At 38.9% G+C, this 144,179-nt stretch overlaps 1 long non-coding RNA gene across 1 annotated transcript; it reads left to right on the top strand.

The window, feature by feature from the left end:
• The first annotated feature begins 55,919 nt into the window (after positions 1-55,919).
• LOC116755089 lies at positions 55,920-133,895 on the top strand. The gene is made up of 5 exons (XR_004350230.1): positions 55,920-55,974; positions 100,881-100,956; positions 103,353-103,446; positions 131,261-131,309; positions 133,791-133,895. It is a non-coding gene; the product is annotated as an uncharacterized LOC116755089 (long non-coding RNA).
• Positions 133,896-144,179: the final 10,284 nt, after the last annotated feature.

Below are 144,179 nucleotides of genomic sequence, written 5' to 3'. Positions count from 1 at the left end.
AAGACATTAGTTCTGAAAAGTCTTCTTTTGACACCTAAAATCTCCCCTGTACTCCCATAATACTTCGTTATAATTGCCTGTTCATTTGCCCTTAGTCTTCCCTGGGTTTCAGAAGGGTAGAGACAGTTTTATTCACTTCTGTTTCTCTAATGCCTAACCCAAACCCTATTAGATAATACATACTTAAATTTGTAAATACAAATAAATGAACAAAGAAGGTAGCTAGTATTTTGCATTTGCAGAAAAAACTTTTCAGTCACCCTTCCTTGCTTGATACATGAGTTTTTGTAAACTTACAGTGATTTTGTTAAAACACACATACACACAGAATACTTGTAAATTCTGTGTGGAGGAGTAGAAACTACATACTGTCAATGAAAATTTTCTCAAACAAAATAGTAATAATATTTTCAACAATCTGTATAAATCTGGGAACAGTACAAAAGAAAATATTTAAGACCGCAAAATTATCCATCTCCCATGTATCAATAATTGGTCTTTCATCCCTTTCTATCTAAGCTCAGCACACATATGCTCTACATACTTCATCTATGGCTACAATGTCTCATAAGCTTCTTGAGTCTTGCTTCTCTATTAGTTTTATCTATCCTCATTTGTTTGTTTTGCTTATCATTAAATAATAAAGAAAATACCCATCACAGTGACCCACCTCTGCTCTTTATTTCCTGTATCACACATCAGTAACACCTGTCACCAGAGTGTCTAGGTTAAGTCCTTGAACTCTTTTTGAGTTTTTTCTTTCTCTCTTCTTTTTGTTCCTATATGCCTCATATGGAATGTACAGGGATAGTTTCTATGTATGTATCAATTAATTTTGTGATCCTCTGTAATTAACAGAGAAGATGACTAATAATGGCTAAATAAATAGAATTTTTTTTCACAAGAAATCCAGGAGATGACTGCTGCTGGCATTGGGCCAGAGACTGGATGATACCAGGAAATCCTGTGATCATTTGGCATGTTCCTTTTGTTGGTTATCTCATGGTCTCAAAATGGCTACTAGAGATCCAGACATCATGTCTAGGCTCATCATGTTTGGGAACCACATAGGTTCCCTAAAGTAATTCTTTTGCTTAGAAACAAAACTGGATGATTATGTGTATATGTGATACTATAAGGCAATAGGCCTCCAATGAGCTTGAATGATAGGAGTATCAGTTAGGTCTTTGGTTGAAAGCAAGATAAACTAGTTGGCTAACCTATGAAAGAGGAATTTATGAAAGGATGAGTGTGTTGGAGTAAGGGACTGAGAATGGGTAGCAGGCTGGGAGTCCAGGTTTAGAAATAGGCAAGAAAATTGGGAACCACGATGGGATGAAAAGCAGGAGGGAAAATGTACAGCAACCTTCTTAGTATTCCCACACCCTAATCAGGAGACCACTACTCTGCTCTCACCAAGATCTCTGCAGGGAATTACCTTCAAACTTCTCTCTTCCTAGCTAGGCAGTTCTGGCTAGAGGAAACTCTTGCAGTTGTAGTCAGCTGGAACTGGAAAACTGAGGGCTAGCCAGGCATCTCTCTCTTTATCTCAGGGCTTCTCCAAGTAGACTAGATTGAGTTTCCTTACAGCCTGGTGTCCTTAGAAAAGTAAGCCGACTGACATGGCAGCTTAGGGCTCCAACAAAAGTGTTCCAGCTACCAAGGCAGAAGCTACAACATCTTCTACAACCTAGCCTCAGAAGTCACACGTTACTCCTGACACATTATTTTGGTTACAAGGAGTCACAAGCCTGCTCAGATTCAAGTGAAGAGTAATTACACTTCACCTCTTAAAAGGGGAAGTGGCAAGGTCCCAGATGAATTGGAGGAAGAATAGAGATATTGTGACAGCCATTTTGGGGAAAGAAAATATGCCACGTGTAGGACAATAGCATGTCATTGCATTCCATGTAATATCATTTGCAAAGTTCCTCCACGGAGTGGCTATACAGATTCACAAGTTGTCATTGCTTTAAAAAAGAAAGTCATGATTCTCCTGTTCTGATTATTTTAATACAAGAAATAGATAACCACTTTGGGAAATATTTTTGTGGGGTGTTTACAAGGCATGTTCAATTTATTGGCATACTACCTCATAGTTCAAAAGATCATAGTAAATGAGGGTTGAGATTAATAATGATTTATTTTTCCTTTGTGAAAGTCATGGAATAGTACTAGCAAAGAAGAGAGACAAGAAAAGATATTTGTGGATATTTGCTAAGAGTTTATTATAATATGACAGCAGAGTGGTACAGAGGGTAATGACTTTGGAGCCAGAGGGATCCGAATTCTAATCAAAGTTCTACCACTTATTAAGTGACCCTGAGGATAGTAATTACTTTTTCTAAGCTATAGTTTTTCATCGGTAAAAAAAAAGTACTGCTACTACTAATACTGCTGCTGCTACTACCTGCCTCACAGAATTGCTCTATGGATTGGACGTAATGGAGTTAAAGTGACTGACGCTTAATAGGTACATAAGAAATTGGAGGGACACTACCATTAAACCACATAAGAGAAAGTGAAAAAAAATCAATGCTTTCAAATACTAAGGTAATTGGTAATGATAGGCCAAACAGTCAATATGATTGAATGGTGTTTATTTTTCATCCATTTCTTTTGCTATGGATGATACAGATCTTGTTGTGATTAAAGTAGGATTAAGCTAATTCTTAGCTCCAAACTGAAATGACTTTTAAAAATTGAATGGCCTGAAAAGATATCCTTGTACTGAGGTTTGTGTACCTGCTTCAGACCGAGCCAGAAATACATGAAAAGAAATGCCTTTTCAGTGTCTGGAAACCTAAAATGCAGTCATGTGGAAATGAACCTTTCTTTAGTTTCAGTGGTAGAAACTTGGGATATTGACTCAATAGCCAAAGTGACCCAACTTCCAAATCCTTTCTTTAGCTTTGATGTATAAACAACGCATCCTCTTGCAATTATAATCACTGTTTGCTTTTTTGGTTCTGAAGGCTGATTCACAGGAGGTCAGTGTCTTCACAATCATAACTCAGAATTAATCAGGCTTCTTGATTCAAATCTAGCCCTACCACTCACTGACTGTGAGGCCTGGCTAAGTTTCCTACCTTCCCTGTGTCTCAGTTTGCTCATCTGTAAAATGAGAATATTGATGGTTGTGATAAAAACTAAACGAGATAATCAGCATCGCGCCCACATAACTCAATAAATATTAATACACAGTAGCTGCTGCTACTATGAGAGGCTTACCATGCATTTCTGCCACAGAAAGCTTCCTTTAATATGAGAATGCATTATAAAATGCTCTATCCTATCAGAAATATCAGATCATTTCTAGCTAGCTATTGCAAAGAGAAATGAAATTTCTTGCATGTAGTAAACTAAGTTATGGATTATATTCTTTATATTCTCGCCTCACTGTAGATTATTAAGTCCAATGGTGTCAGCCTTTCAAGCAATGGAAAGCTTATTTATTGCCTCTCTTTTTCTGTGAATATGGAACTACAAATGGGTCCAAGGTAAAAGGAGGAAAAATACCTGTGAAAACAGAGCAGGAGTAGAAGGAAAAGACTTAGTATGAGAGAAAGGAAAGGAAAACGGCTTGAACATATCTGTACATCAAGAATTTCACTGTGGGGCTTCCCTGGTGGCGCAGTGGTTGAGAGTCCGCCTGCCGATGCAGGGGACACGGGTTCCTGCCCCGGTCCGGGAAGATCCCACATGCCCGCGGAGCGGCTGGGCACGTGAGCCATGGCCGCTGAGCCTGCGCGTCCGGAGCCTGTGCTCCGCAACGGGAGAGGCCACAACAGTGAGAGGTCCGTGTACCGCAAAAAAAAAAAAAAAAAAAATTTCACTGTGTGGGTGGAGTTTTTCTTTTCTTCTTTCTTTTGGGCCCACCACAGGAGTCCATAGAAATTCAGGCTTAGTCCCAAGCTGAGTCATCTACCAAACAACCCATCTGGAAAGAAGTCTGTTTCGTTTTGTCTAATCTAACGGAAATAAACTTCAAGTCTCTTGCTTCTGAGTGGAAGCAATTATTGCTGTTCCATTTTCATGAAGATCGTGACCACTGGAAATTTTGTGTTGTCAGCATGCAAACCAACTATTAATTTCAAATGTCTCAACTTTTATACTTTAAATATGTTTATCCTGGTGTATCTAGCATGTATACCTTTTCTTTTAAATTCTCCATATTCATATCTCTACTTTAGTCTTTCTAAATGTATTACCATAGAAGAAAAACATCAGAAAAGCACACGTAAGACTTCTCTGTATAGTTCTAGAAAAACCAAGTTTTCCATTAATTTTCAAATGAAAAGAAAGAAAAAATCCTTATTGGTTTGTCTCTAGTGGGATAAAATAAATTAAAGTTGCATCATAATATGAAGGAGCAGAGAAAATATAACCAAGCATGGCTATATGGCAAAATGAAAATGTAAGAGTCCTTGTCAAAAATTATTAAGAATTTCAAGACACTGAGAGCAGACCATTGAACCATATGTAGGGTCTTCTGAGCAGGGCCCTATGTGACTGCACAGGTTGTGTATCCGTGAAGCCAACCCTGAATGTAACTCTTTTATGTTGTCTAAAAATAAATCTATTCTTCTTCAAAAACCTTCATACTCAGTTTAAGGAAGAAGAAAAATGAACTTTTAGTGCCATCTGGTGTGAATTTTGTTCTGATTTAATAATCTATTTTTAGATCTTCCTCTGTCTAGAAAAAAGAGCATAGTTTCTTAGTTTCTCTTCCACTTCTTCCCTTGGCTACTCTCTAAGAATTTTTGGAGTGTACCATGGGGAAGGGTGTCATTGTCGAGGGAAGGATTGAGGTCTCTGGCTCAGTGTCTCCTGGCCCTTCTGTTTGCTGGTTCATATCTCTTGCCTACCTGGGGGGAACGTGACATTGGAGGTTAACTTAGGATGTGACATAGTAGCCGTATGTTCCTAGAGGCACTGTCATTATTGGATTTTAAACACGACAGGGCTCAAAATTAATTTTTTCTTCCACTCTTTGGAAGCATGGGAGAAAGACCCGATTAACCAAAGACAAAATAAGAGGTTTGTACGTTTGCTCTACATGTAAGCTAGGACATATGAAATTTATGACCTAGTCATGTATGATAGTTTTTCTAAGATTTTCTTTTAAAATGTACAAGTAAATATTAATTTATGTTTGGAGTGAGTTTCGTATCTTTTTCTAAAAAAATAAAAAATCAAACCACAAAACCCCCACTCTTATATAAAATCACAAATTCGACTTCCTGTTTAAAAGAACCCTGCAGTAAAATCAGTAAAGTTTTTTTTTTGTTGTTTGTTTTTTTTTTTAATGGATACAGTTAACCCATTGTTTCCTCTTGCTTCTCTGTGTTTGGATGGATTGCATAGAAAACATATAAATGTATCCAATGGGTAAGCATTTATACTTCATGAGGCTGATTTTTGTTTATTTGTATTTTAAATCTTTCCCTTTATTGATTCTTTCCTACCTTCACTTAAAAGAATCAAGACTCTTTTATCTTAAAAGAAAATAAAAACAAAAATAGTGTCTTGTCCAGTATATGTCCCTGGCACCTGGTGCCACCATAAGCATAAGCTACCCACTCTAATTAAGTCATAGGTGACTCATTACAGGGACTGTTTAGTGAAAAATGACATCAAAACAGAGCTGAGAGGAGACCTTTCTGATCCACTGGGCAATTCACTAAACCATCCTACTTATGTGATCTTTCTTGGAGGTGAATCTGTCCATGTAGTTGTCAAGGCTCCCTTGATCTCTGATCAAAGGACAAAAATGGTGCTGTTTCGAGTGCAAAGCCTATATAACTAAAATGTTTTTATCATAACTCTTCATATTAAGCAAAGAAGCAAAATGATAATTATGCTTAAAGATAGCAACAAATACTATACCTTTTTTATTTATTTACTTTTGTGGCCACGCCACCCGACATGCAGGATCTTGTTTCCCCAACCAGGAATTGAACCCGTGCCCCCTGCAGTGGAAGCGAGGAGTCTTAACCACTGGACCACCAGGGAAGTCTCTATACCTTTTCTAAAATAAAACGCTGGCACAAAAATTAGGAACTGTGAAATTATTTTAATTTTTTTTTCAAAAGTGCAATTAAATACAGTGAGAATTATTGTGCTTCATCCTAATATTATTTTGTAATTTTTGTATTTTCCAATTTTTCCTGAAAAATGAAGAAAATACTGGAATGAAGAATGCTGAAATACTAAATGAAGAAATTACTCGTTGGGGAATGCATGTTTTCTGACAGAAGGCACAGAATTGTGCTTTAATATTTTAGACGTGATTCTCATATAATGTAAAAAGCTTGTAAGTTTGTCTCTGGGGAGTTGTAGAGGCGTAGTTGTCATACAAACAGGCATGTCATTACTAGGTTCTGTTTTTTAATAATTTGGTTTCAATAATTCTATTGTTTTCCCGAAGATAACCCTCTTTTTAAGCACAGAGAGTATGTCAGCATACTTTTTCAGATATGTATTAGCTATTGTATTTGGCAATATAACTTTTAAATTGATTTCAAATGTGCAAATTCATAATTTATTTCAAAATTATTACTCTTGGAAGTTTTCTGCCCCAGTTTCATTCAACTTTTGATCTTTTCCGCCATCTAGTGATCAACTTTATAAACTTCCTTCCGATTGTATATACAAAGAGCTGTTAAAAAAAAAAGTAAAAGAACTAGAAAGCATGTTCTATTTCTCCACAGAATTTATAGTCTAGTCAGGAGACATAAGCTGCAGGCATGGAAAATATGGAAAATCACTTTTCAAAGAATATAAAAGAATTATCAACAGTGGGGAAAAGCTATATGTGTACTAGGGAAGCAGTAGTGATTTTATATATTACGTTTGATAATTTTATTTGAAGTAAAGGGTTAGAAAGCTAGCTTATCCATTTTCCCTAAGTCAGTTGTACATGGCACTTGATTAATGGAGTGGAAATTTAAAAAAATCACATAAATCCTTCTTGTCCAGACTACATAGAAGAGTTCACCTGGGCGGCTGGTACTGCTGCTTCCTGCTCATTTATTCCTCAGTACTCTGCTGAAATGACCCTGGCCCACCAGCAGTGACTTTGTCAATAAATACAATAACCATTTTTAGTCCTTATTTTCCTGGGCTCCTTTGCTGCATTTGACACGCTCTTGTATGCTTTCCCCTCCTCCCATGACTTCAATCCTCTGGTCCCTTCTGGTTCTCTGTCCATCCCTCCTCTTCCATGGGTTCCTCTTCCTCTGCCTACTCTTTTTTTTTTCGGTACGCGGGCCTCTCACTGTTGTGGCCTCTCCCGTTGCGGAGCATAGGCTCCGGACGCGCAGGCTCAGCGGCCATGGCTCACAGGCCCAGCCGCTCCGCGGCATGTGGGATCTTCCCGGACCGGGGCAGGAACCCGTGTCCTCTGCATCGGCAGGCGGACTCTCAACCACTGCGCCACCAGGGAAGCCCTCTGCCTACTCTTTAAGTGCTATTGGTTGTCCTAGTCCCTTGGGCCACTATAACAAAACACCATAGACTAGGAGGGTTATATACACAACAGTAATTTATCTTTCACAGTTCTGGAAGTGGGAAGTCTAGATTTAGTGTCTGGTGAGAACCTTCTTCTTAGTTCCTTTAAGGTCCTCTTTTTTGCTGTAACCTCACATGGCAGAAGGCGCAAAGGGTCTCTCTGGGGCCTCTTTTATAAGAACGCTAAATCACATTCATGAAGGCTCTGCCCTTACAACCTAAGCACATCCCAAAGGCCCCACCTCTTAATATCATCACCTTGGGGATTACATTTCGACGTAGGAATTTGGCGGGGGGAGGGGGGACACAAACATTCAGTCTGCAGCATTGGTATTACCCAAGGTGGTATACTTGGCTCACTAATGGTCACATGATGTCATCCACATGTATGTTTTTATCCTTCACTCGTATTTTGATGAACTTTAAGTCTAACGTGTTAGGGATTGATTCTCCAGAGATCTACTCTTGCACATCTAGTGACCTGTTGAACACTTGGATGTTCCCTGGGGAACTAAAGCTCCACACTTTCAACCTGAAAGTGAATTTTAGTCCTGATAAAGAAGTGAATGGGTCTGCAAGAGAAGGGATAAGGTACAGCAACCTTTTGCCAGAGTCATCAGTGCTGGTAACAAACAGAAACGTAGTGAGGGCACTGATTGCTGCCAATGCTTATCACTGGGGAGGAAACAAACACACAAGAGAAAACAGTAATGTTTACTCGCAGAAGCACTTTGCTGGCTATTAACATCATAAACTGTCACATAAGAATGAATAACTCCATTTAGAATTTAGTAATCTGAAAACGGAAGGCTGGCAGAAAGCATTCCTGTTCTTTGGATAAATGATCTTGCTTTTAAATACTCTTTGCTTCTTGTTCTCGGTGCTGTGTCAATGGACTCTTGGATTTACTGTAGATTGCCTAAAGTCAGGTCACACTCTAAAGGAAGATTTTCAGATGTTTAAGACCATTAGCATCAAACGGAGGTATGTACCTGACACAATGAGAGGTAATGAAAAGAGAGTACTGAAAATGGAAATGTGAGGGAGAAAAAAAAGCACCCATTGACAGCATATGAAATCAGATAATCATTCAATTACTTCTTTCCAGGGATCTTTAAAATCTATTCTCAAAGACTGAGTAAATTATTTTCCTTACACTGTGAACATTTTATTCTTAACTGTGCAGAGGGAAAAAAAATATTTTCACTTTCTTTTGTCCATTCTTGAGAAAAAAATTGCAAAACAGACACATGGGAAATAATCATTGTACGTACTTATGTATTTTTTAACTTATACAAATAAATATTCACATGTTATTTGTAAGGCCAACTGGCCCGAGGCAAGGGAACACAATCAGATTCACAGGTTGCATCAGACCGAAACTGTCCGGACCACCCAGTTCCAGAAACTGACCTGGGGACTTTGCACCCGGCCCAGCCTTCCCGCCTTTCGAGGGGCGGGACTAATGGTCCCCCAGGATACCCGAAAAGACCACCAAATAAGGAATTCCCTGCGCCCTCCCAGATTCACCACACCCCTTTCCCTTCTTCCCCTATAAAATCTTGCCCAACCCCCTCGGCCAGGTGCAACTTCTCTGGCCCCTTTCTCTCGGACCAGTGAACCTCGCCCGGGAGCGCTCCCTAATAAAGCTCACTTGAAGCTTTCCTCTGTTTCGCGGTGCCGTTTGTTAAAATCCGACCTTACATTTGGTGCTGAAACCCGGGAGGGGTACCAAGCCCCGCGGGTTACCGCGCGGGCCGCTCCTCCCCTCCCCCAGGAGACAACCAGGGAACCTCTACTCATCCACCCGATCCGGCAGAAAACGGGGTAAGTCCCCCTCGTTCCCTCCGACCCCCAGAGTCCCTGCCCACCGGACTCCCTGTCCTTAATCGCGGCCGTGTCAGAGACTCCTCCGTCCTCTCTCCGGGCCTCGGGCAACTGTAGAGACGTCCCAATCGCCTGACCGCCCTCCGACCTGCAGTGAATTGGAGACTGAGACCAGGGACGCCTCTCTCCGTCTCCATTCACTCAGGGACAGACTGGGGGTCATGGGAACCTCACAATCGAAACCAAATCCCCGAAGACGCCCCTGGGGTGTCTCCTAGCCAATTTTACAGCCCTCGCTATTTTCCTGAGGGGACTTTCGATTTTAACATCCTCCGTGATCTAGATAATTACTGCCGCAGGACGGGCAAATGGTCTGAGGTCCAGGTTTTTTGGTATTTGCGCTCCCTCCCCTCCCTTTGCGTCAGTTGTTCTACCTCAAAACCTCCTTGCTAAACAAACATCTCCTCCATCCAAAACCTCAATCCCCTTGGATTCCTCCCCACTAACCGACCCTCCCGAATCTCTTACCACTCCCCCCCTTCAGAACTCCTCTCCAACCTCCACCCTACCCTGAAGCGGTCCCTCCTCCTCCCGAACCCTTTCCGGCCCCTCCCACCCCCCCACCCCCGCCTCCCTCAGCGGTTTCTCCTCCCACGCCCCTTGCTTACACGCCCTCACGACTCCCAAGATCCAGATCTCCTCTGCCCTCTGAGGGAGGTAGCGGGTGCGGAAGGATTAGTCCTATCTTCTACTCTGACCCCTGACGAGAGGGAAAGAATTCAAGCTGCTGCCCGAAACCATACAGATCAGGTTCACCTTACCGACAACTCCTGCCTGTCGGAGGGACTGCCGTACCTGGCACCGATCCAGGATGGACTTAATCAGGATGGCCAAGATGGCCGCCGCTCATAAGGTAGTCAATTTTGAAAAACTAAAAGAGATAACCCAAGAACCTAACGAAAATCCAGCTATCTTTCTCAATCGCCTTACAGAGGCCTTAACTCTCTACACCCGGCTGGATCCCGACACCCCGGCAGGGGCAACGGTCCTAGCCACCCATTTTATTACCCAATAAGCCCCGGACATCCGAAAGAAATTAAAACGGGCAGAAGACGGCCCTCAAACCCCTATTCGAGATCTGGTAAAGATGGCCTTTAAAGTCTACAATGGCCGTGAGGATTTGGCAGAATCCAGCCGACAGGCTCGGATGCACCAGAAGGTGGCCCTCCAAACCCAAGCTCTTGTAGCCGCCCTAAGGCCGGCCATCTCCCATGGATCACAGCATCCACGGGGTCCGCAAAAGGCAACCCCGCCGGGGGCCTGCTTCAAATGCGGAAAAGAAGGCCACTGGGCTCGCCAATGTCCCAATCCCCGACCTCCTTCTAAGCCCTGTCCCAGCTGCGGGCTAATGGGCCACTGGAAGAGTGACTGCCCTACGACTGGCCCTCCCTCAGCGTCTCCACGCGGGGGGCAGGCCGACCCAACGGCATTACCACTCGAACTGCTGGGATTGGCTGACGACTGACGGCGCCCGGACTCGAAGACCCCCATCACCCTCGCCGAGCCCAGGATAACGCTACAGGTAGCGGGTAAGTCCATCTCATTTCTGGTGGACACGGGGGCTACCTATTCGGTCCTGCCTACTTATTCCAGGCCAGTTTCTCCTTCCCAGATCTCGGTCATGGGTATTGATGGCAAACCATCCTTCCCACTCCAGACAGCTCCACTCCCATGTCATATCGAAAGACTCCCTTTTACTCATTCCTTCTTACTCATACCATCCTGCCCAGTTCCCTTGCTAGGCCGAGATGTCCTTTTCCACTTAGGGGCCTCCCTCCAGCTGGTTAGACTTGACCCTAAGGTCCCCTCCTCCCAACTCCTGCTTCCTCTTCTCGGCCTGTCTCTAGAACCCTCCCCCTCCTATCCCCCTCTTCCAATCACACCGAACCCAATCAATCCCCAAGTCCGGAATACTTCTAAGCCCATAATAGCAACACACCATTCCCCCGTTCTCATCTGCCTAAAGGACCCCTCCAAATTTCCCATCTCTAAGACTCACCTTAGGGGCCTACAACCTATTATCACCAGACTCCTAAACCAGGGACTCCTTATCCCCACTGACTTTCCCTGCAACACCCCCATCCTGCCTGTCCACAAGGCCTCTGGGGATTATCGCCTGGTCCAGGACCTCCGACTAATCAATGAGGCCGTAATTCCTCTCCACCCAGTAGTCTGGATCCCTAACTTTGCTCTCCTCGCTAAACCCTTATATCTAGCCACTAAAGAAACCCCTCAATTACCCCTCACCTCTCCTTCCGCCGTTTGACAGGCCTTTCTCACCCTCCCTAACGCTCTGGTATCTTCTCCTCCCCTTTCTCTGCCCAACCCAAACCAACCTTTTCACCTTTTTGTGGATGAACGGGCCGGAATAGCCACGGGACTCCTTGCCCAGGCTGTATGGCCTTCCTACCGCCCCGTGGCCTACCTCTCCAAACAGCTAGACCCAACCATTCGGGGACGGCAACCATGCCTTCAGGCCCTAGCAGCAGTAGCCGAACTGACCAAACAAACACTCAAACTGACTCTGACCCACCCACTAACCGTGTTTTCCTCCCACCGGCTGGTCGACCTCCTAGGCCACAAGTCTCTCTCCCTCCTGGGCCCCTCCTGCATCCAGGAGTTCCACCTACTTTCATTGAAAACCCTTCTATCTCCCTCGACCCCCCCCCACCCCCACGCCTAAACCCGGCCTCCCTCTTGCCTATCTCCGATACCGGGACCTCCCCTTCCCACTCCTGCCCCCAAGTCGTGGAGGCCCTCAGCCCGCCGAGAGAGGGACTCTTTGACACCCCTCTTTCAAACCCGGTCCGCACCCTCTTCGTAGCATGCTTGCTCCCTGTTTTCTTAGGTTCCTTCGCAGGCGCATGGAGGAAGTCTCTCGGGTGGCCACAAACCAAATGCTCCTCGGTCCTTACACCTTGCTTCCTACAGAACCCCCCACTGGTCTCCCCTAAGCCTCGGACCTCTGGTCGCCCGACTCCCCTTTCAACGTCCCCATTCAGCATGAAGTAGCCAGAGATCAGAACGCTGCCCCGCCCCATTACACCAAAGATGTCGGGATGTAAGGCCAACTGGCCCGAGGCAGGGGAACACAATCAGATTCACAGGTTGCATCACACCGAAACTCTCCGGACCACCCAGTTCCAGAAACTGACCTGGGGACTTTGCACCCTGCCCAGCCTTCCCGCCTTTCGATGGGCGGGACTAACTGTCCCCCAGGATACCCGAAAAGACCACCAAATAAGGAATTCCCTGCGCCCTCCCAGATTCACCACACCCCTTTCCCTTCTTCCCCTATAAAATCTTGCCCAACCCTCACCCGGATGCGACTTCTCTGGCCCCTTTCTCTCGGACCAGTGAACCTCGCCCGGGAGCGCTCCCTAATAAAAGCTCACTGGAAGCTTTCCTCTGTTTCGCGGTGCCGTTTGTTAAGATCCGACCTTACATTATTACATTAAGAAAATGATATATCACCTTATATGGTATCTTCTCTCATCTCATATTCTTAACATAAAATTTTGTTTGCTTTTATTTGAAACGATGGCATTTGAGTAGAGTCTTTTCTCCTAATTTGTTCTTCTGTTTGAGAATGCACCACTTTCTATGGGTAAATCCATTTGAATATTTATCTTTTAATATGTTTTAACTCAATAATTTGTATTACAAACCTATACATTTATTTCTTAATTTATAAACTTTAGAAAGTATCTGTTAACATCTCTCCTGCGAAACATGAAGATATCTTTCTTATTCCATCTCCCCAGCCCCACCTACTCCTTCAAATGCTTGTCAATTACATATATTATTATTGTGAGTTTTTCTAATGATTGCATTGGCACATTTAAATGTTGGATAAATTTTGGAATGTTTTTGGCTACAGATAAAAGAAAGCCTGATGAATTATGGCTTAAAAAATTAAGAATTTATTTTCTGCTCATAACAAAAAGCCTAGAGGTATATGGCCCCAGGGTTGGCCAAGAGGTTAACTGGCAACAACTCTGCAGTCTCTTGGCCTTCTCCCCTATGGTTGACATTCTCACTCATTTGCACCCAAGAGGGAGCTAGCGAAGGGTGTATCCACAAGATTACCTTCTCCTTTTGTGCCATTGTTTGGGGGTTTATAGCATGACCATACAGAGGCTCAGCCATTCTATACTCACCCTTTTACTAATTCCTCTGACAACTTCTGCACCCCTACATTCCCCATTTTTGATAATGCTGAGCTTGGCCACTTTGGGATTCATTAGAAAGAAATTGTTCCTATCTTTTCAGGCTTCCCCTGCACATGTTTTGAGTCGTTTTCTCTATTCTAATATATCCATCAATAGGATTTTACCAGTTTTCTATATTACAGAAATGCAACATTTATGTGGCTGGTTGATGACATCTTTTCTTTCTTTTACCGCTGTTTCTTCTTGTGTATATTTACTATTATTTCAGGGAGATCATAAGAAGGAAGGAAGGAAAAATACTGCTCTCATTTCAGTTTTTTAAACTAACAGTCTGTAAGCATCATTTAAAAGTGTCTCCTCTAACTTAAACATAACATATAGATACTTTATTTTTCACCTTGTGAATTATTAAATGTTGAATGGCAGGGACATATTACTTTATTTCATCATACTGCATGATTAATTCACAGTGTTCTATGGAAATAATGAGTTCTAAGCTTGACACTTACGAAGATTGTATGTGCCAGGAACTGTGTTAACATTATTTTTCTAGACACTAAATTTTTTAATTGCTTTATTTTGAAAAATGTCAGGCTTATAGAAAAGTTGTAAGGATAGTACAGATAATTTACATATACACTTTACTCAGTCCCCACAGTTACAACATTTTACCTCATTTCTGTCCTCTCTCTTTACACACACACACACTTTTTTCTGATTCATTTGAAAGCAACTTTTAGGCTTTACCACTAAATATCTCAGCATACGTTTCCTGAAAACAAGAATATTTTCTCACAAAACCATAAGTATCAAAATCAGGAAATTAACATTATTCAATATTCCTATCTAATCTTCAGACCTATTTTATGTTTTGCAATTGTCCCACTAATGTCTTTTACAGCCATCCTCCCCCCAACACCCAATATCTGGTCCAAGGTGCAACCTAGAATCACACGTTGTGTTTAGTTGTCCTGTCTCTTTAGTTTTCTTTGCTCTGGAAGAGTTCCTCAGTTTATCTTTGACAATCATAACCTTAATTTCTTATAATCTATTGATAATATAATTTATTTTGATGTACATATTGTCTGATGTTGGACCACGGAGACTCTTCAGTCTGGACTCTGTCATTTTGACATGTCCTTATCATTATCTGAGAACTTCCATATTTTCTGGTTAAAAAATATGCTCTAGGCTCATCTTACACTTCCCTAAATGAGTTCTGGAATCACTCATTTCTCCATTTCTCATTTCTTTTTAAGGAGAATGATTTTAGGAACCAAGATCTGGTCACTAGATGTGCATAGCTACTGGAGTGTGATTGTTTTTATGGCTGCTCAGCACACAGAACTAGAAAATAGACATGTACATGCCCATGTATTTGTATTTATTTTCATAACTGTCTCTGATCTCTGTGTACTCTGATATTACAGACTCAGGAAAGGAATATCCTCAATTTTACACAAATCAATTGGCATTCTGACTTGAAAGATCTGACAGTTTTGCATTAGGTTACCCTACTCAGTACTTCTAGAGAGATCAACTTCCTGTGGCACACGAAAAAAGGGAATTTGAGTACAAAGACCAGGATTTGAAACATGTCCACACGAGTGCTGCCACCTGGTGGAGCTCTGCTGCAAGCTCAGCGGCCGTCTTCATCTTGTTTCTCTGAGAACTATACTTAAGTAAATGAATTTGTTACTAAAAGCTGTGTAACTTGATAGGAGTTGGAAGATTAATTAAAAGCAATCCTGAGATTGCAAAAGTGAATAACAATAACATAATCAAGAACATTTGTAAAAGACAGCCTTAAATTATTGACTTTATATTACAAGAGATTTTTGAGGTTGCAATAACTTAGAGAACGGGAAAATCTTAACATTCTTCTTTAGCATTTATGCCTCCAAGAAAATAATGTGATTTACTTGCTTATATGTTTATAATATACAGTAATTCACTGGAGTGTAAATATTATGAAATTAATAAAAGATAGTTATATGGGGAGATGAGAAATTTGTTGGATAACTTACTTATTAGAACAAATACAAGAATCCATGTGACATTAATTCAACTTGTTATTTCATTACACTTTGTAACCGTCTCCCTTCCAAAGCCTTGTAAAAAATCATGAAAGAGATTATTGACAACTTTGTACACCTGGATATTGAGAGTCGTTTCTGGAGGCCAAACTTTCCCTGAAGTAAATGGAATTATTTTTCCCTTGCGAAGACTGCAGGGAGGGGTCCAATTTGGCTTAATGAACATATATTCTTCTTAATAAAAATTTTATATTCTAGGTAAAGGTAAAATACAAATTACTTTCTGAGGCAAATTTGCCTCTTTCCTCCTCTGACAATGAAGATAATATGATGGTTAAGCTCATTTTGACCACTAGATGGAGATATTGTCATCTATAGGAGAGAGTAATGTCTGCGTTACACATTTTCCTGCCCTCAGAATCAGAAATTATACATGTCCTCTGTGACCCACAGCATGCATTTTCCATCACCCACCCTCCCCCCACAAAACACATACACACAATAGTAAGCTAGTATTGAAAGGCACAGAACAAAACTAAAAGAAAACACACCATCTCATGAGTTGATAATGGATTGGCCACAATGCAGCTATAAAATAAACTCAGAAATATCCAGCAATGAGCCGTAATTGTAATTACGGGAGTGGAGTGCAGGTTTCTCTTGAAGCATCAATGCATTTTACATGGGTAGGATGTAGCTGTAATCCGATCAGCTGCAACTGCCGCAGTAACAGAAGGACCCTAAAAATAGAACCTCTGGTAATCTGTCTGGATTACTAAATTCAGTGACAGCTTGGCAACAAATCAGGGAAATGTTTGCGGAAAAGGATTTAAATATATCATGAAGTTTTATCTGCATTATGAAGAAATCCACAAGGCCCCCAGTTCAGAGCTACTGCTTCAGGGGCCGCTTCCAAACAACCGAGCTCATTTTGTCAAAACATCACCTTTCTGTCCTGCCTTTTGCAATTTAATGATGTTAAATCCATTAATGAAGGCAAAAAGGAGAGAGAGAGAAGCTTTCAAAAGGGGCCGATCTACACCACTTTCTTTTCACACCACTTAAATTTTACACCATGAAGTCTATAGGTATAACTTTTCTTTCTTAATGGTGGCAGAGGAGTTAATCAGGAGACAATGTGGATTCTTGTGAAAACATCATTTGAAATAAAGGTAAGGTTTTTTGAAACTATATAAAGATATGTGTAACTATTTACAGCTGTATAAACAGAAAGGAGTTAAATATGTTAGCTGTGTGCTGTTACTGGCTGAGGAGAAAGATGCTTTTGCTGACCATGAACTCACATCCAGAATCTAGAATAAAGCAAAGACAAGTCCTCTGGTGTACCTATTTCTCAGCATTCAGGATTAATTGTTTTGTGGGCTCTTATTGCAGTTTTCCTCCACGTCAGGAAATTGCACCCGGCCTTTGCTTCTCAGCCCCTATCCCTTTTCAGGTCCAGAAAATCTCCCCAAGGTTTCCTTTGCTCAGGCCTCCGGGATTCAGAATGTTTTTATTTTCTTTCCATAGTTGGGTCTAATAACTCTCTTCCCACCTCTTCAGAATCCTCTCCTCTCTCCCAAGACGCTGCAGCTACCCCACCCCCTCATTCTGGTCACTCCCCTAACAATCCTCTAGTCTTCTGTTTTAATTATTCCACTGAAAAGCTATTAAAGGAATCAGCGAGTGACTAAGTAACAAATAGAGGAAAATTTCAGCGAGTGCAAGCAAGATTTCTCTTCTAAATCCTCTATCTTCCCCTGAGATTATTGTATTCAAATTCTATAACCCTTAAAAATCTTAATCTCTCTTTCATTTGCTATACTGTTTCCTAAACCATCCAGGTGACATATGCCAATGTTAGTTTCATGTGGATTATATCCTTTAGAAATTTATAAAATACAGGGAACTCTGGACACTGACTCAAATCAACATTCTTTTTATTTTTTAATATGTATACTTATTTTGAAGGCTTGATTTTGTTTTGTTTTGTTTTGAAGGGGAGAAGTGAATTTTTAAAAAAATTAATAATCAAGTATTCTGTGATTATCATTATTTTTGCCTCAGCCAGCTCAGCAGATTTCAGAATCTTATCACTATTGGAAGTTTTAATACCAGTCAATAAGAGTAGATTCATCATCAATATGAAATTATACAAGTGTGAAATAGGACAATGGAAGACTGTCAAGTGGGACAAATTATAATCAATATGTAGCAAAAATTTTTTAACTATGATTTTTAATGCATAAACAAGGTATTTATAGCTTTGATGTCAGTATAAGTAATAGAATTAAAGAAAACTAGAAAATTTGTGGACAGTAATCGCAAAGCATTTGAGCAACGTTTGTTTTTGTTGTAAATAATAACTTCATCTGTATGGTTACTGTGTCTTTACTTATCTCTAAATGTATACAATGCAACTACCCTATTACACAAACCACCTTGAGTGAGAAATAACCGGTTTAATTATAACCCTAGAGATTCCCTATGTTGCAACTGCATCCCTTCCATGTCAAAGAAATCATTATTCTGACTTTTATAGTAGATCATTTCTTTGTTTTTCTCTATGATTTTATTATGCATATAAGTAATAATATTTCGCTTTGCCTGTTATTGCGCCCTTTTTGAATGGAGTAATACTATATATATCATTTTGTCTCTTCATTTATCTAATATTCATAATGTGGCATATAGCTATAGCTCTTTAATTTTTATTGCAGTAGACTATTACGTTATATTTTACTCACATTATATTTTGATGAACATTTGAGTCGTTTCCACACTTTTGTTATTATGCACTGTTGCACTGTGTTCCCATAAGTTTATAAGACCTGTTAAGAGACACTTAGAAATTGAAAAACCGAAATAAATGGAAGAATACATCATCTTCATGATTGGAAGACATATTTTAAAGATGTCAATTCTCCCAGATCGATTTATAAATTTAGTGCAATCTCAGAAGAACTACTAATTCTTCCCCTGACTTTCCTAAACACTGCTGCCAAATTAATCTGCCTAAAATATATTTATCTTGTCATTCCCTGCTTAAAACCCACATTAAAACCTGCAGTGATTCCCTACTCTCTAGAGCTGTGCTGTTTAACACTGACACCACTAGCCTCATGTGGCCACTTAAATTTAAATTTTAATTAATTAAAATTAAATAAAATTAAGATTCCATTTCTCAGTTACACTAGCCACATTTCAAGTGTTCTATAGCCACATACTCCTACAACATCAGACGGCACCAATATAAAGCATGTCTCTCATAACAGAAAGTTCTATCGTATACCACTGTTCTAGAACGTAATATCATGTTCAGCATGACAATCAAGAAGTCCATAATCTAGAATCCAATGCTGCAGTCCAATCTGTTTACTCAACATCCTCCTGAAAGAGTGTGATCATTACTACCTACACCTACTTTTATCTCACTCCTTGCATGCATGTCTTTCCTTTTTCACTTGGAAATTCAATTGGCCCGCTCTTATTTTAATTCCTTATAGCCTTTCTTGACTTGTCTCTTATGAATGCTAAACTTCCTTTTTAAACAATAATGATAATTATCTTCAGCACATTTTTTGGTAACTATATCTTATGCATACTGCTCTGCATTCTTATCGTCTCTTTTAGTTTGCGGATATCTCTAATATAAGAGTGCCTAATGTAAGTTTCTTTCTTTTTTTTTTTTTTTGGCAGTACGTGGGCCTCTCACTGTTGTGGTGTCTCCCGTTGCGGAGCACAGGCTCCGGACCCGCAGGCTCAACGGCCATGGCTCACGGGCCCAGCTGCGGCACGTGGGATCTTCCCGGACCGGGGCACGAACCCATGTCCCCTGTATCGGCAGGTGGACTCTCAACCACTGCGCCACCAGGGAAGCCCTGTAAGTTTCTTGATGGAAGGACTATAATTGTTATTTCTATCATTCTCTCTATGTTACCCAGTGCTGGGCATTGCCCACGGATGATAACCAGTTCTAGTAGATGACAACATTATTACTCCTTAAACAATATTACTTATCCACTGTTGACTTCCCTTCCAATGAAAATATATTTCTCAACAGTAATAAAGCTCTATTTCTTCCCTGCTACCAGCCTCCTAATTCCTGTGTAATCTTGACATGTAGGCAAGGCGGCTCCTCTCACTATCAAGTCTCTTGGAAAACCTTTGCCAAACACATCCCCAACAACTCAAAAGGTACACCTCCGTCTCCCCCACGGTAAATTCCTGCATTGCGCCCCTGATCATGACAGCACTGGTGGTCGAAACTGTCCACTGACTGTGTCATGCCTAATTACTCATGTATTGTCTCTAGAGTTGAATAATGCACATTATTAATGAGTTAGTATGCCTTTCATATCTAATTTCCCAAGTTAAATTTATACCTGTTGTTATTGGCCACATGTCATAGGTTGATACATGCCATATGTGATATTTTCAGAAATCAGATGTTGGTTTTTGTTAGATGTTGGTTTTAAAAGAACTGGTAGACTTACTCCACTTCTCTACAGTTGAAGTCCCCATGTCCCCAGCAATTTTATCAGAGTTGACATTAATGAAGCCTGACTCTCCTTTATCATCCTAGCAGAGAAGCCAAGGACTAACTACTCTGAAAGGCTCAAGATGTACTCTCTTCAGACTCTCTCCATTTTAGTAAAAGACCCATCGTGTTGGGCAGCTGATTATTGTAATGTGGTTTGTGTCAGGATACTTAACTCTTGATGATTCTGTGACATTGATGAGAAAAAGAAAGGAAACATGAGCTGCTATTGTCTCTGTCAGCTATTGTTCTATCTCTGCACCAAAGAAACATTTACTCCACTAAGTTCTCTTAGAGATACAATCAAGATAGCTAATTCTAGTTGAAGCCCTGTTTCCAAATATTTATGAGACGAGCAAATCATTTCACCTCTTGCATCTTTGATGTTGGCTTGGAGGCTGCATACGATCCTCTGAAATTCCAACTAAAACAGTAAGAGGGGACTTTCCTGGTGGCGCAGTGGTTGAGAGTCCGCCTGCCGATGCAGGGGACACGGGTTTGTGCCCCGGTCTGGGAGGATCTCACATGCCGCGGAGCGGCTAGGCCCGTGAGCCGTGGCCGCTGAGCCTGCGCATCCGGAGCGTGTGCTCCGCAACGGGAGAGGCCACAACAGTGAGAGGCCCGCGTACCGCAAAAAAAAAAAAAAAAAAAAAAAAAAAAAAACAGTAAAAGGAGCAGTGGAGGAAATTTAAGTGTTTTCTAATGACAAAAATAATTCACGTGTTTTCCTTATTGATAACTGATGAATAGAGATTGGCTGAAACTAAAATAAAGAACTATATATTTTTGTATGATTTTAAAAATTATCTTTTTTATAGAATTGGTGGTAAGTTATCCTGAATCAGTCCAGTAACAGTGTTTGCTATCCTTGTCTGTCAAGGAAAAGTCTTCCTTACACACCTAAAATGTATTGTTTTCTTTGACTAGGCACTGTTATCTCTCACATTTAAAAAATTACATTACTCTTGAACACAAATGTCCGGGAAAGAGCAGACATCAGACCCGTATTTCTTGGCATTTGCCTGCTGTCTGGCCTCCTAGTGTGATTAGTAGAATCGTGTTTTTAAAGATGCTGTCTTAATTGTCTTCTCATTTCTACTTTACCTTGAATTGATTCATCAGCATTTGACCATAACTATCAATTGCAACAGTTTTTTCTTTTTTTTTTTTTGGTTTGGTCTTTGATATCATGATTTTTACATCTTAAAAATGTATTTTAAATTATTATTCCCTGGGAGATAAAAAGACTATTTTTTGTTATTTATCTTTGTTTTGTTTCCAGAGGGGCCATTTATTTGTGATCAGTACGTTAGGTTTTTTTTTCTAGATGTTCTACTTTTCACCCTTTATGGTATTCTTATAGGCGCTAGATGACAAGAGAAAATATGCATGAGGTTTTCATTTCTCCTGCGCTAAATATCAACAAAGGATGGGTATATGTATATATCTGTGTATGGAGTATTGTCAGTGCTCCTTTTCTTTGGTCAATATAAGTAAAATGGGTGTAATATCAAGATTGTAGATGTATAGTGTTTATTGAAATGAAACATTTGTATTAGGCTTGCTATGTAAATGTCTGACAACACTTGGACTATTAGTTCTCTAGTTATAAGAGCCCATGGATTGATTTTATCATGTAAACTAGTTTGTTAGGGTTGCCTTTAATTGGTTTATGTAAATTGTACTTCGGAATATTCCCTTAAAACAATCGATACACTACAAATTGTGACTTATCCTTATTTACATTCTTATTTAGTAAAGTAGTTTCTCTAATGACTGCTTCTAGGCAACATTTTATTAGCCTAGTGTGAGGTACTGAACATACTCAGGAGGGAAAAAGATAGCATTGACTTCAACATAGTCATTAATTCAGGACGTTCCCTTTTAGTTAGTTCAAAATGGGGGAGGGGGTTGCTAAACCTATTATTTATTCTCCCTGCTTCAATGCACCCATTTAAAATCCCCCAAATTATACAAACACAGAAAACCAGAAACCTCTTTCCTTTTAGAAGTACTACCAGAAGATACTACAAAATGTAAGATGTGTAGTGTTTCTGAGTTTGGGATATTGATTCTAACAAAGAGGTGAAAGGGACAGTTAATTTACTACTATTTTCTAAAAGGTCATTACAAATAATTAAGAAAAAAATTAAAGTGTATTTTTCTAAAAAGATTCCTGTCCTTTTGTCCTTGGCAATGATGCATAGTTATTGAATATGATGTAATACAAATTTCATCTCCACTTGTTAATCTGTGGTATTTAACCAGTGACAGCCTTTGAAAATTGTCAGGGACATAGGTACTATAGGGGTTTAAAATGTTCTTGCCTCTGTGTGTGTGTGCTGTGTATGTGTCTGTGTGAAAGCTTTCATGGGTGTAGATAACTCAATTTCCTTGCTGTCTGAAGCTGAAGGAGATGGAAGGGCAATGAAAAGCTTCCTGTTTACCTTGTCCCTTGTTTAGACAGGGCAGCCATAGCAACATGGCAACCATAACCATATAAACACAGTATCTCCTTATCAGTGATTCATTCGAGAAACCTCTGAGTTGAGTTTCAAGTCTCCCTTCCTTCAATGCCTAATTCCCGGGCATAAATTGCAGGCTGTATCAGACCAACAGAGTATTACATTGTTCAAGGGAAGTATGGCCTTCCTTTCAAGCCCTCATTGCGGCAGCTTCTTTGCTTCGATGGCTTCAAATTGTGATCACTAGTTGAGATCATGGTCACTATATAACTTCCCTTATGATATTGTATGTAATAGTATATTTATTTTCCTTCTACTCCCCTAACAAGACCTATCTAGACCTTTGGTGAAAATATAGCTAAATTGAAAATAACTCCTAATTATTATTTTTTTTGTATTATTTTTATTTTTTTTCACTATTGTGGCCTCTCCCGTTGCGGAGCACAGGCTCCGGACGCGCAGGCTCAGCGGCCATGGCTCACGGGCCTAGCCGCTCCGCGGCATGTGGGATCCTCCTGGACCGGGGCACGAACCCGTGTCCCCTGCATCGGCAGGCAGACTCTCAACCACTGCGCCACCAGGGAAGCCCACTCCTAATTATTTTAAAGTCATTTTATTTTATCTTTGTTGTTGATGGGGAGCAAGGAATTCAGAATTCATAATATCCTTCAATATATATCTTTATGTCTATCTAGCTAGCTAGCTGTTTAACTTAATTCCATATGAGGAATCATGGGTAATCTGGCAAAGGACTGCTCAACTTAATGTATATGGACCTAGGTAGCACTTTACTGATCTCTGATCACTGAAGAGGACTTTCCCAAGGGACCTTTATTATTAATGAGTGGAGATAATTTGGGAAAGGGGGAAGATTTCCACGTGATTTTTTCATGACTCAGTCTCCTTTACTAAAAAGCATGATGCTATCATCCCACCATGAGTGATTTTTAGGCTGCTTCTTTAGCAGTGGTGATGGATTGGTGTTAATTCTTTCATGATTTCTTTTCCATATGTCTGCCCAAAGTGAGATTTATAATCTTGGTCTCACAATGCATTATTCTAAACAAATGGACCAAATAGACCCTACATTGACTGCAGAAACAAAAAAGGGGGATTTTCCTAACATGTGACTTTATGACCTATACCCACTGCTTTTGCTCTTTTCTGACAATGCTGTATGAAGAGATAAAGAAGACAAGAGTTAAAAAAAAAGAAAATTATGGGGACATGAAGGATGTCTATTCAAGTATTCAGGAACTATTTATTAAGGGTTTTCAAGCATTTACTTAATATTAGTAGTCATCAGTTCATAAGTTTTTCTTCTCCGGAGACTATAAACTTTTGAAGGCAGGAATTGTATGTCCTATTTATATTTATTTATATTGGTATTTCCAGCACTGAGCACAGTATATAAAACATGGGTGGGCTTCCCTGGTGGCGCAGTGGTTGGGAGTCCGCCTGCCGATGCAGGGGACGCGGGTTCGTGCCCCGGTCTGGGAGGATCCCACATGCCGCGGAGCGGCTGGGCCCGTGAGCCATGGCCGCTGAGCCTGCGCGTCCGGAGCCTGTCCTCCGCAACGGGAGAGGCCACAACAGTGAGAGGCCCGCGTAACGCATAAAAAAAAAAAAAAAAAAAAAAAAACATGGGTGCTTGATGTATTTCAGTTGAGTGAATATTAGTGGGATTAGGCACTGTGAGAATATAATGATTAACTGTGCCTGTCATATACATAACACTTCAGGTTAACATCCGTGATAAAAAGCAAAGGAAAGAAGTGAGAAACTTTATAAGGAAAGAACTGTTAGCACATGGTGTAAGGCTGATGAGTCATTAATTCATGTTAGTTTGATTTCCTCCAGGAAAAGACCCTGAGAAAGGGTTTGAGTATAGAAGGGTATTGATTAGGAGTTGATTCCAGGAAACACTAGAAAAACAGAAGGGAAGGCAGCCATTAAAAGGGTACATTATCATGCAAACTCCCACTGTAGGTAACTTGAAGCTTAATGCCCTAAGGGAATTCAGGGAGCCAGACTAGAACAAACACCTCAGAGTTACGCCCCTTCATAGCTAAGGGAACTGGAGTATTTATACACCAACTCTTAGCACTGGGTGGTTGGGAATGCACTTGTGGGACGTTGATTCCCTGGGACTTCTCACTTGCAATCACAGGTAAGAAACAGGCTCCGAAGCCAGAGATTATTCTTAGCTAAGGAATGCAAGATTGGAATTTGCAAATAGGGTTAGCATGCAGTGTCCAACGGAAAGCAGATTCCATTATAAGTATTAGGTAAGAGATAAATAAAAATATTTTTATTTAAATTTATGTGTATTTTTAAATGATCACTACATTGTTTAAACCATAACTACTTTTTCAGTTGCTTGGAGCTAACTGCTTAATACATGGAACTGTGTAGTATTAATTCTGGTCTCGGTGCCAAAGAAGTATTATGAAACATTAACAGTGTCATGAACCAAGAAAGTTTGAGAACCACTAATCTACCTCTTCTTTTAATATCTGTGTGTGACCTGATGAGAGCAGTTTTTCCATGGGTAACATCTATGGGCTGTATGAGTCTATTAGAACAGACCTACCTTTGTCAGACTAAAGTTATTTGGGATTTCAGAAGCAGGACACATCTCACATGACTATCCACACACTGCATTTCTGTATAAATGGCAAACATCAAATGTTGATGTGTTCTATGTCTCTGGTAAAAGAATACAATTTTTATGGATCACGTGGCCAATATTTTCCTTATGTTATCTTTGGACCTTGAAACACCCAGGCCCCTTGACTTCAGAAGAGATTCTCAATCCTTTCTTAGCCTCTTTGCTCAGATTTAATAAGAAACTAGCTCTGGCTTGCAATCTTGCTGATTTTGTCTTTTAAATGGCTTATAAAGAAATATCTATATGCTTATATATGTAATATATCTGTCATGACAAATGTGTAGGTCACTGTGATATGTGTTTTTAGTCCCATTCATTGCTCCAGTCTATATTTCCAACTGTATCTCTCTATTTGTCACATTTAAATTTTTTCACAATTTATAATTGTAAGTCATTAAAATAACTTCTGGAATAGGCAAGAAATATATTAAAAAGCACAGAGATGAATTATAACTAACAGAATAAAAATGAAGACATGACAAATTGATAAAATATCATAATCATAATAATCATAGGGATAACATGCCTATTGAATACTTATCACACACAGACCCTAGTGGTCTATACATATGTGTTGATTTTATCCTAACAGCACCCTGACATGTGTGTTCTATATTATTATCTCATTTGGGGGTTATATCTATCCGGAAGCAAATGCTGCTGGTGCCCGGTTATATTCCTCAGGGCTTTACCATGTAATGCACAGAGTTCTGACTTCTACATGCCACACTCTGCTTGTCTTTGCCCAGCAGCTTTTTTTTTTTTTTTTTTTTTCCGGTACACGGGCCTCTCACTGTTGTGGCCTCTCCCGTTGCGGAGCAGAGGCTCCAGACGCGCAGGCTCAGCAGCCATGCGTCACGGGCCCAGCCGCTCCGCGGCACGTGGGATCTTCCCAGATCGGGGCACGAACCCGTGTCCCCTGCATCGGCAGGCGGACTCTCAACCACTGCGCCACCAGGGAAGCCCCCAGCAGCTTTTTTGATAGTTGGAGCCAGGTCTGCCCTCTTGCAAAGCGAAAGGAGAATTAACACAACCTATGACTGCCCTTCTTCACTAATATTTCCTGGGATAATGTTCCAAACCAACTATTTGTGCTCAATCCTTATTTCAAGGTTCTGGAGGAACCCAAACTGAGACATATATCTGTACGTTCACTTGTATATCCATGCATACATAATTATAAAACTGCCTTAAATTGGGGAACTAGATAAGATGTATATTTCTGGGACTGAGAAAGTATTGTCTCAGCCTTGCATGGAATTCTTCAGAAGGAGGGAACAGAGAGCAGAATGAACTTTATCTTCAGGAAAGGCACTAGCAATATAGACTCAAATTAGGACAAATAGCCAAATCCATTTTAGTCCTAAGTAGAGAAAACGGAGGAAGAAAGAGGTGACAGCATCTCATGAATTCATGGCTGTACCATACTGCAGTCACACAGCACAGACAGAGGAATAATAAAAACAATCAGCTGCTTACTGACGGGGTGTTTTCCTATCAGTTGGCAAAATGATGTGACGAGACAATTAGTAAATTATTTAAGTCCAGTGTGCTGAGATCTGAGATGCTGGCAGCTATGTTATTGTGAGGGAACGGGTGGCAGGGGCTAGATTGGGTAGTCTATTCACATATACGTGAAACACACCCACACTCCAACTGATCCATATTGAGAGGTGAGAAGTTGTATTGGTCTAGAGAAAGTGGTAAGAGGATTGTCCTGTTTTTAATCACTACAACATTTTTTTATTGATGTTATGTCTCTCAGGTTCTGGCATTTTAAGAATTGCGATTGACAGCAAACTTGAATGAGAATGAGGTTGCCCTCAGGTCCCCAACATATTCTGCTTTGTTTAATCTTATAAGATGCTTAATTTGAGGGTCATTTCACAATTTGCTCTAAAGGTTCCTTTTCCTTTCTGATTAGATTTCTATTTTATTGTAATTTAGGATATTATTTTATGGTGGTGGTGTGTGTGTGTGTGCGTATTTTAAAGTAAGGTACTGATATTATTCAATCTGATTGCTTAAAACTAGGTATGATATCATCTGGCAGCCTGTTCAGAAGTGAATGGAAGCTGTGTGCTTCTCCACCAGAGTCATTACGGCGCATGCTGTGAGTGTGAATGTTCATTAGCATATTATGGATCTATAATTTCTGCTTAAAAAAAAAACCCTACGGAAAGCAATTACCCAGCATGATAAGAGCTCTGTTTTAAACTTCAACATCTTCTCCACTTTCCTACTTTTTGGTCTACCTTCTCCGTATCTCTGAATATTTGTTTTTAACTAAATAGAAAGATTGTATAGTTCAACATCTCTGACAGTGGGTCATTTGTACAGAGCTGGTTCACTGTCAGAGGCAAAATGGGTTAGGTGAAGCTGAGGCAGATTACCTAACAGCTCATTAAATGGCTAAAAAAATGCATGTTGTGGAAAAGTGCAGCTCTTGAAATATGAAGTGACCTCTCACGTTTGCTGTGTGACTTTGAGATACTCAATTAGCCTCTCGGAGCTTTATCTTACTGCCTTTCAATAGGATCGGTAAGGTCTGTCTTGCAGAGTGGCTGTGAACAGAAGAGAAGATAATGTATGGTAAAGAGCTTTAAAAAAGTTCAGAGGTGTACAAATAAAAGTTATTACTATCATTGCTTGTTCAGCAGGCGGCAATCTACAAATTGTTTTAATGTGTATTGTTGAATTTGGCTTTCAGAAATGTCCTGTGGAACAGAAAGAGATACCCTCTATTGCACAGATGCGAATACTGAGGCTCTGTGAAGTCAGGAAGCACCAGGCATGCTCAATTTTACAACTTAAGAAACTGAAGAGGAATGGTTGGCTGCTGAATTTGGGATTCAAGTTTAAATTCTCATTTAAAGGTAATTATTTATATATGATAAATAACTACACACAGGTATGTGCACACACACACACATACACAGAGTAGGAGAGATTTCTAAAATGCCTTTCATTTGCGGCCCCACTGTGCCCTTTAAGATCAGATTTCATCTCACACTCAGACCCACCCGAGTCCCTTGAGTTACGCTGTGTGCAATGTTTTTACATGACTTCCCTTAAACAGAGCATTCAGTACAGATTCACTGATCAATGTTCTCTGCGTCTTGTTTCATTTTTTTCTTTGCCCTGGAGATTGCTATTGTGCTGGATGTAGGCATATTCTGGAAACTTCATTTAAAAATGAATAAGTGTGTTTAATTGGAAAATAAGAACTGTTATGTTTTCACAGGCACTGGGCAGATACTTCCTTGCTAACCCTTATCCCCAGATCCTTTTTCTTTAATGTCACTCTCTGTAGAATTGCTTGATCAACCAAAGCGTGTCTCCTGATGAAAACAGACTGTTCCTCAAAGAACAAATTAAGGACTTTCAGTCCTGGAGGTAAAACACTGTGAGTTCATCATGCAGTGCTGTAAAATAAATGTGTTATGTGCCTGGCAACTCTGTCACACAATCAACAGGAAGCCTGAAATGGGCTGATTTGCACATTTTCATGAGGTACTTGCAAATGCAATCAAAATAAGCCAATAGGATTTAGAACTTCTTGCTATGACTCAGCCTCTTAAACTTTGTTAAAAAAATCTCTTAACAAACCATTTATTTCCTACTGAATGAATATGTTGCATTTTTAAAAGCCATTTCAAATTCCAAGTTCTGTTTGGAAGTACCAGTGTACTTTAATAAGAATGAGTTCTGAAAGAGCCGAGTGGTGTAGCGCACAGAGCAGAGGAACTGCTGTCTTTAATCTCTATGATGTCCTTTCTCTTTCTCCCTCTTTTCCTTTGTCATTTTCCCCACCCTTCTGTCTTCTGCCTTTTCTCTCCTTTATTGTCTTTTAGTCTCCAGTTCAAACTTTGTTCATGGTGAATAAATGCTTATGGAAAAAATTTAGAGTAGGATAAGTAGTGATTTCTTGGTAAATCATTTTTATTTCTTCAACAAATACTTTGTTCAGCACCAGCTGTGTGCTAAGCATTGTTACACATAAACATAATTTTCAGTAAACCATAGTCCTGTAAAGGAACTATTTAAGCGACTGTCTCCCAGATAAAGCTCTGCTACTGTGGGTAAAAGGCACACCAAAAATCCATCACCCACACTTTTCACTAAATTCTGTATGCCCATGTAAATGGTGACGACCCACCCTTGTAAGTTTAAAGAATTTAGAGTGGCTGGATGAAGAGATGGACATCTATATCAAGTTCACTCCTTTATGAAATAGGAATCAGAGGCTTTAAGAATTGATGATTAATGTATCTGAATTGCAGTTAACATATTCCCAATTTTACACCTCAGTTTCCGTGTAATTCATGAAGTGGTCTAGCTCGACTTTTTATACAGTGCAGACGTGCTATTGTGTTGTGAATCAGTGTTGCATATGAAAATCTTACATGCTTTGCTTGTTTGCTGGGAATGCTTGGACGTCGTACACTATGAACCGCAGCCACAACATTGAAAAGATAGATGCTATTTCTCCTTGTAAGTCAGCTCATGGTCAAGAAATACCGTCTGTGTTCTTCCAGGTGTTTCTATCACTTGGCATCCTGAATGAAATCCCTGGGAGTCCTATGCTATAAACTCATCTACCAGAGACCAATCTGAAAAAATAAGCTCTTATTATAGACTAGGTCTTAGAATAAAGTAATTAATTCATAAATGAATTTACATGTTCAATTGTGTTATGGGTTGAATTGTGACTTTATTTGGAAATAGAGCCTTTGTAGATGTAATTAGTGAACATGAGGTCATACCGGTGTAGGGGTGGCCTTTAATCCAATAGGACTGGTATTCTTACTAAAAGGGGAAATTTGGACGCAGGGACAGACACTCAAATGGAGAGAAAGCCAAATGAAGACTGGAGTCATGCTGCCACAAGATAGGGAACCGTCGGAAGTCAGAAGAGAAGCCTGGAGCAAATCCTGCCTGGAGCCTTCTGAGGGAGCATGGCCCTGTGAACACAGTGATCTTGGACTTCCATCTCCAGGATTACAATACATTGTTGTTCTTTAAGCCATTTACTTTGTGGTACTTTGTTATGGCAGCCCTAGGAAACTTATACAGTTAGTATTTGAGTTACCTATTTTGTTAAATGATAAAGACAAAATAATATAGTGAAAAGTTTGCAGTACCTTTCACCAACTGTCAAATCAAGAAATGTCTGTTTCTGTATCCTCTCAGAAGCACTGCTAGAAACAGGAGTGAGATAAGGATGTGAACCTGCTAACTGAGGAGTAAATCAGGTGCTAACATTGGATGTCTTGAGGGAAATTGATAATTTATCCACAGTAGATGAAAAACAATAAAAAATATTCACTGTGGGCCTATTAAGTCAGAAACCAAAATCCCTCAGCCAAGTTTATGAATATCCCCAGAATCCTTGAGTGTTCTAATCTCCCTTTATGCTGCAGAGGTAGCTATAAGATAAGTAAAATCCGAAACACCCAGGTCCTTATTGATTATGCATCAGCAGAGGCTGGAAGATTTTATTTGTTCTCCCAAGTGGATTGTGAGAGCCTCTTTCTAACAACATGCCGGTGCACAGCTAAATGAATCAACCTTTTTAAAAAGGTGACAATACAGAAAAGAGGCAGTGCCACATTTAAGGGTCTGAGGACACATCTCTGAAAGTGAAATACAACAAAAACCTGGGCTGCCAACATCCTCCACTGGGCAGGGAAACGATGCAAGCGACTACAGGGTCTTAAGAGAAGATAATACAGAATGAAACAGAGCAAAACAGAAAAATAAGGTGGAAATTTAATGAACGACATTAATAAAAGTATGGCTAGGTGAGAAAATCTGACATTTCCGGATTTTAGCTACAGTACCAAATTGACCTTGAAACTTGTATGTATAAGATCAATGCAAAAATAATGCCTTTAATCTTAAATGTGTGGGTTGCTTTTTAAAGCACTTAATATATATCATTTCATATTTACACATACCTTTTAAATTTTAGTCTCTTATTATTTTGCAGAGGCAACCTGAAGCCTAGAGAAGTTTAATATAATTCGTAGGGCCAAACAGCTAACTAGCTGGAGGTTAAATATGACCCCAAAACCAGTGCTCTGTACTATAGCTCTGAAGCAACAGAATGTCCCTTTCAAGACTGACCATTTTTCAGTGAAAAAAAAAAAGACATTTTAGTATCTGTCGTAATTTCCATAGCTCAAACTGATAAATCTCTGTAACAGTGATGTACTTAAGAATTTACATATTTCCACCTAAAATCACCTAAGGGTCGAAAGGCTTGATCTCCACCTGATGTAGAACATCTGTATTAATATTACTCCTTACCACTGAAGAAACAGGACAATTCTCCAATCTGTAGGAGTTAGTGACCAGGAAGAGTGCTTTGAAAACATCGTCCTGTGATGCTGTCTCTACAGGTAAGAGCTGTGGCTTTCCTGTCTCCATGGGAGTAAGGAAAGTAAGGTCTAGAGATTAGATGCTATGAATCATCTCTTATGTATATCTGATGAAGCTTTATTTTTTGGTTGCCAAAAGCTAAATGGTCTTACTGGGGGAAGGAGTGCCAAGTTGGACACCTGTCATAGTTTTGCTTTCCTTGGTATTATTAGACATGGTGCTATAACCAATCTGTTTAAACAGTGCCTGCAGCACACCATTTCTGCCAAAATCCCTGGTCTTAAAGAACTGTGCATAGCCTTACTTTTCCTTGTTCTAAGCGGGGGAATCCCCCTTTAAACAACTAGGAAGCTGCAGTTTGCATTTTAAATTGATTCTTTAACTTTTAAAATGTGTCTTCTCAAATGCCCTCAAAAGAAGCAGAAATGAAAGCATAGGTGAAATCCAAACATATGTGCAGAGACAGGAAGTTAGAAAGTAAAGGAAGTTGACAAGTTAGAAAGTCAATGGCCGCACTTTGGCCGTTCACGGGTCACCTTTAAGATGTTTGCTATATCTGCACACCACAAGGATTGCCGTTGACTGCCTATTTTCTTCAAATCAATTACTTAGTTTCTCTCAACATCCTAGACAACAATATCTTTAAAATTCATAGGTTTTTATATACAAGTTATAGATGTTAAATATATTTCTATTAAAATAAAAGAGTATTCAACTTTGTACCACTTAATGTCATTTGCATTGCAGTTTTAATGTACTCACCGGGGACTGTGTGGGCTAAAGCTGCCAACAAAGTAATTGCTAGTTTTCTCCTCCTCCCTAGTCCCTCACCTCACACCACAGCCTCAGTTGGAAAACAAGTTAAAATAAGAGCCCTTCCAGAACTCAGATCTTAGGCTGTGAGTCAGTTCACCCACCCTCCCTCCTGTTGGGCTTATATGGAGATGTTATAGGTCAAGCCTGAGTAAATTTTTCTTCCATTAGGATCACCTTTTCTTCCCAAGCTTCCTCAGTCATTCTTTCAAATAGAATTATGGTGGGTAGACTCTGTTCAACTAAGGCATTCTTGGTTATCTCCAGTCAGAGGATAAACAGAATAGAGTTTTCTACTATTATTACTTCTCCATAAAGGCACATCTGTATGGATCCTTTCCTTGGTAGTATCTTAAATGGGTTTTACTTTTTACTTTTCTCCTCTTTTGGGTCACATCGTTTCCTTAGGATTGTTCTAGTTTTTAACAACTAGTAACTAACAGGAGGTTGCAAGTAACTAGTAGTCTATAGGTCTATATATATATATATATTTTTTTTTTTTTTTTTTTTGTGGTACGCGGGCCTCTCACTGTTGTGGCCTCTCCCGTTGCGGAGCACAGGTTCCAGACGCGCAGGCTCAGCGGCCATGGCTCACGGGCCCAGCCGCTCCGCGGCATGTGGGATCTTCCCGGACCAGGGCACGAACCCGTGTCCCCTGCATCAGCAGGCAGACTCTCAACCACTGTGCCACCAGGGAATCCCATATAGGTATATTTTATTTAGTTGGTATTATCATGGCTCAGTGCTTAAACAAACAAACACATGGTGAGAATTTTTGTATTTATCCCATAGTTTTAGGGAGAAATTCCAGGAGCTTTAGAATGAAAGGAAACTCTAATAACATTTAGCCAAGTTCCTCACTTGTTTTACAAATGAGGAGCAGATGTTTTACAGAAACTAAACCCAGAGAGACGCAAGAATGTGTCCATTTTATATAAACAGCTCTTTCATGATTGGGTGAAAATCCCGGGTGAACTGACTCACAGCCTAAGATTCCCTCCATTATGAGATGTGGTCTCTCCAGATCTTTGAGATGAGTATACATCTCATTTTCATAATAAATGCTTAAATCACACGCATGTGCGGAAAACCTTCTCAAACTTAGTGCTCTCGAGATTGAGAAATCACACGGGATGCATACAGAACCTTGCCCTAATGTAGAATCCAAAAAATATCTTGTCAGCATAATCAGAAGGAAAATATGGGTGGTGGGAAGTTACAGAATATAGAAAGAAGGAGGAAAGCCTTTCAGTCCATATTGAAACATTCAACTTTTTCCTTTTTTCCCTTTCTCCCTTTTTCCTAGTAAATCAGAGTCCCAGCTACAATGCATTAAGCCGTGGCCTAATCAGCGGTGAGAGGTGGTCTGAGGTCTGCTTCAGTGAGTGAGAAGCTGGCACTAAAGGCATTTAAGCATTTTCCAGCCATTTCACCCAGTTGATTATAATGATTGTTGATTGTAATGATTTTTGAGCCATTCTATATTATGGGAAATGTCAAAATCTGTATTGTCTGAGAGCTCACACGTTTGAAAAGAAAAACAGTGCAGGGGATGTGCAAGTGGAGAAGCAACCACTAGTTGTGGACAGTAGCTAATCTAATAGCTGCATTTTTTTTTTCTTTGATAGATTGAAGTGGCTCTTTATCAATGCCAACCACTCCCCACTGCTCTGGCCTCCCCTCCTTTTCTTTCCCTACATCATCACTTCATGTTGATTATTTCGACTACAGGGTTTTACTTGTGAAGTGCTTTGCCATTTGTACTAGCAGAAAGGTCACCATTTGCAATACTTTCAAAGTAGAACATCGCCTTATTGGTGTCATGCAAATTATTTTTCACTCACACTGTAAAAGGTAGGAGCTGTCAAAACATATGGTAGACAAAAAAAAAAAAAAAAAAAAAAACATATGGTAGGTAGCCACAGGAAAAAAACAAAACAAAATCTTATATCTATCTTCCTGTAGGTATATATATATCTGAAACAAAGTTTCTTGAAATAGCACCCTTCCCTTGGAAAATACAAAGACGTTATATTTTCTATTTCATGTTTCTATTCTTTTCTGTTTTGGTTTGTTCTATTCCACTTAAAATGTTTCTAATATGTTACTGATTTCATGACTCAGTAAGGGCCTTAACTCTTATTTTCTAAAACATTGATGTAGGTGTGCATACCTGACTGCCCTCTAGACCACACCATAAAATTGTTGTTTGACCAATATTACTTAGATTGGACTTGGAGTTCTATGAGTTCTCCTTGTACTTGCATACTTTAAAATATTATAAAAGATTTACTTCTGGATTTGGTAAGCATCACTGTTTCTAGAACTGTACCTTATTTCTTTCATTTTTTTGTTTCTTCATTCTCACATTTTCCCATATGCATTTAATTCTTAAACATATGTTTTTTTAATTTTCAGCTAATGTGAAATCATTTTAGTTGTTTTGCATAGCTCAATTCTAAGCACCTAGACATTCTTGATAATAATGATAAGGATTCAGCAAAAGCTATTTTGGTTTTGTTATATATGCCTCTGCTAAGTTAACACTCTATCTATCTCATCCTTCTAAAAATATTTTTAAATTTTTGATTTGTACACACACACATGTAGATTGTATATAAACATGTATATATTTGTGTTTGTTATATATTTCACAATAAAATTCAGCAAATTTCATTTAACAAATAATTTGATAAAATTAACAAAATAATCCAGTTTTTAAAAACACATACAATATGAAAAATGAGATCATCCTAGGAGAGACGATAAACCCAGGAAATGGTTTAATGTGCACAAAGTGTATGATATACATCAGTATATTTGCTTCAGGGAAACAGCAATAGTGGGGTCTAAAGCCTTTTTTATAGCCAATGGGAAGTTAAGGACATGATTTACTTGCTTGTTTTTCTTTCTTTCTTTGGGGGGTCATGGTTCTGACTTTTACTTTTCTGTTATAGTAAGCTCTTACTTTCTTATACTTTCTTATATTAGTGCTCCACATCCACTCCCTTGGTGGATCAGTAAATAGAAGTATTCGAATAGGACATGTCACTGATGTTTATTTATGTATGTACAAAAGGAATCTTACATACATACATATGTATCTATCTATATATGTATACACACACACATATCGATATGTGTATGTATCTATGTGTATGTATCTAAACTCTCTCAGACTCATCCAGCCCTTGCCTACCTCACCAACTCATATTGATTTTGTCTACTTCTTCTGTAAAAGATTCTAATGGGTTTTAAAGTATATGTATTCAATCATGGGGAAAAGAACACCATCAAACTCACCCTTCACCAACTTGTAAAGAGCATGGTCTTGAAGGAATGGGAATCTGTAAGCTCATTGCTAGGATATAATTAGGATTCAGGCATTTCTGGGATTCATTCACATGGGTCTGGAAATACCTGAGAGCTTGGTAAATTAAGTTGGCCAAAGCAACCATTTTCATGTGATAAGTCCCCTGGGGGCAATAAAAGGGATTGGGGAGGTGGGAGGAAAAGGTTTGCACTGCTTTCATGGTGGGTAAGAAAACCAGCATGGTTCTAGGTCAGAAGTTGGTACTATGCCATCACCTTCACACGATTTGTGCCTAAGCCCTGAGGAGAGAAGGGGATGCAGGCAGAAATAGAAGGAAAGAACTAATCCCAGAAAGGGAAGACCTTGGAAGCACAAGAAGTATAGTTTTAGTCACAGAGGACAAAACGCATCACAGGAAAGGACAGAGTAGTAACTTCTCTTCTGTATGAAATATCTTGTGACTCCAGGCACTCAGGGTTGTAGGGGATGTGATTCTACTTTGGTTCCTCAATGGTTAAGTTCTGGAGCACTGAGAGAGTCCCACATATCTCACAAACAGGGCTGATGGCTGACCTCAGATGGCTTTAGAGGGAGCTGATATGAAGGAAGGGATTAGCCTGGGGCAGAAAAGCTCAAGTGCATAATTAGTGAGAATGCAAAGAGAAATTCGGGGAATGGGACTTGTAAGGGCTGGAGGTCCATCCTTATGCGGGTAAGTACATCTGCCAAGGAGGCGTGTAATTTTTTAGTCAATGTGAACCCATTAGGACCTACAAGCTGTAGAGAGCTGGGCAAACTTTGGACATACGTAAAAGATTTGCCATGAATATGTGGCGGTGAGAGGAGACGGGTAGGATTATGAGTGTGTCCTCTGGCCAGTAGTACACAGTCCTGTGATCACTCAGTATATGAGGGTTTAGAGAATGCAAACTCTTCCCCAGTAGAAGTCGTACATGGAATGTAAAAAAACAGAGCCACCTTGTTGAGCCCTGTCTGCCAGATGCTTCCTCACCTTCTGTGGGAATCACTGACTTTAGTCTCTAACTGAAGAGCCACAGAACTCTCCAGGTTCTGGGAAACTCAGACTTCAAACTGAAACTGCTGATTCCTTCAACTGAAAGAAAACTGAGATACCTAGGTGCAAATAAGTCAAAACTACCCATAGAGGGAGTGGCAGAAATGAGGCCATCCAATATTTACCCGTTAAGTAGTTTCTGGTACCAATTCCAAGTGTGAGGGGAGAAGGGGATTCCCCACACCACCAACAAGCACCAGCTGGAGGCCAGCATGAATCCCTAAGAGTTCAACCAAATTCTGACACTATCTACCCAGGGACAGCATAGGGTTCCACAGGTTAAGGGATCAGTCCCACAAGACTGTCCCTCCTCCTTGCCACACACACTTCAGACACCAGTCACAAGCCCAGGTTGTTAACTGTACTTCTGATCTACTGCCTTATACATCCGAGGTTCCCATGACCTCCTCCCTGGGTTCAATTAATTTGCTAAAGTGGCTCACAGAACTCAGAGAAATATTTTACTTATAGGTTACAGGTTTATTATAAGAGGATATAATTCAGTAAGAAATGCAGATGGAAGAAATGCATAAGGAGACGTATGCGGAAAGGGTGCAGCAGTTCCAAGCCGTCTCCAGGTGTGACACTCCCCAAATCTCAACGTGTTCAACACCCTGGAAGCTCTCTGAACGCAGTCCTTCCAGGTTTTTTATAGGAGCTTCATTACATAAACATAAACATGATTGAGTAAATAATTGGCTACTGGAGATTCATTCAACCTGTAGGCCCTGTCCCCTCCTCTGGAGATCCGGGGTGGTACTGAAAGTTCCAACCCTCTAATCTCAGGGCTGGCTCGCCCCTAATCTTTAGGTGGGGTCCAAAAGTCACCTCATTAACATAATAAAAGAGACTCTCCCCACCTCCCCCATCACTTAGGAAATTCCAAGGAGTTCTGTGCCAGGAATGGGGACGAAAAGCAAATCTATATATTTCTTATCAGAAATCACAATATCACACGTACACTGAGAGTTGCCATGTGGAATGAATGAGAAAATAGTATATATTATTCCTGTTCTGCTTTCTGATGTTCATGTAGTCTGTGATCAAATTCCTATTGATCCTACATTTCACATGTAACCATCAAAAGAATATGAAGAATATTAGATGTGACCAGAGAGAGCAAAGCCCAGGACGAAAGACTTTGTTAGAGAGTGACAGTATGTCCTCTCCTCTCTGGGATCAGGGCCAGATGGTGGCCGCAGGGAAAAGAGCAGAGCAGAAGCACATGAGAGGGGTGGAAAGGGAGAAGCAACTGCTGAGCACTGGTGCTGTGGTCAGTACTCCTGGGCTCACCTATTTCTCTACCTGGAAGCCTTTTACTTATCTAGGGCATCAAGCCTATTTTCTCTCCTCTCTTTTTTCTCTTTCCACTCTCTTTATCTACCTCAACACTTTTTTCCTATTTCCTCTCACTCCCCAACCTTTTTTGATCTCTCTCTTCCTTTATATCCTGTGATTTTCCTTTTCCATCTCCCTCCTTCTGGACTCTGTTTTTCTTGTCTTCCTTTCTCTCACTGCCAAATGGCTTTTCCCAAAGCTTACGCTAATTTATACTTATGCCAGCATTTATAAGCATATACCTGTTTCCTTATACTCTCATAAAAACTAGGCATTATCAAAAAATGTTTACTCTTTTTCCAGTATGTGGGGATAAATAATCTTTCATGTATTAAAATGTATTCAGTGTATTCAAATTTTTGAGAAGGGACATCATATACCAAAGAGGGATGACAGCTGTACGTCTGTACTCGGTGCTTTTCATTATTATCACTTCATAACAATACCAGAAAGACTCTCTCTTCTATATAAATGAGAAAAATGAGGCTCTAAGAGATTAAACAACTTTCCTACAAAACACACCACTGGTAAAGTGCAAGTCTGTGATCAAATGGCATGGATTTATTTTATGAAAACTAGGTGTAGCATGTTTTGTTAGGGACAGATCATGCAAATAAGCCCCAGGGTAGCATTTAAGGAACATGGAGGGGTACATCTTTATATAATTATCCAACATGGTGATTTATTCCACATACATTAAAATGCCACTTCCTATGAACAAGGCATTGCTGGTACATAGAAAACAAATGACTTCTTTATCTCAAAAAACCTACAATATATTAGAGAAGATAAGTGATAAATATAAGTAATTATAACCCAAGTTAGTATGTCATAAAACAAAGTGAGGGGAGTGGAAGGATAACAGCTGCTCAAGAGAGAGGATTTCTCGGTTTGAGGTCTTGAGGGTGGATTAGATCCAAAACATGCAGGAGGCGGGATATGGCCACACCTAGATGTATAAAGGAGGAATGCAAATAAGTTTTGTTAATATCAAGGAACTGCGCAGCTAGGGTGTTACAGGGTTATAAATTTGCATTTTGCAAGTGTTTCAGACACTGGGGATGATTGGAAGTGTAAAGACGAAGATGTGCATGGTGGGCCAACTCCTTGCATGTTGGGAGAAAGTCCTGGAGGTTGGTAGACAGAGAGATGGGGTTAAAGAAGAAAGAAGAAGAAATAGGGAAGTTTCTATTTCTCTACTTCTTTTTTTTTTTTGCAGTAGGCAGGCCTCTCACTGCTGTGGCCTCCCCTGTTGCGAAGCACAGGCTCCGGACGCGCCGGCTCAGCGGCCATGGTCCACGGGCCCAGCCGCTCTGTGGCACGTGGGATCCTCCCGGACTGGGGCACGAACCCGCATCCCCCCCATCTCCTGCTGGGTGGACTCCCAACCACTGCGCCACCAGGGAAGCCCTATTTCTCTACTTCTTGATGCTAATAGCTTTGAAGGCAGTAAACACTAAATTATTTTTATGGCACGTGTACAATATCTGAATTAATTCATGTGTATGTTAGCTAGCAAATTGTTGTATACTCTCCAGCAAGTCGATGTGCATGGATTGATTTGAAAAAGGGAATGTAGAAGAGAAGAAATTAGTATGAGGGCACTGAGATGGAAGATCACTTGACAGCACTTTCAAAAAGATATGGCTCCAAGGAAGCAGGTGAATGAGACAGTGAAATTTATGCCATTGCTATTGTTGTTATTAATGTGCCCCACTTATATAATTGTGAACCTTGGGTTCCATGAGTAAAAGTTAATTAAGAGATTAGATCTTGCATATTGAGAATGTGCAGATAAAAAAGAGTAAATCCACCTAGGCTGGGTCAGCAAAAGTGGCTAATATTACAAGCACTGCTAGCAGCTAACATGTATTAGAAACATATTATGTGGCAGGCACTGTTCTAAGTGCTTTGTATGCATTAGCTCATTTAATCCTCATAGCAGCTGTAGGAGGTTTTCAGGTAAGGAAACCAAAGGAAGGCCACATAAGACAGGCTGTCTGGCTCCAGGGCCCATACTTTCAGTCACAATGAAAACTGAAATGATTAATTCTTTTCTTTTACCTTTCTAGGTTCTTCTGGCTGATCTAAGAATTAAATTGACATGAGAAAGATTCACAGGAGATCAGATTTAATTTCATATGTACAGGAATCTCATATACATGAGAGGGTCAGAGACCCACACACATGAGAGGTTCAAAGACAAAGGTAAAATGAGGTCTATATGCCATCGTGAGCTAAGGAATGGAATAGGGGCCTGGGGCTTCCAAGGACAGGAGGGTCATTCACAGGATGATAAGAAGAGCAGATGTTTGGTAATTAGCTGTTCACCCTGCCATATAGATGGGGTCACTTAGATAAAAAAAATTATCTCTGGAAATAACTCTTTTTCTGAGAAAAATCCCCAGTTTAAATTTTTTCTAAGTAGTTAAAGGAGGGGCAGCAGTTTAACTGCTTTCTAAGTAGTTAAAGGAGGGGCAGTTTTTCTTGAGTTCACTGGGTCTCCATTGCCTTTAGCTCAAAATAATCCACATGCCAAAGTGGTGCATCTTGGGGAGGCCTGTTCTGATTGCCCACAGTATCATAATGGCAGAAGTAAAGACATTTCCTGAAGTGAGTGAGGGAAAATCAATGGGCAGTTATTAATACTGAGGTACATTTGATTCATACTCTGGTTAAAGTCGCAATAAAATAAAATATAAAATTGTAAGAAAAGACATCAGGTCAAAGTCAGAAAAGCATAATTCAAGAAAAAACGATTTCATACAAACATAGCCACAAGCCAATAAGTACACCGGGCAGAGAAGAATGTAAGGGATGAAGCCCAAAATATTGTTTCTGTAATTATCTATGCCAGGGATAGCAAAACGTTTTTTAATTTCCCAGGACAACTCTGACTGATTGTGGGGCTGGAGAGGAGCTCTGTTGAGAAGGATTCTGAGACTCAATAGGAATGCAAGCAGTAATTAATTAGTCATGTCTTCATGGTTGGGGAAGGCAGATAATCAGCATATATACCAAGTAACTGCCACTCCTGATCTGGGGAAATACGAAGGAAGAAGTTCCAGGCTAGACCGAAAACTTCTTTTAAAAAGTAATTAGGGGCTTCCCTGGTGGCGCAGTGGTTGAGAGTCCGCCTGCCGATGCAGGGGACGCGGGTTCGTGCCCCAGTCTGGGAAGATCCCACAGTGCCGCAGAGCGGCTGGGGCTGTGGGCCATGGCCGCTGAGCCTGTGCGTCCGGAGCCTGTGCTCTGCAACGGGAGAGGCCACAACAGTGAGAGGTCTGCGAACTGCAAAAAGAGAAAAAAAAAAAGTAATTAGTTAGCATCCATGTGCACAATACTGCACGTAAAAAATGACTAATTTTCACAGATGTAGAGAACAAACATACGATTACCAAGGGGGAAAGGGGAGGGGGGTGGGATGAAATGGGAGATTGGGACTGACATATATACACTACTCTGTATAAAATAGATAACTAATGAGAACCTACTGTATAGCACAGGGAACTCTCCTCGGTGCTCTGTGGTGACCTAAATGGGAAGGAAATCCAAAAGAGGGGATATATGTATATGTATGGCTGATTCACTTTGCTGTACAGCAGAAACTGACACAGCAATGTAAAGCAACTACACTCCAATTTAAAAAAAAAGACTAAGGTTTTTTGGAGTATAATTGCTTGTAGAAAGTATTATGTATAATATAGGACCAGAAAAGAATACCTTAGTCAATGTTCAAAATGGAAGGGATATTAAAATGTAACAATCCCATTGTCTCTGTGAATTTAGAAATTGATCTGTCATCTGAATTCAACCGTATTGAATTCCTATTTTCATGAGTATTTAGAATGGGCGCTAAACTCTCCTGCTGGGTGATAAAGGAACCCAGGAACTGGTAAGATTCCAGCTCACAGTGTATGTCACTGGCCCAAGAGATGGAGATAGTCCTTGATATGGTCCCTTTGTTCCAATCTATACTCATACCTTTTTCATGCTATCAGGGAACACTTTATTTAGGAGGTTGAGAGAACACTGAGGCAAAACAAAAGGCACTATTTCTTCACTTTATTCAGCCCTCAGAGAGGACTCAGCCCTAGTAAGTCCCTTTACTGGCCATACATAACCCTCCTCTTTTTAGCATCAGCTGACAATACTTATGTAGAGAGCAGTGAAGTATCATGTTACTCAACAGTGAAGATAACTCAGTAGAGATAATAGGGCCTGATTATATTTTGTTTGTCCTTCTATGCTGACTGTGAAAAGTGTAACGCTTGAAGAGGCAGAATTATCAGAAGAGCAACGTGCCTCTCTCTCCTCTTAGAACATGTGTGGGAGGATCCTGTGGACTCTCGTGTTTCATCAGTATCCTCTTCAGAATTGTTCTATAGCATGAGTCATCATGGGTATGAGTTTTTGGTGGATCAGTTTATGAATTCTTTTGCTGCTGAGAAACCAGCTTACATAGGTTTGCCTTGTACTAAATACTCAACATGTATTTGCTGAATTGAATTGAATATATCCTTTATACTTTCATACACGTTACCAATACCAAGCTCCTGTGGCCTATAGAACATGAATGGTGTTACACAGAAAGTGTCATGACACAACTATGATGGAAGATCAGTTTTTATTTTAGATTTCAAACAGGAAGAGTTTTGTTGCCTCCAAAGATCATCATGACCCTCTCACATACCAAAGTAAAACAGAAACAACACAAGTCACTACAGAGAATATAGGTTTTGCATGACTACATAGACATTCCCAACATTAACAAAAACAGGCTCAAAATTAAAGATTGTCCTTTCAGGAAGTTTTCAAGTGAAAACTAAGACTGAGTAAGAGTCCTGCAGCAGGAACCATACATACAGGCACAAAGAGATGGTGTGGGACCAGAACAGAGGGCCTCAGAACAGCTGCCAGGGAAGATTGAGAAAAAGGCCATCTATGTAAGACCAGAAACCATAAAACTCCTAGAGGAAAACATAGGCAGAACACTCTGACAAATCCTGGCAGTATTTTTTGGATCTGTCTCCTAAAGCAAAGGAAATAAAAGCAAACATAAACAAATGGGACTTAATTAAAAACTTTTGCACAACAAAGGGAACCATCAACAAAATGAAGAGATCACCCACAGAATGGGAGTATAATTTGCAAATTATATGACCTATAAGGGGTCGATATCCAAAATATATAAACAGCTCATACAAATCAACATAAAACAAACAACCTACCCAATTAAAAAAATGGGCACAAGAACTAAATAGACGTTTTTCCAAACAGGAAATGCAGATGGCCAACAGGCACATGAAAAGATGCTCAGCATCACTAATCATCAGGGAAATGCAAATCAAAACTACAAGGAGATGTCACCTCACACCTGTCAGAACGGCTATCTTCAAAAAGAACACAAATAATAAATGTTGGTAAGGATGTGAAGAAAAGAGAATCCTTGTACACTGTTGGTGGGAATGTAAATTGGTGCAGTCAGTGTGGAAAACAGTATGGAGGTTTTTCAAAAAAACTAAAAATAGAACTACCATATGACCATTCCACTCCTGGATATATATCCAAAAGAAACAAAAACACTAATCTGAAAAGGTATATGCACCCCAATGCTCATAGCAGCATTAGTTATAATTGCCAAGATATGGAAGCAATCTGTCCATAAACAGATGAATGGATAAAGCAGTTGTGGTATATATGTGTATATGTGTGTGTGTGTGTATATATATATAATGGAATACTACTCAGCCATTAAAAAGAATGAAATTTTGCCATTTACAACAATGTGGATGGACTTGGAGGGTATTATGCTAAGTGAAATAAGTCAGAGGAAGATAAATACTGTATGATATCACTTATATGTAGAATCTAAAAAAATACAACAAACTAGTGAATATAAAAAAACGAAGCAGACTTACAGATATAGAGAAAAAATTAATGATTACTAGTGGGGAGAGGGAAGGGGGAAGGGGCAATGTAGGGATAGGGGATTAAGAGGTACAAACTATTCTGTATAAAACAAGCTACAAGGATATATTATACAATACAAGGAATATAGCCAATATTTTATAATAACTATAGAGTATAAACTTAAAAAATTGTGAATCACTGTATTATATAACTGTAACATATAATATTGTACATCAACTATACTTCAATAAAAAAAGACAAAGGCCATCTAGCCACACTGCTTAAGGATTACCATCAATTCCTCTGGAGGAGAGGTACAAGGATTACACACAACACAAGACAATATCTCTTAAAGTATTGTCTTCAGATATGTACAGTAAAGTATATAAAATTAAAAAAACAGAAACCAGATGGAGACCCAGCTCACGGGTCTACATAGCTCATGCAAATTTAAATTAAGCTGGTCTTGAATAGTTTTGAATGTTGCGAACAGAGATTTTTTTATCTGGTTTGGCTCTGAGGCTTTGCATTTTTTAAAGAATTATGAACAAAGTTAAGGCTAAGTGATATGTCATATAAAAACACAAATCACAAAGCACGTAAAAAAATACACACACATACACACACACAAATTTCTAGTAGGTTACAGTGAATATAACACAATGAAATGCCTACCATTAATTTTGCAGTAAGGTCAAGACAATGTTATCTGCAATAAAGGAAGGCAAACAGAGATTCTTGACACAGTCAGAATTAAGCACTAATAATGTCTCCTTTTTATGTCTTAATTGGGTGTGATTTGCCTCTGATAGCACCTTTCATTATCAGTACAGCGGGGCATCTATGTGTTCCCTTTGAGGTGCCCATTGTTCTAATTATTCCTGCATGCTGGCCACCCTCAATGCATGTTAAATAATACCAGTAATGCATATTGAAAAAAGCAATACGCTTAGATTATAGATACTATGTCAGCCTGGGATTGCTTTTTACTCTCCAGATTGTAGAAAGCTGTGTGGCTATTTCACATTGATAGGCATTTATATTGATTGGAGGGGAAAAAGAAAGTCCTCATTACAGGGCTGCTAGCAGTGTAATTATAGAGTGGCACCAGTGCTGGGTGTATTAGGAATCACGTTCCTCTTTAAAACTATGTAGCATGCAGTATCAGTAGCTCAGTGGAATACTCTCTTTGTACAGGTAATTGCTTACAATTAAACCAAGGTAGCAGGGTCTTTTCCCTTCTTCCTATCAGAAGTCAGATGTTGGAATATTGGGCATTGGATTTACTTGCGATCCCTAAAATTATTTAATTGTGGAAATCCATATGTAAGAATTTGCTTCTTCTTAGGCTTTGACTAATGATTAAAGGCCTGACTTTGAATCCAGGCTCTGCCACTTACTAGCTCTGTGAACTCAGGAAAGTTTCTTCGTCTTTCCAAGCCTCAGTATTTTTAGCTGAAAAGTGGGGTTAATAATAACAACCCCTTGAAGATTTATTAAAGGAATGAGTTCTAGATGCAGAGTAATAACCATGTGAAAAATAGTAGCGGAAATGATGTCGTGATGATGATGATTCACGAATCAGTCATCCAGAATCTAACTTATTTTTCCTTTTAATATGTTACCTTCTCACTGCTGACTTAACTTTCTACTAATATATTTTCTGCCACATTAATAGAAATCAGCAAGTAAGTTAATGTTTCCTTTTCTTAAAGACATTTAACAATCCTCTTGTCTGAGTTCAACCTCTTGCATGTTCTTGAAACCCTGCCCATTCAGCTGAATTTCCTTTCTCTGTGATGGGTTTCCTAGTCATTTTTCAGTCATTTCCTAGTCATTTGTCCAGTTCCTGGAATTTCATGCTGCTAAAAGCAAATTCGTGTACAGATCCAGTACAACATGAGAATCTTGGCCAGTCAACATCTGACCTGACCTGTTCAGAGCCTTCCTCTATGGAAATGCAGAAAGTAAAAGAGCCACTTCCTAACCACTATTGCTTCTCGGGAGCATAGGACTCAGATAAAGTTCAACATTGTTGGTATGTTTATGTGAATTTATGCATGTATATATGTATATTTATGCATGTAATTGGATATATACAAGTACTTGCAATAAGATAATAAGTACTCTGGGAGTTAAGCGGAGAAATTAAGCAAAAAGGGGAAAATTATATTTGTTGCCTAAAGCATTTTTAATAGGATCACAGTATTCACTGGTATATAGTATATAGATGTAATAGATGTGTGAATATCTGTAAAAACTTTGAATAATATTAATATAAATAACATTAAATTAAGTTAAATAATGCATATTTTTCTGAGCATAAAGGTAATACACAGAAATTAGATAGTTCTCAAAGCATCTGTAGGTTTAGCTCTCTTTCTAGAGCAATTTTACAAGGATAGACATGCCTATTTTTCAGTTATGACCCTAGACTTACAATTAAAATACTCAGTTTCATGAATAAAATAGTGTTCTATTTAAAGGAAAAAAAATTTTTTTTTAGTTTGGCACTATAAAAATTCTATAAGCATAGAATTGTTTTAATAGAGTAAAATATGCAAGTAACACTTGGTCAAGTATTCATATGTTCAGTAGCCTTTGTCATCCTGAACATGTGTGCCTTCATTACTTCCAAAGAACTGTTTTGAGGTCTCAATAATTATAAGAAAGGCATTCTTGGGCTTCCCTGGTGGCGCAGTGGCTGGGAGTCTGCCTGCCGATGCAGGGGACATGGGTTCGTGCCCCAGTCCGGGAAGATCCCACATGCCGCGGAGCGGCTAGGCCTGTAAGCCATGGCCGCTGAGCCTGCGCGTCTGGAGCCTGTGCTCCACAACGGGAGAGACCACAACAGTGAGAGGCCCGCGTACCGCAAAAAAAAAAAAAAAAAAAAAAAAAGAAAGGCATTCTTATATGATATTATAGAGGTTTGGTAATAAAGATCTAAGTTGGGAACAATCTCTTCTCCAGATCCCTATCATTAACATAAGCCACTGCATTTTTTAAACTATAAATGAGGTTGAAAATAAAATGATCCAAGCCTTAAAACCCTGAACCTTACCAGGTCAATAGGTGAGAAATTTCCAAGTAAATGAAGTACTGCCTCCCCCAGTGGATTAATTTGTTTTGTGTCTTATTAATTTATGCATCATTCCCATACCAATTTCCTGCCTTATTCAAGAGTCCTACCTACAGTCAGGGCTTCTTTGGGAACTGACTCAATTCCTTTCTTAGATCAAAAGATGAACAAAAAGCAACAGCATAAGGAAAAGTCTTCTGAATGTATCTTCCAAAAGGTACTGGCACAAAAGGCAGATTTTAAAAAGGATAATCCTTTTTAAATGTAAAATCCTTCTTGATGTAGCTGAGGTTTGGGAGGCAGAATTTATTCTCAATAAAAATTAAAGTTAAATATTTTATAAGAAATATAAAGAATCCAAGATAGTAACAAAAATAATTAATGATATTTAGAGCATTCCATTCACCAAGATAACTGTTTTCTCTTTTAAATAGAAGTTCTTGCCCCAAATTTAGCCTATCAGTTCTCAATTTCTTCAACACAAAGGTCCCTAATACTGTGGCATCTTATTTTTTTCCCTTTTCTTCATATCAGAATAAGACCGTTTTTCTACAATAGTGCATATATTTGAGATCCTGTTTTTACTTGAGTCCTTGCAAAAATGGAACAAAGAGAACAAACCAATAAAATGATAACTTGGAGAGCAGTTCCTAGCCTCAAAATGGAATTAACCCAGGAAGAAAATTGCAATTCTTTGACTTCTTCGAAATCAAAGCTAGTTTCTTCCCTGCCTTCTCTTCTTGCCTCTTTCCCTCTTATTTACAGTACAGTGGGACTTTTGAGTGAGGGAATGGCAAACAGTTAATAAAACCTTTGATGGGTATTAATTACTTTCCACTTAATTACCTGCCATGTGGATCTTGTTGAGCTATTGATTACTGGCAAACATACATCCCACTGGGGATAAGTGAGATTTAACTTCATCCAAAGAGTCAATTAGCCCAAGTAACACAGGGAGAGCTGGTGCTTCGCCTCAATAGCTGGGGTTTCTTGCCAAGAAGGGCAGATAAGCCATTTATTTGTTCATTAAAACACAGTACTACTATCGACAGGAAGCATTTACCAGGTGTTATTGCAATTGGTAAAATGTCATTCTGTGTCGTCAAAGATTAGTTGCACGGTGTAGAAGCGATATGGGCCGAGGGTATCTCTCACTTGAGAACCCTAGAGGAACTGGTGAGGTTCTCTATTTTGTAAAAATGATAACCAAACAACTTTATCAAACACACCTAAGCACAGCTATAGTTTGTAAAGATAATGCTGCCTTCTGCTGTGTGACTTTGGGGTTGCCAGATTCTTTTCTTTGATACGTTAGGCCAAAAGACTTTTTCTGAAACTTCACGTAATGAATCGCTGAACTCCATGTTCATTTTGCCAGAGTCAACAGGAAAAACCTTGAAAGTCAGGCCTTTGGTGGATGTAGGGAGATCGGGGAAGGATATATGTGAGAGAAAGAAATATTGTTCCATTGATCAAGGTTAGTATTAATTTGTACCTTGAAGCCCATAATAAAATTCATGAATCTGATCATCTTCAAACTTTGTTCATTACGCTTCAAATTAGAATTTAAAAAGCCCTTTATTATATAAAGGGTCTTCCACAATATTCTTATGAGACAAATTAAAGTAATCCTGTAAGATATACCCAACTCTAGGAGTTAGAGGGAAAGGGGTAGAAGATTATGTTGAATGGTAGATTAAGGGTAGAACTTTCAGTAAATTATGTAAAGCAGACTCTTTATTGTAAAAAATCATAATAATACTAAAAAACTAAAATATTTAAAAATTACCTGTGAACTGGAAATTAAAATAATTTTCTTTTGTTGTGGAATTCACTGTGTGCTGAGTCTAACAGGGCTAATTCTCTAAAGTTGCATACATGTAAACAAGAGTTACTAACATTTGTATTGCTAAAAAATTTACATTATCATTGTACTTACATTTACATTATCATTATCATTGTATAACCATGACCATATTTCATTTTATGGACACTTCATAAAATCCATGAGAGATACAATTATCAGTATATACCCATTTTCAGGAAGTCAGATCTAAGAATCAGAAAAGAATTAAGTAACTTAGCTAGGGACACCTAAGTTCCCAAACAAGATCTCAGGTCTCTTAAACTCCAAATCTTCCTTCCACTGCCTCTTGGTAATCCTTTAGCACGATCTTGCAGTGTGGACCCCGAAAACAGCAAAATGGCAACTCAGGGTGAATGTGAATTTCAACTTCTGGGTTCAGTTTAATGTAAGTGTGATATTTTTGCATTGTGCTTTTGCCAGAACTGCCCCCTTCCATCACTCCCCTGACACACACACACATACACAAAGCCTCTATGGCTTTGCAGATTTTCCCTCAAGCATATTCATTTCTTTTTCCTTACGCCTTTTGTGATAATGCTAAATATTTTCTGGAGTGAACACATTCATTTCTATCACACAGTCTGATGATTAAAACATTTTAACTAAGATTTAACTTCACTATTCTCACATTCATTTTAAGGTATCTCCTTCCTTCTCACTAAAGCAGGGGATTCTGGCAGAAAAGAAGATACTCATCGTTGTCAACATCAGGTTTCAGGTATTTGGGTGTTATTAAAGAGCACTCCTGAGGAAAGGCACTGTGTGTCCATGTCACCTCCACCCATTAGGTCTGAAGATCTTGCCAACGACAATGACAATATTCACACTGATACCCAGTTGGACTCCCTGCTTCCAAGGGGCATTTTCCTTAAAGGCACTACATTTTGGATTAAATGTTTCCTGTCTCAGGACGTTTTATAACAGTGAGTCAAAACATACTGTAGCTTTCAAAAGGGTACATGCTGGCTGTGGGCACAGGTTCAAGATTTTCACTTGTTTTGTTTTTTAAAACAAAAATATGCTGGGCTTCTGGTTTGAGAAACCCAGCTCTAAGACGCAGGGAAATGGAAACAGCTGAAGGTAATTCCCAAACCTTCCCTTTCCTCTGTAAGACATTGACAAGTAGATTACCTCACGGAAATTCATTTTTCCTTTCTTCTGGGTTCCAAAAGCTCTATTTCTCTACAGAAAGATAATACATCCTCAAAAAATTCTTTAGCAGCTGAACATAACATTTCTTGCGCAGATTAGAAAATTGAAGGGCCAAACATAAGCAGTCCATGGGCCAGATTTGGTCCACAGGTCATTGTTGGATGACCTCTGCTCTATATCTTCATTTTGGTGGTACTTATATAACTATATATTTTTGTCAAAATGCCTACAATTATATGCTTAAATTTATAAATTTCACTGAATGTAAATTATGTTTTAATAAGATAAATGGGAAAAAATCATACAGAGTATGATTTAAATCAGTTAAATTGAAAAAGAAAAAAAAACTTTCTTTTTTTAAAGATCAATATGATTGACAAATTTCTCACCTCACGCCCATTAGGCTGACTACTACTACAAAACAAACAAACAAACCACAAAAAACACCAAAATAACAAGTGTTGGTGAGGCTGTGGATAAATTGGAACAGCTGTGCACTGTTGGTGGGAATGTAAAATGAGATAATCACTATGGAAAAGAGTATACAATTTCTTCAAAAAAATTAAAAATAGATCTGTCATATGATCCAGCAATTCTCCTTCTGGGTACTTACCCAGAAGAATTGAAATCAGGATCCTGAAGAGATATTCACATACCCATGTTCGTAGCAGCACTATTCACAATAAGCCAACAGGTGGTAGCAACACAAATATCCACTGACAGATAAATGGCTTAACAAAACCTAATACATCTATATAACAGAATATTATTCCGCCTTAGAAGGGAAGGGAATCCTCTCATATGCTACTACATGGAGAAGCCCTGAGGACATTATGCTAAGTAAAATAAGCCAGTCACAAAAAAACAAATACTGTATGATTCTGTTATAGGAGGTATCTAAAGAAATCAAATTCATAGAAACAGAAAGTAGAATGGTGCTTACCAGAGGCTGGAGGGAAGGGGAAAAGGAGTGTTGTCATTTAAAGGGTATAGAGTTTCAGTTTTTCAAGATGAAAAAGTTCTGGAGATCTGCCTCACAACAATGTGAATACACTTAAGACTACTGGACTGTATAATTAAAAGTGGTTAACATGGGAAACGTTATGTAAAGAACTCATATATCTCGATAGAAAAAAAAATCTGATTAAAAAATGGGCAGAGGATCTCAACAGTTATTTTTTCCAAAGAAGACATACAAATGACCCACAGGTACATGAAAAGGTGCACAACACCTTAGGGAAAGGCAGATCAAAGCCACAACGATATATGTCCTCACACCTGTTAAAGTTTTAGGTATAACCAAAGCTAAGTGGTTGTGATAGAAATCCGTTCAGTAGTGTCTTTGGTGGGGGGTGACGTTTACTGGGAAAAAACATAAAGGAACTTTCTGTTTTGAAAAATATCCTGTGCCTTGAGGGTATAAACTTAACCCTTATATGCCTGTTTCCAAACTTATCCAACTCAACTTAGCAAAATTTATGATTAGATCTGTGCATTTTACTGTAAGTAATGTATACCTCAATTTAAAAATATTTTTAAAATGAATGTGGAGAAACCATTAATAAAAGTTAAGATCTTATTACAGTTCTATTTATTTTTTAATTTTAAATTTATACGTAGGTTTTTACCAAGGTCCTAGTGAGTGGTTGGTGTTGGGCGTTTACCATATTATAAAAAGTAATCAACTTACTAACTAAAAAAAAGTGAGCCATGCCTAGACTAATGATAAGAATTCATGATGAACAAAGATTATGATGAATCCAATCTTGTGTTCCTGAAATATTCTCTGCCTAAAAAATAATAATACTACTAAAATGAGGCCTTTTTTGTCCTGATTTGACTCAAAGACACAGCATAGACTAGGCAGAAGAGAATGGATAGGTAGTATTGATATTTATTCCTCTATTTTGTTTTCTAACCCTGGTTTGCATTGTAGCTCTGTCAGTTCCCAATTATGATAATAATTGTTGTCCAAGTTTGCTCATCTGTGGGGATGATAATCTCTGTCTCAAAAGATAATACCTATCCCAAAAGATAGCCTTGAAAATAAATAATATATTGAAAGGTGTCTGGCACATGGTAATTGTTCAGTAAATATTAACTGTTATTATTGCTAATACTAATAGTATTCTATGCTGCTGATTAAGAGCAAAACTACTGTTTTGTAAACAAAATAAGTAAATGGTAAGACTTATTCTACTACTGAAAAGTACCAGAGCAAATGATATTAATTTTCTAAAATAGTCATTAAAAAACCCTCTATAATATTCTCACAGGTCATATTGTTATTAAGATAGCGGCCTTTTGGTTTTGTTGTTGTTGTTTTTAATTTTTATTTTAGTTTAGTTTTGGCCACAATGCTCGGCATGTGGGATCTTAGTTCCCCAACCAGGGACCGAACTTGCGTCCCCTGCAGTGGATGTGCGACATCTTAACCACTGGACTGCCAGGGAAGTCCCAAGATAGTGGCCTTTTGAATATATTTATGTCATTGACAAAATTCAAATTATTATTGACAAGAACAGAGCTAAGTACTCTGTTGCATGAAATTAGTTCATATTAACCACTTAAATATTGGAGAATTATTTAGCCCTGCTAAAATAATAAGTACCTGTGTCACTATAATTAATGTTAATCACCTCTTCTTGATAGATAACTAAGGTCTGTCATGATTCATGATAATAAAATCATGACCTTATTATAGAGAAGGGTAATTATTTTCCTCTTCACTCTTGCAAGTGGGCAATGATCCAATTCCTTTACAAAGAATATAAAAATATCTAGCTTGAAAGTAAAAAGAAAGTCCAAGACTCATTTTTCTCTTATACATTTAAATTGCTGTCTTGCTCGATTCTGGCTATGATACCACAGATATAGATTTTGCAAGCATATTAATAACAGGAGACTTACCTTAGACTCACAGAGCTTAAAAACACATATCCATAGACTCAATGGCAGATGTAAAGTTAATCAAAAGTCTGAAGAGTCCTGCTATTTTTAGCAGAGTTTCTTCAATGAGATTAAAAAGAGTTCAATAATAATCAATACTTCAAGAGTTAAGTCTAAAATTTCCTTGCTCCTCACATAAAGAATTACAATGAGAACACAAACCTTCAATTGCTCAAGTAGAAAGATATCAAAGTTTGAAAGCATATTAAATGAACAACTAGGTCTTTATTTTTACAAGAGTGGTAGGTTATCCTTTCTAAGGTATGGAAAACTGCATATTGAATACTTTCAGATGAAACTGTAATTGAGGAGGAATTTATGGAAGTAAATGACTTGATGCAGAACAAGACCTTCTCTTAAGAACAAATTTTAAATACATTTACTTTATTGAGCTTGCATTGGCTAACCATTTTAGACTTCTCCATAGTTAAGACCTGTAACCACTTTGGAATTGTACTTACATTATGTCTTAGGACCTTAAAGCTGGGAGAAAATAACTTTCCATATGTAATGAGAGTAACATGGTTTCTCAAAAATCTTATACACACTACTATGTATAAAATAGGTAACTAATAAGGACCTACTGTATAGCACAGGGAACTCTATTCAATACTCTGTAATGGCCTATACGGGAAAAGAATCTAAAAGAGTGGATATATGTATAACTGATTCACTTTGCTGTACACCTGAAACTAACACAACATTGTAAATCAACTATGCTACAACAAAAATTTAAAAAAAAACTTAGGGGCTTCCCTGGTGCTGCAGTGGTTGAGAGTCCGCCTGCCGATGCAGGGGACACGGGTTCGTGCCCCGGTCTGGGAAGATCCCACATGCCGTGGAGCGGCTGGGCCCGTGAGCCATGGCCGCTGAGCCTGTGCGTCCGGAGCCTGTGCTCCGCAACGGGAGAGGCCACAACAGTGAGAGGCCCACGTACCTCAAAAAAAAAAAGAATGAGGAAGAAGGTGGTCTTCTCCCCCTCCCCACTTTTCCTTTGATTATAAAACTGTAGCCCACTAAGTTCTCGGCGTGACACTCTCTCATGCACCCGCTTGTAAGCCTCACAAGCATCCTATTCTGATAAATTACTTCTTATCTATCACTGCCTCTTGCTGAATTCTTTCTGTGCTGAGACATGAAGGACCGGAGCTCCTCAGAGCCCCCTGAGATGCATTTCTGTGGTTTCATGTGAATCAAAATATATTCCAAACAAAATTAAACTGAATTTCAAGATCTGCCTTTATTTCTTTCCATTGTAGGGGAGGAAGAAATTTTGCTCTACCCTTCTAGGTTCTTTTGGCTGGCTGGAAGGCAGATTAACAGGAGAAAATAAAACAAAAGTTTAATAACATGTATACATGGGAGAGACCCAGGAAAACTGAGTAACTTACCAAAATGGTCAAAGCCCTCACCTTAAATACCATCTGCAACTAAACAAAAAAGAGGATGTTGGGGGTGGTTGTTTGGGACCTCAAAGGGGAGGAAGACAGTTCACGTGGAGATGGAAAAGCAAATGTTTGGTAAATAAATGCTTGCTGGTCTGTGCAGAGACAATGGGACACATAGTAGACTCTGGTCTTTAGGCCCTGCCTAGAGTTTCCTCCAGAACACCTAGCCCATATTCTTTGTAGATATCTCTGGTGAAAGCTCTATTCTAGGAAGAGGTCCTCTATTTGAATTCTTTTTGGCAGTTAGGGGGAAGGTCAAAGTTTCTACCTGAGTCTTTTGAGCTTTGGTTGTTTTTAACTTTAATCCACACGCCAAAGAGAAATTTTGGGGTAGCAAGTTGTGCTCCCCTACACCATTAATGTAATTATTTATCACATTACATATAGTTTGCAGTACCTAATAGATTATTGACTAGTCTATTCCTAAATAGACTATTGACTAAGAATTTTCATAGGTTTAAACTACAAACTAAAGCATACCAATTCTTCATCTCTATTAAGCACAAAATTAACTAAACACTGCAGAATAAATGTTTCCTTAAATTAAGAAAGTAGCATAATATGGAGATAGACTGTTTAACTTATTCAACTATAAGAATTTTTCCTTATCATTTTCTAATCATTTTTACAGATTTGTCCTCCTGTTTTTTGTTTACTTATGTTGCTTTCATGGTTTGAAATTGGAAAAGTGACTCTAACATGCAAGATTGTCCCTGGAGTGCTGTGTCCTGGGAACACACAGAATAACTTCCTCAGGTGTTCAGTACGTGGCTAATATGACAGAACTCTAAGTACAAATTCAAAATCAAGAAACGGATATTAGGAACTTATTGCATGACAGTTTTCGGTTTTAACATATGCTTTCTCAAAATACTGCGGGAGATATTATCGAGAAAAAGCCTCTCTTCTATCCCCTAAATTGGTATTTTCAAAAGTTGTGCTATAAGATTTTCTTATTACATGTATCAAGTACATAAAAATTGTGCACTTAGTACTGTTTAGACATCAATCACAAGGCCAAACAACAAGGTATTTGTATGGTCAGGCCGCTCAAGATGGCTGTTCTCTTGCTCTCTGTACGTCAACTGTCCAAGCAGTGCCTGCTTCACCTACACTCTACTCACCTGACTGACCTCCTTTTTACATACTCGCCCCAGGCCCCAGCTGGGGATTGTTCTTATCAAGGGGGCAGTGAGGGGCGTGCCCTCTGCCGGTTTCCCTGGTAACCAATGAGCGCACCTGCAGTCAGTCCCCCTATAACCAGCGTCTCCCTCCCCACCCGGGAGCGCAGCCTGCTTCCGTCCTGCTCAGTGTTGGCCGCACACGGTGGGGTGTCTCTCCAGGACCTTGCTCCAGACAAGTAAGCTCCCCCTTCGGTTAAACCGTTGATGTCTCTGTCGCTGACCCCGGGCTCTTTCTTTGGTCTTGAAGCTGGGCGAGTACAGGCCTTGTAGGCCCGAGGGGAGCAGCCCATTAATTGGAGGAGCAGCCAGGAGACCGAGGAAGCTCCTGTGAGCGCTGAGATGTCGGGAAATACAGGACGGGGAATGGAATGTTGCAAGGGCCGTCCAGTAACTCCTGTGGCCCAGAAGTTCCAGGGGTGCCCCTGAAAGTTGCGGGGGAAGTCCCAGGGTGGCCATCCACCAGTATGTGGGGCTTGTGGTGGCTATCCTTGCGGAATGGGGGCTGCCAAGAGATCTGGAGAACAATGGCCCCTAATGGCTCTGCTATTGCATCCAAGTGAGTCTTTTGTAATTGGTTTAATTGGTTCCTCTCTAGAAGAAACTGGTATTTCTCTTGCGCCTTTGAGATGTAAATGACTTACCTGGGCTCTCGGGAACTTTAGTCATGTGTGATCTCTAAGAGTGAAGGGGGAAAAAAAGAGCTTTTAGGTAAACTATAGAAAAATTATGTTTTGGGAATGTCTATCTAAAATAGTCCCTTCAGATTTTTGTAACTTGAAACTAGACTAAGTTAAATGGTGAGAATTCATTGACTATCTGGGTCATTTCAAATAGATTAAAATATTGGGACGTTAATTGCTAGGTGGGTCTAAGTTTACCTAACCTTGCCTTCTTAGAAGAGGAAGTTCACTAAAGCATAAGTTTCCAATCAGGAAATGCACAATTACTTGCTTCTTAGTTTTTGCCAGATATTAAGGTTTTTAAGGGTTAGGATTATAATGTCATAATTCTAGTTATCTTAAAATGTTGCATGTGACAGCAGAAACTAAGTTTTTTTTGTCAATTACATTGTGATCAAATGTTTAACCGTGACTTTTTTTTTTTTTTTTTTTGCGGTACCGCGGGCCTCTCACTGTTGTGGCCTCTCCCGTTGCGGAGCACAGGCTCCAGACGCGGAGGCTCAGCGGCCATGGCTCACGGGCCCAGCCGCTCCGTGGCATGTGGGATCTTCCCGGACCGGGGCACGAACCCGTGTCCCCTGCATCGGCAGGCGGACTCTCAACTACTGCACCATCAGGGAAGCCCCTAACCGTGACTTTTTAAGTCTTTCTGTCATTTATAGACAGTTGTACTCTGATAAATCTCAGATTATACTGGGGAACTGGGTAAGAAATGAAAGTATCCAAGGGAAAACCTGATGACTTTATAAAAAGTTAGGATTGTTTCCTGAGTGAACTGGTGAATATGGTTATAGTGTTTATGGATTTTTGTCTGGAATATTACTAGTTTCGACCTGTGCTTTCCAAATATAGGGAAGCCTTTCCCGTCAAGTTACTTAGGACTACAGCAATTTGGTAAATTATACCTCTGTGAGATATTTTTTTTCTCTCTGCCTATTCCCTCCAGAAATTGGAGACTCTTGGGTTCTGAGCAGGTGAATGGGAAAGACTGTCTCCTGGCATGTGCAGGAATCGCGATATTTTGGGGACTTCTAGAAGAGAGAAATCCAGTGAGTCTGATGCCAGACCTTTGGCATGGCTTTCCTGGCCTTGAGAGCCCTTTTGATAATTCAGTCTGAGACTTCTGAGGATTTCCACCACAGCCAGTTTGGAGGAACCTTTATGGTCAATTAACCAGACTTGTTTTGCAAACAAATTAGTCTTGATTTGGCTGTGTTTGGTGGATTAAGGGTAATTTTAAAGAGAAAATGTATAGCCTACGGTGTTTCCCCATTAACATACCTCTAAGTCTGTTCACAAGATTTGATTAGTTTTCCCCCAACGTGAATGTCTAGGCGAATATAAAGGAGGCCTAACATGGAGGGACATGATCTGAACCTGGAGACCCCAGCACTGAGGGATGGATACTTTGATCACCAATGATTTCTGCTGAAAGATTTGCAATCAAAAGGGGAAATGATGGAAAAAATCTATATGTATTGTGTAAGGTCGGATCTTAACAAACGGCACCGCGAAACAGAGGAAAGCTTCAAGTGCGCTTTATTAGGGAGCGCTCCCGGGCGAGGTTCACTGGTCCGAGAGAAAGGGGCCAGAGAAGTCGCACCTGGGCGAGGGTTGGGCAAAATTTTCTAGGGGAAGGGAAAGGGGTGTGGTGAATCTGGGAGGGCGCAGGGTATTCCTTATTTGGTGGTCTTTTCGGGTATCCTGGGGAACCGTTAGTCCCGCCCCTCGAAAGGAGGGAAGGCTGGGCCGGGTGCAAAGTCCCCAGGTCAGTTCCTGGAACTGGGTGGTCCGGAATGTCTCCAGGGCAGTTTCTGGAACTGGGTGGTCGGGAGAATTTCGGTCTGATGCAACCTGTGAATCTGATTGTGTTCCCCTGCCTCGGGCCAGTTGGCCTTACATATTGAGGTATGGGGAAGTCATTCTGGCTTATATATTGTGTAACAAATTTTGCTGACCAGAGTAGCCTGTTTTGTGGTCTTTCAGACATGCATTGTACATCTGCTTTGGCCACTGAGGAAGGGAATGGATTTGAAAGTCAAAATGTAGTAGCTGTGGTTCAGACATCCAAGGTAAAACTAGGTGGCCATTGTATATGTGATTTTAGACACGTTCTTGTATTTTTGAAAAGTTGAGTTTTCTGAACTGTATTGCAGACTAGGGCAAAAACCACAGGTGGGTGTGGTATTATCTCAGATGTGGTTACTGCTTATATTTTGCTTAATTGTCGTGATCTCCCCTGTGTTATGCCTGTTAGATGTCGTACATTTCATGCCTAGCCCAAGTAAAGGGAAATCTGTCCGAGGACTGAGTAGCAACACGGGCCTCGCTGTGAAATGAGTCTAACTGCTGGGTCTACAGTGAGATGCCATTGTTGCCCTCCTCTGGACTTCCATGAAAAATCGACCCAGTTAATATGACTATGTGGGGACTTCTGACAATGCGGGAAAAGACTCATCATCTTCTGGTCCCATATGCCAATCCGTCAGAAGGGCCATCTTCTGACGTAAACGTTACTGTATAACTGACTGCCCGTGAGCACCCCTGGGCAATGCTGTGTGGAATGGAATAGGCTGGCTCTGGACATACAGGTCCAAATAGTGGGACTATTTTTTGCTTGGAAAGACCTAATGGGTCCACCCCTGATGGCACCCAACATAACATGGGATGGCAGACCTGTACTGTGACTGCTGACTCCTGGCTAGGCCACCAGAATGTTTCTTTCAGAGCCGGGGCCTTCCCCTCCCCATGGAGAGGCTCTGAGTTTGTGAAAACCAGGGGTGGCCTGTCTGTATTGTATTTGCCGTATCTGGTTTCGGTGCTCTCTGCATACCTGACCCCAGGGATATTGCGGAAAAGGGATGGATCAAAATTGTAAGGGTCGTACAGGGCACATAGGGGTAGACTGTACGGTCATGCCACTCAAGATGGCTGTTCTTTTGCTCTCTGTAAATCCCCTGCCGACCAGTGCCTGTTTCACTTAAGCACATGACTAACCTTCCTAAGTACTTGCCCCAGACCCCAGCTGGTGATTGTTCTTATCTAAGGGGCAGTGAGGGGCATGCCTCTCTGCTGGTTTCCCTGGTAACTAATGAACCCACCTGATGTCAATTCCTCTATAACTGGTAATCTCTCTTTCCCCCTCTGGGAGTGAAGACTGCCACCCTGTCCTGCCCGCCATGCACTGCACATGGTGGGGTGTTGCTCCAGGACCTTGCTTCAGACACATATGTTCCCCCATCCATTAAGCCATTGATGTCTCTGTTGCTGACTCAGGGCTCTTTCTTCAGTCTTAAAGCTGGGCAAGTGCAGGCCTTGTAGGCCTGTGGGGTGCAGCCCAACGGTATAGTAAGTCTCCTACATACGAACAAGTTCCGTTCCGAGAGCACGTTCTTAAGTCTGATTTGTTCATAAGTCCAACAAAGTTAGCCTAGGTACCCAACTAACACAATTGGCTATAGTACTGTACTGTAATAGGTTTATACTACTTTTCACACAAATAATAAAAAACAAATGCAAAAAGTAAACATTTTTAATCTTACGGTACAGTACCTTGAAGAGTATAGTAGGACAGTACAACAGCTGGCATACAGGGGCTGGCATCGAGTGAACTGGCAAGAAGAGTTACTGACAGGAGGAGGGAGATGAGGTGGGAGATGGTAGAGCTGGAGGATAGTCAGCAATAGGAGACGGAGGGTAAGCTCCTGTTTCACTCACGCCTGACATTGATGGCACAGGTTCTGGTTCCTTGCTGGATTCAATTCTATCTACCCTCTTGAAAAAATGGTCCAGTGATGTCCGGGTAATAGCTTTCATCCTCTTCCAGTATCTCCAGTAAAGATACTACACAAAAGCACAACCACTTGTAGAGTATGCACGCATGTGACAATGTACTCCAAGACACATGAATTAACTTACGTGATTGGACATAAGAACGCATGTTCACATCTTTGAAAGTTTGCAACTTGAAGGTTTGTATGTAGGGAACCGACTGTATTATAGAGGTAGGTATAAAAGAAGTTAAATACTCTCTTGGAGTTTGCATACTGGTAACAACCGAAAAATTATAGTATATGGGGCAATTTTTAGTAATACAGGATTGCATTTTCTTCAGTACCAAATTTCATCATAAACCAGGACTATAGTTGTTCAGAAGATGGGATGAATGATGTATATGGAATAATAAAGAAAACTTCACAAGTAGAGTTGACCTTGAACTTGGATGCTAAAACATGAATGAAATTTGTATAAGATGAAAGTTAAGGGCTTCCCTGGTGGCGCAGTGGTTGAGAGTCTGCCTGCCGATGCAGGGGATGCGGGTTCGTGCCCCGGTCCGGGAGGATCCCACATGCCGCAGAGCAGCTGGGCCCATGAGCCATGGCCGCTGAGCCTGTGCGTCCGGAGCCTGTGCTCCGCAACAGGAGAGGCCACAACAGTGAGAGGCCCGCATATCACAAAAAAAAAAAAAAAAAAAAAAAGATGCAAGTTAAGACATAAGTAGGGTGAAAATAAAGATGTCAACAAAGGTCTAAACAAAAGACAGAAGAGAGGAGAAATAGTGTGTCCTTCTAATGTTTACTTTGTTCTTTAAATAAGATAAAGTCCCATATTATTCTTAGTCCTCTTTCTATAGTATCTAGAGATAGATAGTTAACGGATAGATAATTATTTTGGTAATTGCATCAGCTTGTCAAGATGAAAATATTTAACCTGTTGATAATTTTGAAGGGCTATTATTGTATTGTGTCTAGCAAGTAGTCACTCTCAGTTTACGTTTCATTCTTGAACCTAAGATATTCAGCTGTATAATTCAAAGTTCTATATTCAATATCATGTTAAATATTAAAAGTACAAATTAGTTCTGGTGAATAAAATTAAAATTGCAGGTCTGTCTAGGACATATGTATAACAAATTTTTTCATGTCCATTTGATTAAGTATGTCTCAACTATATCATGGTAATTCTTACATAACTGTGTTATACTACCAGTTTATTAATATCACTTACTAAGGGATTGCTATGTTACGCACTGTTGTGACCTGTTAAAAACAGAATTCAACTGAGTGAATTTTAGAGATCTTCTTGGCTTTATTCAGCGATTTATGATTGGGCAGCATCCAATCTAGCAGACATAAAGGAGCTCCAAGGAGCTGTACAAAATGAAAGACTTAGGGTGGAAGGGAGCAGGGATAAGAAGTTGTCTAGGCAAAAAAACCAGACTGGTTATTGCAAGGTTCTTTTCCTTGTAGGGCATGACAGAGGTTTATCAGGCAAACTGCCTAACAAATGTTAATCACGCAATTCCTCATTGACTGGTTTAGGATTTCTTTTCTGGGGGAGTTGAAACTGTAGTTAACTTGTCTCAGTTTGGTGATGTGGGGCTTAGCATAAGAACTCCATTTTGGGCCTGTTATCTTAACAAACCTCTTTAAATGTAGTTGAGGAAAATAAACATTATTATTTAAAACTATGTCTTATAAGGCTGATGGGTTGTGTAAAATAAAGGCTCTTTTGCTCTCCTGAAAATATTCGATAAGGATGAATTAGTAAAGATGGACCGTGGGGGTCTGAAGTAATTGTTGTATTTTCCTGCAAAAAGGCAAAGAAAAATTTGGAATTTCTGGTGGGTGATGATGAAACTTGTGAGAAGAAAAAGTCTGAGCAGTTTGGTAGGAAGCTAGAGGTTGTTTTGGAAATGGCCCAGAAAAACTTTAATTACAAAACATCTAGTATTCAATTTACAGAGTTTTTGCATTTTTGTGAGATGATGTCTATCTATATCATCTATCATCTATGTATCACCATCATCATCGTCTGTCTATCTAATTCCCTCTAATTTCCCCAAACCTATCTTCTGTTCTCCAAAGCACATTATATACTCACAAATTCTTCACGGGAGTGACTTACACAATAGAAATAAGGGAAAAAACTGGATTCTGTATCTTAGAGGAGCAGCAAGCACGAGATAGTGAGACAGTCCCCAAAATGAACTATTTGAGTGGAGGCAGGAGCGTAGATTCACAGCTGAGCAGGCGATGGTAGTAAGCACTCTGAGAATTTGCAGAAATCATAGTGGAGCTATTGTACTTTCTCCAACTTAGATGAAAATTTGTGCTATACTAATATATATCTGGCTATTTTGAGGTAGTGACCACAGAAAAAATAAGATTACACATACACATATGTATATTATATATATTTTAATTAATTAATTAATTAATTAATTAATTTTTTGCGGTACGCGGGCCTCTCACTGCTGTGGCCTCTCCCGTTGCGGAGCACAGGCTCCGGACGCGCAGGTTCAGCGGCCATGGCTCACGGACCCAGCCGCTCCGTGGAATGTAGAATCTTTCCAGACCAGGGCACGAACCTGCGTCCCCTGCATCGGCAGGTGGACTCTCAACCACTGCGCCACCAGGGAAGCCCCTATATTTTATATATATAATCCCATTTAACATTATATTGAAATGAAACATGTTTCATTTGATACTAGGTGATGTGAAATAAAACATCTGAGGGATTCACCCTAAAGATCCATCTCCAGTGAGTCTTCCCCAAAGAAGCATTCTCAAAACTCCTGTTTCCTTTTCTTTCACCTGGAAAGTATTGAATCCTTTCTCCTGTGAGTGTGATACTTATTATTGAGTTTAATAGCAGTTGTTTACATATCTGCCTTCTCCTGCAGAGGTAGCCTCAGCTTCTCTCCATTGCAGGAACATTTCTGTTGTTAATCAATGTGTGTTGAATGAGTTACTTCATTAGTACTGAAACTGATAGGTGTTGTTTCCAGGGGGCTCCGGGGAGCCCCGGTCTTTCATGTCTCAGTGCAGGAAGAATTCAGCAAGAGGAAAAGTGATAGATTAGAAGTGATTTATCAGAATAGGATGATTGTGAGGCTTGCAAGCCAGTGGGCGAGCAGGTGCCTCGACCCGAGAACTTAGTGGGCTACAGTTTTATAATCAAAGGAAAAGTGGGGAGGGGGAGAAGACTTCCTTCCTCATTCTTGAGTAGACGTCATACTTTCATCATCAGTTTCTCCTCCAGGTTGGGCTTTTTGTCCCTACGTGGTCAGGCTAGGTCCATAAATTATTGTTTTCATGTGTGCAGGGAGCATGTCCCAGGGATCATTTACATACTGAGCTTACTGGGCAGGATGTGGGTCTCATGCCACCATTGTTTTATTGTTTTGGGGCATGTCTCGTGCTTCTGTTGCATGGTTTTGTTGCTAAGCAAGCCTGCTTGGTTTAGTGGTTAAGCAAACCTGCTTTCTTGAGTAATCATTAACTTACAGGAGTCTCCCATATTTTTTCTACTTACAATCCCCTAGTGGGATTAACTATTGAATCACCTACTTTGTCCCTTTTCTCTGTCCCTATCAGTACCACTGAGGAGAGAAGCAATATCCTTTTTCTGTTTATAATCTTATAACGCCTAGTATAGTTTCCTACCTGTAGCCGGTATTCAATAAATGCTTACTACTGGGCTAGGGTAAGATATATGACGTTCTGTTTAAGATTCCTTCTCACTTTATTGTTTTGGAAAAGCTTATAGGCAAAGTAGTTATCTATTCAGTGGGATTTGAAAGATGCTAAATGTTCACCTGCCATATAACTCTTTTTTCAAAGGCTCAGCCAATTGGTGTTGTAGAAAAACGCGATGTAGCGTTGTAGGAAGATTTATTAGCTGCCTACCCTTGGGGAAACTACTTGATGTTACAAGTAAACTGGGAATGTGAATATTTTGGAAGATAGCTGTGGGTTTTAAGTTAGATAAAATATGTTCTATTCCCTAACAAAGTTACAGCCACATGGAAAGGATGGCAGTAAAAGTTAATCCCCTTTTCCAAAATTTCAAATATAGGTGAAAAAGCTTCAGAAGTTTCCTATGACATTTTAACATATTTCTAAACGTACCCAGTATACTCAATGACAAAGTTTGAAAAACAAATATTAACCAGCTGTCACCTTACTGTAAAGGAATGGGATCTAGGAATAGCAAGTATTTATGGTAGAGTTTTGAAAAGTTTAAAATAAAACTTGACTCACTTTTTAAGCCAGGAGTAGGTGGTTCTTGGCTTCTAGGAGTTAGCTTGTAGACACTGGCACCAAGCAAACCTAAAGGATGGATAAGACAAAAAAACAGGTGAATGGAGAGATAAGGTGATAAGGTAACAGAGAAAATTAATACAGTCCTACTAACCAGAATATCACAGTTCGTGATTTTTTTTTTCTTTTGCAGCTTTATAAACCCATCCTTCGTCTCCTTAGCTACTCCTTTGTTCAAAGCAGTCATTAAGTAGATTTAGTGCCAGGGTGTTTACAGACTCCGAGGATGACAGATAGGACTGTCTCGCTGCCTCTTCTGCATGTAGAACTGCAGTTGCAGTTGGAGTGAAAGGAAAAGTATGCTTCTAGAGAAAAAAAAAAAATTTAAATGTGTGCTGTCTTCTTGCCTTCCGTATCCTGTCTCCACTTTAAATAAGTTCCTGCCATAAGGTGGAGCTATATCCTATGGAGAGAAAAGTATTGGCTAGAAGATCTGGCAAAAGCCCACTTAGATAATTTTTCACTTGGCTTGTGGTTTGTGATTTTGAAAAGTTAAAATGCATGGCAGGCACCCCCAACTCCACCACCAACTGATGCAGAGAGAGTTGTTATTTTGGTGCAGCTAAGATTTTAATGTGGCAAAAGGTGTGTGAAGGCAAGCAGGACCTTGTTTGTTAGCTTACGCTGTAAGCACAGCTTCAGGGGAAACTCTTTGAAGTGCTGAGATCTGAGGTGGTGGGTTTTGAAGCCCCCCTGAGGTAATACAGAGAAACCGCAGGTATCTGATAGTGTTTGCTCTTGAGTAAATCATCCCCAGCATCAAACAGTGTGTTGACAAACAAAATGAAAAAAAAAAAAAAAAAGTGCTTTATTTAAAAGCGTATATTGTGTTGAATAGGATATTGCTAGAATTTAAGAGGCTGCCTTAAATTAGATGCAAGAGAGGTTTTGCTTCTCAGTTTGTGATTATAAGAGGTATGGCCATGAAAACCCCCAATTGTGTTATCTGTAAAACCCTGGCATATCCACCCAAAGGAAAAAATGATCCCCTGAAGAGAGAGAGCACTGCAGGGTTTCCTGATAACACATCAAGGGTAATCTAGATAAAGGAGAATGGCTCTACAGGAGTGTGTGTTCCATGACTCCCTGGGCAGTGCTCTCTATCTGGAAATCAATTAAAGGGCAGGGTACACCAGCTCATAGCTGGTTTGGGATTTCCTCAGTAGACATTTGCATAGAAACCTTGCAAATAGCTAAAACCTATTATAAAAATCCAAGATGGGTTTGATCTTGGTAGAGAAAAACCTTTACCCAATAAAAACTAATATTGGGGAAGTTTTATCAGTAAAGAATTCATCTAATGTGTATATGTTTTTCCATATTGATAATGGAACTCGTCTGAAATGTGCAAACATAACAATTATCTGCAATACGTCACTTATTACCTTCCTAGTGAAGGGGAGCAGGATTTGCCAAAATATGCCTCGTTGGCATACGGATTGAGTTGGTTATTTTTAAGAAACTGCAGGCACAGGAAAAGCTCTGAGAACTGAGTAGAAATTACTCTTTTGTAAGAGACATTTATAAGGAAAATCTTCATTTGTAAGGTTGTTTCCCTCTCCACCAGGATGAGGAGGGTGATCAAATCTCTAGAAACTCTTAGCAGTGGAGAAGGCATGGACGTCAATCTGCATTACAACCTTACTCTCGTTAACTGTGCTTTTCCCGGTAACCTCTAATAACTGGCTCCCCAGCCCCCAACATCTTCTTTTGTCTTTAGCTGGAGATGGTATTTAAGGTGATAGCTTGGACCATTTTGGGGAGTTAGTCAGTTTTCCTTGGTGTCTTGAATGTATACAGGGAGTATACATGTTATTAAACTTCTGTTTGTTTTTCTCCTCCTGTCCATCTGTCTTTTATCACCGTGGGAATCTCAGCCAAGAATCTAGAAGGGTAGAGGAAAAATTTTTTCCTCCCTGACACTGGGATCCTGTAAGATGTGTTGGTATTATTAGCTTCGTCTTTCCAGATAATAAAACCAACACTCTTGAGGGGATAGCAGGGTTCCCTAAGAACAGTCAGGACAAATAATATAACTACTTTCTATTTGAATGTTCATACTAATTCAGAGCGCTAGATACTTTATATGCACTATTTAATTTAGTCCTCACCCTAATCATGTGAAGATTATTCTCATGATTTTCATTTTATAGTTTTAAATACCTGCCCATGGTCACATAACTACTTAGTGGTAGAATCAGGAGTCCAAACTCAACAAGTATGATGCCAGAATTCTCAAACACTGCATATTTGCTTGAAGACAATTTCTATTCTTAAAGTTGTCCAACCAAGTATTTGTATTTCCATGTTGTCTATTTACAGGCTAGCTATCCTTTTCCTTTTCAGTGAGTTGTGGCTCACTCATGAGGGCAAGGTCCTTATGTATCTGACTCATCTTTGGCTCTGCGTAGAGCCTTGTGCATTACAGTTTCTCAAAGAATATTTTCTGAATATATAATGCTCAGTCCAGCTGGGAAACCTGTACATACAGTGACTCATCCTTTTGATTTATATCCTCTTCCTCCTCTCCCACATCTTTTCCTTCTTTTGTATTTTCATTTTACCTTGACAAATGCATTTTTTTAAAAAATGTACTTTTGTTGTTGAAATAGGGCTCTCACCCACTCCCATAGGCCCTTATTTAGTCTTCTAACTTTGAAGGTCTTCTTTCTTTTTTTACAAAACACATCTGTCATGACTTTGCCTACTCCATTCCCCTGAGTCTCAGAGCTGCAGACTCACACTGTAGGGGTTGTCCATCCGTCTAGAGCACCTGGGGTTTAAGGTGTAAGCAATTTGACTGTAATTGCCTCTTCCCAGCAGTTACCCCTTGAAGTAGCAAAGGGGGACATTTGGTTGGTTCTCTTTTTCCATCTATGTAAATAGGTATTGGAGTCAAATCCAAAGAGCATGGCGTATTTATCTAGAAATAAATGTAACCCTCCATGATGGGAGTTTTAGCTACACCTTTGTTTGTCTTACTCTGTTCTTGGTTTATTTTCATCAGAAACTTAGTTCATTCTTTCTGTTTACATCCGATCCATTGATTTCTCTGGTGAAATAAACATAGATTTTAATGATATATTACTTAAATAAATCACATGCTTTTCTTCCCCTCTTAGATCACCATGTTGAATTGATCTCCTGATGCATGACTGCTGTATAGGATTCAACTACTATTTCTTTTTTTTTTTTAACTAAAGTCCACACTTTATTAGAATTTCCCTAGTTTTCCCCTAACATCCTTTTTCTGTCCCAGTCTCCTCTGGGCTGTGACATTTCTCAGACGTCCCTGGGTTTTGATACCTTGAAAGTTTTGAGGAGGACTGGTCAGGTACTTTGTCCCTCAGTTTGTTTGTCTGTTGGTTTTCTGATGTTTTTCTTATGGTTGGGCTGGAGTTATGGGGTTTGGGGCGGAAGATCCAGACAGAGATAAAAATATCATTCTCCTCAGCTCACATCATCAAGGATACACACCATCAAGGATACACACATCAAGGATACACACCATCAACGGGACTTGTGACAAACAATTTTACCCTTGATCACCTGGCCAGTAGCGTCTTTTTTTTTTTGCTGCGTTGGGTCTTCACTGCTGCACACGGGCTTTCTCTAGTTGCGGCGAGCAGGGGCTCCTCTTTGTTGCGGGCACGTGCTTCTCATTACAGTGGCTTCTTTTGTTTCGGAGCACGGGCTCTAGACATGCGGGCTTCTGTAGTTGTGGCATGGGGGCTCAGTAGTTGTGGCTCCCAGGATCTAGAGCGCAGGCTCAGAAGTTGTGGCCCATGGGCTTAGTTGATCTGCGGCACATGGGATCTTCCCGGACCAGGGCTCGAACCCGTGTCCCCTGCATTGGCAGGTGGATCCTTTTTTTTTTTCTTTTTTCCTTTTGGAACCAAAACTTTAATCCCAAGGATTCTCACCAAACATTATAAATCACAGCATGAAAGAAAAAAAAACTGCACGGTAACTCAAAGTTCAACTCTACAATATACTCTTAATCTGGCAGGACATTGGTATCTTGATAATCTCAATTTCCGAAAAACATTACAAAGAGCTATGTATTCATGTACAGCAATCACAGAGGGGACTTATGACCTAACTCAAAGGTAAACTAACTTCCTTGAAACTTCTTAGATTCTAAACTCACTGGACAACCTCTTGTCCAGTGTGAAGACTAGTGGAGTTTTTAAACCTCTAATCTAGGGTAAGGGTGCGGCTATCATTTCTACCTGCTGGCTTGTGTTCATAGCACCTTTTTTTTTTTTTTTTTTAACATCTTTATTGGGGTATAATTACTTTACAATGGTGTGTTTAGTTTCTGCTTTATAACAAAGTGAATCAGTTATACATATACGTATGTTCCCATATCTCTTTCCTCTTGCGTCTCGCTCCCTCCCACCCACCCTCCCTATCCTACCCCTCCAGGTGGTCATAAAGCACCGAGCTGATCTCCCTGTGCTATGTGGCTGCTTCCCACTAGCTATCTACCTTACGTTTGGTAGTGTATATATGTCCATGCCACTCTTGCTTTGTCACAGCTCACCCTTCCCCCACCCCATATCCTCAAGTCCATTCTCTAGTTGATCTGTGTCTTTATTCCTGTCTTACCCCTGGGTTCTTCATGACATTTTTTTTTCTTAAATTCCATATATATATATGTGTTAGCATACGGTATTTGTCTTTCTCTTTCTGACTTACTTCACTCTGTATGACAGACTCTAGGTCTATCCACCTCATTACAAAGAGCTCAATTTCGTTTCTTTTTATGGCTGAGTGATATTCCATTGTATATATGTGCCACATCTTCTTTATCCATTCATACAATGATGGGCACTTAGGTTGTTTCCATCTCTGGGCTACTGTAAATAGAGCTGCAATGAACATTTTGGTACATGACTCTCTTTGAATTCTGGTTTTCTCAGGGTATATGCCCAGTATCAACTACTATTTCTTAAGCTATAGGTAGAAAGCATTTCAGATATCCTCTTTTATAATAAGCTTCAGTTGCAACCTTGAATCTCCTGATCAGTTTTTGGTAGAGAAGAATAGATGTGATGGTTTCCAAGACAAAGAATGGATAGATCTGAAAGTTTATTCAGTAACTTTTTATTCAAATTGTGCTTCCCTTCTACTTTATGCTAAGAATTATACCCATACGGCCTCAGCTCTCAAGGGAAATCTTATATGAATAACACAGTGTCTTCACAAAAATTTCACTGCAGAAATTAAAAGTTTAAAAAAGTATATTAAGACAAAAATCAAGCATAGTCTATACAAAAAGTCAATTAGCAAGGGTGAGCTATAATGTTTTCTTCTTCCATGGTTATTTGATTAAAATGCCCATGAATTCCAGTAAGTACGTTCAGGTGTCATGGAGTAAAGAAGTGTAGGGCACGCTATACCAGACAGCACTGGGATAAGAAGGTCATACACCTTCCTTGTCATATGTTAGCATACTGTGAGACTGTCTTTGACCCCTGAGGGAAAATAAGTCAATGCATATAAAGATGGGTGTAATGATGGAACTGAACTGTGCAGTGATCACAACTGATTTGATACAGGTTAAATTCTTGATTAAAATGTTTGGAAAATGGCACTCACCTCTCGAGCTGCTGGAGAAAAGTTTGTTACTGTCCCAAAGTAACAGTGGGATTTTATTCGATATACATAATTTATAAAAGGTTGTATCAAATTTTTAGTCCAGTAAGTCTCTTTGTGGTATTCATATTTGCTACCAAGCTGTGCACAGAGAAAATGTAGACTCATTAATTATAATTTAATTTTATTCCCTTGAATACAATGATGTACTCAAATAGCATATTTACCCAGCATGCTATCCTTATACTCTTCTTATCCATAGGGTGACTGTCTAATTTATCATCTAAATAGGTACACCTTTTATACTATTAATAGTATTAATAGTGGATACTATTAGTAATTCCACTGAGGCAATAGGCACAAACGGAGATTGTTTTGGGAAAACTGGGACATATGATTGCCATTCTTATAGCACAGCTATGTAATCACACATAATGTCATTGTGTCAATTTCTAAGGTGTTGGTGATTTTAGACCTAATCTCTTGTATGGTGATGACCAAGATAAAACTTTCGGGAGCTGTAACAAATGCAGCCTATATTTTTGTTATGTTGATTTTTTTTTTCTTATCCTTAAACGTCTACTACTAGAGAGAATCTGGATGTAAGCAGGAGAAGACAGAGGGTTGTTTGGGAGAACAGTAGTTCTTCATCTGAATCCACTAGGATACATTCCCAGCCTCCTCTGAGAAGTCAACAGGAGAGGGAAAGGGAACATTGTTCTTGGATGATTTTGCTATCCCCTGAACAGCTATTCCTTTGGTCTCTATTCTGTAACTACGCCCTGGCTGATCCCTGGGTATTCCACTTAATTGCATGCCATTTCATCGTTGTTCAGTAATTATACTTGTGCATAGTTATGAGTAAAGTGATTTTCCTATATATGCATTAAAGTTAAATTTTGCTCCTGGGGTTCAATGCATGTGTCTTCTAGTGGCATCAGTAAGGAGCATGTGTGCTTCTTCCTGCCATGTGGAGAGAAGAATATGGTCAATTATGATAGTGAAATTTACTAAATGTGATGATAAACACTTTTAAAAGCAGCCCAACAAATGATTATGGATTTCACACTTTTACTAATTGCTTCAATTTCTGACTGAAATAAAAATCTTCCACTTGCTTTAATATTGTGGCTTGGATATCTCTAGAAAATATTACAAATATCTTTAAAGTATCTCTCACTGTGCTTCTTTCCCTTTTTTTCCAGCTTCTTTATTTCTATAAATTGACTAGTGTTTTCAATTTTCCCAATAGAAAAACTTATATGTAGAGGTAAGTACATTCATGTATTTATATATAGTTATCTTAAATGTATTTCTGATATCAATATTCCCTAGTATTTCATAGAAATGTTCAGATTTTGAAATTCTTTAGGCTTAAATGTAGGGTTGATTTTCATTTCTTCTTTCTCACCCCTTCACCACATTAATTCTCAGCTCAGACACTGCTATCTCAGGGAAATTTTTCCTGATCCTACTTCCTACCCCTAGACGAAGTTGATTATTCTCTCTCACACAGTTTCTGGTTGCTCCCTAATTTTCCATTATAGGATTGACCACATTGTGTTTTTTTTTGGCTGAGCCACGCAGCATGCGGGGTCTTAGTTCCCCAACCAGGGATCAAACCCAAGTCCCCTGCAGTGGAATCGGGGAGTCTTAACCACTGGACCACCATGGAAGTCCAACCACATTGTACTTTATGTTTATTTGGTTCAGGTCAGCCATGCTCAGTAGAATATAAGTTTTATGATATCGCAGAGTGTGTCTACTTTGCTTGACACTTCATTCCCAGTTCCTTATAAAGAGCACACTACATAGTAAATGTTCCAAATCCAAGTGAGAAGAAAAAAAAGGATGAAAGGAAGGAAGAAAGAAAAGATTTTTCTTAAGATCCCTTCCAACATTCTGAATGTTAATGATTCTGTTGATCAATGATTTCTTTGTGGGCAAGTATGGATATTCTGCCCTAGACTGCGGTGTCAGTAACTGAATATTGTTTGCTCTGAATTTTAGGGGAGACTTTTATTACCCTGATGGGTTTTTCCATGTGGAAACCAAACATTACATTTTCCTGTGTTCTTAGCTTTCTTCTTTATTATTGCTCTTCTTTCATTCACTCTTCACTGGGTCCTTCCCATTACTGTCAATATCTTTGGTTTGTGGTTATGTATTACATGGATTGACAGAAGACAATGCGAGGACTGAGTGCTTCCTGGAGCCTCGAGTATACTGTTCAACTACTATAGAACCAATAATACTTCACTGTCTTAATTTGTTTATATGTCTGTCTTTTTCCATTATCCAGTAAGCTACTTAAAGAAAGGTGTAGACTGTCTGTGCTAGATATCTTTCCTTAGCTTCTTCAGGTCCAATCTTTATCTTTGCCATTCTGCTCTGTGCTCTAGGGGGCTTCAGCCTGGGTTCAACTGGCAGGAGGTACCAGCAGGAGATCACAGGGTGGAGATGGAGTTAAGAGTGGTGTTGATCCCCTGGCTCTTGAAGGATTGCCCATTCTGTTTAGGGCTCTCTAGATTCTGGCCCTTCAGGCTAGGGCTGGAAAGAGCACCCCGCAGCTACTAACTATGGGGCACTACATCATCCTTTGTCCTTAATCAATTTCTTCTCTTTTGCTCAGTTTGAATGTGCTGTTTCATGATTTCATATTTGTTTTCTCAGTGCCTAGCACAAATCGTACGTTTTGTTGAATGAACAAATGCATTTTAGCCAAAATTCTATTTTACAAACCATGATTCCTGCTTAACTGTCTAAGTTTCAGAAACAGCAGGAATCAAAAATAGATATTGGAGCAGTAGTTTCTATCGAGATTCTGTGAAGAGTGATAGAATAGTAAAGTCCTTACTCAAGGCATCTGTTTCTTTAAATATAAATAAAATGTTAGTCAGTTCATAGACCTAGTCAGTTCCTGATTGTGTGGCCTTAGAAAGAAAAGACACTCTTTCTGAGCCAACATTTCTTCAGTTACTATTTGAAAGGTGGAACTTACTAAATTATTTAAGTCTGATCCGTTGCTAGTAATATAATTAACAGTTAACACCATTTCTATCTTGAGTATTAAGAGAGATCTTGGAAAGAATATGCAAATAAATGAAGAAAGGGATAACAAAAGGGCAATTCTGAACACTCATACTTTTGTTTGTGGAGATAGTTGGTTACCTGTAGTGTTATGTTTGGTCATAATGAGTGTACTTCTCAATTCTTTCCGTGCATGAGCCATGGTTAGTTGCTAAAGAATGACTTTCCCACAGAAAGCAAAATCTTGGCAGAGAGAGTTTCAAATGCTCCTTCTTAGATTTATGTTTCTTCATGTGTTCCTACTTTTAATATAATTTTTATCCTATTGTGTTTATTTATTTACACATCACTTGGGCAGGGATTTTTCTCCAGAAATGCATGTGTTTTTGATGCTGCAACCCATTAGATATTTGCCATTGTTTTCCTACAAACTATAACAGATTTTTTCCCTTTCAATTTCCCCGCTAATATCAATTTCTAAAGTGTTTCGTGTGCATTCAAATGCTGTAGATCTTTCATTAGATTATAAAAGAATTGCTGTTGACTACATACAATGATAGTAACTGTATTTCACTTCCCAGGTACTCCAAGAGAGGAAAAGACTTCCTTGTGATTTTATAGTTTATCTGAAAACATAATGTATACAAAAGTGTGGATTAAATACCAACAGCTTTCTTTGGTTTTATTTATGACTAGAACAGCTATAATATTTCATTATTGTAAGGAAGACAATACATCATGTTAGTTCCTTACATAGTTTTGCCGTGCCTCAGTTAAAATCCAAGATCCACTATTTATTTGTTTCTCAATTTCCTCATCAGTAAACAGTGGATAAAAATAATACTCATATGGTTGTTGTGTGGATTAAAAAAATTAATGCAAGTGAAGCCTTTAGAATATTGCCTGGCATGTAGTAGGTACTCCAAATATGTTAAATACTTTTATTCTGAAGTCCCATAACATTTTCTGTGCCTTTCAAAATGCGTGGATATTTCTGCTTTCTATTTTAATTATTTGTGTAAAGATTATATCATCTTTACTAAATCCCAAATAGGGAAGTTTCAATATCTGATTCATGTCTTCCACACAGTTTGTATCTATTTATCAAGTATGCAATAAACACTTGTGTATAGAAGAAGGGAGGCGTTTTAATGAGTGTTCGTAAGCTTTATTTAGTTGGGAAAATTGATAACTTTGAAATTCCCTATGGCTTGGTTCTGAAATAAAATAATCATTTTGGTAAAAGATGTAATACAAGCTGTAGAGTTTCAATTAGCCCTTGGAAAGCATGGCTATTTTCATAAAGTGTGAATGTTGCCTGAGAATGGAAATTTTAAAAACAGGAACTCAGCTGAAAGTTAAGATTATAAAAGAGAAACAGGACTGAGAGAAAATTAATCAAATCACAGCTCTTTGTCATCAAGATGTTACCTACTTGGTACAGACAGGTACCTACTACCTACTTGGTACGGTCAGGATAGAGCATGGCAAAGGAACATTCAATTCCGACTGTTCTCCCCGTGGTTAGATAACATGAAAGAAAAAGGAAAAGGAGGATACAAATTTTGCAAGTAAGATTGTATGAGAATCTTTGCATAAAATACTAAAAAGAAGATGAGACTTACTATGGATTTGCTATGTGGCTGTGGGGAGCTGGTTCTCCCTTCCTCATATGTTAGGGTAAACTCTTTTTTTTTTTGCGGTACGTGGGCCTCTCACTGTTGTGGCCTCTCCCGTTGCGGAGCGCAGGCTCAGCGGCCATGGCTCATGGGCCCAGCCGCTCCGTGGCATGTGGGATCTTCCCCGACCAGGGCACGAACCCGTGTCCCTTGCATCAGCAGGCGGACTCTCAACCACTGTGCCACCAGGGAAGCCCGGTGAAACACATTTACACATTTTTAAAAATGCTTTTAGACAAGAAAATCTGTTAGGTTCTTTACAAACCTAATAAACTTTAATTATCATCATTGTGTTTTCTTTCAATGGAGATGGACTGCTTTTAAATTATTTTCAATTATTGCATAACCATTAGACTATGTGGACAAGCAAGTAAAGGCACTTGCTAGATGTTTAAAAGAAAAAACTTAGCTTAGATTCTATTATTTGTGCATGACAAGGGACAATGTTCATGAGTTAGAATTATAAGGACTTTGCCATAAATTTCCATATTGCTTGAAGACATTGCTTGGTGGCTAAGAAGTTTTTTAAGGAGTTGATTAGCTTGAAAAAAGATGTTTTTGACTAATTCAAATGGATCTAAAAGTGTGATACCCTGAGATTACTAAATGTTCAGCTGGCAACATCCTAGCCCAGAATTCACACTCTGGTCAAAAACGGTGAAGGACTAGGAGTTAAAGCTTTTACGTGTGTCTTTCCTTTTCTTTAAATATGTATTTCCTTTGTATTGCTTAGTTAGGTTGCTGATAGTCAAAGAATTAGCTAATGTCTTTTTATTTGAGGTAGAATAAAAAAGTTATTTTAATTTTTTTCAACAAGGTAGAAGAAGCATCATTTCTCTTCTATTGAAACTGCACTTACAAAGTCAATTTCCCAAATTCAAAGGTGAAGGCATGCAATAATAGAAAACAAAGTTTGTTAGTCCACAGATATGAGGTACCTTAAAAAAATAAAATAAAATCGCTGTAGGACTTCCCAACCTGCTCTGCTTCATTTTAGATTCTAGAGCCATCATTAAGAAAAACACGCTTTTTCTTTTATCTGTGCCCCATATTGGTATTCATTCTCCTCTAAGCAATTGTGAGCAATCAGGTCCCCCAACTGAAACCCTTTTGAAATTTCTGGGTCTTCAGTCTCTTTGTAAATATGCTAAGTTATTCTCCATCCTCCCTGCCACCAATGAGCAGACTTAATCGAGGTAATATGCAAAGTGTTATTCCCCTAGTATTTACGCCTCTCCAAAAAGGGAGAATTATTTTCAAGTGAAGAAACCTAAGGTAAAGGTGAAGGGGGTGAAGAATCACCCAGTGATTGTGTAGCCCATCAAGACGTGCTGCCCTAGCCCAATTCTCATTTTGATTTATTTAAGTTTGGAAATAACAGTATTAAATTAGCAAAGACAAGCAATAAACAAAACCCTGGAGATGAATTAGCCATTGTCTCTGGTCCATTAATCTCCTCTTCAATTCTAGAGAATTGTGGCTCACCCGGACCCGAAGATCAAATAAAATGCCTAATTGGGAAAATCCTAAACAAGTGTGTCCTGGGGAGCTTGAATTTATTTGTCACCTGCTCAAACAACTGTGTTGTTTATATAAGCCTTTAAAATCCTGATACTTTTCCTCTACTATATCTTAATCCCTGGTTCTTTATGCTCAGGAGGGCAATTTAGAGTTGTTTTCAATTAACTAGAATGGAGAGGGGCACTTATTCCAAAAACAGATAGTTGTGTTGTGAGTATTTTGCCAAACATACTGAGTGGTTTAGATCTAAGCATCAGTTTGGGGACATGCTTTGGAATCTCCTTGAAGGTAATATGTGCACTTTGGTGCTTTTAATATCAGTAATAAATGTTTGAATATAGTCACAATTAAGGACATAGTATAGCAAGGAAGGTTGAGGTGTTACGGCTAAACCCAAATGTGAAGTAAAGAGCTGAGATAATTATCTAGAACAGCAATCCCTATCAGGCAATACTTTCATTTTTAAAACGCAGATAATATGCAGATAATTGAGGTCAAACTTTTTATTTAATTAGAATGAAAATCAGTGTGCTGAATCTTGTTCACACGGGGTGGGGCAATAATTTTCACAGCCTAAAAACACACAAATACTTTATGTTGTATAGAAAAAGCCAAAGAGCAGGAAACTGTAAATCAACTAACTGGCAGCGAAATGACTACACACACTATTAATATTTACTCTGTCTCAACTATAGTTTAAATGCAGAACTTAACGATGCATAGTATTTTATAAGAATGATGTCATTTAATCCTCAGGGTGAATCAGAAGCAGGTTAATATTATTAGCTCTGTTATCCAGATTAACAAACGGTGCTTCTAGACGTTAGAGATTCACTCAGGACTGGTCAAATGGTAGGACCAGAATTTGCTCTTAAATCCGTTTGTTTCTGAACAAACGGATGCTTTTAGTACTAAACTGCATGGCTGTTACCACCGAAGCTGCAGAATTACTAACTGGGTTTGCTGAAGGGATTCATTAAATTGAGTAGAAGTTAAAAAGTATTACTGAGCCTAGGTGAAACAGAGGTGAGTTTAGATTTGGGGGATATATGAAGGAATCTTCTAGTTAGCAATGTCTGTGCAACAATAAAAACACACTTGTTTTTACTCTGTTTGCTAAACTGATTAGTTTTAGGACATTTACACAGCATTGTGTTCCTCCAGCCCATCTCCGTATTTAAGTGTGTTAGTATCCTTTGCCTTCAGCTGCAGTTATTATTACTGGAGCAAGCTATTAATGTGCTCAGGAAGGTAGCATAGGGATCAAGTCAACTTGTGTGTTAAGTTGACCTCAGTCCTCTGTTATTGATCGGCTATACATTAACTTGTTTTAAAGAAATACTCATTGGGGCAGAACAGACGGTATTAAGATGAAGACTGGTGTAGGATATAGGGGTTATGTGTAGGGGTTGTGTATATGTATACATTGCCTGATAATTTAGGCATAACAGTTTTTAACATTGTTGCTATACAGGCACATCTATAGCTATTTGAGTGGACAATTACATATCAAACGGATTATTTAAAATTTCAATTTGTAATAACTGCATAGCTACTTTAAAAGTACTGTTTACTTATGTTTCTCATCACAAGAAAAAAAATTTGTAACTATGTGGTGATGGATGTTACCGTGGTGATCGTTTCATGATATATACAAATAGTAAATCATTATGTTGTACACCTAAAGCCAACATAACATTATATGTAAGTTATATCTCAATTTTAAAAGTACTCTTTAGTTAACAAGGAGCTTTTAGGTACAGAGTTTTACTTGATTCTCAGAATAGCCTTGTGGGTTATATACTCTTATTGTTCCTACTTAACAAATGAAGAAATAAAGACACACAGGTTAAATAAATAAACAATAAAATAGCTACTTAAAAATAAAATCTGGGGCTTCTCTGGTGGCGCAGTGGTTGAGAGTCCGCCTGCCGATGCAGGGGACACGGGTTCGTCCCCCGGTCCGGGAAGATCCCACATACTGCGGAGCGGCTGGGCCCGTGAGCCATGGCCGCTGAGCCTGCGCGTCCGGAGCCTGTGCTCCCGCAACGGGAGAGGCCACAACGGTGAGAGGCCCGCGTACCGCAGAAAAAAAAAAAAAAAAAAAAATCTGAGTAAGGGAACAAAACATTGGGATGAAAGGGATTATCAGAATGTTCAAGTGAGACATTGAGATGTTTTATTAATTCTACTTTGTATATGAAATTATCAAAACTGGGTAGGTTTGAAGCAGGCAAATCTTTGTATTTTCAATTCTAAGTAGGTGAAAAATAGAGAAAGGCAGCAATCTTGATAAAGGTCAAAAATTATACTGACAGCCATGTTGAAACTGGTAGAAAAACTTTTGTCTAGAGTAAACATTTCTAGGGATGATTTATGCAAAGAGTTTGAAGTATTCAGGGTTAATTTTTTTTTTGAGTGGGACTCTTAATTACAATATCCAGCCTTGGAAGTGATAAACATTTTGACTCCAAATATTTACTTGTTCATACATTATGAATTAATTATATATCAGTGAGCAGCTGATGCCTGGAAACTATATCTGTGGTCAACGACTTTAAGATCTCGTTCTCTCTTTCTGTCTCTCACTTCAAATAACATACTCTGCACATGTGTTAATTAATGGCAGAGTTGTCTTTATCTGATATTAGAAGACCAGTAAAGTTACTGTTCTGACCATGTCTGTAACAACATAGGCAGTTCAGACGGATGATAGACTGATGATTTAGCCTTGTATGTACAGAATTAATTATAGCTTGATTTTGCTCCTGTTTTCACCTGGTGGTTTTAGCATTGTGTAGCTGCCATCTGCCTTTTAGGAAGTATTCTATAAGGGAAGCAATATTAATCTCCTTGCCTATTAATTCATTTTAATAAAAATGTAGTAAGATTAACAAAAATGTATTGATTACTTCCTATGTACCAGACACTACTAGAATCTAGGGATAGAAATGTGAGCAAAAATGGACATAGTCTGTGTTCTCATGAAATTTACAGTGAAGTATGGAAGACAGACATTAATCAAATAATGTAAAATAAATAACTGTGAAAGATACTTTACTAAGTGCTACCAAACGTATTCTGTACTATGAGAACACAGGATTGGGAAAACTAAAATAGTGTGGAGGGCTTGGAAAGGTTTCCTTGGGAAAGTTACAATTGAATGAAGGATGAGTCGGAGTTAGGTGGAAAGGAAAGGGCATCTGAACCATAGATACAGCACGTTCAAAAGCCCTTCTCAGGAAGAAGCATGGCATGTGAAACGACTGGGGAGCACAAAGTGAGGAAAGGATGATGGAAGATGAAGCTGAAAGGATGGCTAGGTGTCCAACTCTGTAGGAATTTGGTTTATTAATCCCAAATGGCCATTCACACATACATTCAACACATTGACTTTTTTTTTTTTGGGCAGCACCCTGGGATGGGACCCACGCCCCCTGCAGTGGAAGCATGGAGTCTTAACATATATCTACAAATACACACACACACACACTCTGCTGGTTGTGTTGTTCTGGAGAGCCCCGACTAGTACACTAGGTTATTGGAAATATTGGAAATATGGGACACATACCTATTTGGATACCTAGTTAAAAACTAGTAACAAGGATATAAGAATATAGCATGGTGATACGAGATTAAGACAAATAAGTGGGTAGACAAATCACTGGAAGAGTTATGAGAATAAGAGAGTGCCTAGGTAGACTTAAGCAGCGGGTAGGACTTGAATTGCGCAGGGAGGGCAGAGGGAGATAAATAGTCCAGGTAAGGCAGGGGCAGCGGTGCAGAGGGAGAAATAAGTGTGGAGTGATTGCAAGGCAATGAGTAGACCATCCTGAATGAAGCAGAAGATTTTGGTAATAAACACTCACACCTGGCATCCATCCCTGAGTCAGGAGGTGATCAGAATCCAGAGCTCTCTTGTTCTGTGTTCCACAGAAGGAAGACATTGTGTGTGTGAAACCGGGGTGTGTGGCAACCTCACAGGAAAGGCGTTCTGAATTATTCAGAAAGAAAATTAAATAATGAGTCCTGTAATACGGTCTAGTTCTATGTGACGGTCTGGTTCTGTGTGGATTTTTTTCACCTCACAGGGGTATACAGAATAAGATGAGTAGAGCAAAAAGAGAGTGAAATAACCAATCAGCCAAACATAGCCAGAGAAATAGTTCTGGGACTCACAGCATGTGCACCTGACACGAGAGGGGCTCTTGAAGGAGGCATAATGCAAGATTTCCACCTGTGAGAGGGAGCCCTGTTGCCAGAGTCTTTGACTGCTCTTTCTGTGACTAGGCTAATCTTTTGCGTTGTTTCTTTCTTGCTCTCAGGAAAAGAACTTGGAGAGAATTCTACTGTAGTTAATGTCCAGGAAAAGTTATTTCTTTTATGTGCATTGTGGTGCTTGCTGCCGTAAAGGCAGTGATTTAGCCAACTCTGAAGTAGCTGTTCTGATTTGTCACTCAGTGGGCTCAGTTTACAGAGGCGAAGAACTGAGCTGTCCCTCATGGGGAGGTGCGGAGTGCATTTCCTACTGGCTGCTATAGGCAGGAGTTCATTTGTTCCAGGGGTCCCAAGTGCTCTAAACAACAGGTTAGAGAGTTTATACAAGTGGCATTTAACTCTCGGCATTAATTAAAAGTGGCGTGCTGCGTCATTTGGGCAAGTATGGGTAGAACTGAGGTGTAGATAGTTCTGGAGAGCAAGCTGTGAAAATGTTTCTAAAACTTTTCACGTGTTTATGATGTAAAAGTTTATTTTCGTGACACTGATATAATTTGGAAGCAAAAGAAATAGCATCTCTTAAAATAATTGAGTAGCATCTTGCATTCAGTTGCTGAGGAGGTAAGAGGAAGTAGTGAGTGTTTACCATTATTCTGCTTAGTCAAAATGTATATTAAATTCATAAAATATACAGGCACCAGGTTCAGCAGTCTACCTGCCTTACTTTATTGTTACCTTACAACAACAGTGTATTTATTCGTTAATGAATTTTACTGAGTACTTACTTTATGTTGGTTGCTGGGAACAGCTAGGGACAAAAAGAGATGAAATTCCTGCTCTCTTGGATGTTACATTCCAGTCACTTAGACAATAATCAAAGGTAGAATGTAAGTTCTACAAAGGCAGGGGTTTGTGGGCTTTTCTTTTTAATCTACTTTTAAGGCTACATCAACTATAACAGTACCTGACACATATATATACTCAATGATATTTGTTAAATGATTGAAAGGTGAGAAGAGTGAAAATTAGAGAGATTGGGTTGCTTGTTCATGGACCTCTATGCCTATAAAATACACATGCCTTCTAGATATTATTTCTTTTCTTAATATTCTGCTGATACATTTGTCTCCAAATGAGGAAAATTGTAGTTTAATGGCTCAAGCCTTTCCCCATATGTTCACTTGCCTGAATTTTGAGATTTTTTTTGTGTGTTAATTTTGTTACTTTGGATACCACTATCTTACATTTCCATTGAAACCATCCCTTTGAGCTGGTTAAGAAAATTCTAACACCAAAAACAATTTCTGAAGCACTGTCTATGTAACACACATTCTTTTAGGTGTAGGAGATAGAAAAAGTAAACAGTCAAAACAGAGTCCTTGCCTCTGCTAGAGTAGGGGAGATAGGAAAAAAAACCAGGAAAAATGGATAAATATATATAATAAATGACATATTAACAAGTTTGATGAAGCAAACAAAACAGGGAAATGTGATAGCGAGACAAGAGGAAGCTGATGGTCAGGGAGGACCTCTCTGAAGTGGTAACATTTGAATTGAGATGAGAGTTGAATGATGAAAAAGAGCCGGCTATGAAAGGACATTCTGGAGAAATGTCAGAAGAAGGAACAGTGAGGGAAAGGAAAGAGCTTCACTTTTAAGCTGACAGAAATCTTGCCATTTTGGAAGGGGCACAGTTGGTATATGTAGGTAAACCGAACTACCCAGATAGATGAGAAAGCAATTTGGATTTTATTTTAATTGAAATTGGAAGGCTTTACATGGCTCCGTGTTGGTGAGTGAAAAATCACTCTGGCTGCCATTAGGATGGATAGAGAGTGTCACAATTGCCATCAGGATGACAACCAGTTAGAAGGTTGTTATAGTAATTTCAGGCAAGAGTTAGTGGTAGAAATAAAGAGATACAGTCAGAGAAGAGTTATATTTTGAAGATACATTAGGCAGAATTATTGGTGGGTTGGATATAAATAGGGTGTGAAGAAAGTAATCAAAGATGACTCTAGGTTTGTGGCTGAGTAACAGGTTGGGAGCTGATTCAGTAACAATGAAGAAGACTTGAGAATGGGATGGTATATACTCGTGAGCAAAAAGAATCAATAGTTCTGTTTGACTATTTTAAGTTTTCAATGACATTAATGCCAAATGAAGATTTATATTGCAAATTTATATTGCAAAGTAAGGAATAAGCATTGAATTTATGGAGATGATATGATATGAATATGGAAGCAGAAGTGATTTTAGAGAGAAAAATTTCAAAGTCCTCAATGTAGAGACTGAATGAGATCACTTTGAGGGAGGGTATAGATTATAGATGGAGGTAGCGAGCGCAGAAAAAGGAGTCCGTCAATGTTTCAGTGTTTACAGCAGGCACAAAAGTCAAGGATCCAGAAACAGAAACCGGGGGTGTCCTGACAAACCAGTTATGAAAGGAAACTATTACAATAAAAAAGAGTGGCATTAGAAAATGTCAGCAGGATTTTTCAATTTTAACAGAAGGAAAAATATGTAGCACTATCAGGTAGGTTAAGGTAATTAGTAAAGAAAAAAATGAAGTATTGGATAGATTTTCTGTATGAGATTTATGGCTAGGTCATTTGTTGCCTAGGAGTCAGTTATAGAATTATGCCAGATTAGAGGAGAGAGTGTAAAATAGTCACGATAAAGAGTGAGAACTACCCAGGATATATTATAGGACTGAAACAGGAGGGAAGAGGGCAGGGCACAACCTTTAAGAGAATGACATATAGCCATGGGACATGACAAAAACTGGTTAGAACCAACTAGGTCCAAGATGGCGGAAGATTTGACTGCTGGTGTACCTTGAGCCTTATTATACGCTCATTGTAACACAGCAGCATGCTAAATGACACACTCATCAGTGCCATGACAGTTCTGAGGCTAACCATAAAAGGCCAAAAAGTGGGCGGTAGCCCAGTTCTGGGAAATCCCTGCCCCTTCCCCCAAATAGTTGGAATAATCCTCCTATGCATTAGCCGATAAAATTACCCAGCCCATAGAAACTAACCACACCATATTTTGGCACCTGTCACCTTCCGAGATGGCCCATACTCTGTGGAGTGTGTTTCTCTCTAAATAAATCCACTTCTTACCTATCACTTTGTCTCTCACTGAATTCTTTCTGCTATGAGACATCAAGAACCTGAGCTTCATTAAGTCTTGAGACTGGGTGTGTGATCTCAGTTAAAAGACCGTGGGTTCAGCAAAGGAAACCAGAAACAAGACAAAAAGACAACCCTCAGAATGGGAGAAATATTTGCAAATGAAGCAAGTGACAAAGGACTAATCTCCAAAATATACAAGCAGCTCATGCAGCTCAATATCAAAAAAAACAAACAACCCAATCCAAAAATGGGCAAAAGACCTACGTAGACATTTCTCCAAAGAAGATATACAGATTGCCAACAAACACATGAAGGAATGCTCAACATCACTAATCATTAGAGAAATGCAAATCAGAACTACGAGGTACCACCTCACACCAGTCAGAATGGCCATCATCAAAAAATCTACAAACAATAAATGCTGGAGAGGGTGTGGAGAAAAGGGAGCCCTCTTGCACTGTTGGTGGGAATGTAAATTGATACAGCCACTATGGAGAACAATAAGGAGGTTCCTTAAAAATTAAAAATAGAACTACCATACGACCCAGCAATCCCACTACTGAGCATATACTCTGAGAAAACCATAATTCAAAAAGAGTCATGTACCAAAATGTTCACTGCAGCACTATTGACAATAACCATAACAAAAGATCCCACATGCCTCAGCAAAGATCCCTTGTGGTGCAACTAAGACACAACACACATGTACCAAAATGTTCATTAGAGCTCTACTTACAACAGCCAGGGCATGGAAGCATCCATCATCGGATGAATGGATAAAGAAGATGTGGCACATATATACAATGGAATATTATTCAGCCATAAAAAGAAACAAAATTGAGTTATTTGTACTGAGGTGGATGGACCTAGAGTCTGTCATACAGAGTGAAGTAAGTCAGAAGGAGCAAAACAAATACTGTATGCTAACACATATGTATGGAATCTAAGAAAAAAAAAATGGTTCTGAAGAACCTAGGGGCAGGACAGGAATAAAGATGCAGACGTAGAGAATGGACTTGAGGACACGGGGGAAGGGGAAGGGTAAGCTGGGAGAAGTGAGAGAGTGGCGTGGACATATATACACTACCAAATGTAAAATAGATAGCTAGTGGGAAGCAGCCGCATAGCACAGGGAGATCAGCTCAGTGCTTTGTGACCACCTAGAGGGGTGGGATAGGGAGGGTGGGAGGGAGACACAAGAGGGAGGGGATATGGGGATATATGTATATGCATAGCTGATTCACTTTGTTATACAGTAGAAACTAACACAACAATGTAAAGCAATTATACTCCAATAAAGATGTTAAAAGACCATGGGTTCAAGTCCCAATCTGGGTTATAGGGTTTCAGGACAATGAAAGTTCGGAGGTCCATTTGAGTTTTTCAGTCGTCAATTTGAAGGAAGACCTATCAGAATAATTTGTTTTCGATTTCCTAAGGCTATATTCAGTATCTTGAGCACAGTAATAGATTTTTATAATTTAATCTGAGTTGGGGATTTTCTAGGTATATACAATGGAGGGAAATAAGGGTTGAGTTGGTTAAGCATGCCTTGTGAAAGAGTGGTTAAAACGCTAGACCTTGGAGCCAGTATAGATAGGAGAGAAGTATAAATAAGAATAGGTTGTTGGATAGTGAAGAAGTGGATTCTACTTCTCACAAAAGGAGATCATTTCTGGACTAGGAATACTAGTGTAAGTGATCTGAAAGGAGAGGAGGGTAATGGAATGTTGGAAACCCATACCCATACTTGTAGCTGGTGTGTGTTATTGGTGAATCCTAGGTCTACTATCTGCTCATGTGAGTGGCACGGTAAGGTTGAACTGAAGAAAAGGATCAGTGGAGATAAGGATGTCAAGGAAGTTGGAATTCAGGGTGTTGTGATTTTGACAGGAGTCATGGAGGAAAGGAAGGTAGTGAGAGAACTGCTGAATGAATCAGGAATTATGTTGCAGGGCTTAATACAAGGAAGAGAAACTGGTAGTTTCAAGAAAGAGAAAACCTAGGAGAGGTAGAGGGTTGTCAAAACATGATGACACGTATATCAGAGAAAACAAAATTATTGAAGGCTGAGGAGAGAAATAGTTTGAAAGTGACAATGGTGGATAACTACCCAAGACAGTCCTACTTTATGCCTATTATCTTTTCTTTTTTTTTTTTTTTGCGGTACGCGGGCTCTCACTGTTGTGGCCTCTCCCGTTACGGAGCACAGGCTCCGGACGCGCAGGCTCAGGAGCCATGGCTCATGGGCCCAGCCGCTCTGCGGCATGTGGGATCTTCCCAGACCGGGGCACGAACCCGCGTACCCTGCATCGGCAGGCAGACTCTCAACCACTGTGCCACCAGGGAAGCCCATATGCCTATTATCTTGGTATGATTTTTAGTACCTCTCTTTATTTTTAAAAATGTTCTAATTTTAAATGATCACCTAATAAAAAGATATTCCTCTTATCTCCCTGAACTACATGATGTATGGATAAGGAAAAAACCCCACCTTTACCTAAAGGGTATGTAAGGTCCCTCTACTCAGGGGACAGTCACATTTCTGTCAAAACCAGAAGGTAAAGAAACTATTTAGAGAACAGGTTGAGAATATAGGCACCCTTACTGTTAATATCTTCAGAGCTTCAAAAACATAGCCAAGAGCCTTGGGAGCTGGAGAATAAATGGCTGGTGAGGTAATATTAGGGGGTGCATAGAACAGGGTGAAGGGGATCTCTGAGGTTTGGATTCTTGATGGTGAGTGGTCAGAGAAGAAGATAAGTGAACACTTCAGGGTGGTGGCTGGTTTCATGCAAAAATGTAGACTTTTTGGCAAGTAGGATTATTCAGTGATTAGAGACAGTGAATATGTTGGTGGCTAATCATGCTTTTGGAAAGGGGCTACTTCAGAGGAACAATGGATAGAGACCTAAATTCTGTTACTTTGAGTCACACCATAGCATGGAGCTAAACCCCATCACTGAATTATCCTCTTGATTTATTCATTCATTGATTCATTTATTCAATAAATAACCAGTTATGGATTGCTATGTTGAATCATGGCAATATACATTCCTAGATAGAGTAAATTCTTCAAGAGTATGATCAAAAGGTGAAAACTTACCATAAGAAAAGTTAAAAGATAAATATCATAAAACATTACTTCATATTGTTAATATCATTATGTTAATGGCTGCCATTTATTGCATGCCTACTGTAGCCTAGGACTGTCTAAACAATAAGTCCCTATTTATTTAATCCTGTCAACAATGTCATAGAGTAGACATTTATTATCCATCTTTTACAAATGAGGGGTTAGGAAGTAATTTGCTCAGTGTCACTCAGTTTGACACACACTCGAAACACAAAGTGCTCTGTTCAAAAAGGTGGGCTGTTTCTATTAGAGAATATCAGGGAAGGTCTTTAGTAGATAATGGCCTTTGAGTTAGGCCTTGGAATACAGATATATTTGGAATGGGAAAGGGGCAACACAACCAAAGATCAAGGTGATTTTCAGGGGGCATTTATATGAAACAATAAAATAATTAATTTGGCTATATGTAAGAGGGTGAAAAGCATGAGTGAGAATAAGACAAACACATATTAAGGCCAAAATGCACGTCAATATATGCATTTAACATAAAAATCCCTTCTAGGAAATAAGAAAAATGAAGTAATTCATGAACTGTTTAGCAACATAGCATTTTTAGAAATCCTAATCTATGTTTGTTTATTTTTTTCCCTCAGCTGCTATTTCTACCCTTTTCCATTCCCTGCTTTCAAGCAGTTGGCTCTGTTTCTGATTTCAAAATTGTAAGTCCTAGAGTAGTGTAGAGAAATAGTTTGGGGAATGGATAATGTGTTTCATTCAGTTATGAAAGGACAGTAACTTTTCCTGGACAAAGAATAAATGCCTCCCAAGCTGTGTGGAGGAAAGTAGGAGAGACAAGGAGAGGAGGCATGCACGTGGGACTGACAGCCATGTCGGGGACATGCCATGATGCCAAAGACAAAATCCTATCACTGTCAGAGGGTCCATGGGCAGACTGTTCTGGCAGAGGATCGGGCCAGCCTAAAAGGGAGAGTCAAATGTGGCCAAACAAATAAAGAAATACTAGATAGGGAGGGAACACGTGGACCTAAAAGGTTATGTTGGCTTTGAGGTTGGCCCCTGTGACATAGTATGGGGTGATAAAGGACTCAAGATGTATGTGCCTTCTAAATACCCTCTGCAAGCCCAAGTAGCTTAAATAGAGGCCTTGGACAGAGGTAGTGAGGAGGGAAGGAGGGGATGAACCTCAAGAAAGACTGATATTCAAGTTTCTTACATGCCTAGCATGATGGGCAGGGGGCTTGAACATAAATTAAGCTATGGAAAATAAAGCTATAGAAAATAAAGATCTATTTCTTAAACATCTGAATTTGTGAACTGATTCATATCAGTGGTTTCTAATTTTTCAGGCTGTATTAGTTAGGCTAGGCTAGTATATGATGTGGCAAGAAATAAACCCAGAAATCTCAGTGGCTTAACATAATAAACATATAATTTTCTCTCCGATTGGACTGGGATGTGGCTGAGCAGCCCTTCTCCCTCTTGTAGTCACACCACTAGAAACATGCAAAGCGGGAGCTTCCCTCTTTCCTTGCTACTGAAGGGAAGAAGTCGATGGGGAAAGCACGCTAGTTCTTAATTGCTCCAGCCTGGAAGCCTCGTACATCATTTCCTTTCACCTACCCTTATCCTGCACTAGTCGTGTGACCTCCAACTAACAGTGAGAGGGGCTAGGGACAGTGAGAAATACGGTGGAGCATGGATACTTGGTCAATCATCTATTACCCACAGACCCATGCAGTTAGACAAAGGAGACATTCTATTTTACCTGCTGCGTTGCAAATACTTCACTTCTTCCAGGGAAGTGCTATTTTCATTGCTGGGCCAGGGCTTTGTGAATCTATGATTCTTGCTTTCTGAACTCACAGAATGTCCCCCAAAGTCCATTTGTATGTTCCAGGCAATGTTTCCATTCCCTTTCCTCTCCTCTTTCTGCCCCTCCTCCTCTAGAAAAGTTACAAGACTAATGAAACCGGGTTTATTGTGTGATTTGAAGAAAATTCTCATCAACTGCATTTCAAAATTGGTATTAAAATTTAAAATCCAGAGCCCTTTAATAGTTGTCCCAGCAATTTAATAGCATGTTGTTTTTAGTCTGTCATTTGGACTAAGAACTGAATTGAATTGCAGCAAATCATCAGTTTGATTTCTACGAATTTCTTACTACTACTACAAAATATCTTTGCATTTAATGTACTAGTATGGCATAAAGGCATCATTTAGGATTATTTCCTGAGGAGTAAAGCAAGGACCATTTCAGAGCCTATAAAACGTAAGATATTCTTTTGGTCTGCAATTTATTTTCATACTCTGCAGATATACTCTGTAAACACAGAAGCACACATAAGATTGTCAGAGTTTCCCTTAATGCTGGATTCTTTCTCTGTCCTGAGAATTCCATCTTGTTAAACTTATCTGACATTGGGTTAAAACTCTCACCAAACAATGCGTTATACCTGAGGAAACAGGAGTTTCATTTGGATCTAATAAAAGTTAAGTTTAGTTTAGTTTTGTTTTTTTTAAAAGCAAATGTCCTATGATGCCTCATCACAGAGTTAGGTGTTTTTTTTAGGCTGCATTGGGTCTTTGTTGCTGCATGTGGGCTTTCTCTAGTTGCAGCGAGCGGGAACTACTCTTCATTGTCATGCACGGGCTTCTCATTGCGTTAGCTTCTCTTGCTGCTGAGCATAGGCTCTAGACACGTGGGCTTCAGTAGTTGCAGTGCGCAGGCTCAGTAGTTGCGGCGTGTGGGCTCTAGCACACAGGTTCAGTAGTTGTGGCGCACAGGCTCAGTAGTTGTGGCTTGTGGGCTCTAGCGTGCAGGCTCAGTAGTTGTGGCACGTGGGCTCAGTAGTTGCGGTGCACGGGCTTAGTTGCTCTGCGGCATGTGGGATTTTCCGAGACCAGGGATTGAACTCATGTCCCCTGCATTGGCAGGGAGACTCTTAACCAGTGCACCACCAGGGAAGTCCCAAAAGTTAAGTTTTAACTGATTTGTCAGTGACTCTATTCAGTGACCTTTACTAGTATCTTTCTTTTAATCTTACAGTATAGGCTCTTATTGCAGCATACAATATAGGAAGAATATTGTATTAATTTGTTGATTTGATAGTGAAATTCTTCCTCGTGATGCAAATGTATGTAAATGAGCATCTAAATTCTGCTCTGAACATTCTGCTATTTCAGAATTGAGTTATAAAAAGGAATGAGAGTGAGAGAGAGAGAGAGAGAGAGGAGAATTAAAAAAAAGAAGAACAAGAAAAGAGGGAAAGACCATAGATTGCTACAATCTTTTTTTCTTCACTTAAAAAACTGTGCAAGTTATTACCCTACTCTTGGTTTTAAAAAATCTTTAGGTTAACGCTACTAAATGATCGTCATTCATCATATCAGAGAATTTGGCATATAGGTTTGGATGGTTTATTGTGCTGTGTACTACTGATAAATCTACAAACACAGCAACTGTCACTATCTCTCTCAAATTCAAATTCATTTTCCATATGCTGAGTGTTTTTTAAAAAAAATATTTGGCTAGTACAAGTTTTGCCTGGCTAAATTGAACTTGTCTGAATATTAAGTATTTTAGGAAACAGAAGGAACAAGGTATTTATAAGGGTACCTTGGGATATCAGCTTAAATTTCTTTGGATCATAAGCATCATTGTTTGGCAACACAAATTATTACCCCTTTGTACAGTGATTAGGTATTGAAGAGTTGAAGAATGGATGTTAAGTGGAGCGATACTTAAAACTGGCATATTGGCCCAAGTTGTTTTATTCTTTTACCACTTACATATGCCAGTAAGCTTAGTTGCTTTGATATTTTTCAGTATTGAATTTATGCAAGGAGTAAGATATATAGAAATGATTTTCCTTCAGATCAGTTTGCCATCTGATCAATAGTGTATGTTATTTGGTTGAGATTTCCCATTAAAAAGATGCTCATCTACTGCCTGGCTTGCTCTAACATTCTTAACAGTATACTTTCGGCTTGTGAATGGTCTACTATACCTTCTTATCCCTGTGGACTACGCTTTTTAAATTGTTCATCATTTAAGCAGCTCCATTCATTGATGTGATAGTTCAGTCCTTTTTTTTTTAGTTAATTTTTTTATTGAAGTATAGTTGATTTACAATGTTGTGTTTATTAGTTTCAGGTGTACAGCACAGTGATTCAGTTATAAATATAAATATCCTATTTTAGATTCTTTTCCATATAGATCATTATAAAATATTGAGTATTCTTCCATATGCTATACAGTTGGTCCTTGTTGGTTATCTATTTTATATATGGTAGTGTGTGTATGTTAATTCTGAACTCCTAATTTATCCCTCCCCTCCCACTTTCCCCTTTTGCAACTGTAAGTTTGTTTTCCATGTCTGTGTGTCTATTTCTGTTTTGTAAATAAGCTCACTTGTGTCATTTTTTTTTTTAGATTCCACATATTAGTGATATATGATATTTGTCTTTGTTTGGCTTACTTCACTTGGTATGATAATCTCTAGGTCCATCCATGATGCTGCAAATGGCATTATTTAATTCTTTTTTATGGCTGAGTAATATTCCAATTTGGAAATCAGAAACAGAGCCAACTGCTTGAAAGCAGGGAATGGAAAAGGGTAGAAATAGCAGCTGAGGGAAAAAAATAAACAAACATAGATTAGGATTTCTAAAAATGCTATGTTGCTAAACAGTTCATGGAGATTAATCCTTTGTCAGTTGCTTCATTTGCAAATATTTTCTCCCATTCTGAGCGTTGTCTTTTGGTCTTGTTTATGGTTTCCTTTGCTGTGCAAAAGCTTTGAAGTTTCATTAGGTCCCATTTGTTTGTTTTTGTTTTTATTTCCATTTCTCTAGGAGGTGGGTCAAAAAGGATCTTGCTGTGATTTATGTCATAGAGTGTTCTGCCTATGTTTTCCTCTAAGAGTTTGATAGTTTCTGGCCTTACATTTAGGTCTTTAATCCATTTTGAGCTTATTTTTGTGTATGGTGTTAGGGAGTGATCTAATCTCATTCTTTTACATGTAGCTGTCCAGTTTTCCCAGCACCACTTATTGAAGAGGCTGTCCTTTCTCCACTGTACATTCCTGCCTCCTTTATCAGAGATAAGGTGACCCTATGTGCATGGATTTATCTCTGGGCTTTCTATCCTGTTCCACTGATCTATCTTTCTGTTTTTGTGTCAGTACCATACTGTCTTGATTACTGTAGCTTTGTAGTATAGTCTGAAGTCAGGGAGCCTGATTCCTCCAGCTCCGTTTTTCATTCTCAAGATTGCCTTGGCTATTCGGGGTCTTTTGTGTTTCCATACAAATTGTGAAATTTCTTGTTCTAGTTCTGTGAAAAATGCCAGTGGTAGTTTGATAGGGATTGCATTGAATCTGTAGATTGCTTTGGGTAGTAGAGTCATTTTCACAATGTTGATTCTTCCAATCCAAGAACATGGTATATCTCTCCATCTACTTGTATCATCTTTAATTTCTTTCATCAGTGTCTTATAATTTTCTGCATACAGGTCTTTTGTCTCCTTAGGTAGGTTTATTCCTAGATATTTTATTCTTTTTGTTGCAATGGTAAATGGGAGTGTTTTCTTGATTTCAGTTTCAGGTTTTTCATCATTAGTGTATAGGAATGCCAGAGATTTCTGTGCATTAATTTTGTATCCTGCAACGTTACCAACTTCATTGATTAGCTCTAGTAGTTTTCTGGTAGCATCCTTAGGATCCTCTATGTATAGTATCATGTCACCTGCAAGCAGTGACAGCTTTACCTCTTCTTTTCCGATTTGGATTCCTTTTATTTCCTTTTCTTTTCTGATTGCTGTGGCTAAAACTTCCAAAACTATATTGAATAAGAGTGGTGAGAGTGGGCAACCTTGTCTTGTTCCCGATCTTAGTGGAAATGGTTTCAGTTTTTCACCATTGAGGACGATATTGGCTGTGGGTTTGTCATATATGGCCTTTATTATGTTGAGGAAAGTTCCCTCTATGCCTACTTACTGCAGGGTTTTTATCATAAATGCGTGTTGAATTTTGTCAAAAGCTTTCTCTGCATCTGTTGAGATGATCATATGGTTTTTCTCCTTCAGTTTGTTAATATGGTGTATCACGTTGATTGATTTGCATATATTGAAGAATCCTTGCATTCCTGGACTAAACCCCACTTGATCATGGTGTATGATCCGTTTAATGTGGTGTTGGATTCTGTTTGCTAGTATTTTGAGGATTTTTTTTTTTTTTTTTTTGCGGTACGCGGGCCTCTCACTGTCGTGGCCTCTCCCGTTGCGGAGCACAGGCTCCGGACGCTCAGGCTCAGCGGCCATGGCTCACGGGCCCAGCTGCTCCGTGGCATGTGGGATCTTCCTGGACGGGGCACGAACCCGTGTCCCCTGCATCGGCAGGCGGACTCTCAACCACTGCGCCACCAGGGAAGCCCTATTTTGAGGATTTTTGCATCTATGTTCATCAGTGATATTGGCCTATAGTTTTCTTTCTTTGTGATATCCTTGTCTGGTTTTGTTATCAGGGTGATGGTGGCCTCGTAGAATGAGTTTGGGAGTGTTCCTCCCTCTGCTTTATTTTGGAAGAGTTTGAGAAGGATAGGTGTTAGCTCTTCTCTAAATGTTTGATAGAATTTGCCTGTGAAGCCATCTGGTCCTGGGCTTTTGTTTGTTGGAAGATTTTTAATCACAGTTTCAATTTCAGTGCTTGTGATTGGTCTGTTCATATTTTCTATTTCTTCCTGATTCGGTCTTGGCAGGTTGTGCATTTCTAAGAATTTGTCCATTTCTTCCAGGTTGTGCATTTTATTGGCATAGAGTTGCTTGTAGTAATCTCTCATGATCCTTTGTATTTCTGCAATGTCAGTTGTTACTTCTCCTTTTTCATTTCTAATTCTATTGATTTGAGTCTTCCTGTTTTTCTTGATGAGTCTGGCTAATGGTTTATCAATTTTGTCTTCTCAAAGAACCAGCTTTTAGTTTTATTGATCTTTGCTATTGTTTCCTTCATTTCTTTTTCTGATCTGATTTTTATGATTTCTTTCCTTCTGCTAACTTTGGGATTTTTTGGTTCTTCTTTCTCTAATAGCTTTAGGTGCAAGGTTAGGTTGTTTATTCGAGATGTTTCCTGTTTCTTAAGGTAGGATAGTATTGCTGTAAAGTTCCCTCTTAGCACTGCTTTTGCTGCATCCCATAGATTTGGGGTTGTCGTGTCTCCATTGTCTTTTGTCTCTAGGTATTTTTTGATTTCCTTTGATTTCTTCAGTGATCACTTCGTTTTTTTTTTTTTTTTCACTTCGTTTTTTAGTAGTGTATTGTTTAGCCGCCATGTGTTTGTATTTTTTTACAGATCTTTTCCTGTAATTGATATCTAGTCTCATAGTGTTGTTGTCAGAAAAGATACTTGATACAATTTCAGTTTTGTTAAATTTACCAAGGCTTGATTTGTGACCCAAGATATGATCTATCCTGGAGAATGTTCCATGAGCACTTGAGAAAAATGTGTATTCTGTTGTTTTTGGATGGAATGTCCTATAAATATCAATTAAGTCCATCTTGCTTAATGTATCATTTAAAGCTTGTGTTTCCTTATTTATTTTCCTTTTGGATGATCTGTCCATTGGTGAAAGTGGGGTGTTAAAGTCCCCTACTATGAATGTGTTACTGTCGATTTCCCCTTTTATGGCTGTTAGTATTTGCGTTATGTATTGAGGTGCTCCTATGTTGGGTGCATAAATATTTACAATTGTTTCATATATATATATATATATATATATATATATATATATATATATATTTTTTTTTTTTTTTTCTTTTGCGCGGGCCTCTCCCTGTTGCGGCCTCTCCTTCTGCGGAGCACAGGCTCCGGACACGCAGGCCCAGCGGCCATGGTTCAGGGGCCCAGCTGCTCCGCGGCCCATGGGATCCACCAGGACCAGTGCACAAACCCGCGCTCCCCGCGTCGGCAGGTGGACTCCCAACGACTGCGCCACCAGGGAAGCCCTACCATTGTTATATCTTCTTCTTGGATCGATCCCTTGATCATTATGTAGTGTCCTTCTTTGTCTCTTCTTATAGTTTTTATTTTAAAGTCTATTTCGTCTGATATGAGAATTGCTACTCCAGCTTTCTTTTGGTTTCCATTTGCATGAAATATCTTTTTCCACCCCCTTACTTTCAGTCTGTCTCTAGGTGTGAAGTGGTTCTCTTGTAGACAGCAAATATATGGGTCTTGTTTTTGTATCAGTTCAGCCAATCTGTGTCTTTTGGTGGGAGCATTTAGTCCATTTACATTTAAGGCAATTATCGATATGTATGTTCCTATTCCCATTTTCTCAATTGTTTTCGGTTCGTTATTGTAGATCGTTTCCTTCTGTTGTATTTCTTGCCTAGAGAAGTTCCTTTAGCAGTTGTTGTAGAGCTGGTTTGGTGGTGCTGAACTCGCTCAGCTTTTGCTTGTGTGTAAAGGTTTTAATTTCTCCATCAAATCTGAATGAGATCCTTGCTGGGTGGAGTAGTCTTGGTTGCAGGTTTTTCTCCTTCATCACTTTAAATATGTCCTGCCAGTCCCTTCTGGCTTGCAGAGTTTCTGCTGAAAGATCAGCTGTTAACCTTATGGGGATTCCCTTGTGTGTTATTTGTTGTTTTTCCCTTGCTGCTTTTAATATGTTTTCTTTGTTTTAGTTTTTTACAGTTTGATTAATATGTCTTGGTGTATTTCTCGTTGGATTTATCCTGTATGGGACTCTCTGTGCTTCCTGGACTTGATTAACTATTTCCTTTCCCATATTAGGGACGTTTTCAACTATAATGTCTTCAAATATTTTCTCAGTCCCTTTCTTTTTCTCTTCTTCTACTGGAACCCCTATAATTCAAATGTTGGTGCGTTTAATGTTGTCCCAGAGATTTCTGAGACTGTCCTCAGTTCTTTTCATTCTTTTTCCTTTATTCTGCTCTGCAGTAGTTATTTCCACTATGTTATCTTCCAGATCACTTATCCGTTCTTCTGCCTCAGTTATTCTGCTATTGATCCCATCTAGAGTATTTTTAATTTCATTTATTGTGTTGTTCATCATTGTTTGTTTCATCTTTAGTTCTTCTATGTCCTTGTTAAATGTTTCTTGCATTTTGTCTATCCTATTTCCAAGATTATGGATCATCTTACTATCATTATTCTGAATTCTTTTTCAGGTAGACTGCCTATTTCCTCTTCATTTGTTAGGTCTGGTGGGTTTTTATCTTGCTCCTTCATCTGCTGTGTGTTTTTCTGTCTTCTCATTTTGCTTATCTTACTGTGTTTGGGGTCTCCTTTTTGCAGGCTGCAGGTTCGTAGTTCCCGTTGTTTTTTTTTTTTTTTTTTTTTTTGGTTACATGGGCCTCTCACTGTTGTGGCCTCTCCCGTCACGGAGCACAGGCTCCAGACGCACAGGCTCAGCAGCCATGGCTCACGGGCCCAGCCGCTCCGCGGCACGCGGGATCTTCCCAGACTGGGGCACGAACCCATGTCCCCTGCATCGGCAGGCAGACTCTCAACCCCTGTGCCACCAGGGAAGCCCGTTCCCGTTGTTTTTGATGTCTGTCCCCAGTGGCTAAGGTTGGTTCAGTGGGTTGTGTAGGCTTGCTGGTGGAGGGGACTAGTGCCTGTGTTCTGGTGGATGAGGCTGGATCTTGTCTTTCTGGTGGGCAGGTCCACGTCTGGTGGTGTATTTTGGGGTGTCTGTGGACTTATTATGATTTTAGTCAGCCTCTCTCCTAATGGTTGGGGTTGTGTTTCTGTCTTGCTAGCTGTTTGGCATCGGATGTCCAGCACTGTAGCTTGCTGGTCATTGAGTGAAGCTGGGTGCTGGTGTTGAGATGCAGATCTCTGGGAGATTTTCCCCGTTTGATATTATGTGGAGCTGGGAGGTCTCTTGTGAACCAGTGTTCTGAAGTTGGCTCTCCCACCTCAGAGGCACAGCACTGTCTCCTCGCTGCAGCACCAAGAGCCTTTCATCCACATGGCTCAGAATAAAACGGAGAAAAAGTAGAAAGAAAAAATTAGGAGTAGAAAGAAAGAAAGGAGGGAGGGAGGAAGGAAGGAGAGACGGAAGGAAAAAAAGAAAGAAAGTAAAATAAAAGAAAGTAAATAATATGTAATAAAGTTATTAAAAGAAAAAAATAATTATTAAGAGAAAAAAACAACGGATGGATAGAACCCTCGGAGAAATGGCGGAAGCAAAGCTATACAGACAAAATCTCACACAGAAGCATACACATACACACTGACAAAAAAAGGAAAAGGGGAAAAAATCATAAATCTTGGTCTCAAAGTCCACCTCCTTAATTTGGGATGATTCGTTGTCTATTCATGTATTCCACTGATGCAGGGTACATCAGATTGATTGTGGAGCTTTAATCCGCTGCTTCTGAGGCTGCCTGGAGAGATTTCTCTTTCTCTTCTTTGTTCTCACAGCTCCCAGGGGCTCAGCTTTGGATTTGGCCCTGCCTCTGCGTGTAGGTCGCCAGAGGGTGTCGGTTCTTCGCTCAGACAGGATGGGGTTAAAGGAGCAGCTGATTCGGGGGCTCTGGCTCACTCTGGCCGGGGGTGGGGGGGGGTGGGGTGGGGCACGGAGTGCAGGGCGAGCCTGTGGTGGCAGAGGCCGGCGGGACGTTGCACCAGCCTGAGCCATTCCGTGCGTTTTCCCGGGGGAGTTGTCTCTGGATCCCGGGACCCTGGCAGTGGCGGGCTGCACAGGCTCCCCGGAAGTGGGGTGTGGACAGTGACCTGTGCTTGCACACAGGCTTCTTGGTGGCGGCAGCAGCAGCCTTAGCGTCTCATGCCTGTCTCTGGGGTCTGTCCGCGCTTTTAGCCACGGCTCGCGCCCGCCTCTGGAGATTCTTAAGCAGTGCTCTTAATCCCCTCTCCTTGCGCACCAGGAAACAAAGAGGGAAGAAAAAGTCTCTTGATTCTTCGGCAGGTCCAGAGCTTTTCCCGGACTCCCTCCTGGCCAGCCGTGGCACACTAGCCCCCTGCAGGCTGTGTTCACGCCGCCAACCCCAGCCCTCTCCCTGCGCTCTGACCAAAGCCCGAGCCTCAGCTCCCAGCTCTGCCCGCCCTGGCCAGTGAGCAGACAAGCCTCCCGGGCTGGTGAGTGCCGGTTGGCACCGATCCTCTGTGCGGGAATCTCTTCGCTTTGCCCTCCGCACCCCTGTTGCTGTGCTCTCCTCCGCGGCTCCGAAGCTTTCCCCCTCCGCCACCCACAGTCTCCACCTGCGAAGGGGCTTCTAGTGCGTGGAAACCTTCCTCCTTTACAGCTCCTTCCCACTGGTGCAGGTCCCGTCCCTATCCTTTTGTCTCTGTTTATTCTTTTTCCCTATCTATGTACGTGGGGGGGCGGTTTCTTGTCTTTTGGGAGGTCTGAGGTCTTTTGCCAGCGTTTAGTAGGTGTTCTGTAGGAGTTGTTCCACGTGTAGCTATATTTCTGGTGTATTTGTGGGGAGGAAGGTGATCTCCGCGTCTTACTCTTCCGCCATCTTCCCGGAACCAGCCTGTTCTGTCTTTGAAACCAGAGTAAAACAGGCTTTATAAAAGGAATAGGAGTCTTCCCTTTCTGTTTTTGTAGGAGAAATTGTGTAGAACTGGTGTTAATTCTTCTTTAAAAGTTTGGTAGCACTCTTCAGCGAAACCAAATGGACTTGGAGACTTCATTTTTGAAAGTTTTTTTTTTTTTTAATATTTCAAGAGCTTTATAACTGATCTATCAACTATCATTTGTAACAATATATTATTGTCACATTTATTGACAGAGTTCACTTGCTTGAAAGAATATTTGTTGAGGTAAACAGTTACTATACAGGGGGTTTTATCCATGAATCCCCTATCTGTGTACCTGAGATAAATTTACACAAGGGTCCAGATACCTTGTAACAAGAGGGTAAAAAAGCATCTGCTAAACTTTTATGTTCATTTAAAATATTTAATACATTTCTTGGGCACAAGTAACTGGTGTTTCTGCAGGCAGTGAGAAGGATGATGGATTTTTGGTAGCTAACTTAGCTCAGGGGCACCCACTGTTGGTACAGTTAGTGCAGTGACTTGGATAGATGGAACTTGATTTTTGGTGAAGGGTGGTATGTTGCTATATCTTTTAAATCTGTGATGCTCTTTTGCTTAATGTATTACTCAATGTTCAGATCATGCTTCCTCCTTTCTCTTCACCAGTGAACTTCTTGGGGATACCTCCCCATTTCCAAGTTCCCTCTCTTTCAAAAGAGGTGCCTCTCCTAAGACGGCCATGTCTGGTTGTACACATGTTCAAGCCCTTTCCTCCTATTGCCCAGATCTATTAGATCTCAGATCTATTCTCAGTGCAGTGTTTCTATACTGGGAGTGGGGATAAATTCTTTTCTGAGAATAATCTTGCCTGTGTTTCACCCGTGCTTCATCCTGATACTCTCTCATGTTGCCTGGGCCATCTTGACCTGTCTCTCTGCTCTTATATAGACTCCAAATCTGGCTCTGCTTGCTTTACATATTTTCTCCCACTTATATGTAAACAACATTGGTTGTGGGTGGTTTTATTTACTTTCTTTTTTTTGATATTATGGTTTTTGGAGAATGTGTACCATTTCTTGCAAATGCCTACCTCCTACTCATCTTTTGTGCCTGAAAATAAATATTATTTCTTTCAGGATACCTTCTCTTTTTGTGTATTCCCAGAGTGTAATCGGGAATTACAAATCTGACTGTATTAGATCTGTTTCTTTTACTTTAACCTTTGTATTCTATTGCTTTTGCTACATGTTAATCTGTAAAGGGATGTTGCTTATAGCTTAAAGTTAACATAATGTCCTATCTCCGAGAACCCTGCCCTCCATGCCTGAACGTAAAACTAAAGCACCTTTGTTCAGGTCACAGGAAATATCCTGACCCAGCCCACCTGTGAAAGGCTGCAGGAAAGAAGAGATTAACACATCGCATCCCAGAGCCTGGCTGAAACCAGGAGATATCTGCAGCAACTTATGGCCTTTTTACACTACCTCTCCATCTCCCCCGCTCTTTATTCTATAAAAGAAATGAGCATCCAGACCCCAGTAAGATCGTTCTCTGCACATCAGTTTGCCATCTTCTCAGACTCCTGGCTTTCCAAGTAAAGTCATTATTCCTTGCCCCAGCACCTGGTCTCCTGTTTTATTGGCCTGTCATGCAGCAAGCAGAACGAGCTTGGACCTGGTAACAAGAGCGCTCATCACGACACTTACAACTGTAACCACCCTTTACCTCTTCTGTAATCCTTCATGCAGTTAGCTTACTGAGGAGTGTTTCTCATGGTCATTTTTTCATCCTTTCTATTCAACACAGGGATCAACCTTTATTAGAATCTCAATAACTATTTCTTGAGTAAATGACTGTGTTATTTCTCGGTAAGGAACCAAGAGTGGGGCAGTCTGTCTCTGGTGCAGGTAGTAAGGAATGCACATCTGCAGATAATTTCAATACAATAATAAAACCAACCAAAAGTTTGTCTGCTTTTGGGCTTCCCTGGTGGTGCAGTGGTTGAGAGTCCACTTGCCGATGCAGGGGACGCGGGTTCGTGCCCCGGTCCGGGAAGATCCCACATGCCGCAGAACGGCTGGGCCTGTGAGCCATGGCCGCTGAGCCTGCGCGTCCGGAGCCTGTGCTCCGCAACGGGAGAGGCCACAACAGTGAGAGGCCCGTGTACCGCCAAAAAAAAAAAAAAAAGTTTGTCTACTTTTTATTATAACCATAGGCCAATAAATGTAAATAATTTCATGATAAAATAAATATTCCTCTCTGTTGGGAGAGACCCCCTTCTCTCTGTAGCACACCACTGTTATTTCCATTATCAGAAAAAGATATTTTGTTATAGCCTAACTCTCAGCCTTCTTTCATACCCTTTCCAAGAGTTAATGCCTGCTAGATACTATTCAGAAAGAAGAGAATTTATTTTATACTTCTTCTAGGGTACAAATGAAATATTACTTCATAATCCTCTGGTACTTTCTTCCTTTCAGCCTCATTATGACAAGCTCACCTTGATGCTAGTTTCTGTCTGCAACTCCTGGATTCAATCACCTCAAAAAAGGAGAGGTATGTAAAGGTGTGTCACACCTCCCTTTACTTCTGATGAGATGGCCTTAAGGTTCTCCTCAGCTTGACTCAACTTTAGAAAGATTTCTTTTTAACTCTAGGCACCTGATCTCCCTTTACTTAGAGCACTTTAGAAAACTTGCAATTGTAAATTCTTTCTCTGCTCCTTTGAGATGTAAATCCTCTACAACCCAGGAATGTTTTTCTCGAGGACCTGGGGGCCATTTCTTTGAAATGTAATCAAGAAAGCCAGTGCTGCTGTGTGCCAGTCTCTGTGGGAGGGTAGGAATCTAACTTCAATGACCACGAGTTATCAAACACTGATGGCCTGATCGCATTGACCAACCTCCCAACCAACGTCCTTCAGCACTTTTCCACTAGCTCACCCAGTGCTTCAAAACTCTTCTGCCTTTTGTTTCAACGGAGTTGAGTTCAACCTCTCGCCCCTATTTCAGTAGTCTTTCTCCCCTACTGCAATAATCTTGAATAAAGTCCTCCTGTTTAACCAGTCCAGTGCAATTTTTCTTTTACACTTCCATGTCTATTTTCTCTTTATAGAAGTACAACTAAAGTAGTATGAGTTTAAATAAAATCCAAACTTCAATAAAAAAAGAAACACAATATAGGGAAGGAAACTATAAACTATATCCTAAATAGGACTTTCTCAATAACTTAAGAGAAAAGCATTTTCATAATCTCATAGAAGTGTCCACTCACAGATATATCTCACTTGATAACTTTACTCTCCTTTACTCAGATATGCATTTAAAAAACAAAAATGACAATGACAACAAACAGTAAAAGCGTCTCTTTCTTCATGAGTTGCCCTGAGCTTTATAATTGTTATTATTATCTTCCTTTGGGGAAACTTTACTCTTTATAATCAAGATTGTTCTTGCTTTAGTAAGCAACCCTGCTCTCTTCGTACACCTACCATCAAGATGTAGTACGTTTCTCCAAGTTATTCAGTTAGTAGTGCTCTGGCACTCTAGGGACAGCCTGGGGACATAAGCACCTTTCATGAAATAGTGCAGGTTATGTGTGGGCACTGCAAGTCAACTCCTCTTAAGAGTTTTTACCAACAGCATGAGTTTCAGACATGCTTATTTATTTGTCAACTATGTACAAGGTAACTGCTAAATCTTACACCAAGACACATTTCCCAAATAATAAACATTTATTCTCAGAGACAGTACATTCTAAACCCACTGGAGTAAGAGAGATATATTCCTTTTTGCCTCCATAATTTACAAGGCGGCCACTTTCACAATGAAGTCCGATTTTGGCATTATCACACAGAACACTGTTAATTCTTTTCCTTTTTTTTTTTTTTTTTTTTTCTGTCTCAGACACTTTGTGCCTCTTTGATTGGCCAAGAATAAAAAAGGGACACATTCTGGAGTCAGATACCAACTCCCTTTTCTACACAAAGAGCTATGTGCAGTTTTGGCAGATTATTTGTAATTCCTGGATTAAATTTTTAGCTAATAGCCATCTTCAACTCTTCTTTATGGAGGAAAACGTTTTTTTATTCTAGTTCAGATAAAACAACAAATAGGTGGGTAAGAATTAAGCAGATACTTAGTTATTTTTGTTTTTTCATTTTAATCAGGAGCTATGAAATTTCTAGATTTTATTTAAGGCTTGGTGTTACAGCTTTCTTATTTCTCTACCTTCCATAATGCCTATTACATGATTCTATATGAACTATCAGGGCCTGCGACTATGATAGGAAATAGTATTTCACTGACAACGACATTCCAATAACACTTGTTAATCACAGTAGTTTTCCAATTGTCTCTATAGGTTTCTGTATTATTATAGCCTTGCCATTATAAAGATACCTATTGTCACTATGCCATAATAACTTTGGATTCCAAAATTGACTTTGGAGAATGAGAAACAGATATCCTTTTATTCCCAAGAAATAGATATATTTCTGGAATTCACTATTTGCATTTGTTTTTGCAATTTGGTTTTTAGAATGAAAATTAATGGACACTGGTAAAAGTGACCAAAAGAAAAAAAGTATTTTAAAATATTTTTATAACTTTCATTGTTATAACTTCATTTCATTGTTATAAGTCATTTTTATAACTTTCATTGTTGCTACAGACTGAGAGGACTATGGTAGCAGTTTCATTTAAATAATGTACTTAACTTCTTAATATGATCTCTTAGTTCCTTATCCAACTGTTCATGTTGTGAGAGAGTGGAATTCAAGTGCCAGATTTTAGTTCTGCCCACCGATGACGATATTTGCGCGTCTGTGAGGTGTTTCCAGTTTAGGTTCGATTAGCTTGTCCTATTTAGACTAATTTCAAATCTAAACAGTTTTGTGCTGTTTAAGCAGAGGAAATGGAAGTACCACTGTAACCACTTGCTTTTTCTTCCAGATTAAACAGAACATCTATAATCTTCTAAAGACCTAAAAGCCTGCATTATGTCTGGAAACTGTAGTATTTATCTACTATTCCCAGGAGACTATTGGTAAGTATTAAGAAAGTTGGCTGAATGGTGTTCTATTAGCCTTCTAGGACCCTTTCTGACTGTAGGACATAGAAAAAGATATTTTATAGAAGAAGCAGGGGCACAATCTTTATATACCCCTTTGGAGATTTATTAATTTATGTATTCCAATGTAGTGACAATTACCTGTGTTTGTGGTAGCTATTCTGGGATTACCTGAAGGTGACCATCACCTTGGATATGATCTTCACTTCCAAATATTTCATTTTGGATTACAACTTCCAAATATTTCATTTTGGCAGCCAAAAAAAAAAAGTAAAAAATTTCACTCCCATTATCAAGCCAGGTTAAGAGCCACAATTTTCATGATTCTCTAATTTGATGAAATTAGTAGGGAACAATGTTATGATTCCATTTCTGCTATTTGCTAATTTTGTGACCTTAGTCTGTGTCTCAGGTTGCTTAGGCAGAAAATGAGAGTGTGGGATTAGATGACGTGGTAAACATTCCTAGTGTACATTTCTAGAGTATCTTTCACTGCTGTGAATTTGTGAGCCATGATAAAATATGATATAATTCAGGCTACTTTTATTAAATTATTCTTTGAAGCTATTTGACCACTTATTAGGGTTTTAATCTTATATTTAGAAGTACCACACCTTGATCCATGGATTCTTTTTAGTATGACACAATTTCAATTTTGCAATGTCGTTCATTTTTACAGTTTTTGAGCTGAAACCTTCTGACAAAAAATGAAAAAATATCAGTATTTACATATATTGATCTATTTAGTATTTATTGTACTATGTGAATTTCCTTTTTTTTCTTGAGATGCTAGTGGACTATATATCTCAATATTCCTCTCCAAGGAACACATTCATATGAACTCAGAATACATATCAAAATTCTAGAAGTAAAAATCTTTCATAAAAAGATACTTTGTTTTGCTCAAATGCTATGTCACTTCAATGAAAATGGAGTTACTTTCTCACAGTTAGTAAGCAACATTAGAAAGAAGTATAAGTAATCTTATTTTTCCTACATGATCGTTCTAGGAATAGTTATTAATGCCAAATTACTATTCATTTCTATATATGAAAATCGTAACAAACAACAAACTTCCAATGTTTATTGAATGTTTATTCTGCTCCAAAAATATCTACCACATTATGATTATTCTAATTATTATTGCTGTAAGGCACATCTTTTTCTTATCAAATGCCAGTTATGTAAATTCCACTTATTTAATAATCCCTTCTTCCCCACTAATTTCCAGTGTTTCCACAATTGTACATAAAGTTCTCATTAAACTTGAGTTTAGAGCTGAGTTTTTAAAAGTTTATTCCCCAGTATTATCAGTACATTGATGAAGAAATTGACAGAAATAATCGAATATTGTTTCCAAGTTCATACAGTTTATAAGTAGACCAAGAATGACTAGAAAACACAGTTGGGGCTTCCCTGGTGGCGCAGTGGTTGAGAGTCCGCCTGCCGATGCAGGGGACATGGGTTTGTGCCCCGGTCTGGGAGGATCCCACATGCCGCGGAGCGGCTGGGCCCGTGAGCCATGGCTGCTGAGCCTGTGCGTCCAGAGCTCCGCAACGGGAGAGGCCACAACAGTGAGACGCCCGCATACTGCAAAAAAAAAAACAAAAAACAAAACACAGTTGGAGCTTAAATTATCCTTAAGTGTCACCATTCAAACATGCATGCACAAAAAAGATACTGTCAGAATAGAGTTGCTGCTATCTTGTTGGACATAAGTGAGAGGGCCAATGTACAATCAAAGTGCAGAATTGTTGTGGAGCAAATTGCTGATGGAAAAACACCTTCATTCCTTTTAAGTCAGAGTGGGTAGTTACAGCTTCTACATCAACAAAGACTGGGGTTGGGAGGGGATATAGACTTAGTACAGTTCGTTTCTATTTTGTTCATTATAGTGAAGAGAGTAATGAGACAAGCATAGTCAGCTTTGGTCTTAGTCGAGAATACAGACATAGAATTTCTTGTGAAAAAGTTAAATATTTAATGAAAAAGGGACAGAGCATAGGCCACGGGTTAAAGGCTGATAGAGTCTTAAAATCAGCTTTATTTGCTAGGTATGTTTCACAGACCCCTTGTGCTCAGCAAGCTGATTGTCAATGTACAGTATGTGCAGTGTATCACATACTGAGCTAATGGTACTGACAGGATGGGAAGTAATTGGCCTCTTATAAATTATAGGACAAACGATTTGCCATTCCAGAAGGAGAGGCCTGTGAGGATCATGCCAGGTGCACATCACAGATCAGTGTCAATATTCATGATTTCACCTATGAGTAAACCTATTTCACTTTTCTGTACATCCAATAAATTGTATATCTAGACGGAAGATTTATCCACCATTAGGTAATGATGGCTGGTACAGAAGTAATTTTTCTCTATATTTTCTTTAGGGGAGCTTGCTACCTTTCCAGTAACAAAGATCAAGAAAAAATGTTGGAAGCATACATTTAACATGTTGGGTATTGCTTTACTCAAATCTAATCATATTTTAGATTAGTAGAAAAAATGAATGGAACATTATTACGAGATGGAAAAGCAAATGAGACTTATCCCTGTTTTTCTTTGTCCCCTTTAAGGGGTTTACGCCCCACTAGTTTGGGATATTTTTCTTTCTATATGTGCAGCCATCTGCTGTCACTTTCTCATTTCAGGTTGCTACTTCATTTTATATTTTGAGAGGCAATAAACTCATTCATCTACTTCTTTCAGCCTTATTTCATAATCCATAGTGTAGAAGAACTATCTTCTAGGTAGGTTCAAAGAATTTGGGGGGGCCTAAGATATATTTCCTGTTCCCCATGTTTCCATTTTTAAGTCCATATTTACTGTTCAGTGAGCCTTATCTCCTTCAACTAGTTATCGTATCTCGAAACAAGATCTTATTTTAGTGTTGTGTACAGCTAAAATGGTACCCATATAAAATAATTAAGTGGATGACATTGCTGTCATCATTCACTAGTTTTTCATTTTAAAGTCCCCTAAATAATTTGAGAGAAGGCATGAATTTTTAAAATGCTGCTCAAGGGTGATTCATTATTGTAGGTACACCCATACATGGGAGCATTTATAATATGGTTATGTAGTGTGAAGTTTGATCATATGTTTTGTTTAAGTCTGATAATTATTTTTTAAATCAATCAAGTGACTTTTTTATTTTAATGTGAACGCTCTCTCAGGAGTTTGCCCCACAAAAAAAATTCCTATAGCAATTCATTCAAGAGTAAGAAAAAAGGAAAATATTATATTCCTAGAGGGTATACCAAAATTTTCTTTAGGTCTCCGACATGGACTTGTGTGGATAGAAATCATCATTGTTGTTGACAATGTTGTGACGTGTAGAGTTTGTCCTGCCTGACACCTATAGACTGAATGTTTGTGTCCCCCCAAAATTCATATGTTGAAACCTAATCCCCAGTGCGATGATATCTGGAGGGAGAGTTTGGGAGGTGAATAGATCATGAGGTTGGAGCCTACATGAGTGGAAAAAGTCTCCAGTGACTTGCCCCTTCTGCTGTGTGAGGAAGCAGTGAAAAAATGGCCATCTATGAAGCAGGAAGCAGGCTCACACTGCATGCAGAATCTGCTAGTACCTTGATCATAAGTTCGTTTTCACCCATGAAGAAGCAAATTTTGCCCTTTGTGGGGGCAATACTGCTTCCTTTGAGAATACATGATTTACGCTTTTCACTGAAAGCTGTTGTTATTTACAAGTAGAAAATCTTGCATAAATTATGATAGTACAGAGAAGTGATAGGATTGAGGTGTATATTCAGAAGGGAGAGAAGAATCGATTGTTTACTGACCATCCACCAATTTGCCAAACACCATGCTAGGTATTTTACATGTATTATTTAATTAAATCTCCCAAAAAGCCTGCTAAGTAAGCTGTGCACTATTCAGCTCAAATGATCCATTTTCTCCTATAATTCCTGGCTCTGTTATTATTGACTAAATATGATTTTCCTTTTTTTTTAAACATCTTTATTGGAGTATAATTGCTTTACAATGGTGTGTTAGTTTCTGCTTTATAACAAAGTGAATCAGTTATACATAGGTTCCCATATCTCTTCCCTCTTGCGTCTCCCTCCCTCCCACCCTCCCTATCCCACCCCTCCAGGCGGTCACAAAGCACCGAGCTGATCTCCCTGTGCTATGCGGCTGCTTCCCACTAGCTATCTACCTTACGTTTGGTAGCGTATATATGTCCATGCCTCTCTCTCGCTTTGTCACACCTTACCCTTCCCCCTCCCCATATCCTCAAGTCCATTCTCTGGTAGGTCTGTGTCTTTATTCCTGTCTTACCCCTAGGTTCTTCACGACAGTTTTTTTTTTTTAAATTCCATATATATGTGTTAGCATACGGTATTTGTCTCTCGCTGACTAACTTCACTCTGTATGACAGACTCTAGGTCTATCCACCTCATTACAAAGAGCTCAATTTCGTTGCTTTTTATGGCTGAGTGATATTCCATTGTATATATGTGCCACATCTTCTTTATCCATTCATCCGATGATGGACACTTAGGTTGTTTCCATCTCCGGGCTATTGTAAATAGAGCTGCAATGAACATTTTGGTACATGACTCTTTTTGAATTATGGTTTTCTCAGGGTATATGCCCAGTAGTGGGATTGCTGGGTCATATGGTAGTTCTATTTGTAGTTTTTTAAGGCATCTCCATACTGTTCTCCACAGTGGCTGTATCAATTTACATTCCCACCAACAGTGCAAGAGGGTTCCCTTTTCTCCACACTCTCTCCAGCATTTATTGTTTCTAGATTTTTTGATGATGGCCATTCTGACTGGTGTGAGATATCTCATTGTAGTTTTGATTTCCATTTCTCTAATGATTAGTGATGTTGAGCATTCTTTCATGTGTTTTTGGGCAGTCTGTATATCTTCTTTGGAGAAATGTCTATTTAGGTCTTCTGTCCATTTTTGGATTAGGTTGTTTTTTTCTTACTGAGCTGCATGAGCTGCTTATAAATTTTGGAGATTTCGTCTTGTTTATGGTTTCCTTTGCTGTGCAAAAGCTTTGAAGTTTCATTAGGTCCCATTTGTTTATTATTGTTTTTATTTCCATTTCTCTAGGAGGTGGGTCAAAAAGGATCTTGCTGTGATTTATGCCATAGAGTGTTCTGCCTGTGTTTTCCTCTAAGAGTTTGATGGTGTCTGGCCTTACATTTAGGTCTTTAATCCATTTTGAGTTTATTTTTGTGTATGGTGTTAGGGAGTGTTCTAATCTCATTCTTTTACATGTAGCTGTCCAGTTTTCCCAGCACCACTTATTGAAGAGGCTGTCCTTTCTACACTGTACATTCCTGCCTCCTTTATCAAAGATAAGGTGACCCTATGTGCGTGGGTTTATCTCTGGGCTTTCTGTCCTGTTCCATTTACCTATATTTCTGTTTTTGTGGCAGTACCATAGTGTCTTGATTACTGTAGCTTTGTAGTATAGTCTGAAGTCAGGGAGCCTGATTCCTCCAGCTCCGTTTTTCGTTCTCAAGATTGCTTTGGCTATTCGGGGTCTTTTGTGTTTCCATACAAATTGTGAAATTTTTTGTTCTAGTTTTGTGAAAAATGCCAGTGGTAGTTTGGTAGGGATTGCATTGAATCTGTAGATTGCTTTCGGTAGTAGAGTCTCATTTTCACAATGTTGATTCTTCCAATCCAAGAATGTGGTATATTCCTCCATCTATTTGTATCATCTTTAATTTCTTTCATCAATGTCTTATAATTTTCTGCATACAGGTCTTTTGTCTCCTTAGGTAGGTTTATTCCTAGATATTTTATTCTTTTTGTTGCAATGGTAAATGAGAGTGTTTTCTTGATTTCACTTTCAGGTTTTTCATCATTAGTGTATAGGAATGCCAGAGATTTCTGTGCATTAATTTTGTATCCTGCAACGTTACCAACTTCATTGATTAGCTCTAGTAGTTTTCTGGTAGCATCTTTAGGATTCTCTATGTATAGTATCATGTCACCTGCAAACAGTGACAGCTTTACTTCTTCTTTTCCGATTTGGATTCCTTTTATTTCCTTTTCTTCTCTGATTGCTGTGGCTAAAACTTCCAAAACTATGTTGAATAAGAGTGGTGAGAGTGGGCAACCTTGTCTTGTTCCTGATCTTAGTGGAAATGGTTTCAGTTTTTCACCATTGAGGACGATGTTGGCTGTGGGTTTGTCATATATGGCCTTTATTATGTTGAGGAAAGTTCCCTCTATGCCTACTTTCTGCAGGGTTTTTATCATAAATGCGTGTTGAATTTTGTCGAAAGCTTTCTCTGCATCAGTTGAGATGATCATATGGTTTTTCTCCTTCAATTTGTTAATATGATTTATCACATTGATTGATTTGCGTATATTGAAGAATCCTTGCATTCCTGGACTAAACCCCACTTGATCATGGTGTATGATCCTTTTAATGTGCTGTTGGATTCTGTTTGCTAGAATTTTGTTGAGGATTTTTACATCTATGTTCATCAGTGATATGGGCCTGTAGTTTTCTTTCTTTATGATATCCTTGTCTGGTTTTGGTATCAAGGTGATGGTGGCCTCGTAGAATGAATTTGGGAGTGTTCCTCCCTCTGCTACATTTTGGAAGAGTTTGAGAAAGATAGGTGTTAGCTCTTCTCTAAATGTTTGATAGAATTCACCTGTGAAGCCATCGGTCCTCGGCTTTTGTTTGTTGGAAGATTTTTAATCACAGTTTCAATTTCAGTGCTTGTGATTGGTCTGTTCATATTTTCTATGTCTTCCTGATTCAGTCTTGGCAGGTTGTGCATTTCTAAGAATTTGTCCATTTCTTCCAGGTTGTCCATTTTATTGGCATAGAGTTGCTTGTAGTAATCTCTCATGATCTGTTGTATTTCTGCAGTGTCATTTGTTACTTCTCCTTTTTCATTTCTAATTCTATTGATTTGAGTCTTCTCCCTTTTTTTTCTTGATGAGTCTGGCTAATGGTTTATCAATTTTGTTTATCTTCTCAAAGAACCAGCTTTTAGTTTTATTGATCTTTGCTATTGTTTCCTTCATTTCTTTTTCATTTATTTCTGATCTGATTTTTTTGATTTCTTTCCTTCTGCTAACTTTGGGGTTTCTTTGTTTTTCTTCCTCTAATTGCTTTACGTGCAAGGTTAGGTTGTTTATTCGAGGTGTTTCCTGTTTCTTAAGGTGGGCTTGTATTGCTATAAAGTTCCCTCTTAGAACTGCTTCTGCTGCATCCCATAGGTTTTGGGTCGTCGTGTCTCCATTGTCATTTGTTTCTAGGTATTTTTTGATTTCCTCTTTGATTTCTTCAGAGATCACTTCCTTATTAAGTAGTGTACTGTTTAGCCTCCATGTGTTTGTACTTTTTACAGGTCTTTTCCTATAATTGGTATCTAGTCTCATAGCATTGTGGTCGGAAAAGATACTTGATAGAATTTCAACTTTTTAAAATTTACCAGGGCTTGAGTTGTGACCCAAGATATGATCCTGGAGAATGTTCCATGAGCACTAGAGAAAAATGTGTATTCCGTTGTTTTTGGATGGAATGTCCTATAAATAGCAATTAAGTCCATCTTGTTTAATGTATCATTTAAAGCTTGTGTTTCCTATTTATTTTCCTTTTGGATGATCTGTCCATTGGTGAAAGTGGGGTGTTAAAGTCCCCTACTATGAATGTGTTACTGTCGATTTCCCCTTTTATGGCTGTTAGTATTTGCCTTATGTATTGAGGTGCTCCTATGTTGGGCACATAAATATTTACAATTGTTATATCTTCTTGGATCGATCCCTTGATCATTATGTAGTGTCCTTCTTTGTCTCTTCTAATAGTCTTTATTTTAAAGTGTATTTTGTCTGATATGAGAATTGCTACTCCAGCTTTCTTTTGGTTTCCATTTACATGAAATATCTTTTTCCATCCCCTCACTTTCAGTGTGTATGTGTCTCTAGGTCTGAAGTGGGTCTCTTGTAGATAGCAAATATATGGGTCTTGTTTTTGTATCCATTCAGCCAACCTGTGTCTTTTGGTGGGAGCATTTAGTCCATTTACATATAAGGCAATTATCGATATGTATGTTCCTATTCCCATTTTCTCAATTGTTTTGTGTTTGTTATTGTAGGTCTTTTCCTTCTCTTGTGTTTCTTGCCTAGAGAAGTTCCTTTAGCAGTTGTTGTAGAGCTGGTTTGGTGGTGCTGAACTCACTCAGCTTTTGCTTGTGTGTAAAGGTTTTAATTTCTCCATGAAATCTGAATGAGATCCTTGCTGGGTAGAGTAGTCTTGGTTGCAGGTTTTTCTCCTTCATCACTTTAAATATGTCCTGCCAGTCCCTTCTGGCTTGCAGAGTTTCTGCTGAAAGATCAGCTGTTAACCTTATGGGGATTCCCCTGTGTGTTATTTGTTGTTTTTCCCTTGCTGCTTTTAGTATGTTTTCTTTGTATTTAATTTTTTACAGTTTGATTAATATGTGTCTTGGCGTATTTCTCGTTGGATTTATCCTGTATGGGACTCTCTGTGATTCCTGGACTTGATTATTTCCTTTCCCGTATTAGGGAAGTTTTCAACTATAATGTCTTCAAATATTTTCTCAGTTCCTTTCTTTTCCTCTTCTTCTACTGGAACCCCTATAATTCGAATGTTGGTGCGTTTAATGTTGTCCCAGAGGTCTCTGAGACTGTCCTCGGTTCTTTTCATTCTTTTTTCTTTATTCTGTTCTGCAGTAGTTATTTCCACTATGTTATCTTCCAGGTCACTTATCCGTTCTTCTGCCTCAGTTATTCTGCTATTGATCCCATCTAGAGTATTTTTCATTTATTGTGTTGTTCATCATTGTTTGTTTCATCTTTAGTTCTTCTACGTCCTTGTTAAATGTTTCTTGCATTTTGTCTATTCTATTTCCAAGATTTTGGATCATCTTTACTATCATTATTCTGAATTCTTTTTCAGGTAGATTGCCTATTTCCTCTTCATTTGTTAGGTCTGGTGGGTTTTTATCTTGCTCCTTCATCTGCTGTGTGTTTTTCTGTCTTCTCATTTTGCTTATCTTACTGTGTTTGGGGTCTCCTTTTTGCAATCTGCAGGTTCGTAGTTCCTGTTGTTTTTGGTGTCTGTCCCCAGTGGCTAAGGTTGGTTCAGTGGGTTGTATAGGCTTTCTGGTGGAGGGGACTAGTGCCTGTGTACAGGTAGATGATGCTGGATCTTGTCTTTCTGGTGGGCAGGTCCACATCTGGTGGTGTGTTTTGGGGTGTCTGTGGACTTATTATGATTTTAGGCAGCCTCTCTGCCAATGGGTGGGTTTTGTTCCTGTCTTGCTAGCTGTTTGGCATCGGATGTCCAGCACTGTAGCTTGCTGGTTGTTGAGTGAAGCTGGGTGCTGGTGTTGAGATGGAGACCTCTGGGAGATTTTCGCTGTTTGATATTACGTGGAGCTGGGAGGTCTCTTGTGGACCAGTGTCCTGAAGTTGGCTCTCCCACCTCAGAGGCACAGCACTGACTCCTGGCTGCAGCACCAAGAGCCTTTCATCCACACGGCTCAGAATAAAAGGGAGAAAAAGTAGAAAGGACGAATTAGTAGAACAAGAAAGAAAGAAGGGACGGAGGGAGCGAGGGAGTAAGGAAGGAAGCAAGGAGGGAAGGAAAAAAAGAAAGAAGATAAAGTAAAATAAAATATAAAGTTATTAAAATAAAAAAATAATTAATAAGAGAAAAAGAAAGAAAAATGGATGGATAGAACCGTAGGACAAATGGTGAAAGCAAAGCTATACAGACAAAATCTCACACAGAGGCATACACATACACACTCACAAAAAGAGAAAAAGGGGGAAAAAATCATAAATCTTGCTCTCAATGTCCATCTCCTCAATATGGGATGATTCGTTGTCTATTCATGTATTCCACAGATGCAGGGTACATCAAGTTGATTGTGGAGCTTTAATCCGCTGCTCCTGAGGCTGCTGGGAGAGATTTCCCTTTCTCTTCTTTGTTCTCATAGCTCCCAGGGGCTCAGCTTTGGATTGGGCTCCGCCTCTGCATGTAGGTCGCCCGAGGGCGTCTGTTCTTTGCTCAGACAGGATGAGGTTAAAGGAGCAGCTGATTCGTGGGCTATGGCTCACTCAGCCCGGGTGGGGGGGGAGAGGCAGGGGTACTGCGGGCCGAGCCTGCGGCGGCAGAGTCCAGCGTGACGTTGCACCAGCCTGAGGCGCGCTGTGCGTTGTTCCGGGGTAGTTGTCCCTGGATCCCAGGACCCTGGCAGTGGTGGGCTGCACAGGCTCCCCAGAAGGGGGGTGTGGGTAGTGACCTGTGCTCTTACACAGGCTTCTTGGTGGCGGCAGCAGCAGCCTTGGCGTCTAATGCCCGTCTCTGGGGTCCGCGCTGTTAGACGCGGCTCGCGCCTGTTTCTGGAGCTCCTTTAAACACAGTTCTTAATCTCCTCTCCTCGTGCACCATGAAACAAAGGGGGAAGAAAAAGCCTCTGGCCTCTTCGGCAGGTCCAGACCTTTCCCCAGACTCCCTCCCTGCTAGCCGTGGCACACTAGCCTCCTGCAGGCTGTGTTCACGCTGCCAACCCCAGTCCTCTCTCTGGGGTACGACCGAAGCCCGAGCCTCGGCTCCCAGCCACTGCCAGCCCCAGCGGGTGAGCAGAGAAGCCTCTTGGGCTGGTGAGTGCCAGTCGGCCCTGATCCTGTTGGCGGGAATCTCCCCGCTTTGCCCCCCGCACCTCTGTTGCTGTGCTCTTCTCCACGGCTCCGAAGCTTTCCCCCTCCACCACCCGCAGTCTCTGCCCGCAAAGGGGCTTCCTAGTGTGTGGAAACCTTTCCTCCTTCACAGCTCCCTCCCACTGGTGCAGGTCCTGTTCCTATCCTTTTGTCTCTATTTATTCTTTTTTCTTTTTCCCTACCTAGGTACGTGGGCGGTTTCTTGCCTTTAGGGAGGTTTGAGGTCTTCTGCCAACGTTCAGTAGGTTCTCTGCAGGAGTTGCTCCATATGTATATTTCTGGTGTATCTGTGGGGAGGAAGGCGATCTCCGCTTCCTACTCCTCCGCCATCTTCCCGGAAGCTCCTGATTTTCCTTTTAAGATCTCAATATCATCTTGAGCAGTGATTTTCCATATGCTAGTGTACCTTAGGGACAATGCGGGACCTAGAACAAACCCTTGTTCCTTTAAACTACTGACAATTCATGTTTATCTTAAGTATATCTATGGGTTTTAAGTTATAGTTTTTTGTGAAAAAGATGAATTCTACTTCTTTAGCAAATTTTAAAAGCTGCTGTTACGGTATAATTCTTCTTAACCTGATTTTACAGATGAAAATCTGAATCTCTGAGAGGTTAGATCTCTTGCCTCTGGCTACACATTAATTTAGTTGCACAGTGGAAGTAGAGTCCAACTTCTTACCTAGGCGACAAGTTAATTATCTAAAGAAAGAGAGCTTATATTTGCTTCAAGGCATTTTGTTAACTCTATTTAGATCTTATGTTAATTGTTTATTAAATAGATGTCTTTGTACTTGGATTACAGAAAATCATTTAAGTTATCTTCTATAGTCTTTTAAAAACTAATATTTAGTTCTTATTCCAAACTGAAATATATTACTTGATTCAGTTTGGTGAGGAAAAGTCACCCAGCTAATGACAGTGTTTTGAGTAGCAGATAATGTAAATGAACCATCATTTTGATCTCTTTACAACACAGTAGTATTTTTTCAAATATCATTGCTAAAATTAAGTGATGAGTGAAATTATTTTTATTATATTTCATATATGTCCATTTTGTCATGTATATTTTAGGTATAGGGTCTTAGATTATCATTTTATATTTGCTAGAATCTGGCTTCTATGTGAACTGGTTTCTTTTTGTAAGATCATGTGGAATGAAAGTATCAGTGAGATTTACATTTTTATTTTTAGACGTCCATAATTAATAATGTGAGGTATACTTTTAAAATAGCATTTCAAATGCAGTGATATAGTGTTTTCTGAGGACATGAGCTTAATAGCACGAAAAGTAAGAATTAACGAGTTGAATGAATTGTTGGTTTATTTAAGGGCGAATAAAAATGGATTTCTTCGTTCATTTTTGTGTTCCCCTTTACTTCTCTGTCTGCCTAAATCCCCCACCTTACAACTCACAAATATAAGTTATCACTCCCTCCTCTGGGTGCTGGGAAGAGCATTTTACTTATTCTCTTTTATGGCACATATATCTTTCTCCCTTGTTCTATAGTTGTCTCTGTACTTGTTTTATCTCCCCTACTAGATTATCAACCCTCAAAAAATAGAGCCTGCAACTGCTTCATTTTTCTGTTTCCTCTTTCTCTCATGACTATGGCATGTGGCCCAAGATTTGATGAATTAATGGATGTTTGCAGGCTCAGAAAGACCGTGGTTTCCTTCATTTTTTGGCCTTCTGTTGCTTTCATAATAGAGGATGGCACCTTCTACTTCCCTCATTTTTCTCCATGTAGTTAGGTTGAGAGAATGAAAGGATTCCATTTTAACCCAATATTCTGCCAATGCTGCTAAGAAGGATACCAATTAATTCTAATTATAGTGGCAGCTTTTAGGATGTTGCCTCTTCTTTATTAAGATTATAACCAGCAACTCAATGCACATAAGTCACCATGTAGCTGTCAGATGGCAGCAACTTCCAATCAATGTCCATCTGGATTAGATTCAACCTGGTGACCTAGAGGTGAGGATTAATCCCTTGACTTATCACTTCCTCAAGAAAAGAACGTTTGTTTCTTCCTAACTCAGGCATTTATGATTGCTTTTAAAACCCCCTTCGTGTCAACATGTTTTGAGAAGTGAAATTTTCATATACAAATGTTTACTTTGATTTCATAAAGGTTTAGAGGCATATAATGTATATTTTCTTTTACAGAGCCTATCTTAGTAGGCAGGGAGAAAAATTATGCACTGTATTATGTGCTGATCCAAATGCAAATATTTTAAGGTGGAATTAAAAGATGTGTCAAAGTATTTTAAAGTGCTAAAGAAATAGAATCAAATATTTTCACAATGAAATACAGTCTCTCTGGGGGTCTCTTTCAGTAACTGCTGTTTTTTTTTTTCCTGGTACGCAGGCCTCTCACTGCCGTGGCCTCTCCCGTTGCGGAGCACAGGCTCCGGAGCGCAGACCCAGTGGCCATGGCTCACGGGCCCAGCCGCTCCGCGGCACGTGGGATCCTCCCGGACCGGGGCACGAACCTGTGTCCCCTGCCTCGGCAGGCGGACTCTCAACCACTGCGCCACCAGGGAAGCCCTCAGTAACTGTTTTAAATCAGGAAAATATGAGTAGAATACATGGGGTGATTGTTGAGCAAAAATGGATAATCTTGGTAACTATTCTGTTTGACTCTTTTGTTGAAAACAGGATGGAACACAAAGTTACAGTTTTAACTGTTAATGAGATTACACTTTATTATAAAAATGCAACTACTTTCTAACTTTGCACAGCACATATAAAGATAGAAGATTCCTAATATTTCTAGCATACACTCATAAATGTCTTTAAGGGATTTCCTAAAGCATGCTTTGTCTGTGCAACAACATATATACCTCCCTGGCTACAGGAAATTCAAAGTATAAAAAAGTCTCAGATCCTTCCATTGGAACAACATATGTAATGCTAGCATCCACCTGCCTCTACTAGGACTCGCGTAAGTTTCATCACTCTAACCAGAGTCTAATTTCCAGCCACAAAAGAGACTTGCAGGATTATGGAGCAGGAAAGCCTGGTGTTGAGAAGTCTGAGGCAGATTAATGAGTTCTGAGACAGATATACTCCCTATGGAGACCCAAAACTTCGGGGGTAAATTCCCTAGTTTCACAGATACAAACTCAGTGGATCTAGGAAATAGGAATAATGTCTTGATATTAAAAAATAAGAATTTTTAAAAAACAAACATACTGTTAAGAAATTAGTACTGTATTTATGGTAGATCTTAGCTGTCTTCAAATAACAAGACTTGTTTCATTCACATCCTTCTCAAACCACTGGTTTCCCTTGAAGCTATGGTGCCTTTTTGTGGGAATTGCAGTAAATATATCAGATAAATGAGGAAAAAACATTAAGTATCAAGAGTGTTAAAGATATTTCTGCATGTTAAGTTATTTGATACATTTACTATAAACACAGTCAGGGCACTACTTGTTCCTGTTGTTGTTTGCTTATTTGTTTTTTTGCTTATTTGTTTTTAATATGAAGCTTGATAAAATGACATATCATTTCATGTAGAAGAATACACAGAAAATCTTAAGAGCCATGTAAATGGGTAGTTGCCCTTATTAGATATTTAACACAATTTAAAGATATGAGTTAAAAGAATATGATACTGGTATAGAGATAGTAAGATAGATTAAAAGAATAGAAGATAGTTAAGAAACCCATAGAGATGTCATTTCAAATCAATGGGGAAAAATGAATTATTCAATACATATTATTAATACAAATGTCCCTATAGCCGCTAAAGAAAAAAAAAAAAGTAGTTGACTATTGGGGGGTAGATAATTCAGTTCTCTATCTCCCTCTTTATCTTAAAGATTAGGTTAACTCCAAAAATGAAATCATAAAAATGCAAGAGGAGAATATGAATGGATGTGTTCTTAATGCTGAGTCCAGGATGGGATAATGATGCCATGAAATTCAGAATCTAAACTTAAAAAAATTTAACTGCATGCAAATTAAAACCACAGTTGAATAATGAAGACAGAATTCAAAGAAAAAAATGGGAAAGATATTCACAAAGTAAAAGACTAGAAAGCAAATATGTTCTATATCAAGAGCCCTAAGCCATCAGTAAGAAAAAACCCCAGAGAGCTGGGTAAAAACATCATGAGGATATTCAGAAAAGAAAAAAAAAAAAAAAACAGTCATACAATAGTATGTGTAGTCCCATATAAAATTAGTTAAATCAAATGTTTGCCCACTAATTATTTCAAGGGAAGCAAAATTTTATGTGAGAAGTTTCCTAAGTTTAAAAACATTGACTCAATTTTTAAAACTTGTGCTGCTCAAACAATTTGGCCTCTGGGCCATGAGTCTGAGAGTGTTATTAGGCATGATGGAGAATGGACTATCTCCTTTTTCAGATATCTAAGAAAGTCTGCTACACAGCATTGAACAACCTCTGCAGAACTGGGGAAGCAACAATTCATGAGACTGTTACCTTCTACCAGTTACTTTCTTCAGGCTGATGTTCAGCAGCGCTGTATGTATATGTGTGGAATTATTCCACAGTTAATGGTAATACAGAATTTTCTGGGAAGCTTGAGATTAGAACATTTAACATACTGCTCAGAGAGGAATATTGGGTAAATACTAAAGGTAATTAATAAATAATCTAAAGTTTATCATTATAAGACCATTAAATAAATCCTGGTATAGTCATACAGCAGCTAAAGAGACACTGATTAGCTTTTAACTTATATTACAACATGTATATTTAAAACATTTTGGGATAACCACTAAAAAGAGGCAAACAAGTGTATAACTTGCAAACCAATGGAAGGTAAATGAAAGAGAATTTACAAAAAATAATAATCCCACAAAAGCAGAAAAAAATAATTTGTCAGTTGAAAACAATATTTTAAAAGTACATCCAAATATATCAATTATTTTAATATTAACAACTAAACTAGAAATGGACAGTGTACAAATATATTTGGATTTTAAGCATATTTTATTTTCAGACTAGTCATAAATTATACAAAAATATGAGAGTAGGGCTTCCCTGGTGGCGCAGTGGTTGAGAGTCCACCTGCCGATGCAGGGGACACGGGTTCGTGCCCCGGTCTGGGAAGCTCCCACAGGCTGCGGAGCAGCTGGTCCCGTGAGCCATGGCCGCTGACCCTGTGCTCTGCAACAGGAGAGGCCACAAGAGTGAGAGGCCCATGTACTGCCAAAAAAAAAAAAAAAAAAAACCATACATACATACATATATATATATATATATATATATATATATATGAGAGTAATTGTGTTGGAATAGAAAGAACTGAAATTACTTGAATTAAAACCAGCTATGCGGCTTCCCTGGTGGCGCAGTGGTTGAGAGTCCGCCTGCCGATGCGGGGGACGCGGGTTCGTGCCCGGTCTGGGAGGATCCCACGTGCCGCGGAGCGGCTGGGCCCGTGAGCCATGGCCGCTGAGCCTGCGCGTCCGGAGCCTGTCCTCCGCAAGCGGGAGAGGCCACAACAGTGAGAGGCCCGCGTAACGCATAAAAAAAAAAAAAAAAAAAAAAAAAAAAAAAAAAAACCACCAATGCCATTTTCCCTCAAACTATATGTCTTTAGGCATATTTCCTTACCTTTCAGAGTCTGCTCTTCCCCACATGTATATACCAGATAATATATACTTCACAGGAGTTTTGTGATGATTGTTTACAGTGAATGCAATGTAGCTAGCATGGTGCCTCATCCATACAGGATAAGAATACATTTTAAAAACTATGACTGAAGTTTACTCTTGGTGTGTAAAAACCCAAATTAATGACTAATACGGCTGTCCAATTTTTAGACAATGTCCTTAGTTCTTTTTTGGGGCATATCATGCATTTTCAAATAGTGACTTTATTTTTATAATAGGAGAAAAGGTTAATACTACTTGGGTGAATATGAGATTTATTATCTTTAGCAATTAAACTCACAAGATTCTTTGCTATTGATGTCATTTCTTAAACATAATTAAGGTGATAAAACACCCATTTGGATGTACTAGTAATAAGTTGGGAGGGTTAGATATATAGTTGGGCTGGGGTTAGGGGGTTTTATCTCGTTTCATGTATAATACCTAGCATATTTTGATATGGAATGAATATTAATAATGAGAGCAGTAATAATTTCAATTTAGCTTTCTATGTAGAATACAGATGTAGCAGAAATTTCTGCTGAACTTTTTCTCCTAATGCAAATTCTGAGTATTACAATTTATTTCTGCTATTGACTAAATCTAGGTTCTCTAGCAAATTATTTAATACACTTGTACCTATGATTCCATCTATAAAATGGGGGTAATAATACAAACCTAGTTAAATATTTAGTTCTTCAGAATGCTGAGATGCTTCAAGTTCAGGCTTTTATTAAATGTGTTTATAAGATTTTGTACAATATGACGTACCAATTATACATGGCATTACACTGGACATAGAGGATAAAACATAAAATGAATTCAAAATATCTGAATAGTAGCAGGTTAGCAACAGAGGTGTAAGTTACTTAATACAATAGAGGGATTATTCAAAGATGCTAGGTGTGACCATCTAAATGATCAATTTAAATGTGAAAAAATTATATCAAGACTATTAGTCTCTCCTTGTTATAGTTTAAGACTAGCTAAGATAAAAATGAAATGCTTTGTTTTAAAGTTTGTGTGCTTTATATATATATAGATATTTCTAATTTTAATGCATCAGATTATTAGAATTAATTTCTTATGATGCATTGATGTTCATATTTATGTTTCACTTAAAAATACTTTATGTGGGCTTCCCTGGTGGCGCAGTGGTTGGGAGTCCGCCTGCCGATGCAGGGGACACGGGTTCGTGCCCCGGTCCGGGAGGATCCCACATGCCAAGGAGTGGCTGGGCCTGCGCGCCATGGCCGCTGAGCCTGCGTGTCTGGAGCCTGTGGTCCGCAACGGGAGAGGCCACGGCAGTGAGAGGCCCGCATACTGAAGAAGAAAAAAAAAAAAAACTTTATGCAAAATAAAGTGTCTGCCATGGTTTAAAAAGCACAGTATAATTAATAAAAATAATAAAGAGGTTTTCGTTTTTAAAATGAAAATGAAGTAAAATAAAAATTGAATTAGTATCTGATATACATCTGTTAGGCACTTTAGACATATTATTGATTATCCTTAGAAGAAATGCTATGAAGTAGGAATTAATAATTTAAATAACTAAAGTAATTTGCCCAAATCACATAAACAGTGATGAAATCCACATTTTTCGGTCTTTGTGAATCCACAGTGTAGGCTTCTTTTTTTTTGTGGTACGCAGGCCTCTCACTGTTGTGGCCTCTTCCGTTGCGGAGCACAGGCTCCGGACGCGCAGGCTCAGCGGCCATGGCTCACGGGCCCAGCCGCTCCGCGGCATGTGGGATCTTCCCAGACCGGGGCACGAACCCATGTACCCTGCATCAGCAGGCGGACTCTCAACCACTGCGCCACCAGGGAAGCCCTAGGCTTCTTTTTATAATTCTCTTCAAATAATTAATACCCTTTTACTTCTGTTATTTGATCTAATATATATAGTTACTGATCTAGTTTCTCTCTCTGCATTTCTCTATCTTTTTGATAGACATTCTTTTTCTCCCAGCACAACTTTCACAATATTCCCAGCCTCCTGCAGCCTTTCTACTGGTAATTCTTCATAGGCTCTTTTTTTTTTTTTCCTTTGCATGTGTGGTAGATACAGCTAGTTGTGTTCCAACATCCATTCTCTTCTTTTTCTTTAATAATAGAACCTCAAATTTTAGCTTAACACATGGTCACCAAAGACTTCCTTTTCCCAGCTTCCCTTGCAGTATTTGTGCTTATGATTACATTCTGATTTACGAAAGAAGGCAGAAAAATCATGTGGCATTTTTCTTAAACTTACCAAAAGAGAAAGCATATGTTCTCTTTGCCTTCATCTGTTTTGCCATCATATGTGCCGTGAAATAGATGCTGCATCTTGGACCAATACAGCAGAGGCCACAAATCATGGAGTAACAGGATAGAAGGAACCCAGGTTCCTGACAAGGAGCGTGCCGTCATCACCACTGGCAGGGCCAGCTACATAATTTGTGAGGTCCTGTACAGAATGAAAATGTGGGTTCCATGTTAAAAAAGCAAGAAAAACATCACTAAAAGTACTAAACTATGTTTTTTCTTTTCTTCCTCAGTGTGCCTTTAGACTTTCCATAATGGTTTTATTTGCTATTCAATATCACTCCAAGTAAAGAAAAAAAATTTAAAATATTAACGTGAATTTTAACATTCATCTTTGTATTGTTCATAATGCCAGTTTTAAATGATAATAGAAGAGCATTTCACTTGTGTGCATTATTAATGAAATTACACAATTTGTATTGCATATCTTATATATGCTTACACCAGAAGAGTAGAAATGCTGGACAAAACTAATGCAACTTTTTATTTCATTTTTTGGTAAGCACACACTCTATCAATGCCATTTACCTTTGGCTTACTGATGAGTAAGGAAGGATTGAAAGAAAAAGTATGGTTGCTCTACCTTTCCCTTTTCTTCCTTTTCATCCTTATCAGTGTTAAGTGATGGGCAAATATAGGAAGGTATCATGAGTAAGAAAGGATACAGTAGGGTTCCTTGGTAGTTTGTGTTTCTTAGAATGCCACTGCCTTTTTCCCTGCACGTGAAGCAAGTTCTAGTTTGACAAAAAGCACGGGCTCTCATGGGCTGTCAGTGTCTCCCTTAGTCTTAGAGAAGTACACTTGTATTGTGTGGGACCTTGAGTCCCACTAAACTCAAATACATCGTGGATTCACTTGGATTCTGTACTCACTGGGCCTTGCAAAGGTTATATGTGAATGAGAAAGAAAGGAAAGACAGCGTTTATCTTCTCTGCTCATATACATGCTACATTTTCCCACTGGACTTCACTTACCAAACATTAGTTAAAAGATAAAATTATTCAGAGTTTCAGCATGGCTCCTGAAAAGCATTAAACCTAGGGGGGTGCCTGAGTGACTGCACAGGTTGCAGGTTCTACCCTGACTCTTCTCTGCTTTCATAGACTCTTACCTTTCACACTTTTGTCTTTTGTCAAACCCAACTAAAAGTCTTTAGTTAGACAAAGTGCCTACCTTAGAATCTGACATACATTAAAAACTCAATAATAGTTGTAATTATTATTAGTAGTATTAATAATTCTTATTATATATACAACACTTTTCCTTATGAATATCCTTTGTAGCTACTCTAGTATCATCAGTTATTTCAACTATATACCCAGCTTACATGTCAGAGCTACATATTTATAAAAGTTTATAAATATACTTACTTCTTGAAAATGAGTAGGTTGACTCTGGTGAAATCCAATCCAAGATGATGGCATTCCTTTGTTTGTGATAATTAGCCTAAAACCTTAAGGTAAACATGAAATCACTTGTTCTGAATTCTTGTGACAGGAAAAGCAAATTAGCAACTTTTAACATTTTTACAGTTTTGTGTTTATCAGTCTGAACAAATTACCCCAATCAGACCAGGATTAGGAAAGAGGCATACATATATTTACCAATGACATTAAATTTGGTAAAAAACGTGGTAGTGAATAGCCCATCAGCTTTTTGGTTAAGTCTTAGATTAGAGCCTTGATGGATATGCTTAGTTAGAATACTGGCTACAAGACAGGACACTAGGTTTGCCAGAGGCCTTGGTAAGAGGCAAGTGGGGTAAAAGGAGTCACAAGGTCTTATTCACCCTAAGATAGTCAATAAAAATAAAAATAATGAACGTACAACTATAGAATTCAGTCAGTGGTACTGAATGGACTAGCAGAAATTCAAAAAGGATAGAACTGTAGAGGTCAATTTCTTAGACTTTATAAAAAATGGTAACAAATTATACCCTCTTCTATTTGTCTGAGTTCTTAAGCAGGAACAGGTCTTATTATTATTGTCCCCCAGTGCTTAGCACTGCGACTTGCACCCAGTTGACCCCCCCGCCTTAGATGTTTGTTTTATTCTTTCCACAGCAAAATGCAAGACAAGCTCAGACAAAAACCGAAATGAATTGAGAACATACTAACACCCTCAAATAGCTGTCAAGGATTTAGAGGCCATGTCTTAAATGGTTTGGACATCTGGTGAAGTAACATAAAAATAGAAACCCCAGTAGAATTTTTTCAAAACTGAAGTAGAAAGAAAGAGATCTAGAAGCAACCCTTGAAATCCCTGTAGGAACATAATAAAGAAAAGACTTTAAATAGAAGCCTTGAACAGAAAGCTTCGTGTGCTACAGGGGTTTAAAAAGGTGGAAGGAGTTTGTGTCTCTGAGAATACGATGAAGGTCTTTATTCCATGTAGACATAAGGAATGTTGATGTTACACGATTCACTAGAATACTCACTTGCAAATATGCAGTCAGATCCTGACCATTTAGAAACTATTGCCTGTCTCCGTGTCAGTATATTTTCATCTGTCTATGGAAAGAACTGTTTGCTGAGGTAAAACCTGTAATTTTCAAATCTTTAGACATTTCAGAAATTAAGAATTCATTGAAAAAATACCCATTTAGAATATAAATAATAGACAAGAACAGCTTGTAGAAAGCTCAATACTGTCCTAAGTTCAGATTCTTGACAAGCTCGTAGAAGCATACTAAAGCCATCATTAAGCAGTGTTTCATGGGAAAGATGCAAGCAATGGCTAATCTCAAACACTTTTTTAAAAAAAATAAATTTATTTATTATTTATTTTTGGCTGTGTTGGGTGTTCGTTGTGGCAAGCAGGGGCTACACTTCATTGCGGTGCGTGGGCTTCTCACTGCGGTGGCTCCTCTTGTTGCGGAGCACAAGCTCTAGGCGCTCGTGCTTCAGTAGTTGTGATGTACAGGTTTAGTTGCTCCGCGGCATGTGGGATCTTCCCAGACCAGGGCTCGTACACGTGTCCCCTGCATTGGCAGGCGGATTCTTAATGACTGCGCCACCAGTGAAGTCCCTCAAATACTCCTTGAACACTGTCAATATATATGGAAAGAAGTGTCCAGAGAGTCTGTCTTTGTCCCATGTCATCATTCTTAGATACCAATAAGTCCAAGGAATAGGTATTATGTAGATATAAATTAATTCACAAAAATTATAATTATAGTGATATCTGAGCAGAGTTCTCTAACTGATGACTTTGCCTTGAGACAGGAACACAATAGTAAGACTTATTAAGTCTTAGTCCTAATCAACCTCTTTACATAACTTTAGTAGTTTGTAACGTTCATAAGTTTGGTAGTTCCTCAAGGTTCTCAAAGACATAGTTGCTATATTTTAAGGTACCAAAGTCATATAGGGTTTAACTGCCATCTCCAGACCACTTAAAATCATGAAAAAAATGATGTGACTTCATGATTAGAATTAGCAAAGTTATTTTGCTTGCTTTCCTTATCTCTGTGCAGAGACATGCAAATCATAAAAAACAAACAAGGAGTTCTCTGGTGGTGCAGTGGTTAAGAATCTGCCTGCCAATGCAGGGGACACTGGTTCGAGTCCTGGTCTGGGAAGATCCCACATGCTGTGGCGCAAGTAAGCCTGTGAGCCACAAATACTGAGCCTGTGCTCTAGAGCCCGTGAGCCACAACTGCTGAGTCCACGTGTCGCAACTACTGAAGCCCGTGCGCCTAGAGCTCATGGTCTGCAACAAGAGAAGCCACCACAATGAGAAGCCCGCGTACCTCAACGAAGAGTAGTCCCCGCTCACCGCAACTAGAGAAAAGAGAAAAGCCCGCGAGCAGCAGCGAAGACCCAATACAGCCAAAAATAAACAAATAAATAAATTAAATTAAAATATGAATAAAACAAAAAAACCGAATTGCCAAGAAATTAAATAAATGTAAAGAAAGTCTGAAACTTACTCATCCAGAAAACACCTACTAATTCTGCTGTGTTTCTGTTTTAGAGGTGTTTTCTGTTTTGTCACATTTTTGGTAGCTTTGAACTTCAAATACCTCCCAGGCAGTGAGATGGGAAATCTTGTGCGGATAATATTTGAACGTGGACCATTGAACTGAAAAGAGACAAGTTTTACTGTTTTTTTCCCATGATGACATCTTGTTTCAGTGACTTTTATGGTCTGTATACATGAAGTTTTCTTTTCTAGCTTTACTGAGGTATATCTATCTATCTGTTTACACATATATTTCTATGCATTTGGTTTTTTGGATTTTTTTTTTTTTGGTGAGAACATTTCATTTCTACTCTCTTAGCAAACTTACATTATATAATACAGTGTTATGAACTATAGTCACCATGTTACATTAGATCCTCCACCTTCCAACCTTATTCATCTCATAGCTGAAAGTTTGTACCCTTTTACCATCCTCTCCTATTTCCCCCATGCTCCCCACACCCCTGCCCAGTCCCCGGTGACCACTTTTCTACTCTTTATTTCTATGAGTTTGATTTTTTTTTTTCAGATTCAACATATAAGTGATACCATGAGTCTTTGACTTTCTCTGTCTGGCGTATTTCACTCACATCAGGTTTTGAGCAATGCACCTTCTGAGGATAAGGGCTTACTGTACTTTATCAGCCATCTAACCAGCCAGGAACACGTACACAGGGAAGCAGAAATGGCTTTAGCGCTTGTGATCCAGCTTCTCAAGGTGGAGAAGGCCTAGAAGAGATTTTTTTAATTTGACATTCATTTATTCAGCATTTTAAATTCTGTAAATATTTGTGGGAAATGTGAGGGAAAAGTGATCAGCAACAGAAGATAGAGCATGCACCATTTTCATAAAACAGCTTCTTTTAAGGCCTTGGATATTTGAACTAGAAAGTAATGTATTATCTAATCTTTAGAATAGTACTTTCATTTTTGTTCACAATGATCATGTCCAAGAAAAAAAAGCCTGTTTACCTTAGTTTTTGGACGTTCCTTAAATAATCATTCAACTATTTGAATCTCTAGTTTGGGAAATAACTTAAGGAAAAATGTTTGCCCTTTTATATTCATATAAAATTCACGTACTTATTGGATATTTATTACATGCAAGGATTTCTGCTGGGTGCTCTAGAAAAAATAGACTGATAAATGCTTGTTCTCTTAAGGAGTTTGTGATCAACTGGAAGAAGACGGGGCATAAAAATCCAATGTACAGTATTAAAGCTCATAAAAACATGTATGATCAGGGACAGTGCGATTTCAGAGGAAGATGGAACCCTTGGAAATTTTCATTTTACAACTTTAAATTCTTCACTCAAAAGAGAAGTATGTTTTTTATTCAGCTGGATGGGTAGGTGAGCATGTGTTATGTTCCCAGCGAGGTAAAGGGTGAGAGCGAAGAATTTTGGAATGGGAAAGATACTTATTGCAGCACAATAACCATGTGCACTGATTCAATCAAAAGCCTCTTGTATGAGAAAAGAAATTGTCCTCATTCTAAATATTATGCCTTCGTTGTGTGAAAACCACAGCACTAGGAAATGTTAGCATTACAAATGCATGCCATAGTCAGTCCCTGCCCTCAAACAGCATCTTTTATGGCATAACTTTCACATGGAAATCTTAGGATTTTCTGAGGATGTAACCAAATTAAAAACAAAAAGAATTATAAAAGGACAGATGGCAAGCTGTATGGAGAAATATGAGTTCAGTCATCCAGAACTTTCTTTAAAAAGTTAGGCTGGTTTAGGCTCACCGTCTCAAAGCAAGCAAAGTATAGCAAAGATGCAGCCCTAAGAAACTGCACTATGTTGTTCTTAAAAAAAATTTCCCCCCATTTCTCTGTGGAAGGCAGTATAATGTTACTGTCTCTATTATCCTGTATCATTAAAGCTCAGACTTTCTATCAAGAGTTGGCTGGTGAGGAAATTAGAAACAGAGGTGGAATTAAAGTCATCTCCCTCAGAGGTCATTCAGTTGGCATTTACTGAGGATTGCAGGGTAAGTACAAAGTACCTTGTGACAGCATAGCAAAAAACAGCAAAAATGTGTTCCCCTGGGAGAAAAAAATGACATTGTTTTAGAACAACACACATAGAGTGCTTTTCAGTTTCTCCAAATACTTTCCCCTATGGTAACTGTCCCAATACTATTCTATAAAATTACTTTCACTGTTGAAATTACGAAGATGCGAATAAACAGGCATTTAATTTTTTACTAATTCCTTTAGAATAATTATGAATTTACTTATGAAAAGTTCAGCTGTTTTTTTATTATAGAAATTCATCCCTTCAAATTTATTGAAATGATTATCTAGAATTGTTCTGTTTTTCACTTAACCTTGATATCTGCTGAATTCAGAAGTAGGTGAGGATTTATTTGCCACAGTTATACAAAATCTGTTCGGTTTCCTCAGGTTCTTAGATGCAGAAAGAGAATAGAAGTTCAAAGCTGCTTAATCAGCCTGATTCCCTGACACTCCAACTAGAATCCCTCCTCACACCTGGCAGGAAACACTGCTGTTGCCCTCTTGGACATGAATTAAGACTTGTGGATTCTTGAATGATTTATTCATTCACCCTCTTCCTTCAATCACTGAAATAAGTGAGAAATTGAACATGAAACCTGGTTAAACTCTTGGATTATACTAATTCTCTCTAGGTTGCCAGTAAATCACTTCCCCTTTCATTAATTAGTGGTAGCAAGAAAGCCCCAGATAGCATGTATTTAATAACGAGGGATCCTATCCTAAACCACAGTCAAAAAGAATTCTAAGCAAAGCCTAAGGAAATGGTGCTGATGGCAGGACTGATGAGATTTGGATCAACGCCATTCTCTTAATGAGCATACAAGTCCACCACATTTCCTAGTCCTCCCACATCTCGCAGGGGCGATGTGACCAGTTCTCACCAAGACATCAAGAGCAGAAGTAAAGTGTTACTTCTAGGTCTAAAGAGGATCTGCCCAAAACATACTGTGTATGACTAATGAGCTAAGATTTTTTTTTTTTTTACATTTTTAAAGGGTTGAAAAAAAATTATATATGTATATACAAGTATATATACAGGTGCATTACCTTTGGATAATACCTTAGCAGTGTCTGAACTTTAAAACCGACCACACCTTTTGACCAGCAATGGTGGAGCAAGGTGTTGTATGTTTTAGGTTTACTTGCATGTGTGCTCAAAGACACAAAAATGAGTTTACTGCAGCATAGCAAAGGTCTGGAAATAGAGTCAAGTTTAATAAAATGAACAACTGTAGTTCATGTTTTAAAAAATGGAAGTTACCTTAGGCATTTAGAGATATTGTTCCAACATTCAATGAGTATTATGGTTCTTAGAAATATTTATAAAAGAAATGTAACATCAGAAATCTCTAGTCTTTAAGAATCAAGGGTGGGGCTTCCCTGGTGGCGCAGTGGTTGAGAGTCCGCCTGCCGATGCAGGGGACGCGGGTTCGTGCCCTGTTCCGGGAAGATCCCACATGCCGCGGAGCGGCTGGGCCCGTGAGCCATGGCCGCTGAGCCTGCGCGTCTGGAGCCTGTGCTCCGCAACGGGAGAGGCCGCAACAGTGAGAGGCCCGTGTACAGCCAAAAAAAAAAAAAAAAAAAAAGAATCAAGGGTACCAACAGTTAAGCAATATAAGACAAAGATTTTACACATAAAACTTTGTCTTCGTTTCATTTTGTCTATTAGAGGTGTTGGCATAGTCATATGCTTAGAGTCTCAAGCTTAAAGAGAATGAAGCAACTTAAGAATGAAAGATTTGGTATGATTAGATATTATTTATCTTAATTTTTTAAAAACTTTAAATTATAAAAATAATGTATTCTTATTTTTGTAAATATTAAATACATACCACAATATTAAGAAGAAAACAGAAACAACCACTACTTACATGCTTATAATTTGATGATTTTCCTAGCAGTCGTCTTTTTCTATTTTATACACACATGTATTTCCAACTTTACATTGCATTGTCATAAACTTTTTTCAATATCACTAAAAGTTTTACAAAAGAATGATTATTAAAAGCTGCCTATCATTCCATATGTACTTCAATACCAAGATGTATTACATATTTAGATATTTGTGTTAGACACTTGTGTTAGACACATGAATTGCTGCTATGATGGCAAAATGAGCACCTCTGAGTATAAAGTCATGTCCCCATCTCTGAAAGTTTGGTTACAAACGTGGTAAATTCATAAAAGTTTGGCTTATAGAGTATGAATAATATTCCTTAAAAGAACTACCAGATTTCCATAAAGGTAGAATTTTCTACTTATAGTCCCACTAAAAGAAAGATCACAGTCCTCAGAGTAGACATTATAGTTGGTGGTGTCGCTTAAGATAATAGGAGGTGGAGAGATGGATGTGGGTTGAAATTTGGTTTAAGCCTGATAGTTTAGGATGGGAAAAGATATTTGGACAGATTTGAGTCATAATCAGACTTCAGTCACTACCTGTGTGACCCAGGACAAGGAAATTAACACTATTCACTCTTACTTTGTTTACCCAAACAATGATACTAGTAATAATTACCTAAAAATGTGGTCTGAGAAATAAGTAACAAATATAACATCATTAAGTTTCTGGACCATGCTTCGTATTTAGTAAACAACAACTTTTGTTATTATTATAGGTAGGTAAGCAGAAAAATTTATGAGTGAATTTATTACAATGTCATGTATCTATTAACTACATTTTTTAATTAATACAGTTTATTCATTTATGTACCTGTTACCAGAATTTGCAATTTTAGATTAGGCAGGCATATACTATCGTGATCATGGTTCTTCTTACTACTCAGATGTTAGTGGAATATAGCTTCCCACTGAAAAATACCAAGTAAGAACAAATGTGAAATTCCTGGGATAAAGTCAGATTCAATTAATGTGAGATCTGAAAATGAACATGATCTCTATTACAAAATTTCACACCTGTATACGATAGCCCTGCAAGATTCACAAGGGACTTTATTTTATTTCGATCACAGCACTGAGTGGTAAATGAAAGTTGTGGTAGATGGAGCTACTTTTTCACATTTTACAGATGAGGCAAATCAGGTATCAGTAGATGAGTGATTTACACATGGTCATAAAATGACATGTTCAATAAAATCTAAAGTTCTGGAGTTTCCTTCCACAACACCACACTATATAATGTGTGTGCCTCCATTTTTTTCAGTAATCATGGAATTGAACTGGATGTCAGTTGCAATGTTCAAAAAATCCAGGTAAGCCTTCTTTTTTTTTTTAACATCTTTATTGGCGTATGATTGCTTTACAATGCTGTGTTAGTTTCCGCTTTATAACAAAGTGAATCAGTTATACATATACATATGTTCCCATATCTCTTCCCTCTTGCGTCTCCCTCCCTCCCACCCTCCATATCCCACCCCTCCGTATCCCACCCCTCCAGGCGGTCACAAAGCGCCGAGCTGATCTCCCTGTGCTATGCGCCTGCTTCCCACTAGCTATCTACCTTAACCTTTGGTAGTGTATATATGTCCATGCCTCTCTCTCGCTTTGTCACAGCTCACCCTTCCCCCTCCCCATATCCTCAAGTGTGTTCTCCAGTAGGTCTGTGTCTTTATTCCTGTCTTCAGGTAAGCCTTCTTTTTAATGTATATGTCTAATACAAGTAATATATGAATATGGCAAACAAAACTAAAAAGAGCAGACAGAATTGAAATAAAAGATCTCAACTCACCTATAACTAATGTTCCCTATATCTACTTCCTAAAGGCAACTGAATAGTTTCTTATGTATCTGTTTAAATACTTCTAATTCATATGGCAGACTGTATATAAACACTTACATAATTATTTCTATAATATATGGCATACTATACATTCAACTCTGCTCCTTTGGTTTATTTTAGTTAATATATGTTTTATTAAAAGAAAATGTAGCACATTATGTTTTCATATTGTATAGTATTTTATGTATGAATGTAACAGTTCATTTACGCAGTCTACTGTGGATGGATATTTAGGTTATTTCCAGGTTTTTTCTCACCAAGTTCTTTTTACTGTGTGCTACTGAATAAAGGAAATTTTATAGAGAAACACTTCTTAATGAAGTATAAAATTATCTATGTATGTAATTTTGGGTATGTGTAAGAGAAAGGGAAAAAAGGAAAGCTAGAATTTTGTAGAAAACGCAGGGTTTTAGCCAATATAGTTTTGTTCGTAAACCTATGTTTTGATCTTTCAGTACTTGGGCAATACAATAAGCAGAGAAAATTTCCAGTGCACTGACGCCTGTAATTCTCACAGGTTTTTCACTCCATCAATTGTTAGAGGAGGAATTATTTCTCGAGTTGAGAAGAGAAACCTAAAGGCAAGGCTGTTGGCTGTTATAGCAACATCTATGATATCAAAAATAACCTGGAAATGAAAACTGTGATGGAGGACTGTGTCAGGAAAAGGAAAGGTCAGGGTGAACATCCTCCCAGAGTTGCTGCTCAGCAATGTTAATATGTACAGATTTGGATGGTCTAGATGGATGCATCTGAAAAAAAATGGTGTTAATATAGAAAAACACTGTGACGGGAGTAAAGGGGCAATGCTTGGATCACTGAATGAAGCAAAATAAAGTGTTCAGTGAGAGGAGAAAGGTCTCCTCTAATGCATACAAGAGCTCCTATTTTTACAGTCCCTCGTGTGGAAGCGAAAGCATTAGAGGACTAAAAACCTTGCCGAGGTTACCTGCAATTTGACAACACCAGGCTGTTTGTGGAGCTGCACTGTGATGGGTTTTTCCTTCCGTGTGAGGTTCATGATGGTTTGTTTAAAAGAATTGTTTTAGCATTAGTTTGTCAGTTTCAGGTAACCCAAGGGTCTTCTATTCAAGGCCAAAAGTCCTAGAAACTCACCACCCCTTTCTGGGCCATCAAATACCCACCCAACAACATTAATGTCCTTAAAAACAGCAAAATTTCCCTTTCCATTTCTTTTTCTTTTTTGAAACGCCATGGCTCTGATTTATGAATATTAGGCATATTTTCTTGCCAGGTATCACTCAGGGACTAGGGCCATCACATATCAGCATTAAAAAAATATTCTAAGCTTTAATGATTCAGATGTAATCAAGAATAACTTGACAAGGACCAGAAAATTCAAAATAAAGCTATTTGTATCTTGGCCTGTCACTTACTTTGTACTGTGAACCATTATAACTCATGAGTTTTTTCAAAGAAAAACTATTGTCGATTATTAAATTCTCATTGAGTAACTTTAGGTTGAGTTGTTTTATAAGTTAGAAAGTTTTTGTGTTTTAAATTCCAATGTTTGTTTTAAACCAGAAACATTTCCCATTTTGATTTACTTATGTCTACTTAAGTCTTTCTGTAAATAAAACTTTAAAAATAATAAATAAAATATTTCTCTTAATTTATATTCATCCTATTAGAAACCTTGCTATGACTGTACTGCCTTTGAAATTCCAAGAGCTGCCCAGTCCGTATTTTAGGACTGGCCATGATCCATTCCCACTCAGCATGTGTTATAAAAAGAAAAAAAATTATGTCAGAACTGTTTTTTAAAAATATAGAACCCAACAGATTCAGGTGTGATCTACCTGTTTGCCAAAAACTTTTCTTTAAAATGAAAAAAAAAAGTCAAGCCTATTTAAAATAAAAATCTGTTAAGCAAGGATTTACTACTGTAGGAATTATTTTTCTTATTCCTGCTGGTTGTGGTGATGACAAATAGATGGTGTTCTAATGAAGTCGAGATTAAAACTGTGGTCAAAGTTGAGAAGAAAGAACGAAACCATCTATGTATTTTCTCCATTTTGGAAACACTAGGAAAAGACAAAAGGGCCCATCCTGAAGGCAGAAGACTTGTGGCGGTGAGTAGCATCTGATGATACCCTTTAGCCCCTTGAGGGACCAGGCTAAGCCTCCTGTCAAAGAACTCCCCTGGAAAGGGCTTGAAACTCTCAAAATTAGTTCTCCTCTGCCTTGGCTTCAGGGCCTTGTGCTTCTCCCTGTTTCCTGGGCTCTTCATTGACGATTCTTCCCCATCTGCAGTGCAGTCTCACCTCCCAAGTGGGTCATTTGTATGGATTGACTATCCTACTAACTTTTGAACTGTGTCCTTATTTCTTTGCTATTTTTACCCACTCTTGGTAAAGAGACAACTGCGGTAGACCACCTAAAAATGGCATTTCTTTCCCAATCCTTGGAATCTCTTACCCTTATACATTGTCCTAGAAGGTATCATTCACCTAGGGGAAGTTAAACACTTAACACTTTCTTTTCCACTCACTTTTTTCTAGTGTAGCACTTGAAGGTGGTCAGAAATTGACTTTCAAACCACGCTTTATTCTGTTAACACATACAGGTTAAAGGCAACTATGTTTTTTTCTTTTATCTTTTTAGAAAAATTGTTGGCATGACAATGTGCTACATTAATGTTAATTATTTCAACTTACAGTTTATCAAATCAGCAAAAGCAATCTTTAAATCAGTGTCATTTTTAAGCCTTAAAATAAGACATTCTCTGAATTTGGACAGCTTATTTCTGGCAGTTTGCAGATGGACAGCCTCATGGCATTGCTGAATGTATGCATTAGAACATAATTAGCTACATATAAAGATAGGTTCAGCTCTTTCTAAATGGGTTAATCAGTTCTCGCTGAATTCAGAAAATATAAGGGAAACTCAATGCTCAATGTTTTTAGATTAGTTGGCTAAGACTCAGATAAGCTGGATATAAATAAATATGTACCCCAATGGGAACTACTTCTGTCAATGTTCAGCCTTTCTATCAAGTTATCAAAGCATAATAATTACCTAGTCACATTCTAAGAGACTTCTTTGTTCTGATTTGTTTTTATTTACAATCAAGAATGTGTAATAGATGTCTCAGACTTAAAATGCGCCAAACGGAACTCTTGATTACTTCTTACCTCACCCTTCCATGTGGCTATCCACCATTTCCCAGTCTTCTCAATCTTGGCAAAAGACATCACCATCGACCCACATTTCCAACAGAAGCCCTGGGAGGTATTCTTGATGACTTTCTTTCCTTCAACCCCCAATCCAATCAATTAGAAGTACTACTGACTCTCCTTCTTCTAAATGTATCAAATCCTTTCAGTTCTCAATCTTCACTGCCACTTTTTAGTATCAACCACCATCATCTCTCTTCTGCCTCACTACAGAAACCTCCTAACTGGTCTACTGCTTTCACCTATGCCCCTCTGCTAAATTTCCTAAATGTAAGTGAGAGCTTCACATGCCTCTTACTTTTTCTTTTAAATGTCATTATTGAAAAATGTCAAACATATTCAAAAGTAGAGAGAATAGTACAATGAATCCGGATTCAATAATCCATTATCATCAATTATCACTTTTTTTTTTTTTTGCAGTACGCGGGCCTCTCACTGTTGTGGTCTCTCCCACTGCGGAGCACAGGCTCCGTATGCACAGGCTCAGCGGCCATGGCTCACGGGCCCAGCCGCTCCGCGGCATGTGGGATCTTCCTGGACCGGGGCACAAACCCGTGTCCCCTGCATCAGCAGGCGGACTCTCAACCACTGCGCCAACAGGGAAGCCCAATTATCACTTGTTTTAACTATATTTTCATTTGATCTGTAGTGTCCCTCACTCTAAACTTTTGTGATTGCATGTCCTCTATAATGGCATCTTTTACCATTTTTCTTTGACTCATATGTTTTCTGAAACCTGGTAGTTAGATTAGGGACTAGAAGGAAACCTGGTAGTTAGATTAGGGACTAGAAGGATTTCTGGTTCATGTTGTGGCAAGAATAGTTCATGGGTGATATTTGTATTTCCTAGTACAACACATCAAAAGTCACACTCTGTCACTGTTTTTGAGATGTTAAAAGTGATCAGTAGGTTAAGGTTTTGTCAGCCTGGTACATTCATAATAATGGTCTCTACCTATATAATTCAATTAGTAGTTTTAGCTATTGCTGATGATTGTAAACTAAATCTACTATTTATTAAGGGTTGCAAAATGGTTATATGCTAATTTTACACTATTTTTTCATTTATTTGCTGGGATACATCTAAATACTTTCTCTCATTATCTAAGCTGTTAATGTGGAGGTGAATTTGTACAGGAAATACAGGATAACTGGGAAATCTTTTCCCTTATTTACAGATTTTTAGAAGAATGGCTTTGTTTTCTAGCATCCTACAAGGTGACTGATACATTTTTTTTCTTACTGGGTATTATTATGAAATCATAGATTTTAACATTTATTTTATTTTAATTACTTATTATTGCTGTTGTTTAAATTGTCTTTTGGCCAGTTGAACCACTTCAGATTGAATCCAGAGTTTTGATGACATGACCTAAATGCTTCCACCCTTTCTGGTATGATAAAGTCTTCTATGCTTTGCTTGTACATTTCTTGCCCCACACCTGGAAGCATCCAATTTTTCAAAAACTTTGGTTCCTTTAGGAGAAATGATATTTAAAGAATCTACTTTAAGCACTAGTGATGCTCATGGCTACTGTGTTGATCATTGTTTCTACACTTTCTCATTGGACAGATCTTAGAAAAAGTTGAAGGTAAAATACACCATGAGCTCATATTCAAATCTCCAACTCCAATATTAATTTGACTTTATTAGTCTTACGTTTGCATATCTTTTCTCTTATAGTGAATGTCTTGGATCCTAACAACAGTAGCACAAGCATTTTTGCTCCTCCTAATATGTGGGTTTAAATGATTTGTTTGTCAAATATAGAGAGACACAAATAGTTACAGAATAACAATATAATTACTAAAAATGGTTTAAGATCTTTGAGTGTTTTTCTCCTTAGGCTATATCCCACTGGAGATGTATAAGACGTATAATACAAATTTCTGTGTTTTAAAATCACTTGATATAATTGCTTCTCAGACTTTTGGCTAAGATCAGGCTTTAAATTACTTGATATTAATGCCCATTTGTGCGGTGCAGCCCCCGATATGCAGTTCTTTTCATTTGTTTTATTTTGCTTTCAATTCTTAAGGATTTCTTTCTGTTTACATCTGTTATGTTGTATTACTATAAAGACATTTACACAATTCCAAAATCAAAACTACAGAATAGAGAGAAGTCTCACTTCCAATCTAATCCACTTCACCCTAGTCTCCTCCTCCCCTTCTATGTAACCTATTTTTTAAAACTAGTTTTGGTTTATCTTCCTTTTTCATTATAGGCATATTTGTGTACATGCCTGTATATTCATGTTTTCCCCCTTCTTGAAGATGAATGATAGTGTATTGTATATACCTTACTTTTTTTACTTCATGGTGTATGCTTAGATACATAGCCATTAGAGAGATGTTTCTTATTCCTGTTTAGAGGTACATTTTGTGGATATACCATAATTTATTCAACCAGTCATCTATTTGTGGACATTTGGACTACTTCCAGTCTTTTACTTTATAAATATTGCCTATCACTTAAAACCCTTTAATGGCTTCCTGTTGCTTTTAGATAAAAATCCAAACTACTTTCCATAGCCTACAAGGCCCTGCATATTGGGTATCTATCTATCTTAATTCTCCAACCTCAATTCATGCCATTCTCCCCCTGCCTAGTTATTATTCCAACTTCACAGGACTTCTACTCCCACCTAAGAATGCTTTCTTGGTGTGTATCTTTCATGGCTGACATGTTTTCTTTTCACATTAGGAAGTTCAAATGCTGCTGGCCCAGAAATATCTCCCTGAACAGTCCCTACCTATGACGACAGTATAGTTACTCACCAGCTAATCACTTTATTTTCTTCACAACATGTAACACAATCTATAATGGTATATGATATATCATCTTACGTATATTAAACATCATCATCGTGGGTTACATTATTTGTTCATTTGTTGCTTGTTCACCCCCACCTAAATGTTCTTCTGACCATTGAATCTTTCACATCTTGTATAGTGTCTGACACATAGTATGGTCTCAAAAAGCATCTGTTGAACGAATAACTGAGGGAATCAATAGCAAACAAATATGCTACTGTGAAAAAATATCTACAGGCTTAGCAGCATAAAAATCCAGCTAAGTACTAACTTGACTCTTTTAGTACATTACCATAACCTACCCCAAACTGTATGTGTTTCGCAAATGCCAAATGTCATGAGATTAATGTGCTTTTGACTTCACTTGAGCATTATCTCTCCAGGATGTAGTATCTAATTTTTATGACTTTATTACTTAGGAACCAAGGCAGTAACATTTATCTGTGTTGTGTAATTGCATTAAACTGTGAGGGCTTTACACTAATTTTGAGATTCTAATTAAAGGTTTTTCCATAAGCAGGCTTGTGTCCACGAGTGAGAGAAGGTATGAGACATATGGCTGTCCTAACAAGAGAGGTACTATTATTTCCATTTTAGAGATGAGAAAACTGGGCCTCAGAAATATCAAGTGGACTGACAAACAGCACATATTAAGTATCTTTGCTGGAACTCAATATCAGGTTTCCTTAACTCCAATCTCATTCTTTGTGTCTGGATACACTGAATATGGAGACATAACAAAGTAGAGTTTCATGACTTCTAACCATTTATAAATGTATAGTTTAATAAAGAAATGCTAAAACTTTTATAAAAACTTATATTTGTATAGAAAAAAAATCTGTCTGTTTTGGTGTATTTTTATTTACTTCCATTTCCTAAGCTAGGAATTTTCTCAGACTCCATGATTCAAACACCTGTGATTTAACCATGTGATAAATTTTTGACAGTGTTAAAAGTATTCACAAATACTTATAAGTTTTTGACCTAAAGTCTCATAACTAAGTTAACTAGTTTTGAAATGCTCTCTTTCTGTTACAAAACAGCCTATTCAGCGTTACGCCATTCTTACACTCACTACATCTGTCAGTTTTCTTCCACAGTTTCATGTCAGACTGCCCATTTCACTCTGCAGCCTCTGTTAGACTGCCCCCTGCATTGCATAGAAATGGCCTAAAATTCTAAACTGATAGAACCTTTAAATGGCCAGGTATGTATATCTGAAGCATAAAACTTATTTTAACAGAAAACTGTGAAATTTATATCAAATTGCTTTTGTCACAATGCTCTGGAATTCTCTGTAAGAACAAATATATATCTACCATTATTTATTAATTTCATAACAGCATTTGTTCTTTGCCTGGTTAGGACTTTGGGTAGAAGCAAAATGTTGAAAACTATGGTCCTTATTTTACATTATTTCCCAAACTTCTCTAATTTTCAGAACCACCTGGAACATATAATAAGCACACAGATGCCCAAACTTCATGCTTCGTGCTTGGAGGAGCTGGTTGAACAGGGTTGGATTGCAGCCTAGGAATTTGCATTTTTTAAAAAAGAGCATCTGATTGTGATCCTAGGCCTAATCTGGGATTATCACAGGTCTAAATGCTCTACAATTTACATTCAGAATTACTTGAAGGCAAGAAATATATCTGTGTCAACAAAGAATGTTCTAAAACTTAAATGTGCATATGAGTCATCTAGGTGCTAAAATATAGATTTGGTAGATCTTGGTCAGGGCCTGAGATTCTGCATTTCAGAACAGCTCCCAGATGATGCCAGTGCTGGTGGTTCTTGGAGCACACATCAGGTAGCTCTCAAACCCATGTGATTTTTAGACTCATCTGAGGATTAAAACAAATACCTATATCTGAGCCTCACCCCAGCTCAATGAAATCAGAATCTCCAAAAAGGAAAGGTAAGGAAATACATGTATTTTCAAAAATCCACAGGTAATTCTAACATGTAGCCAGGGTTCAAAACCACTATCTTAGTGGGAAGCAGCAGCATAGCAGGGGGAGATCAGCTCGGTGCTTTGTGACCACCTAGAGGGGTGGGATAGGGAGGGTGGGAGGGAGGGGATATGGGGATATATGTATATGTATAGCTGATTCACTTTTGTCATACAGCAGAAACTAACAAACACAGCATTGTAAACCAATTATACTCCAATAAAGATGTTAAAAAAAAAAACCCACTATCTTTAATGAAAACACAAGCGAAAAAGAAAATCAAAATTTCTTTTTGTAATTGTTAAACTTACAGAACTCATGCTACCTTAAACCCTAATGGTGAGCAAAGAAAGCATAAGCTGCCTAAATAGGTATTCTCTATATCAAGGAAGAATGTCTGCTGGTTCTTATCTACCTAAAATTCAGATTCCAGTACTAAGGCATCTGTCTTCCTATTATTATTTTAATAACAAACTACAAACAAACAGTAAAGTATGGTTATTACCACAGTTCCTCTTTTACAAGTTGTTGTTAGGTGAGTAATGGGGCAGACATCTAGGAGAAAGAGACTCTATTTATTGTCTGACTACAATATTCAGGGTGCAGGTGAATTACAAAGACTAGAGTTGCTATCCATGGTCCTGGTACTTGACTCATTTATTTTTCTCAAATTTAGGTTTTAGAAGTTGTCAAAGTTTTCCTTACCTTATTGCATCTTTTCCCTTCACACCCCTCCCCATCTACGTAGGAAGTAATAGACGATTATATTGTGGATATTTTTGAAAGTACCAAAAGAGAGGGAGAGAGAGAGTGAGAACAATCAAGGCATCATAAAAGGTTATTTAGAATGAAAACAAAATGGTGCTATCATTTCTCCTTGTCAGCAGAACATATTCTCTTAAAATTTTAGTGACACAGATAAAGTTGAACATGTCACTATATATTTTATTTTTCATAAGATCATTCATAAAACAATTAGCTGATATTTCTGCAGCTGCTACTATTTGCCATTTGAATCCCCCAAAATTGCAATTTTTAATTTCTGTTTATAAAAATAAGTTTATAAAAAGCAATTCTGAATTCTGTTTCTTTCTATGAGAGTAACTGGTCCTGGACATGCCCTCCTATCACAAACAACTAGAAAACTACATAAAATATAGGAAAGGTCTGTTTTCAGATACTGGCAATAGGCAGCCTAGGGCTGTTATCCTTGAGAAGAGGAAACGAACAAGACAGGCACTATGATTTCCCTGGCTTTCTGCCTGGAGGCATATTCTAGATCATGACCCAAGACGGGACTCTCACGTAGAGCATGTTGGTCTTGCTGAAATGAGATGACGGAAGTCAGAGCTTAGGGAAGCTAAAGTGGCTGGAATTTGTGGGACAGAGTATGAAAAGAGAAGAGACATACACAGGAAGTAGCTTCAGCAATCAGCATAGGAGTCAAGTTGAGTCCGTTGCTGAATATTAATCTGCACAGGCATAGAATAAAATTCCATCAGGCTGGTAAAGAATCACCAAATATGCATAAGCTGAACAGTTACCAGAGCCTACACAGGACTGAGGGATATATTAATATGTTACAACAAGGCAGGTGGGAGACATCTTGCTGAATACTCAGGGCCTTCAAGATAGATTCCTGAAGAGTAATACTTTAGCAGTAGGACGACAGTAGCCCTAGAGTAAAGCTATACCAGGGCGACCACCACAAAGTAAAAAGTAGGCCTCAAAAATATTAGGCCGATCCAAATTACTTAAGTGTCTGCCAAATAAATGTCAATATTCTCAGAAAGAAAGCAACACATGCCAGACATGCAATAATATAATATTACAATGTCTGCAATCCAATGAAATAATAAGGATGCAAAGAGGCAAGAAGAACGTGCCCCATTATCAGGATAAAAATCAAACAATAAAAACAGACATAAATGATGGGGATGATAAAATTAGCAGCAACAATTTTAAACTACCTATTATAAACATGTTCAAGGATTAAATACTATAAATATAATATGGAGAGAAGTGGAAGATATAAAAAAGAATAAAATGGAAATTCTGAGGCTGAAAATAGAATATCTCTCTTTTTTTTTTTTTTTCAGATTTTTGGGCCATTAAATAACAGCTGTAGTTCACATACTTGTTTTCAGTCTCCTCCTTGACCTACCCCTCCTCGGAGACTCTAATTACATGTACATTAATTAGGCTATTTGAAATTATCCCACAGCTCACGGATACCCTGTTTATTCTTTTTTCCATCATTTTTCTTCTGCTTTTCATTTTGGATAGTTTCCAGTGCTATGTAAATTCACTTTTTTTCCCCTGCAGTGTGTAATCTGCTGTTCTTCTCTTCCAGTGTACTTTACATTTCGGACCTTGTAGTTTTAATCTCTTGACATTTTATTTGAGTTTTTCAAAAAAATATTTTTCATGTATCTATCTGACATTTCAGTCTGTCCCTGAGTACTGCTCAGTACTTGTATTGTTTTAATAATTAAATTAGTTAATACTCCCAAAACACTTAGATCAGCAACTTCTACCTGAGTATTTGCTCTTATCACTCTCAGTTTAAAAAATAAGACTTGGCCCAAGGGATTAGAACAGCCATGCATGTGAAAGTCACAGGATAGGAAATTAAAGAGGAAACTAAAAAGGAAGAACAGCGCTAGAGAGAATATAATGGGAGCTTAATAATGTTACTATTGCAATAACAGTAACTTTCAAAGAAATTCCTATAATTATTTTAAAATGAATGTAACAAATCTGCTTCTATCTGCTTTTTCTTCCTGAAGATTTGTACCAATGTTTTTGAATAATAGAACTCTCAATATTTCTCCTTACAATCACTTCTAGGAGAATTTATGTCCTCAAGTATGGCATGCTCTATAGGTTCTCCTCTTTGAGCCACTTATCTAGAAATACAACACACCTGATGTTATCTTTGGGTTTCACTGGACAGTTATGAGGTGAGCAGTTTATGATATGGTGAAGAAATACCTACACAATCAAAATCTCTTTCTCTCTCTCTCTTTCTACAGAGTGGTATATATGGGTAATACTTAAGAAGATTTAGCAATGAAATCATCTCCCACAAAGGAATTTTTTCCATGTATGAGTATACTGCACAAAAGAGAACTATAAAGTCAACTGCAAAGAGAGATAATTCTCTTGTGTAGAGGGACACGGCATTTAAGTTATCTGTAAGCATCTATCAAGGAAGTGAGATTCTGTAGGCTGGACAGTGAAACTGGTACTCACTGGGGCCAGTCCATACGTTTTGAAAATCAGCTTTATGATCTGCGCAAGGCAGATTAAAAACAGTCATCTTAAAATTGAATCCAATAAATTCTTTTCCAGAAATTCAAAGAGGGAATAATCTGAAATGCAGCCAATGAGGAATTATGTATAATAGCAAAATTTTCAAACAAATCGCTAATAAAGGGAGAATGGCTAGGTAAATTATGGATGTTTGATAATAACATTTTTCTAAAATGTCATGTTCTAAATAATTTGTATGTAATATTATTTCTGTATTATTCATTTATATAGAATTTTAAAAAAAGAAAATAAATGAATTAAAATGATTAAAGCAGATCCTCCTGGAAAAAAATATGATGGAGAATTTTCAGAATCAAACAATAAAGACAGATAAAAGTTCATAAAAATCATTTGCAAATACCGTATGCTAACGCATATATATGGAATCTAAGAAAAAAAATGTCATGAAGAACCTAGGGGTAAGACGGGACTAAAGATACAGACCTACTAGAGAATGGCTTGAGGATATGGGGAGGGGGAAGGGTAAGCTGGGACAAAGTGAGAGAGTGGCATGGACATATATACACTATCAAATGTAAAATAGATAGCTAGTGGGAAGCAGCCGCACAGCACAGTGAGATCTGCTCGGTGCTTTGTGACCACCTAGAGGGGTGGGATAGGGAGGGTGGGAGGGAGGGAGATGCAAGAGGGAAGAGATATGGGGACATATGTATATGTATAACTGATTCACTTTGTTATAAAGCAGAAACTAACACACCACTGTAAAGCAATTATACTCCAATAAAAAAAATAAAAGTATATTTTCCAAAAATTAAGTTTCTAAATGCTATTTACTATCTCAGTAAGTTTTATGTACATCAGAATAATTTTAACTACAATTTTGCATTGTGTCTGCTTTCTTTTTTTTTTTTCTCTTTTTCTCGGTACGCGGGCTTCCCACTGCTGTGGCCTCTCCCGCTGCCGAGCACAGGCTCCGGACGCGCAGGCTCAGCGGCCACGGCTCACGGGCCTAGTTGCTCCGCGGCATGTGGGATCCTCCCGGACCAGGGCATGAACCCGTGTCCCCTGCATCAGCAGGCGGACTCTCAACCCCTGCGCCAC

Source organism: Phocoena sinus, chromosome 6 (assembly GCF_008692025.1).
Source record: "Phocoena sinus isolate mPhoSin1 chromosome 6, mPhoSin1.pri, whole genome shotgun sequence".
NCBI classification, from domain to species: Eukaryota; Metazoa; Chordata; class Mammalia; order Artiodactyla; family Phocoenidae; genus Phocoena; species Phocoena sinus.
The sequence above is the reverse complement of the archived record's forward strand: the minus strand, read 5'-3'. Positions and strand labels throughout refer to the sequence as shown.